Below are 140,000 nucleotides of genomic sequence, written 5' to 3'. Positions count from 1 at the left end.
ACATGTATGCTGCTTAATACCATACCAAGTGCTTAACTTGTTCTAAATAATAAAAAGGCACCTTTCTGTCATCATAACCCCTTTATCCTCTGCATGTTACTTCCACAGTAAGTCCCGAGGATATGACTCCGCTTGTCAAACAACAAGATGCTGCAGATTGGCTGAACCAGGAAGTACTGACCGTCACATGGAATACTGAGCTATTACAAGGCTATGTGGACGATGTTCGGGTCTCTGTCTATGCCTACGAAGAGAATTTACTCACAGGAGAACTGAAGTTCCCATTTGTGTACGCCCTGTACGGTGTCGCCGAGGAGCAATCTGTGCCTTACAGCGCCGGGCAGTTCAGCTTCATTCGTCCACGTGCACCTAATGGAGCCCAGTATACAGTCGGGGCCATCCGCGTGTCCCAGTATGTAGGACAAGATGAAGTGGCGAAGTAAGTTTGGTAGATGCGTTGCTTGCCCGACCACTGAGTGGCGAGAGTACGCAGTATAAGTCACAAGGACAACCTTCCTAACCTTATGAGTTTCTTTTGGAAGAATACAGAGCTTGGGACTGTTGGTCAATTCGAACCATTTTTTGTGGCTAACTTCACTGTTAGCCTTCGTTTTAGTTCCTTTAGTTCCAATCTGATAATGTTATAATTTCATGAGTCATCTTTTTGGCATTGTGAACTGTGGATGTAATGTTTTGGCCGGCAAACACAGAAAAAGTTTCAAATTGAGTTGAACTCAAATTCAGATGTTTGATAGTGGAATAATATTGACAAAAATGACTGCCACTGCTGCCTCTGATTTTTTCAAGGAACCTGCCGGGGATGTGGAGCGACATCCATAACCTCCACTGGCTCTACCCAGTTCCTGACCCTTCAGCATGGTGTGGGAATTGGTTGGAGGAGGCCCAGCTGGACCTGGAGTTCCTTGCAGTAACCGAGCCTTGCCCGTGCACGCTGACCCAGGCTCTGGTAGACACAGGCCGGTTCAGCGATCACCCTCTCTGCAATTCCCCAGAGAGTTGCGAGGTGTCGAAGCCCGGTGCCGTTCACTGTGTCAGGGTCGACACCGCAAGGTTAGTGCAGTGATTCTCCACGTCAACCTCTGGGATTTTCACATCCATCAAGGAACGTAGGCGGCAATAAGATAATGGGTTTCTTATGTTGTCCGAAATGTATTCGACTATGGTACGTGTGCGATGGAAGTCCAAGGATAATCTCAACATCCGTTTCCCTATGCGGTATGTCATGTGGGACAACTGGCATTAGCCAAGACTGTTTACAGGCTCCTAATAATCAGTAAAGCAGAAAGTAAATAGTGGCAAATTAATTGGTAATTTTTGAAAATTTTGGATGTAATTTCCTCAGCATGTTTGTAAAGTTTTAAATAAAACAAATCTAAACTTCCATTTTACACAAACGGAGATCATCCACGCTTTCGTTGCTTCTTTTTTACAGTGAGCTGGGAAGTGGGCAAGAGTGTTGCTATGGCAACGACAACAATATTCTGGACGTGTTAAAGAGTACAGGCGGTGGTTTTGCTCAGCGAAGACATCACGGGGGCGTTGCACCATATAAAGTAATAATCATGAAATGAGAGTTGACTAGCGACTTACAAAATTACTTTGTTGCTTCACTATATTTCTTTTTCAAATACTGCTTAAAGTTGATTCTTTCCGGTCAGTTCGATAAAATAATCTTCCTGTCCAGGTAGCTGGCCGTGTTCCTTACCTCTCTCATTGGTTAGCGGATATTCTTCCATTGGAGCACTGCTGTATGTTCTCGGAGTTGTTTTGTCGGATGTACAAATTGATGCGGCCTTCTCAGACCTGCGAAAACTACGAGCCACCCCGACCTGGTAAGCAACCTTTAGTATTTAGATTGTGCAGCAAGGAAACAGATGATACCTTATACGTGTACATGCCTGCTTGCAGTTTAGATAACATTATAGCGGTTGGGAAGTAAACAGAGCTGTAGCCTTTGACCTACTCAACCCTCCCTTTAGGATTTCACGGTCCCCGTCTTTGCTCAAACTTTTACAGCAATTGGAACTGGGGATCCCCATCTGTTTACCTTGGACGGAATAGAATACACCTTTAACGGCGTGGGTGAATACACCTTGCTGGAGACCTGTGATAGTATGCTGGAGCTCCAAGCGAGAATGGCCGTGCTGCAGCCAGGTAAATCCATTCGATGAAGAGAAATTTAGTAACCAGCCTGCATCCGAAAAGACTGCTGTGGTCGTACTAGAATATATGCCGATATGTCTTTTTTTGCATACACGTGTATCCAAATGCCGGCCGCAGCCAGACATTCGGACAGCAGCCTTAATGATTCCTAATAGTGCCACCGAAGTCTATTATTGAAAAAGGAACGGGGTAATGGGGAACATAGTCATATTGTGCTTTGTAGAGGTCCTGCGGCCTGCAGGGACTGGCAGTTCGTACCTCGGCGAGATCGTTCTTACAGTACAGATCATCAGCCGCGATAACAACGGATGACTGCTGATGGGATTCGGCTCTCCCGTCGAACAATTAACTGGGAATATAATAGCTATGGCTCGGCATTACACGTAGGTGACATTCTCATGGATACCTTTTACATTTCATACTGTTTCAGGTCAGAACGCAACAGTCATCACAGCTCTGGCGGCAGTTCACAGAAACGAATCCGACCAAGTCCACATTGAAGTCAGTGAGCGACGCGGCATTGATGTGTGGTTCCGCTCACGAGGGAACGAGAGCGGGTGGTCGATAGTCGATTTTGAGGAGACGCAAATCAGACGGGCCGAGTTGGAGGGTGAGTGCTTCAGGATCAGCATTATGGGTGCTGTCCACGAATTTAAATGAGAATTCTTGTCAGCTTGTTAGCATAAACAGTGCCCCACCCTTTCTTTTGAAAAAGGTGAAATTGGCCCCCAAAATTGTGAGATTGTGTAAATCATTTTCTGAATCAACTCCCTGGTTGTTCGGGCTTCCATTAGAGAGGGGAATAGCTAACAAATACAGTTGAAAATGGGTGCAACTTCAAAACAACTGGACGGGTAGGAAGAGTCCAAATATAACTGTCTCAATTAAACAAAGTTTTATTTACATGTCAACTTTGGGGGTTCAAATATCTAGGTTTGATCACAGTTAATTATAATTCAAATCTTTTATTCCTAAAATTCCTATAATTCCCCCCAAATCCCTAAAATTCATCAATTTCTAAAAATCTTCAAATTCCCTGAATCCTCCAATTCCCCGAATGCCAGGCAGGTGTGCGACCGTGGACTTGGCCTTCGAGACAGCACTCTGTGGTGCCCGCACTGGAAAAGGATTATAATTATTACTCGCACGCCCGCCGTACTTCCTTCGCGGGAATTTGTTATACATTTCCAATGGGCTGGGCCGGTCGAGCGCCAGGAGTATACTCGGGTTGACGCTAGTATCTCGCTCGAACGCACCTTTTGTGTGTGTGTGATACGTGTGCTTGGAACGTAGGTGCACTGATTACAGCTGCGTCCGATACTTGTGTTTAGAGTTGGGTCTAGACCTTCAGCAGAACCTTGAAAATAGCCTATACGTAAATATGTGCTAACAACATAGGCCAAGCTGTAGCTATGGTGGCCCGTTTCAGACACTACCTTAGGTGGTAAGCTACCCAGAATGCTTTGCGAGAGATTAGCGCGTCCCCCATCGTACATAGGGTGGTAAGCTGGAGTAAGATAATAACTCACCAAAATTGTTTTGAGGGAAGTCATCAAAGTGCTCAGTCAGTGAGTGAATCTTTAAAAGTTAGAGGACCTGATGCTGACGACTCAGCGAAATACGAATTCTGACACAGATGCATTTTGAGTCGTTCGGACGTCCCAACATGCAGACGTTCCAACGTCTTTGCCCCGAAGGTTGTGACTATGTGAATGTTACTTTACTGTGACAATTTTCAAGGGGTTGATAGCTGAAATGTTATGCAACTGCACTAATGAGTATGAGTAAGTCCTCGATTGCAGTCGACTCGTCAGTACATGAAAGTTGCAGGCAATTACTTGGATGGATTGTTTTGTATTACAGGCGTGACGGTTCTCTACCGGGAGGTAAACAACTCAGGCGTCATGGCCAAGAACATTCACGTAAATTTTAAATGTGGAGTGTCCTTAGTCGTGTCCACCGCGTCTGGGTTGCTCAACGTGTTCACCGCGCTGCAGGAAAAACTGAAGGGACGAACCAGAGGACTGTACGGCAACTGGAATGGAGACAAGAATGATGACTTTGAGAGACCCAACGGCACGGTGCTTCCGATCAGTGCAACGGCAGAGGAGATACACTATAAATTCTGTCAAAAGTGTGAGTCACCACATGTCGCGGCTTAGTGTATGACTGTTGAATCTTGATATTGCAATGGGGACCCCCTTATGGGGCCAACGCCCACCAATCTGGAAAGAGCACAAATTCAAGGAAACAAATCAAACCTGGCAGAATCATATTTTGGTCTCCATAACACATCAAAAAAGGAAACTAATAAATTTAATTCTCCTGGATATATAGCCAAAAAAACAAACAAAAACAAAAAACAGAAGAAGATATGGAATTGGCTGGACTAGGTCTCCGTGACATGACCTCTTATTTAAGAATTGAGCATAAGAAAAAATAAACTAACGTAAATTTCGTTGAAAATGCAGATTGACGGCGGCAACTTTTTACAAATAAAAACTGGCTTCAGCAAGCTTCTTCTGGCGAGACTTAATTATACAAAAATGACGAAAAACCGCCAGCAGAGCTACAGAATTGTCCCCAGCCAGAGAGTTCTTCGAAATGCTTCGACCATGCACTACCCAACGTGGGCCTTTATAAACTCAATGTGCAGTGATTATTTATAACAATGATCATGACCCAGCACCCATGAGAGAATGTGCTATTACAAAGAGCATGCCAACAACTGGAACAACTACTTTACGACTTAAAACAATTATCTTGACTCAGCACCCTGGGGAAAAGAATGTTGAATACGCAAGCATGTGACTTTAGTGGATAGAAATTAATACGAAGATCTTTTTTCATTGGAGTTGAATCATATGTAAAAACACATGTAGATATAATGAACTTTGCTCCTGAGCATTTGAACCAAGATATAGGACCGAGAGACCCACCTTTTGGCCTTTTTTAACCGGAATCTTAGGAATTCGTTACAGATATGGGGGGCGATATGTTAGGTAACAATAATCTATGAGTGTCTATAGCGTTTGGACTAATGATGTGCATTGGATTTGGTTGACTAGGTCAAATCCAACCGAAACAATACAAACGTAAACCGAATGTGAACCGAAACTTACAAGAAATCAGGGAAAAATCGACCGACCGAAGTCGATTTGGGGCCGGGTCGATTTCGGTTTCGGTTTCGCACAGCATTAGTTTGGCAATTGGAAACATTAGATCGTCTCATATCTTGCCGGGTACACTCGTGATATGCCCTTGCTACGTAAAGAGTACACCGTTTGGTTTTTCTACACGGAGTTCATCCATTGAAAGGAGATGGTATTTTTTGTATATTTTTCAGCATGGTTTGAATCTCAGAAACACATTTAGGCACCAATGTTTAATTTAGAATAAGCAAAGAGAATTCATAGGGGAACAATTAAACATTACTGGCAGGGAATGTTCTTATTCAATCACCTTTAACAGGGCAAATAGAGCAAGAGGATTCGTTGTTCAGATACCCGGCAGGGAAGGGTCCATCGGATTACAGAGATGAGTCCTTCATACCGGTCTTTTGGTCAGAGAGTGATCCCATTGACGAGAACGTTTTAGAGATATGCGGAAACGACACCCGCTGTGCCTTCGACTACGCTGTGACAGGCGATGAAAACATCGCCAGGGCTACAAGGGGAGCAGTTGCCAGCTACAAAACTGCCATTGAAAGTGCAGAACTAGGTATTGAAATCATGCCTGATAATGTTCATCACTGCACCAATGTGACACTATTGAATTGTTATTTATATCATTCACATGGCGCCCTCAATTGGGAGAAGTGTAGTCTATTGCCAGACTGCTAAGCACTGTTTTATGTCGAACTAAACTACAGCTAGTTTCTTTCTTCCTCCTGCTATCTGTTTACAGTGATATGTGGTACCCTTGGCGTGCCTCCTAATGGCAGGAAAGAGGTGTCTCGCAGCAGTGTTGGCGGTGTAGCTGTCTTCTCTTGTGACAAGGAATACACCTTACAAGGAGAAAGTGAACTGGTGTGTCAAGAGGATGGACAATGGAGCGGGAAAGTACCAACATGCAGGTCTACTGCTAAATCGCCTTCAGGTAGGACAATACTATAACAGGAACACCTTCACTTGATCAAATGAACCCTTTCACTTCTACATACTTGTCATCACTGTTCATGTCAGTTTGTTGAGAGGGACAGAATGAGGATGGTGGAGTGTAGGTGAGGGGAATAGGATTTCTCATCGTTTTAAACCTTGGTATCCATGTTAATTTTGGTGAAAGTCTAATCCGGTGATTTTGTTATAAAGCCGTGCAGCTACACTTTGGAAAAGAAGGTAAGCACTTGAGGTAAATAAATCATTAAAGATGGTTTTAGACTTGTGTTCCCAATTCCGCAATTTAGTACCAGGGTACTAAATACCATAAAAAATAAAATACGAGATGCTTTTGATGGTTTAGGTCTCCGAAGTTCAAAACTGTAAACAATAAACGCAACTGATCTTCCATGATTGGAATATGCAACTACCATGTCAGTGACTTGAAAGCCTACCAAAGTTGCCAAGTTTGAAATATCTCAAATCTGAAGTAAAAAGCCACGTTTTCTGAGCACTTTCTAAAGTGTAGATGGTTGAAAATTCTAATCTGTCTAGAATAACGCCTTATGCAATTTTCCGATGCCAAACTAAGCTCACGTTGTACAGCACCGGATAGGTTTGCCAAAATTGACTGATACAATCACATTGTTCATTCATAGAGCTAGTAACACATAGTTTATTTAATTCTGCCCAGATCCTGGCCTGGAAAAGTGGCAGCTGGCTCTCATCATCGTCGTTTCATCCTTGGTGCTGATTCTTGGGGTGACTGGAATGTTTGTGGCCGTTAAGAAAAGACGGTAGGCTCGAGGGCGGATCTATAGAACCATTTTCGGGGGCCAAATTCGTTTTTTGGACTTTCTGAGGGGAGAGGCTACATTGGGGGGGGGTTACATGCTTCCGAAAGGCAGGCAAATAAATTGTTCAAAATACTCTTTTCTCATTGTCCCTCCTTCCAATTTGTGTGTAGTGGCTGCTTCTATTTGATCATCCCTAGGGCTGTGGACTTTGATGTTTAGTATGCACAATAATTCATCATCCACAGACGACATGGTCAGTACCATTGCTGAGTAGGTGGTCCCTTCTTGCATTGTAAAAAATTAAAAAGAAATAGTACATGCACTGTATATAACTATATTTCAGCTTCATTCCTGGGTTCAATACTTTTTTACAAGAAATATAATTTTGGTCATGTGTTTGCGTTAGTTTTCGCTAAACTTAAAGCTAAAATAAATGAAACTTAGTTATGACATAACTTGGCTGAATGGAAATTCTAATTTGATTTGTTCCTTTGAACATCCCCAAAGTTGATGTCGTTCAAGAGATTCATCTGAACTCCTAAGGGTAAGATATCCCAAGCGCCTGACCCACATTGCTATTTGAAACCATTGTTTTACCAGACTAATTACGCACCTCATCATTTTACTCTACGGTTTTGTAAAATTTTTATCAAATTGCTGTTACATAAGAGAATTTAGGACCTGAGACGCATGCTATCTGGCCCTTTTGCGAAAAGACTGTAAATCTTTAAATGAAACTATGTTGTGCTACTTATGAATAATAAATATTTACAGCAGACATGATCATAGTCCACCGTCAAAGTCCTGGCAAAGAATTTGAGTATGCTGCTCTTAAATGCTACCAGGAGATTGGTGGGCGCTTGTCAACGACAAATTTGTGTCAAGGAAGTTTGAATTTGGCAAAAAGTCAATTATTCATTTGCACTTATCCTAACGAGATTTTAAAAACACAGAAATTGAAATACTGGTGAATAAAGCTTCGAAGAAAAAGAGGAAAATATACGACAATTTAGGATATTTTGGTCAGCTCCTTGTGAATGCGCATTCATTCTTGCTAGGTCAGTGGCGGTATACCACAGTGGCGTAGGAAGTCATGTTTTAGACGGTATTATGTTCGTTTACGTGCGTACACATTCTAATCATAGACGTTGATCATCGAGGGGCACTAGGGCCTAGAGTGGATTAAACCTCTTCAACTGACGAAATAGATCATGGAAATAACATGAAAGGTTTTTCTTTAGAGATAAAAAGAGGAATAACGGAACGTCCCTGATTAAAGGCTTTCACAAAGATCACTGCGTGTGTGCGTCAAGTTTTGATATTAGGAAATGGGGTGTGGTCTCTTAAATATCTTTCTCTGTATGAAAACTCTCCATTATTTACCTAGAAGATAGGATGATATAAAAAAAGGCCTAGTCCTCATTCATCCTTGGTACAGCAAAGCTATAGCTGCCTGTAGGGAGGGGTTTCTGTGTCAACGTATATAGATAATGTAGTACCTAATAATGCTCGCTAAATGAATTATGCTCATTACAGTTGCAAAATTGAAAATTTGAAAATGCAAATTGCAAATTGACTTTTGGTTTCTGTTCTGTTATTTTTTTTCTCCCAAATGTGATGTCATTCAATCGAAAAGTTCAACATAACTCTAGTACTGTTTTTCTCTCAAAATAGTCATTTTTAGTAGAGTGCTCTTATCATAAACTGCATTTAGCACTTATTTTCTGCTGCGTGGAGAACTTTCAAAACTGTTAATAAAATATTTCAAAATGTTCCTCTTTGACAGTTTGAGGATTAATCCTGAAACGCTGACTGGTACTCAACGATGGTTAGAATATACATTAGATAGATGCTAAATTATATACGTTTGTTCTCTGTAAGTAAAGGTTTTCAGTCACACCTAAATTACGTTCATTTATTAATAATATACTTTACTTCATTTTTAAAAATATAATTAAAAAAAGCTTCGGCCGTATTTATAGATTATAGTTCAGGCTTTACTCAATTTTTTTTTTCACTTTTTGCAACGGCCGCTGTAGACATAGAAGACAAGCCAAGCGTATAGGCTTCACATATTTTGAGTGCCAAGCTTGCTGTGATGTTTGAATAAATGTTATATGTGTGGAACTGCTGTCGATTTCTGTAAGTTTTTTATGCTTGAACTAAAACTTCATCGTTAATTGCTATTCAGAATTTTAAGAGTCAACCTGAAATTTAGCTACTCAAAACTCATTTGAGCAAGTTACCCACAAGCTCAGTCGCGCAGTCGAGGTGTTGTTGGTCCGTTGGAATGTAAAACTATCGTCCTTTAAAAGGAGTTATAACGAATAACTCCTTTCAAAATATTTGGTAAACCTTTGAATCATCCAGTATCCTGATGTATTTGCCGCCTTGCCTGTGCTTTCGTTACCAAGTGTGGAACGCAATTTGGCCATTTTATACTCACCTTTGCAACGCTAGTCATTGGAAAGCAGGTGGTATAAAACTGTAAGCATTCAACGCTGGAACTTTTAGTTGATAACCAGCAAGTACAACACAAAACAGTTTCTACTTTTGAATATTTTCAATAATTTTCAGTGTTGGGTTAAGTTCCTACATCTCATGATCACGGCCAGGCCTTCGTGCGGATGTACAGGCGTACATACAGGTGGGTGTACTTCTGAACAAACATCCGAAAAAGGCCTGCTCCTCAGCATGTCCAACCCTCACACAACCCCTTAATTCCCTGATCTTGCAGTCTCTTCAGTAAAATTCCCTCGTATTTACTCTAGATTACGCCAAATGTGGAACCAGACTCCGTGTGCGAAACTGGAAAAATCAGCACACCGGATAAATGGGCACGTTGCGGCAACGTGCTCAATTATGCGGTGCCTTCGTCCGGAAATCTTAGCACCCCGGAAAATTGAGACTGTGACACTGGGTAAGGGGAGTTTTGAGGCAGTTCCCGGAGAATGTTAAACCCGGGGAAGCGCAGTGTGAACACCCCCAATTACCCTGGTAATCCCAGGGTTGCATTTTGTAATAACCCCTAGATAACCCAGGTAACCGCCGAGTGCGAAACCCGCCAAATATATTCTGTCCACCTGATACACGGCTTGTCGAAATCCCATCTCAAGTTCCTAAAGCAGACAGCAATTGTCGTCTTATAAATGAACAAGCGATTTATTTGGCCCATGAAGGATGCGGGAGTTTCGGGATTTCAATCCTGGTACAACCTTCGGTTTTGCTTTTTTTATTTGACTTGTCCCGTACTTGATCTCGTGCACTTCTATAAATAATCGAAATGACAGTGAGAATATATCAACAGTACTTCAACTTGACAAACAAGCTCTGCTGTTGGGATGTTCTGCAAAGTCCAGGAGAGCATTTCAGTTCAGCTTCGAGACCCATGGCCGACTCGGATGCCTATTTAGGGGCCGTCTCGTTTCCCCCTTGCATTGACTTTGAAGATTTTTGATTGCATGAATAGGCAAGGATGGAAGTGTGAAAGGCCAAACCCCCCAAAAGCTAGAGGAGTCCTATATGGAAGCCGGTAACTGTGATACCTGCAAGTGTTTCTTATACGGTTGTGATACTTTGAAACAACTGAAACGAATCGTCATCACAGTCGCCGGCGTGAATACTGGCCAAGGCAGTTTAGAAACTTAATACAAACGACATGTATCAGAACTTCCACGAATATAGGGACTGCACTCTTTATTTACAGGTTTGAGAACAAAATTGTTTCACCCGATAAATGAACTGTAATTTTATGAATAACAACAGCAGCACCAACAACAAAACACAAGCAAACAGAAAAGCTGCACTGAATAAGTAACGTTGTAAGTTTGAGCCATTGATGTTCTTACGTGATGAACATTGCGCTCATTTCCACACGACTCTAAACTTCCATTACGCTAAAACTTCACAACTCCAACAACCTGTCGTTCGAAACAGCAATACCAAACAAATTTTATTGGGTCTTATGACACGGCATTCAATGTGCAAATGATGATTTCAGGACTATAATCATCGTTTTTGATTCAATGATTTATGCTTGGCATTTGTTATATGTGATTGGCATTAGCTGAACAAAGGCTCAGTCACGCTACATGTACCAATTCTTCAGGTAACAATCAGTGAAGATGGGTTTGGTGAATTGGAAAGGGTGTAAAAGTAAAGGGAGAGTGATTACGTTTTTTTCCCCCAGCTGTTAGGTAGTGGAATGGTTATTGAAGTTTGCAAAATAAACTTCTTTTTGAATGTTACGATCATAAAAACAAAAAATACATAAAGCAATCAGCATTAACATCAAACAACAAACGAATCGTAATGTACATAAAACAATGACAAAACAACACAGCACAACGGGGATACCCAGCACCTGTACATACTGCAAGATTGGGTTTAGCATCATCCTCATCCGTAGAATGTGGTCGTAACGGATTTCGACAACACATAAGATTTATGCCACCATTTGATAAAAACGTGTCAACAAAATGGCGCCTGATAATCATGTTTTCGATTGAAATGCTGTTTTATAGGAGGTATGTATTTCTTGAAGCTAAACTGGTGCTTCGTTGCGTTGCACTTGTTGTCAGCTAAATTAATTAACAGTTTTGGTTTCATATCTGATTCAGGAGAAAATAAGTATCTAAGCAAGGACGTCGTGCGCCAGTCATGTCACCATGCGTGCTTGAATCGGCGTAGACAGTCGGCAAAAGTTGAACACGATCCTACTTTCCTGGCGTCCGTGCTTTCGCCAATATCAAATAATGCCCATTATGACCGTTTATTGTTGGGGACCGTTTTGCGAAGCTCTCAATACGATAATCTCTCCCTCATGTACACTGAGTGTACCGAATGAGGTAATCTCAAAATAATGGGCCAACGATATGAACTTGATGAATTAAACAGTGTGGTTTCAATTGAAAGGTTTATCACCTTTTCATAGATATCTGCTTTTCTTCCCACAGTAATGAAAGACTTCACAAAGAAACAAACTCAATTTACTCTATGATGTGCTTGATAAAATGATACATTTCTGAGAAGCCTTCTTCCTGTTATAGTTCTTATTTATTGCAGTTTAAAACTAAGTTACAAACCTGTTGTTTTCATGCCTTATCGAAATAAAAATCTCTTCAAAATGCACTGTCACTTTTCATGATTTTTAAAAGGGCATCCAGATGTTAAAGTGATTTCACGTATGTATTTTTTAAAGTATATTTTCTGTAATATTAAGAGGTTAAATCTGCTGGGGTTAGGCTAAAAGAGGGTTGGGGCTCCTCAAAGCGAAGGTCTGCCCCTGCCCGGAAATCACCCAAAACCTTTTCAACTCTAAAAAAAACCGAGGAGATCTGCTCAAGTATGCTGTGTCCAAAAACACCAATTCAAAATAATTACATCAATAATCATATGCACACCTACTCTGATAACTCAGTCCAATTTATGACAGCTCCAGTATAGGACCAATGGTAATGTTCGTGTCTAAGACAACAAGTATGCAATGGCGGCAGCAAAAATCACACATCATTCACATGAATACCATCCAAGGCTAATTTTGTCACACTTTTTTGACAAACTAAAGAGAAACAAAAACTTTCCAACTTTTCAAAATTTAAAGGTATGGTTCCCCACGAATCTAAACATCAAAAGGTCAACTTCACGTCAAACAGAGTCATACCAAACCTTCAAAATCGGTAATTGAAGTCAAAATCGGGAATCGTTGAGACTTATCAACGAACATTCGACCTACAACTAATGCATGCGATGTAGACGCGCATCTGCATTTATTGCCTATGGCTAACAACTTCCCTCTTAGACTTTCAAAAACACAAGTTGAAAGTTGCACTTTAAGGAAAATATGGAGTCCTTCCGAGTGCCAATTTGTCATTTAATTTAGCCAAAGTACATCACACGAGCAATAATTAGTGACCCGGTCCTGATAGCAGCTGACCTTCACTATGTGGACTGGACGGAACAACTTTTGTCTTGCTCCATTTCTTGGCCACGACGACAACGACAGCAACAATTCCAACAAGGATGAGAGTGACCACTGAAGCAGTTGCGACAGCGATGATAGTGGCTTTACTCAGACCAGTGTCGATAGGACCGAGACTTCTCCTACGTGTCACGGTGGAAGATGCACTATGGGTAAAGGATCTACCGGTAGCTGGAACAAATCAAAAGTGTTAATAAAATATACCACAACAGAGTTTGACATTATATCATTTTATCAAGAGACCTGTTCACAAAGTCTGTCATCGTTGTGATGAAATCATCGCAAGAAACTAGCATAACACAGTCACATGTACACTCTATGCAGCGGCCTATCCTGGTTTGAAGTCAGAGGGGAAAGATGGCCAAAGAGGAGTTTCTGAAAATATTTTTATTCAGTTTTTTCCGTAAGCAAATCTTTAATCCCTAAAGAAAGTTGGTAGTACTGTCCTGAAATATTAGTGCTTTCAATTTAAACAAAGCGGTAACATGCCGCGCGCAGGGCCCTGTGGCATTGTTGAAAATCAGTAGCTTACCTGTGCTGGTTTCAATCATTGACAGCGGAAGAACTGCTGTGACAGAGATGGGTAAAAATACTATTATAAAAACTATATAAATGTAGACATTGTGGATTATTGGATTCTCAGAACAATTTACTGTGAACTGCAGCTCCATTTTTGCCGGCTATGTTAATGGGAGTTACTAAATACGTCGATTAAAATGTTCTGATCAAGATGTTCCAGATTCACTAATTCAATGGCTGCAAAATTCATGCTTTACCTATGTCACAGTTGCTCCCCGTGTAGCTGGCTGTACATCTGGAATGATTAAACATGCATGGAAATTGTATTGTTTAAAACAAGGGACGCAGTCTGCAACGTAGACATGAAAATCATATTTCCGTCTCAATGATATCATGAGAGATAGGACGCACTATTGTTTGTACTATTATATCTCGCCGAGGGTGAAAATCACCCTGACATTCAGCGACAAGATCAGCCCAAGTCCTGTATCGGTTGGGGGCCATCCATCCTCTCTCCATCATGTCCACAAGTGTAAATAAACCTGCGCTGCGATTGGGGAGGGTTGTCAAGTATGCTTTTCAAAATAATGTTAGAGCAGTGATGGTGACGCCAAACACAGACAGCCTCATTTTTTTCTTTGCAGTTTGTACGCTCTAGGAAGGATCCAGAAAGGGAAGGGGGCGACAGTTTGTACACATTTTGTGAAAGGAATGAAAACAAGTGGATGGCTCTTCTGTTATGGGAAGGTGGTAGGTACACGAGTGTAAAGCGAGGTCTTGCTCGTCTATTCCGCTTGCTGGTACAAGAAAAGCAACTGTAAGACGGTCCCCGTTCTGGGGTTCGTCAACATCGGACAAGTGCCTATCAAATGGTTAGATGTAGCCAAAATTAAAGGATTAACCACAGTGATATAATGGATGTTTATAATTTGGTGTTCAAAGTGGAAAGAGAGAAAGTATGCTATGAAAGGGCATCCAAAATCGCACCCACACTTCAAATGCAATCTTTTTCAAACCTTGGCAACGTACAGAGAATTAAGTGTGGTTGTCTTCCTCAATTATGATATCGTTATGGGGAGGTGTGAACCCTGGGAAGGCGTAAAGGGGTATGAACATGTACCCCAACGTTTTGACCAAAAGGTGTGGGGATATTAGATTACACTCCAATTTTTCGAACTTTCCGACAACTAGAATGTCTTGATATGTAAAAGAGAAAATAGGAGCACAAGTACATATGCTTTAAAGGGTCCGTTTGGTTGTAAATTTAAAGGGAGCAATTATGTGTGATGCCCAGCAAGCCCACTATTGGAATTTCTATGGCTGCAGTTAGGGGAAATTTTAAGTCATTCCCTCAGTCCTCGGCAGATACCCTCACCAATTATATCGTTTACTTGGAGAGTTTTGTTGGTTATGTACACAACTGCTTATGAGCCCTTAGCTGGACTAATAGAGGGCGCAATTTCCCAGCAACGCAGGCTCCTTCGGTAGGAACTGCACTTTGCTGGTTAACGAACGAATATGAAGAACACAAATGATGCTTCTGCATAGCATAACAAAATGATTAAACAAGTCCGACCAACAAGGCTCTTTAACTGATGAGGGTGTGCTTCTGCTCGAGGTGGAATGGTTACACATTTGTAATCTCCACGTTCGTTTCTTCTTGCATGCAAACTAAAACCCGTAGGCCCAACAGTGTGGAAAATGAGGGTCGCATTTTCAAATGTTAAAATACATGTTTCTTCGTATACCTTAAAAAGAAGGGGTTCGGCTTACATGCATTGCACCTCATCTTTAATAACGGAACAGGTAGCGCCATTTAAGCAAGAGTTGAGCTCACAGATGGGAGAATTTATTTCTGAAATAAAAACAAGACAAACAAAAGACACGGCTTTGTGAGGTATCACTGTGTTGATCAATATGTTCAAATGTGATGCTAATTTCCCAGCAGGCATAATTACATGTACATTTGTAATGACCTCTTTCCAAATAGTACTCAATCAGGGTGAGCAATTTTTCACATGAAAAAGTCACCGAGCTATGATTACCAATTACAATTGTTTCCATGTCAAATTCTAGGTAGACGGTGTTGTTTCCCGATGCGTATTTGATGATGGCTTCTTGCACCCCAGCCTCAGTTACAGTCGCAGATTCAAGGAAAAACAACAGATATTCTATGTTGATGCTCCCGTTGGTGAAACTGAGCAGTCTGCAGGACGTTGCATTGGTTATGCTGGTCATGACCTGGAGAAAAACATCAAATTGAAAACACAACGTACTGGTATTGGAAGTAGTGTTGAATGGCTGGCTCTCGCAACTAGGAGAAAGGCCCACGCGAGAGGGATAAAGTAGGGATCGGAAAAGGACAAGAAATTGAACTTGCTTAATTAAAATATTTCCTTCTCAGGTACGCATTCAAGACGGTGCATGGACACGTGTGGAGTCATTTGGCTTCATAACAAACGAATAATAAACTGTCAAAACAACGTTTAGAGCTTAAACACTTGTTTGTACCCACTTCTTAACACGTTTAACCAACGGCCGATTCATTGAAATGTTTTTAGGAATGGTTTTGAATATGCTAAATGCTTTTCCATGGCACAGGCTCAACTTTTTGAAATCCGCTTAGCATTTAAGCACATTCCTCAACACAACAATAATAAACATCTGGATGATTAAATGTGTTAAAAATTGGGTGAAAAACTGTTTAGAAACGGGTTTAACAACTCCAGCACGCCACATCCCATACCGCGCTGGCAGCCCATGCAACAAGAAAAGCCCTTTGGGGGCACTTTACAGATTTTATTTTATGAAATTTACATACATCCTGGACGTCACTTGCTAAAGCTTGAAATTCCTCTGACGACTGGTTCCGGAGACCATCTGTGAATTCTGCCACCATCCCGTTGATGTGGATAATTTTTACATTGCCTTTGAATGACGAAGGCCTAGTTTTGATCAAATTAAAGGAGTTGAAAAGTATGTGTTTATAAATGCCCGTGACTGTTCTTGACATGTAAAGAGCATTGACCACTGGTGTTTAAACTTCCTAGATCAGGAACATAAAATCACATTTTCATAAAATGCTTAAAAGGGAAGAACAAAGAGCCAATATATAGATCAACCTTATCCACAAGAATGAAAACTCACAAGAAGTGGGATAATTGCAGTCACGTAAATTTGTGCTAAAATGAGGGGGATGGGGATTTGTGGGAGGATGACTTGCCCGGCCATGGAAATATGAAAAGAGCGGGAGCTGGGGTGGGGGTGGGAAGTAGGGGGTTGGGTAACACCGTGCGACATTATGTATGGGGTAACTGCCATGATACAGAGGTAAATCTGTAATATGTATTACATTCATGCAGAATGTTACCTCAGAATTGCCCGTTAATGTTTTTCAATCTTTGATCTTTTTGAGTGATATTTAGTCGTTGGGAAGTCCTAAAGAGTCTTCACAATCCCATTTGTTGTTTGTTTTGTGTTTCTGTTTTGTTTTTGGGTTTTGCTCACCACAAAAGGGGGGGGGGTTGACTAAGTAGCCCATCCCCATGTCCAAAATTTGGGGGATATATACCCTCACCTCCTGGGATTCTTTACGACCATGATTAATTGCTTGTAGGGGTTCTTTAATCAGAAAAGACAAAAGCCCAAATCGCAAATCCACATTCTGTGTACGCATCTGTTCATGTTAAAAGTACTGGAAATCGGTGAATTGTAACAACTACAATTATTCGTCACCATGCCGGGTACAGTGATATTTGAAAAAAAAGGTGTAATCATAATAATGCTCGTTTGACCTTGGTGTATCAAAAATATTTTGAGAGAAATGGTAATTAATTGACTGATAGAACAACTGACGAAGAAAGTCTTGCTCACCAAATATGCAAATGTTATTTGATCGTAATGTAGGTCAATGTGCCAAGTACAGATTGTTTTTATTTTGTGCAACATATCAAAGCGGCTATTGATGAGTTTATTATTTGTTACTCATCTAACAACCACAGAAATCCAATATTAATTTAGAAAAGGTAGTCATGCATTAAAACTTGTTGCCTCATTTCTTTTAGCCTGATAAACGTTCAGTGTCTAGTCCTTTCTCGACTGACCGAACGTTCTCCATTGCCACAACAGCAATTGTTTTCCAATGTCCAGCCCTCCTGGCATTTCTCACACTTTGACTAACCAGGTCTGTCAAGAACGCAGTTAATAAAATTGAAGGATGGGCAAGCTTCCATCACACTTTACTTAGGCATAACAGTTCTTCTTAGGAGGGTGTTAAAGTTAAACAAAGTATAACTGATATAATTAAAAAGGGGAAAACATCACTATTGGGCTTTTCCGTCTCAAGTAGATCTAATCCTCTGACCAAATTAGTGTTAATTAAAGCGCGATTGTGTAGTTTCGTAAGCTTATTTTCTAATGAACTTGTTTCAAATTGCAGTTGATATAATTATGCTAAATTTCAGATTTGGTCTTTCGGAGACCACTTAAAAAAGCTATCGGGTTTACTGGATTGGGATTAAACGTATCGGGTTGCAATCGAAACAAAACTTGATACTCACCCATTTTCAATATTAGAAACAAGGACTAGTACAGAAAAATTAAAAAAAAGACTTGAATTCAGTTTTGACCTTGCAGACCCAAACTTAAAGGCCTCACTTTGGCTGAAATGATGCGAAAGGCTTTAGGAAGTAAAAGGGGTGTGACTGATTTAATAGAAATTTAGGTTGAGGACTGATGAAAGTGGCGATGGTCTTTACCTGGTGTGGTATGTGGTTCCAGCGTGGTCACTTTAGTCATCTTGGTCATTGTGTCCAGATGTCCTGTTTTGCCCGTGTAAGGGGTTGTAGTGACTAAGCGCAGTTGGGAAGTAGCAGAACTAGTTGTAGACTGTTCAATCTTCGGGGCCCCGTTTGTTGTGGCAACTGTTGAGTCGGCCAACCTTACACGGGTAGTTGTGAATTCTGTGATGGAATGGTCACCTTTCGTTGCGTCCGTTAATGAAATCGCACTCTCAGATGTAGTGAGCATGGATTCCGTGTGGGATGATCCCCCGGCTGCACCCTCCTGCGTGGTAATTTTTAACCTCGTGGCTGTGGTAACTCCGGCTTGGCTCGTAGTGGTAGTTTCGACTGCCACAACCCATGTCGGGTGACTCGAAGATTCTATTATGGAGGAAAGGTCCTTCCTCCATGATTCTATGGAGGAACTCCTGGACAGGGACGTTGTGGATGTAACAAGGGGAGCCCTGACTAGTTGTGGATTCAACAGGAGAACTTCTGATTTGGGTAGTTGCCGATGTTGCTGAGAAGTCTATAGCCCCGAAGTTGAAAAGTCAAGCAAGGAACTTCGAGAGGGCGTGGTTGTAGACGTATCAAAGGAACGTCCAGATATCGTAGTTGTTGACTCGACTGCATGGACGTCTTTGGCTCCAGCAGGACCAGTTGTGAATGTCGTGGTAATTAGAAATTCGTGGAGGGAAGCGCTGGCATGAGTAGGTGTAAATTCATCGAAGGAATTTTCCGTTTGCGCAGTTGTGAGCTGGACCGAGGAACCACGCACCTTTTCCAATGCCATATCTGTCGTGCCCATTTCAATCGTGGATTGAACCAAAGATGTTTCCGTTGTTGCGGCCTGAACAATTGTGGTCACAGCTATTTCGATAGAAAGCAACATAGGTTAACTGGACAGTGAAATTGTAACAAGCTCCACCGTAGGCCTAAGAAACAATACAAACAGAAGCCGACCCAATCCAAGCATTTCATCACAACCCGACCAACCCCGACCAGCTCTGCCCCTACCCGACCCAACGCGACCCATGCCGACCTAAACCATAAACCCCATGGAAATTTCTCCCGTTTCATTTAATTCGAAATATCTATTTGTGAAAAATCTTTGAAGGAAACCAACAAGTAGAAGTAGCCCATGAGTACACCGAATAGTTCCTTATGGAGCCTCCTCGTTCTGGTCCGCTTAATGATCCAAGAGATTTGAGGTTCCCTGTTACGCATGATGTTTTTCTAATCGAATGAAAAGGTTCTCTACCTTTTTGTTCACACCGGGCTCCTGCATCTTCACTATGCTGACAGTCGTTAACCCCTAGGCCATCGTGTTGACAATCAAATATCGTTTCTTCGTCACCTGTGCACGCCACTTCGTCCAGTAATATCTCGATCCCGGAAGACCCCTCGCCAAAGGCAGCCCTGGTCACTGCTTCTATCGCCCCGAGAAAGCCAAGCTGACGACAGACGACACTGGCACTTGTAATGCTCCAGTTGTCGTCGCAGATAGTTCCCCAGGCTCCGAGGGCGAACACCTCCACGTGGCCCTCTAATGAATCTGATCCATCCACCAAACGAACTTAATAAACAAATGAAATCAATAATAATAATTGAAGATATTTATACAGCACACACATCTATCACAACTGATGTTTAAGGGGCTGTATCATCATTATCTCTGCACGCTGGTGTCACAACAACTGAAATTTCCTGAAATCATATCAGCTGCCAGGGGAGTAATTTACGAGCTGATGTAGCCCTATCAGGTGCACACTGCTAACAGCCAAATTTGCCCTCATTTGTATCCATTTACTCTCGGATGGAGAGAGGCACATGGGGGTAAAGCGACTTGCCCTGGATCACAAAATGCTACCATCAGCTGGATTCGAGCCCCTGACCGCTATGATCAGAAGCTACAAACCCTAACCACAAGGCCACAAGCGCCCTAAGGTATTCTGCAATAAATTGGATTCCTCGAGAAACTGCATTCCAATTAATACAAAACTGGTCCATTTGATGATCAACCACATTCTATTACTCTGGAGTTCCATTTTCCAATCGTGTTATAATAATCTCGATTTTGTAGATGGTTTTCGCGGTCGAAGCAGGCGGGACACTGAAAGGTTTTGAGTTTACAACTTTTATTAATGCGCTCAGCGGACATATGTTTTGGCCTATTTACGTGGGTGCACCCTGAAAGCCGTTTCAGATTACGGGCCATTCAGTAAACTACCATAGCCAGAGTGATAAATACCCGAACTTCAAACAATCAGAAAAATACGAATTTCTCAGGCGTTCGAGACGCACATCAAATTAAAGCCCATTTTTGATTTTTCATTTTCTTTTCGAATTTCCATTCATTAACCGATGACTTTTGAAAATATTTATTTCCACACAAGAGCACCCCTAATATGCAGTTGTGAAGCCCCAGGCCATTTGGAAATATCCATGCCTACACTTGTCGAAAAATAGACGGGTTTCAGGCAACGATTTCTTCCAAATCTCACCTTTTTTTTACAGTTTTCATGTATTACCGTTACATTGGACTTAAAAAAATGACCAATAGGAAAAAGCAAGAATTAACACGAAGAAGCAGACTGATGTTTTCACATCAACATTTCACACAACCGAAAATACAAGTGAAGGTATACAATATTGAAAATGAATAATAATATGACAGGAAAAGTGCTTGTTCAACCACATCTTTATAGAGCAAGAGGTTCTATTTACAGGACAGTATGTCTGACACACACGTCAAATCGAGCACACAATCCGTTATTTTGCAGAACTATTGGGTTCCTGATTTTATTGTGTGTCATTTTATGCTATTAAAGGAAACGAGAGAAATCGCCCCATCCCCCCAAAAGGGGGCAAAATGGCGTCATTCACTTTATACCATGAAATAGTTGGGCCATGTAGACAGTTGTATCTGGTTCAAGTGTGACGTCACTTCAGTTTAAACCAGGCCCACTACACATGCACTGTACATGGAATTAACTGCATTGATCACCGTTTACATGGGACCATAGAACCAGAAGTTAAAGAGCGACCCCAATGGTGGCGAAAAAAATGGGGAAAACAGTTTAACATACTCACGTGGTATCTAAGTAATAAGTTTTATATGTAAAGTGGCACGACGCGTCGTGTGTGTACAAACGTAATGGTAAAAAGGCGACGGTGGACACGACGGGTTTGGGGACGGCACGAAGCAAGGGAGCTGTCGTGCCGTGTACTTGCGTCGCCTGGAGACTGTACCGGCTCAGTGCGTGCACATGCACAGCCGGAGAACCGTTTCCACTGTGCTACTCGGACAAAAGCCCGGAAAAGCCGTATTCATGACATGTAAATGAAGCGATAGCGACATGCTCCTTTCGCGAAAGCTAGCCATGGTGCTCGGCAAAAACGGGTCTCAAAAGTGATTTTGTTTTTTTACCAAAATATTGCTGAATCCAGGTTTAGGCATATGTGGCGTAGATTTCTATAATGGGAAACGTACTACGGCCAGATTTCCCATTTTTTTCAAGCGTTGGCGTTGCATTTAAAAAAAATAAACGCCTAACGTCAGCGATCGTCCAATGGGAGCCTGCAATTCGTGGCGCGTCCGCGTGTATGACAAAGTTACTTACGAACCAGCCAGACGTGTCCAAGGGACTTGCCCATATTGATTAAAAAAAAGCTGAAAGAAGATGTCAGGGAGAGCATTTAATGTTGATGACCATTGTTGGTGTGAATGTGTATTTTTGCTACGTAATGCACTACCTGTGCAATAAGGTTTGTCATTTCATGAACAGTGGAAAGCAACATCTCTAAGATGGCCGAGTGGTTAAGCTCGCGGTTATCAGATCGTTAGACGGTGGGTTCGAATCCCATTGGTGGCTTTTTATTTTCCCAAAGCTTGCTGTCAGTCAGTAGCTATAAGAGACTCTAATTAACCCCTGCCAAATACCAACAGTACCTTAGCCCACGGGGTAAGCTCTTCTGCTGGGACTGTCTGCGAAGTCCAGGTGAGCGCCTTAGTACAGGTTCGAGACTTATGGCCGACTCGGCGGCCAGGGCTTAGGGGCTTGTCTCGTTTCCTCCCTTGCATGGTCGCTCGAACTCTTTTTAGGGTTAAATGGATGGGCAGGGAGGAAGTGTGGTGGGCCGGGAACCCCGAGATCCCAGAAGAGTCCTATATGGAAGCCGGTAACTGCGATTCCTAGCGAATTTCAGGAGTCCGTGCGCCTGAATGCTTGGTCAACACCGCATAACTTTTCCATTTTTCTCTCACCACATTTTTTTATGTCCCTGAGCAAAGAACCCACAGGGTAATTTTCTAGGTTCGAAAACAGTGAGCTAAAGAATTGCTGAAGATTTTTTTTTTCATTTATGACATTAATTTCCTAAATTTTCGACAGTGAAACTAATCCAAACTGTGTTGGGTGCATTTCTTCTCAGTGATTTCAGTTAAAAAGCTGTGAGGTGCATGATATTTATTATTGGTGATTCAACAGTGATCCATGGGTGGCACACTCGGGTGGCACTCGCCTCCTTTTTTTATTGATGGAAATACAATTTGTTCGCTTTCAACAGCCAAAAAAAATATTTTCACAGAGAAATCTCACAAAAGATACGTCCCATATCTTCTTGGGTTACCTCAAAGTTGCAACAAATGCGTTGCAACTGCCGCTCTTTCTTGTGAACGGTTGATCCATCACTGGTCAGATAGGTTTGCCCAAAATATACAAGCAGGAAAATACTTTAAAAACTCAAAAGAAATGAACAATCCTTAGTTGCTGGAATTTCAACTACAGAAAATGACATCGAGATTGCAATATATGTCAAGTCAGGAAGCTTTTGGTTTTACCCCAGTGTCGCTGCAAAAGGCGCATAGGACATTCAGGTTTCCCCACGGTAACCCACGTTAGATTTCATTTTGATCTGACTGAAACTGAATACTGTCATTTTAGTCACGGTTATATTTGGTCGCGCCATCCTCTCCCATAAGGCCATTCGAGTCAGAATATTAGGCTACAAATAATTATATACTCAAACATTATGTTCAATTTATGGTCGTAAACCTCATCAGTCCTGCACTACAGGCTCTTGATGATAATTCCCACTACGTGTACCTGAAAAGGTGTTGAATCAGCGCATCAAACCCTATGGGCTTGATCAATAGTGTTGAGTGTGGATAATGAAGTAATTCTGGTGGTGTAAATAGGATTGATTTTTTTAAGGGTTTCGAAGACCCATTTTGTGTTTCCTCCGATGTCTTGCGCACTTTTGGAAACAATTGTTACGTTAACCAGGCTGAAGCACTATTAATGACTCAACTAATGGGATAAAGGAAACTTGGGCAGCCTCCCGACGATGGATACAGCATACTGTTGGAAACATTGAGTACTTACTCACAGAAGAGATAGTTAACATGGTGCTAGCGCAACCTAATATTTAACTTACTAACCTAATTAACTAACCTAATTTGTTATCACATCGGACTCCAGCATTCTGGCGATGTACACAGTCGTTTATTCCAAGCCCATTGTGCTGACAATCGAATATCGTTTCTTGCACATCCCTTCATCGAGTAATATCTCCATCTTCCGGGTACCTTCGGCAAAGGTAGCGTTGGGCACTGCGTCGACAGCCCCAGGAAAACCAAGCTGATGACAGACGACATTGGCATCTGTGATGTCCCAGTTGTCATCGCAGATAGTACCCCAGGTACCAAGAGCAAAGATTTCCACTCGGCCTTCTGCTGAATCTGATCCATCCACTAAACGATCTTAATGGGGGAAAAATTTCACCCTGTCTTTAAAAGGGGATATTAAGATGTTTATCAAAACACCTGTGTATATTTTGAACTGGAACACGTACATACAATGCACGTAGATTGTGACGGTTAGTATTGAGTAATTACCGTTGCATTTGCTCGCTAACCGCCCCCAAAGTTGACAGTCTTGTGGCTTTATACAGTTCGACCATGACATCAAACTATTATGTCAAACTCTGCTCAAATGAGATCGCCGTACCCTTGCGTGGTTGAGAAAATCAAACAACATAGTCATGACAACAACGTGAGTCAATGAATTATTTCCAAAAAGGTAAATTAGAAATTCGGAACCCAAGAGAAGGTTGTACCTTTAATAAATAAACACTGAACACATATTTTTCTGCTGTCCTTGATAAAGTTGTGTCTGTTTATCTTACGTTATATTTGTAGTGTAATTCCCGGTGACGGGAGAAAGTGAGGCGGTGAGGCCAAATTTTGGGGTTCCTGTGTCACTCTTTTGGTTTATTGGAGATCTCCTTGGCTCATGAAAAGACCTGCCAGTCGATGTAGCCAATCTGCCCCTAGCCTAGGGTCCCCAACCCTGCTGCTACAATTCAGGAAATCCAAAGGACCATTCCAGGCCCTGACCCTGACGACTACAAAGTTTCTAGAAGTTTTGGAAGAGATCCAAGGTTGTGGCGCGAACGACCAATTTACACGTATATTCATGGGCACCGGAGCTTAACTGATTGCAACTTAATCCCTCTATTAATCGATCTGGACTATTAAATATCTAACCATTTGCATTTACCTGTAACTCACATAGCCAAGCCATTAACATTTAACAAATGAATGCATTACTAAACCTGGCACTATCTCCCGTGTCCGCATAGCATGTCCAAAACACCAAGATTACTACACGGCAACGTACCGAGCGATTCATGGACAACATGAATAGCGCCCTCATGTGACTGCAACACTTAACAATTAGCAAACACCACAACCTTCCCTACTTAAATGATCTACTCCTGGAGATCATTCAAAAAATTACTCGTCTACAAACATAAATTTGCATTTCTACCATACAAGTCAAGGACATCATTAAATTATGCTTTAACTTACTGTAGGAAAACAAAAGAACACTATTAATAAGTATCTTAGATTTCTTCAACAACTTATTTATCCTTTTGCAGTAAATGCACCATCACTACATATGCATCTCTTATGTATACATAATACAGTGTCCAATGCATCACCAACATCGGGCCTCAAAGAATTTAATGAGCTGCCTGAGGGTTCTTTCATCTCTTGTGTATACATAATACAGTGTCCAATGCATCACCAACATCGGGCCTCAAAGAATTTAATGAGCTGCCTGAGGGTTCTTTCATCTCTTATGTATACATAATACAGTGTCCAATGCATCACCAACATCGGGCCTCAAAGAATTTAATGAGCTGCCTGAGGGTTCTTTCATACTGAATCATGCCTTCCTTGTTAAGATGCACTCCATCAGAGTTATACCTGGGGTGTCGAAGACCCCGATGTTTTCATACAAACCACCTATCTTCTAGGAAAGTCATGTCCTCAAGCAACTTGTTGAAAATTTTGGCTTTCTGATTAGACTGGTTTAACAAAACCTGGTTCCTTCGCATATTGCCCGTTCTTGGCAAGATTGGCAAAAAAACAACAAAGTCCGGGAAAATGTTCCAAATGCACAACTTATTTACAAAGCCTCGCAACGAAGCACATAATTCGGCTGGCTCAATGCTTCTTGAGCTCAGATCATTGGTTCCAATATCCAAAATCAGAACTGATGGTTGAGCTTTCTGGATCTGCCTCAAATAGGTTTCGGGCCTTTCCCCAATTCTACTTAACGTAAGGCCACCTTCGCCTATACAAGTGACAGGAACCCGAGCTCGTTCTAACTCTACTGTCATAACAAAAGTGTGCTGATTCCTCAACCGCCGCACAAAACGGTGGCCAAATAAAACAAAAGTCATCATCAAAGTGCAGAAAGGGGGAAACCCTAAGCATTGGAAAGGCAAATACCCAACAAGCTTTTAATCGATACACACATTCTATTCTCGTTTATGAAATATCCCATTACTCATATGAAATCTGTAAACCTTCACCCCCCCCTCTTTTTCAAGAAACATATACTCAATCCACCAACTGTGATGCCGTTCCACTGCCCCTGAGGCATCTGATGAAACTGGCCAGTTAAGCATGCCATGAGGAAACTGGATACCCCAAGACTTTCCATCAAGGCAATACATAACCTTTAGCATTCACCAGCCATTTCAGGTCTTCAGCTAGGTGCGTCAGATCAAGGCTGAACGAGGAAGGTGGAATGGGTTTCGATGTATACCTCTAGTACTTCTGTTAGACCTCCTGAGAGGTGCTGACCCATCAACATCTATCCCTCCGGGAGGCTTCCCTACTTTTTCACTGCTTAATTCCCGGTTTGACACCTTGGAACTACTTCCATCTGTCATGAACAAGCAACCATCTTCCGATTCATCGCCAGAATTGTCAGTACTCTCCAGATCTGACGTAACCAGGGGATCCAACATTAGGTACTTTCGATTTACTGTCTTTTCCTGACCCCCATTTACCGGGCGGATCCGGTAAACATCCTTATGCTGATTAACCCACACTACTCTGTATGGTGCCCTCTCATATTTATCTTGAATCTTATGACGGCCTTTAAACGCACACTTCCTCAAAAGGACCTGTGCACCTACTGGTATTGGGCCTGCCTTGGCCTTGGATGCAGCCTCATTCTGTTGAGACCTTTTCTTTACATTCTCCGTCACCAAGTCCTTTGCGCGATTAAGTAACTGCTGCTGCTCTTTTGTAAAATCTTGTTCCCAATCACTATCACAGCGCCCAAGGATTTGGTCTAATGGGATTGTGGGCTCATGCCCAAACATCAACGTGTATGGGGCTACACCTGTACTGCAATGGGGGGTAGAATTGTAAACAAACGTCAGATGCGGAAGCAGATCTGGCCATTTGTACCTGTCCTGTTCATTCACTGATCTGATTAACCCAAATAATGTTCGATTGTACCTTTCGGCTTGGGCGTTCCCCTCAGGATGGTAGGGCGTTGTTCGTGACTTCTTAATGCCATATAATGCACATAGCTCACGAACAACATCCCCCTCAAAATTGCGCCCTTGATCACTATGAAGCCGATATGGAGTACCAAACCTTGAGAACCAGTGGTCTCTCAGTGCTTTGGCAACTGTTCCGGCAGACTGGTCCTTGCATGGTACCGCCTGGACAAATTTGGTGTAAATGTCAGTCATGACTAACACGTCCTCATACCCACCCCGCCCCCTGTCAATCTTTACAAAATCTATGGCTAGAATTTCCAGAGGTCGGAACGCTAGCAAATGGCGCATGGGAACTCTAGGAACAGGCTGTGACGCCTTTGCAAGGATACATTGCTGGCACTTCCCAATGTGCTTACGAACCGCAGCAGCCATTTTTGGCCAGTAAACACGCCTTCTAAGAAGCGAGCAGGTTCGGACAACACCCTGATGCCCCCACCCCTCATGACAACCTTCAATAGCCCTTTGCTGGAGGACTGCGGGCAAAAGAACCTGAAACAATTCCCCAAGCAACGGGTCTTCCACTCGTCGACAAAGAACCCCGTCCCGCTCAACAAACCGCGACCACTGCCAAACCCACAACTTTAACGCAAGAGAGTCATCCTGATGTCTGGATCGACCTTGAGGTCCTTAAGCAAGTGCAATACATTGCAGCCTAATAAAACCGGGCACCTGGGCCTGCAACCATCACCACAACCAGGGTCCTTAACCACCAAGAAATGAGCCGTCACTGTTTGATTGTGAACCACCAAGGGAGCCTCAACATACCCCTCTACAGGTAATTCCATCTGCCCTACCCCATATACTCGTAGGTAAGTACCAAGTGGCTTAACACCACTCATAACCCCCTTCAGGTGTTCACGGTAAAACACAGCACTTATGAGGGATGCCTCAGCACCCGTGTCTAAAACACACTCAACTGGTATCCCAGCTAGTGTGACCTCAGCCCTTGGACTACTTTTTACTAGCTTGGTAAGCAAATCATCTACAGACAAATCAGGCGCCACCACTTCCCTTACAACTGACTTCCCAGTGGACAAGGCCCTTCCTGAAACATCCCCCACCACCCGGCCTGAAGAGGTGGGGGAAACTAGTTTGACCCCTCCCCACTTGGCTTTTGCTGGGGCATTGGTGCACTTGGCTGCACAGGTTCCCGAGGGGAATTCCCTTCATCATTACTGCGACTGACAGGCAGTTTAACATGGCAATGGGCTTTGATGTGCCCAAGTTTCTTGCACCTAAAACACCTGACTGGCCCATGTTGCACACTACTGGGCAGCTGTCCAGTAGTCATATTCCCACCCCGTTCAGGTAGGCACAACTGTGACATCTTATCGACCAACGAATTAATTTGCTCTTGTTGCTTAGCAATCTGTCCCTGCATATCCTGAATGGATCTAAGTATCTTGTCCTGGGTCTGCTGCCCATGTTCAGGCTGTGTGCTAATTCGATCAACAGAAACTTCGTCAATTCCCTCCGTTGATTCAAAGTCCCCCATATAGCCTTGTATTTGATCCGACCTAACATGGCGAACCTGGGCGGATCTGGCCTTAGGGGTACGCTCAACATCCCTGAATGTTTCGAGAGCCGAATCCCGAATCTCTATAAAAGTCTTGCCAGGATTCTCCAACTCAAGGCGTCTCAACTCCAAGCGAGTGCTCTGGCCGCGGGCTCCTGCAACAAACTGGCTTACTAATGCTTTGTCCTTTAAACTCTTTAAGGAATCTTTCTGAGCAACAGGAGCAATTTCTAGTATTCTATCATAGAGACGGATGAGTTCCCTAGAAAAATCCATCAGCGTTTCATGTTCACCCTGATACCGATCATATATGGCCTTATGCAACGACTGAAAGGTTTCTCCACCCCCAAAATGTTTATGGAGTAACCGGCCTAACTCATCAAAACTGAGCCCTGACTCCCCATGGCATTTAATTTCATCTCGTGCAGTTCCTTTCAAGTGATTAATAACCACTTGAGCCTTCTCAGATTCTGGAACCCGACACTGGCAACAATAAATGTCAACCTCTTCCAACCATTCCTTAACTGTTGGATCCCCTGGCTTGACTGGGCGACCAGAAAACCATGAGAGTTTAATGGGCCGCTGGAACGAGGGTTTACTCTGTTTCAATGCCTCAGTCAAGCCCTTAACCAATTGCTCAACGAGCCCAGCCTCTGAGGTTGCCATATCAAACCCTAAGTGTGTGAACAAGGAGGGAAACCACACAGTGCAACCAACAATTTAACAATCAACAAATGCAGTTTGGTCAACCAACCAATTGAACAAAAAAAACTTGTTTGGTATTCGCCTAGTGAACAACCACATCGACTGGTCTTTCAGTTAGTATATTCAACAATTGCCTACACGTACATGTACATATATCTCAGTCCCAAATGTACATAACATAAATTACTATAAAACCCAATTATAGTATCAAACCTGGAAAACTGGAAATTCCCTCTACAAACAATTAAATGGCTACTTTTCTGGTACACATGTAGCTCAAGCTACGCCGGCCACTTAACCCCTACCGCCCTTGAAGCAGCTCTTGAGCCCAGTCTCAGTCCCAACGATCCACGGCCAAATGTAGTATCCTGTAACGGCTCACAGCACTTGTACGCAGCACTGCACTCTGCCCACAGTTCATGTAGCTCATGCACCTGGAGCACAGCTCACTAGTTGGGACAACACGCCACAGCGGATCGACAAGCAGGCCTAGTGGTAGCAGCCACAACTTATGGTAGCCTTCACACCAACACCAGTAGCAAATAATTCAGCATAGACACACCCCATCCGTGTTACCATTTGTAGTGTAATTCCCGGTGACGGGAGAAAGTGAGGCGGTGAGGCCAAATTTTGGGGTTCCTGTGTCACTCTTTTGGTTTATTGGAGATCTCCTTGGCTCATGAAAAGACCTGCCAGTCGATGTAGCCAATCTGCCCCTAGCCTAGGGTCCCCAACCCTGCTGCTACAATTCAGGAAATCCAAAGGACCATTCCAGGCCCTGACCCTGACGACTACAAAGTTTCTAGAAGTTTTGGAAGAGATCCAAGGTTGTGGCGCGAACGACCAATTTACACGTATATTCATGGGCACCGGAGCTTAACTGATTGCAACTTAATCCCTCTATTAATCGATCTGGACTATTAAATATCTAACCATTTGCATTTATCTGTAACTCACATAGCCAAGCCATTAACATTTAACAAATGAATGCATTACTAAACCTGACACTATCTCTCGTGTCCGCATAGCATGTCCAAAACACCAAGATTACTACACGGCAACGTACCGAGCGATTCATGGACAACATGAATAGCGCCCTCATGTGACTGCAACACTTAACAATTAGCAAACACCACATATTTACAAACTTATAATTTAAGACTTAAAGGTTTTCATGGTGAAAGAAACTAGATCTATAGTAAAGATTGCGGTAACACTATATCTCTTCTTTGAGTATGTGTGGTTCTGAGTTATTCCCCGGTTCTTCTCAGAACCACACATACTCAAAGAAGAGATAAATACATGGTGTTACCGCAATCTTTACTATAGATCTAAACTTATAATTGTGATTCAGATAAAACCCTTCGTATTAAACGTATATATCTAACAATTTCAGTAATTTAGTAACTTCATGAGTGGATTATTTTCCCCTGTAAATCGTACGATCTTTTCATTTATCGCTTCAAAAACTATGAGCAGTTTTCTTTTATTCAAACAGGACACACTAAACTTAAGTTGCCAAGAAATGAAACGGACGTATGGGTGATGCAACGGAAACCCACCCTTCTAAGGTTTGTTGAAAAAAGTGACAGGTGTGGGGGATGGCAAAGTTCGGCGTAGGACAAGCCCCCCATTTACCTGTTGCAATATCGTCAGTAGTGGAGTTGTCTGAAAGAGAAGAACATAAGAACTTAGAGTCAGATGAAATTGAATATGATGATTGAAGTATTTTGTCGTGATCAATCTTATTATTAATCATGAAAATATATTGATGGTGCTCGGCAAAGACCATCGCATTACAATAAAAATCGGACTAGGGGAAGCGAATTTGAAGAAATCATATAAAACACAAAGCGTGCCTTTTTAGAAACCTTTTGAAGATAGTACAGGGCATGACTTCCCTGATTTTAACTGGGGATCGATTCACTTTTAGGGGGAGACAAAGAAAGAAAAGACAACATCCTTTTTTATGGCAGACGTTGAGACGCCGGCAGCAACAAAAACTTTTCCAGGGTATTGCGCGTGCTCAGAATTATGCACGCATGCTCAGAACAACGTATTCATGCTCTGCACTTGTCAAAAGGACCGCGTTGTTTACCGCCAGCAAGCGTCTCACAGTCTCCCATCGTAGCGAGGAGAAGTCTCTCGCATGACTTCAGAGGAAGAGTGGAGCCTCCTGTGTTGTACAGAAATAAGGATGTCACAATCTAGCTCGGTAAACACGAATCTTTCTTAGAAATGGAGCTGGTCTACGAAATCGAGTAGTAACTGATCTGATGGCATTTCCTCTATTGAGTGAGACCACAGGGAAAGCCCTGCACACGCCTGTACCCACTTCTCTGACAAGGCTCAACACCGCACAACAATATATATTCAGGTATAAATTCAGGAATATTCATCCTGAATAAGAAACGTGCAAATCAGACATGACTTGAAGCTGGTGATGGGTTTTTACACTTCTACTGATTGTACTGATGTGACTGGTCAGGTGTTTACCCATACATTATAACAGTGGGGGGTAACTGCAACATTCTGAGATTGAGATAACGTCTTGAGTATATTTGGCGAAGCGAAATTTAATAAAGAGTTCAGTTTTATCTCGGTGAAGGACAATCCAGCTGAATCCTGTTTCGTACATCCACGTATTGACCTCAGGCATAAAAATAAAAAAGTAAGCTCTGAACTGGAATTTGTTTTTGTTAAAAATCTTTATAAATCTAATTGTCATTTGCTCAAACATGAAAGTTAATTATTGTCCTCTGATGCCACCATCAATGTAACGGTGAAGAACCATGACCAACCTCGGACACCTTAGGTATTGAGAATTCAAGAATATGTGCGCAAACGAAAAATCGTATTAATTTGATATTTGTACATTTGAAATTTGTAAATAAAACGGTTGCTTGTCTGTTGTGTTGATCAGTATTTAACAAACCCCATTTCCCCTCCTAAATTTCGTGTTATTACGTACTTCTGACCAATGAGCGAATTCATACAAAAAATGTACATGATGTCATTCCGTAACGAGGTTGCCAGGTAACCAGTGATTCTTCATTAAGCTGGATCTGGTACCACTCTCAGCAGATGCTCGACAAATCATCACATTTCACAAAGTCGAGTTGTTGGCTTTTATAGTTATACTTGGTGTACTGGTCTTCTAAAAGCGTGCCAGATACAAACTTACCACAATGGACTCCAACGTCTTCAGCGCGCGAGCAGTCGCCACTCCCCAAAGTTCGAGGGCACTCCACAGCTGAATCTTCATCTCCCCGACACATAACCTCGTCCATCAGGATGTGCATCTCTTTAGCGCCCGCCCCGAACGAAGTGAACAGCACCGCCTGTGTAAAGCCAAGTTGACGGCAAACAACGTTGGCGTTGAGGAGGTTCCAACTGTCATCGCAGATGACAGTTGGAAGAGCTCAACGTAGGAAGAGCTCAACGCGCCCTTCAGTAGCGTTAATCCATTCGCTAAACGAACTTAGTCGCCAAAAGGACAAAATTTTGTTAGGTAATGTGGAGCTAAATAAAAAGTTAATCATGTTCATGTATGAACATGTAGGAATATTCCGCCGGCGCATAGGCAACTGTATGAGTCAAATTACTGAGCGCACTGTAGTGACAGCGTTTGAGATGATAATTTATACACACATTATACAGCAAGTTCTATGATATACAATGTCATGTACCTTGTCTGAATACTAAGATTGTTAAATGGAACCTTTGGGAAATAACGACACACCAACTTTTAATTTGAAATTAATTTCCCCAAAGAAGCCCCTTTTCACGCTTTTTGTCAATTTTCAAGCTCAACAGCACATTACAATAATAGTTACAGTAATGATGTAAACAGATATGGAAACACATAAATTTTCAATTGGTGCTTCTGGAAAGACAATAGATTAAAAAAAAGAGAGAAAAGGAAATCTCCGAGAAAAATACGCGTTTAAGAATAAATACTGCCCTATTGATGTCGATTCAGAGTCAAATTATAATATTTATGAAACTTCCAGAATGTTACTTAAACCGCAGTTTAGGCATTTTCCCCCTGTGACTCGTGCAGTTTTGAAGATGAACTGCAAACACATACTGCTTTGCATACTGTTAAAATGCCATATGAAAAACAACATTGAAAGGATCGCAATAATCAGCTGACGGATTTAAAGTTATACTAGGTTAAAGGTACGGAGCTAGCTCTAGTCAGCAGAGATCGGAGTCATGATCCTACCACCGACTTCACAGCGCACTCCAGCATCATCACTGTCGGAACAGCCGCCACTGACCCTCCTGTCAAGCCCGCACTCGAATATCGAATTCTCACCACCGGTGCAAGCCACTTCGTTGAGCAGAACTGGCACGTTGCTATCACCTGGACCGAAGACTGCCGCACTAGCCACTTTCTCTGTCGCCCCTAAAAAGCCCAACTGACGACAGGTCACGATGGAGTTGTTCAGACTCCAGCCATCACCGCAAACAGTTGCCCAGTTCTTGTCTGCAAACACCTCAACACGTCCTTCCGCTGTGCTTGAACCATTCACCAAACGAACTTGGTGGTGAAAGGCGAAAAATATACTTTACTATGGTGTACTTCAAAATCACAGCTTTATCGTGATGCATTTTTTCCACGCACGGTTAATGGCTTTCTACAGTGCACGTGGTATTACCACCAACTGATATTTCAAGGGTGACCATAAATTTCAGTGCTTTTAATTTACAAATTTTGGCGAGGAAATGAAACGAAACAGTTATAGACATTCCTTTATCTCTATTTTGCGTAGTCATGGCCATCCTCCCCTTCCGTGGTTCCCTGACACAATAAAATAGGAAAGGAAATGTCTGGCGCCTACATGCAACTGCACGTTGACTTTTCAGCGGCCCTTTAAAACAGAAATAAACATTTTAGCAGGTACTCACGGGAAGACAACGAGGTCTGCTTATCAACGTTGCGATTTGCGATCAATTGCGACAAACTTTTTCCACTGACTTCTTTGATCGTAGCAAACGACACCTGCATCCTCGTTGTGGTTGCAGTTGCTCTCCATCAGGGTTGCGCCGAGACATTCGGCGAGGTGCTTCTCGCTCCCGGTACACTGTAGACCACTCAACAGGATCTGGCCGCTTCCTTGACCAAAGGCAGCTGACCCCTTTGCCATCAAGGTGCCGTTGTAGCCGAGCTGACGACAGATAACTACGGCATCAAAGGCATCCCAGTCGTCATCGCACACCGTGCTCCAGTTGCCCTTGACGAAAACCTCCACCCTGCCATCGTGGGGTCCTTCCCCATTGACGAGTCGGACATTCTCATGGACTCTTTAAAGAAAGCATTACTGAAAGAAACCCATTACTGAATGCTACTCCAGTAGTATATGGCGAAAAATCATGCACATGCATCGAAAGAACTTCAAAGAAATTTTGAAATTTTGTTTAAGACTGCCATAAAAAAAAGACAAGAAAAAGGTTTGAAACAGGAAACTCTTAAAAGGAAATTCCTAGCAAAGTATATTACAATTTTTACCCAACGCATTGTTATATTTTATACGTTATTTTTTTCCTGGGTAAATACCACTAATGATGGTTCGCAGCGATGAACGCTGCCCCCCTTTATGGAGCCAAATGGGTTATCTGACCCCATCAGTTATCCTATTAAGTGAAGTCACAATGGCATACCTGACATGAAGGCTTTGCATCTCACCCCAGCATCGAGGTCATGTGAGCATACACTGCTTGGAACCGTTACGCCGTGGCTCGGACATTCGAATAACGACTCCTCCATGCCTGGGCAATCCAGGAAGTCCAAATAAAGGTCCTGCCCTTCATCACCCACGCCGAAGGTAGCCGAGGAAGCCTCCAAGGCACTGTCGTAGCCGAGACTGCGACAGAGGACCCTGGCATCATGCAGGTCCCAATTTAAAGGGTGGCCACAAACAGTTTCCCAGGCACCTTCCACTAACACCTCGACACGTCCTTCGCTGATGCTGGATCCGTTTACCAAGCGAACTTTAGGTTAAAACAAACTACTTTAACAAAAAAGCGCTACATGAACGATGATTTAGGAATCCCGTAACTATATCATGAAACACATTAAACTGTCAGATAAGTAGGCAGCAGAAATCACTCAACCTAGCCTTTAAAAAAGATGCAGGGTGAGTGCAAGTCGAGTCCATTCTAAGCTTACCGTTAGGGACAACGCATCGTACCCCGACGTCTTCATCGTGCGTGCAGTTGTTCATCCCCAGGCCTTCGTGTTGGCAGTCAAATAAAGTGTGCTCGTCTCCATTGCAGTCAAGACGGTCAAGATGGATATCTCTCCAGTCGTCTCCAGGACCAAAGGTAATCGTCGACAGTGCTGCCTTAGCTCGGTTGAAGCCTAGTAGGCCACACACCACGTGGGCTTCCTTGAGACTCCAGTTGCTGCTGCAGACGGTTCCCCACGTGCCTCTCGCAAAGACCTCAACGCGTCCTTCGGTAAAATCCGAACCGCCAACCAAGCGAACTATTTTTAATTAAACAATAAACGTAGGTGATCAACTCCATCATGTTTTACCCCTCTTTTGTGATATATACACGTGAACTGTTAAAAGTACTTGATTAGGTTGGGTAGAATCAAAATAGTCTCTTCATTCTGTACTGAACCAGCTCAGTTTTACGAAAAAGAGTTTATGTATAATTCTTATGTATAAACATCTTAGTGTCAAAAATACTGTGAAGGGCTACAAGACTATAATTGCTTTCAGTTTCAACTCTGAAATATGCCATCGAGTTGTAGCCAAAGCTACATCAAATCTTTTGTATTGAGGACCCTTGTCTATTTACCTTGTGTTTGAATAGATGCAATCGTATCTCCGGCTTCGATGCTATCAACCCGGAACACAAAGCGACCAGTGGTGTTGACATTTGAGTCTTGGTCAATGTCCACGATGGCGTCTTGTCCTGAATTGAACGGCAAGGAACGTGAAGCCGTCACCAGCATTGACACCTACTTGCAAGGATTACAGGGAAAGCACCAAGCTTCAATCAAGTGTGTGGAGTGGAGCCTATAAGGGAGGAGGATGACAGCTGGTAAACAAGGTTAAATTCACGTGAGGCTCAGAACCGATTCCACATATGAAAATACATCGCATGAGCAGTATTAATTATTCCCCTTGGGAGTTTTCGCCTATTATGCGAGGGTCTCATTTTCTGCACTCTGTTTTTAGTGATTGATCGACGAAGGGCACATTATGAGCTACACAATGTTATATACGATCCCACTTTCTATCCCTGGTCAAACTGAAGTATTTCTACTTCAATCCAAGGTCTACGTCTATAGTGGCAATGCTTGCCTCGTGCAGCAGATTCTGCATATTATCTGAGAAAAGTCATAGCCGGAATCTAGACAGGATCCATTTCAGAAATTCGAAGTTCAGGTTCAGGAAAGATACATCGTACATACTCACCTTTGCTGGAACACAATTTAGCCCAAAGCTGTTCCCTACGCTTTTTCTACCCGTTGTCCAGTAAATTCTTTCATAGTTGAAGATGGTGAACGAGTAAACACCGTCGGTAACAAGCACAACTTGAAACGTGTTATTCTAGCAATTAATATATAAAAGAAAAAAATCGTCAACGTGAAGCTGGATAGAAACACGATCTTTATTCTCTGAAATTATACAAATCCGACTTGGCTACAACAAATAACATACTGCTCTTTGACCTTTTACGAAAGGTAGCCTTACAATGCTGCAAATAGCCAACTTACAACAGAAAGGAACTTGGTCCCATGTTGCAATGAACAGCCACGTACGTGGCCAAGAAGCCCGCAAATGCCTGGTTGACGAATGCTTGTCTCACTATGTTCTCCGCCTTGATGAACAGTGATTCCCTGTCGGCAGTGCGAGACGCGATTTCATGGTAAAACACGCTGCCGTTGTACCGAATGCTCACATCGGCCCAAAAACAGCCACCATATCTGCAATGCCGGCTAGGGGAAATGACTTCGGGGTATACGTTGAGACTTTATCAAGGAAGGAGATCACGCCGTTGGTATTCACCTGTCACAGTCACACAAACGAGACCTTGCTTTCACTCATTTGAATTGCAGACAGATCTTGTACAGATTTACAGAACATAATCAAAAACTCAATTGTGCAGACACATGTCTTGACCCGCTGGCGTGTACGAAGTAGGGTCAGGGAATGACGCACGCACCGCTCACCGTAAGGGTAGAAAAGCCTCTGCTACTTATTCTTGTTTGGTAAATAGGAACTCCTAATTTTCCCATAAGTAGCTTCTCCGGTGTTTCACAATGATTTAAACTTCTTGGCTTGATGATAAAAGGTCAATAATTTTGATCTTAAATTTTGCATTCCATATTTTTTTTGCCAACGGGGCAACCATTTGCAACCAGTGAACTTCATGACCTAAAACGTGCTGATCCAGGTTACCGTCTTCTAATCATAACCACATCTTCTGCTGATAGACAGCAGTCATGTTTATTACTTGCAGATGTGAGAAACAGGTATTTTCATGTTTCCTGTTATGTTCAGATCTCACGCAAATAAAATTTAATTTCAATCAAAGATCTTTGGTTTCAACGTTTGCTGATAAGAACGTTTACACCAGAAAAAGTACTGAAAACCAATCTTTTGGATTATGCTATTGCTATGACAGCACAATGTTTTCGTACTTTCTTCTCCTTCTAACAAACAAACAAACAAGTGCTCTGCTCTGCGTGATTTTATCCACCTGTTCCACACCTGGTACTGGATCGAAATAGCCGTCAGTGAATTATTGCCTAGCAGTGTCAAAACATGTTACCAGTGGTTCTGAAAGCAAACTTACATAAAGAGACTCGTGGTTGTTACCAAAAAAGGGAAAGGTCAGTGATATTGACAGTCTCCCAGAACTTGCATCGTCATTCGGTGGGAGCGATGCATCACCTTCATTGCTTCCATACAGGAATAGAAGTCTGTCAGTTTCTTAAACAAAAAAGAGAAATCTGGGTGAGTTTTTAAAGGGGATTTTCCATTTCTTGCTTATTTGTTCAGATTTTCAACAAACTGGGAATGTTTACTATGATAAAAAAGTTGGGCACTTATACATGCTTTGTGTCTTTATTGAGGTTGCAATCAAGAGAAACTGACCCATTTTTGATGGAACGTTTTCAGGAGTTCACACTTCTTATTAACAGTTTTAATTTTGCGATCCGTTTTCTCATAACATGCATATGTATCTCATGAGAACGTCGGCCACAGATTTTCTTCCCATCAACTGACCACATTTCTTTTCAATGTAACAGACTGCCACAACGGCTAAATTTCATGCAGTTTTATATTTCAGTTCACTATTATCTGCCCATGATACTCCTACATTTACTTAATGCAACAGCAAAGATAAGATAGCATAGGTAAAAGTTTCGCCATAACTTCTAATTACATGTATATATAATTTGTCTTATCAAAACATGCATCTGTGAAGCGCACAATTTTATTATTGTAAAAAGAAGAAAAAAACAAAAACACTCCTTTAAAAGATTCATTTCAATCCTTAATCTCTAATTAGGCCAATTTTAGCTGAAACGCTAACTGACGTAGAAATCCTCACGCGAGATTACAATTTTTCCAGACACCTGGAGCAACAATATAACTTCCTTACATTATTTTGGTTCTTGGGAGAACGAAGTATAACAGTGTCTTTAACTCTGAGCCATATAAACGGATTGGTCGTAATTTTGTTTTTTGTACCTTGTTCTCCAGTTCTTCAAACCACTAACTAAGCAAAGCTAAGTTGTCTGACTAGGTTTTTTTGTTAAATAGAAATGAATCTTTCAAAATATATTTTACAGCCGAGAATATCTGGCCTTGTATCATGGATGATTTTAAGATTAGCATCTTTTGTGTAAAGAAATAAAAGCAAGAGAGCATTTAATATTGAAAACCTCTCAAGATATCCTTTTTTCTTTCAGACACGGCGCTTCCTTTCCCTTAAATCTCCAGTTTATTTTTAATTAATGGCTAATGTTCTTACCCGAAGCGTTAATGAAGACAAAGCTGCCAAGGCACTATCAAAAAGATAGCTTCCCAGGGATGAAACCGCTTCCAAACCGCCATAGCGTGTATCCATTGACGTTAAGTGCGAACTGACATCGTGGTCTTCCCTCCAATAAAACCAAAATTTTATGACACGACTCATAATAAGCTGTAATCTTTTATCAAGAGTCTCTTCGTTTCCCACAGTTGCTTTTCTGCCAACAACCACCGGACCATGAAATTGGATTGCAGCCAACACGAAGCTCGTAGCGTCATTCCGTTGGCCCGGTCGGCTTAATTGGCTGACAGAACAAAACGCAACCTCGTCAACAAAGGAAATAAACCCAGGGCGAAAAAAGATTATGACACCACTAGCACCCAAAGACCGTTTTGACATGGGATGGGTTGGATAAACAGCGACGATGATGGATCGATGACTTGGATTGAAAGATCAGATAATTAGTCAGAGACCGTTTAACACTGGAACACTCCTTTGGGCCAAATAGAATCTAATTAAACGAGTAGGGTAACCACCTGTCATTTTGCAAATAAAAAGTAGTCGCTATTGGCAACATGATGGCCTCAAATTTCCGTTGGGTCACTGATATTGAGGGAAGAAGGTAATAATACCAGTAACCCAACTTGACAGGATGTTTTACAGCTTCTCAAGCCTCCAAATTGGGAAATTAAACTGTCATTTTTCTATTAAATTAGGAAGCGGACAAATGAGGTTATTATACTGACATGCAAAGGTAAAAATAAAAATTGTGATCATCAGGGAGTACAGACCGAAGTTGTTCCGATTTTCCCAAAAGGTTTTACTCACTGTTATCATTACAATTTCTGGTTTATGTGAAAATTGAACTTGTAGCCGAGGGCTAAATTGAGCCAATTTATACAAAAAAGGAATTTAAGATGATACTATAAAGACATTTAGATTGCACTATATAAACAATGATTAACATGTAAACAATACAACTAAAACAGAGTTGTTTAGAATTGTTCAAATTTTTCGGCGAACCATGAACCATTCAAAGATACTAATTATTTTGTTTTTATTTATTTGATATCTCTCCGTGAACCAAAAGTTGCCCTTCCCCCAACGCATACCAATTTGGGCATTGGTAGAACACCAAACTCAAACTTTTTAAAAGAAGTTCATTTGATTTGGGCAGGAGGGGGAAGACTAGGCCAGCGCCCCCCCCCCCGAATCAGCTATCGACCGTCCTGCATAAGACAAAAGCCGTTTTGGACAACTCAACCTTTTCGATTCCGGGGGGCAGTTTTCCTTTTAGCGCCTTCTGCGACCATGCTGCGCCGTTTCTAATATCAAAACCATTGCTCCTTTTCAACTGTTCTTCAGATTGAGAGAAAAAAAAAAGAGGCTTCGACAAGAACCTAAATATAAATTATGGTATACGATCCTTACTCCTATAGAGGGGCAATTGGTTTTTTCGAGGGTTGCCCCAAAATACCCTCAGCAGTTCGTTAACATCATTCCTGAATGGAACGTTTCATTGTGACCATCGTGTATAGGCCTACAGCTCTGCGTTTAAGGTAGCGCGCGTTCAGCATTACCTTATTGAAGGAAAAGGTAGCGCGCACTCAGCATTGTGCCAGAAAGGATATGATGGTAAAATGCGTCTGGCGTTAGGTTTCATAGCAGCAACCACGGTTTCGTGGGTTCCATCTTAGAAACAAGTACCGATACTGATTCCAATAAAGTAATCCAAAAAGCAAACAAAAACCACAAAGAAACACCCCACCAAACATACAAATCCGGAATGGAATTTTAATTCTACGTGTTTGTTAAGCTTCCTATCATTTTATTTTCGCCGCCTGTATTCAATGGATGGGCGAAGTCCAGCTTTCTCGCTTTGTTGACACCAACTCCAGCACTGCTTTTCAGCATTTTGCTTTGACTGAGTCATTGTATACTTACAACAGTCAAATATAGTCAGAGATACAGACCCTGATGTTTTCCCATTCTTAGCTAACGCTATTTATTCCCCCCAATTTCTGTGACTAACAATGGAGCATTTGTCTCTATACGTCTTAATTATATTTACCATTGGTAAGTTACATTAAATAGCAAACGTAAACGCTGGTTACAATTCTGATTCTGATTCAATCATATTCAGTTGGGCGACGGGAAGCAAAGGCTTCGCTTGCAATTTTTACATTGCTTTATGAAATATTTAATCTATTATTCTGATGAAATTGTATAATTTCTTTCAAATCGTTAAAATGAAAAGACACTTAGAAACACCTTGGCAAACCACATCCAGTTGAAAATTACAACGAAACGAACTATTTCCTCCAGTTACAAAGGAACATCTTGGGTAGTTAATTCAAATAAATTTAAAACAAATGTCTTGTGATAAAAATGTGTTACTGATATTCATAAATTAGTAAATTCCGTATTATCTTGAAAAAGAGGAAGGGTCCAACTTTTGTTGATTATTTTACTTTACAACCAAGCTGGTTGTCGTCAACATGGGTCAGCATGTGTCTCAGCTCTACGCATGCTACATTTGCATTTTGATGCACATGGTGCCTATACGCTACTCTTAACATAGACACCCACACCTATAAAATAGACATTTTCCTTTTTTTTCCTGTCACTTTATATTGAGACAATTTAAACGAAAATTTTGTTTGCAGATACCAAAAACTCGTTTTATGGCTTACCTCTACTGCATTGCAATTTGTTTTCAAAAGATATTACAGAGCGTAATATGGCTTCTTCTTCGATGCAAGTCAAGTAATTAAGACATTTTTCGGATGGGCGCTTGATACCAATTTAAAGATGTTTCCATCTTGACCCTTCTGGTTCCCAGCGTAACGTCCCAACGGGTATATAAGTGCTTAACAAAACACTGGAATGGTCCTACGGCACGGTCAACGTTCCGAGGGGCACATAGACCTTTTCAGAGGAGCTTCGCCGGAACAGTCCGATGGATTGGTCCAAAGGAACGCCCAGATCCGAAATTTGAGATGATCCCCAGTAAATACAATGCAAAGAACGACTTTTTGTATGCAAAGATTACACTGAAAGTAAATAATAATGACATTGCTCTTAAAGAAGTAACTGCTGCTGTTATCGCTTTGGGAAAAATATATTTCTACTACAAAGTTGTTCAGCGTGAGCAGCTAAAATCAGAGTAAAATTGTGATCCAAAGAAATTCCAAATCCATCATCAGCTCTGCATTCAGTCACATGAAAACACATTTCTGTTGATGCTTGTAAGAACAGTGGACACTCATTTCCTGTTCAAAGGAAAATGGAGAGAAAAAAGTAATTTCGGTCTTGGCCTGTAAGTGATTTATGGAGACTCATTTACGGGGCGGCATAAGGTATTACCCTCCCGTCGCACGTGTTCTTGTTTACACACGTGCGTCTTATTAAGTCATAAAACCCCTACTAGTGGAAAAGGCTTTTCACGTCAGCATGCGACCTGAGTGCGAGAGGTATGGGCTTTCAGGTTTCTGGGAACGTGTAGTCCTCGTACCTTACAAACAATCGAAGATGTGATATCTTACTTTTAATAATTGTATTGAAAGCATTCCTCAGCATAGACAAAGAAAACACGCAACAATTTTCCTTTTGTTTATTTCAAAAAGATGCAATTTTGAATAATTTTTCCTCAATTGCTACATGCTTACTCGAAGATTAAACTTTATTTGCCTTGAGTTTATCATTTACCTTGCTCTTTGCAACAAGATGACTTTGACAACCACAACAACTGTTACCAGCAAAACGCAACATCCCAGAACAATGAGGACGATTTGCCAAGCCTGCAAACCTACTGAGAAAAGAAAACCAGACGGAGATGTTTCAAACTACACAAATTACATGTACATGTGATAGTAAAAGTTGGCTGTCCTAATAAGGGTCAGGTTAAAAATGTATGACTTGATATGCAATTGTCTATTTTTAAAACAACTCTCTCTGTGTTGAGGAATTTAGTTCTTTGACGTTCACTGATTAATTCAGACATCTAGCATGGAATCTTTGCACTGCTATTGCACTTGTAGTTCTGAATAGCAGTTGTCTGTACGAAGGTCATTGATTCATTCAGACATCTAGCCTGATATCTTTGCGCTGCTATCAAACTTGTAGCATTGGATAGCAAGGGTTTTGTAAGAATCATAGAACACAGCGACAAGCAAAAGATCGACTTATAAGTATCCTGAAGGAGGATATCCCAGGTAAAAAGACTACTTGCAGACTCTAAGGAATCCTGAAAGTGAATTTGTGCTTTAACGTTTACCATGTTTGTTTCAAATATCAGTGTATGTGAAAAAAATTCTAACTGATGGTATATCCACTCTGCAAACAGCCTCCAAGGCTCTGTGTTCTCCATTGGATTTAATACAAATTACAAGGAAGTTCCATTTGATTGTCTTCAGACTGAAGAGGGAAACAGACCTTGAGACTCACAACAAATTTCACGGACCTTTTCTGTCACGGACTAGACCTAACACAGAAAATTCGTCTCGAACCTGATGCTTCACAAGTTGGGACTTCCCCACTCCACGTGCCGGTCTCCTGGCACGTAAGCTCACTCTCTCCTCGCAAGGTGTACCCATCATCACAGGTGAAACTGGCCACTCCGCCGAGAGTGCTGCGAGACACTTCCTTTGCGCCGTTCGGAGGTACATCAAGACTGCTACAGATCACTGTAAGTGGCATTAAAATTAACATACCATCAAAACAAATGAAATTTATAGTGAGGTACATAGACCATGTTTAGTGATGCTTTAAAAAGTTCTAAAGCATAACTGATGACATATCCAGGTCCTGGGTCGGGGATTGGCATATCAAGTAGCTCTTTTCCTTGACGACAGGTGGCAAAAGCTTGGAATGTCTTTCTAAAAACAGGAATTACACATGTATTCAAGCATTAACTCTCATTTCGTCAGTTCATTGCTCAAGTCTTTAACGTAATCTAAGCGGGAAGAATTTTCAAATTTCATTTTCAAATGGGTTAACAATTATCCTTCGCTGCACAAACCTGGTACACAGACGGGCACATCCGCGCTCCACGTGCCGTTCTTCTGGCACACGAGTTCACTTTCTCCTTGCAAGGTGTATCCATCATCACAAGTAAAGTTGGCCACTCCGCCAACATTGCTACGGGACACTTCCTTCCTGCCGTTCGCTGGTTCGCTCACGGAGCCACAGGTTACTATTGCCGAAATGTGGAACCGATAAGGAATGAGATCATTTGCATTGAATACAGAAGTCGTGCTGGCGATCTTTAACAGTTCAAATATTTTTCTGCATTCGCAACCGAAAACACAGTTGAGCAAGATTGGGATTCCATTAGTGCGTGCCCAGGATGAACCACACCATTGCATTCGGACGCTCGGGCGAGACCTGCCATTGGCGCAGCCCTATATACAAGATCTTACGCGCGTGATTTGTTCCCGATTAACCTTGGTGTTTTGAAATAAAGCGAACCGGCTCATTGTACGTTTGTATTCGGTTTCAGTCATGGCTTCAGCTGACATACCTAGGGATGCACTCTCCACTGCAGCTTTATAGCGGGAAACTGTACTCCCACTTGCTCGGGCGATGTCGCTGTCACCGGTCACTGCCAAATCGAAAATGCACTGTGATATGTTGCCACAGATTTCGCGTGCTTCTTCGGTGATGGCAGTTTCAGGTGGAAGGAAGACAGGCGTGAAGGTCTCATCGCTGTAATCCGTAGGACCTTTACCTCTGGGATATCTGAAGAGGGAATCCTCAGGCTTGATTTGCCCTGTGGAAATTAAATACTGGGGTTAGCATGAGTTTGCAAATAAGGAAAAGGTCAATATAAGAAAGGACAGATAATATTGAAAAGTATTATTTTGACAAAGGGTTGACAAAAGGAAAGCTGGCTGACAGGGTTGTATGAAACAGAGCTTGAACAAGTGGAACAGTACAAGTGAAGTATAACACATACTACAACCCTTGCAGGAACGTATATATCAGTAAATATATTAAATATAGTTCCTAATATACGATTCTTTGCTATGCCTATTCATCCCAGGTATACCGCCTCATTCTTCACTTTGATTTTCCGGCGCCATATCAAGAGGCGAAAGTATCGAAAAACTTACACGCTTGACCGAATCCGTAGTGTATATCTTGCATTGTCGCACTGATCGGAAGCACCGTGCCGTTGGGTCTCTCAAAGTCATCATTCTTGTCTCCATTCCAGTTGCCGTACAGTCCTCTGGTTCGCCCCTTCAGTTCCTCCTGCAGCGTGGTGAACACGTTGAGCAACCCGGACGTGGTAGACACTACTAAGGACACTCCACATCGGAAGTTTATGAGAATGTTCTCAGCCATGACGCCCGAGTTGTTGACCTCATGACTGAACACCGTCGCGCCTACCAAGTAAAACAAGAAATATCTAGTCCGTTAAAGACATTGCGATAATCTTTAACACTCTTGGTACCTGTGACACTTTCATTTCTGTAATGTAGCAATCTTTGGGAACGAAATCTTGAAAACCCTGGCAGGAGCAGAAGATATGTTGATACATCTCGGGGCACTGCGTTTTTACCCTGCAACAGACTACTGAGCCTTCAAGCGAATTTTGCGCATGTATTTTGACACTGTGGCTTATTGACTTTATGTTTATATGGCCATATTTGTATGAATGGAATTCGGGATGGGAATTAAATGGAAGATTTTTGGATGCTTGGAGGTGAAAAACACACCCGTCCATTCACCTGATCTGAGCATGCGCGCGTTATTCTGAGCATGCGAGCATAATTCTGAGCAAGCAGATAACTGTAGAAAAGGGACCGGTATTTCTGCCGCCACTATTTCTGCCCTCGCTATCCAGCAAGATCTGTGTCACTAGCGTCTCCCAGCCCACATCGATTCACTATCAACCGACTGTGTTTATCGTTTTATTTTTCCTTTGGAAACCTCACCCTCAAGTTCCACCCGCCTGACCTGCGTCTCCTCGAAATCCAGCATGGACCACTCACTACCGTTGCCCTCGGGGCGGTACCACACATCCATACCGCGTCGATCGCTAACCTCAACCTGGATTTGATCGGACGTACCAGCGTCATGGGCTGCGAGAGCAGTGAGGACAGTTGCCGGTACACCTACAGGGCAGTGGGGAGACATCGAAGAAAACTAGAGAGAAATACATTGTTTGCTATTAAGTTTATACATAGTTGTTTACATGATAATCTTCATAAAACTCAAGATCGAGAACGTAAAGCGTGACTCTGACATAACCCTTGATGGTCACAATACCAAAGACCATGGCATTATTAACATGAGTTCGTAAGACAAAACCTGTGTCAATTACCTTGCAGGACTGCCATTCTTGCCTGCATAACAAACGAACCATTGCAGGTTTCCAACATGGTGTATTCGCCCACACCATTGAATGTGTACTCAACACCATCGAGAGTAACCAGGTGAGGATCGCCGGCTGTAATTGCTGTGAAAAAAATGGGCAAAATAACACTGGTGTCGATTGACACTTAACATACGCCTGAAAGTGCTTCAGAACAGGCTAGTTGGTTGGTGCACATCTTTTCCTTACATTTTGCAGCTACCAGTGCACAAATGCACAAATGACGTTACGAGCTTTAAGTGGATCCACCAAGAGACAAATGATGTACAGAAGTATAAACTGACTTGTCATAACGATGAATCTTGATGACGACAAAATGACCGAACAAAGCCACGGTTATAACAAGTACTTTATCCGGTCCCTGCAACTTTGTTATAACGAGAGCTGACGTACTGTACTATGCAAAAAAAGAAACCCTAACCGAGGCAGCTAAGCATTTTGATTACAATGCTTAGCATGAATGAGAAGAAGATAAAAGGCAGACACTCTTTTACCGGGGCGAAGTGGTGTGTAGCCCTGGCAGGTCTGAGAAGGTCGCACAGATTTATACAACTGACAGGATTCTTCAGAATACACGCAGCAGTGTTCCATCGGTAGAATATCAGAAACCCAGTGAGACAGATAGGGAACACGACCAGCAACCTTGAATATAAATGAAAAAATAATAAATCAGAAATACGATCCTTCGTTTACAGAATCTCATACATTGACATAACTCTAAGGAAGGTGTATTATTAACACTAAAACTAACAGGGGCATACTAATGGGGGTATATCGAGGACAGCCTATTGTTCCTCTGGCGATTCTTTTTTGGGACCGTTACTTTATTAGATTTGAATTCTAATGGCTATCAGGCGTCCTCGGTTGATACCCTCTCCCTATTTACCCTGAAAAATTTGTGTACGAACACACCTGCTGCCAAATTATAGGGACTACACATGAATTGAAACACAGACGGTGTGGAGACAACGCTCTCGACTTTCCTTGAGAAAGGAACGGCCCTCTTAACGCGGGGAAGGCCCGCCAACATGCGCACACAAAATGAATTGATCTTTACCTTATACGGTGCACTGCCATCATGATGTCTACGCTGAGCGAACCCACCACCTGGCGTTCTTAAGACGTTCAGAACATTGCCATTATTGCCATAGCAACACTCCTGGCCACCTCCCATTTCACTGAGGAAATAAAGCAGCCAGCGTTATAAGCTACCGGATGCCATCCTCCAGATTTGGCAACCAGAAGCTGATGTGATTCAACTTCGACGTCAGGAAATGAGGCTTTCTAGCTTATGACGCAATTTAGGATAACTTTTTGCTTATACTGTATACTTACCGTGCACTTTATTACTCAATAAATATTTAATTAGTTGAATTCTGAGCTTCGAACAGGCCTTCTCCTATAGCTGTTATCCCAGATATGAAACATTTAATTGAAAGACGAGTTGCAGGGAGATGGCTGATGATGCGCGCTAGTTACTATAGTGCAAAGAATGGCTAGATTTGGAGATGACTTGCATTTACCTGGGGGTGTTCGCTCTGATGCAGTGCACAGCCCCAGGTTTGAACAGTTCACAGCTGAACGGGGTATCTAAGTTGCACAGGGGATGTGGGCTGAACCTGCCCGCGTCAACCAGAGCTTGGGTCAGCGTGCACGGGCAATGCTGGGTCACTTCAAGGAACTCCAGGTCCGACTGGGCCTCCTCTAGCCAATCCTCGCACCATGCTGAAGGTTCAGTAACGGGGTAGAGCCAGTGGAGGTTGTGGACGTCGCTCCACATTCCGGGAAGGGCTCTTATTGGGGTACAAATACGATAATTACTTTCAGTTTTATGGGTACAGTGTTAATTTTGTCATAGTGCATTGTGTCTATCTGCTCAACTCTTAAAACGGAGTGGCTTCTTAATTCCTTTTCCCTTAATTTCAATGGTACCGGTTGAAAGGGAGTCGGTTTAGAGAAAGAACAAGTTTCTTGATACCTGGTGCACAGGATCTATTTCGACTAAGGAATGAAGAGAGTTCTCGGAACTTACAGCTCATTTTGGCCTTGTGCCCCGTACTGAGAAACACGGACAACACCGACAGTGTACTTGAATCCATCTGGGGAAGGAGGGCGGCTGAACCTGAACACACCAACGTTGTAAGGTACCACTTGGCTGCTGCTGTATACCAACTGAAGATCCACTGTCCCTGAGGTTATGTTCTCTTTGTACCCATAGAAAGAGATCCGAACATCGTCTACGTACTCTTGCAGTAGCTCGGTATCCCACGTGATGGTCAGTGCTCTTAACTCGTTCCATTCTGCGGCGTTCAATCTCTTGACAAATGGCGTGGTGTCCTCTGGACTCACTAATCGAGATGCAGATCAGAAAACAAACAAATGGCAAACAAAATGGGCTTGTGCACTTCTTATTGAAATAAAAATGCCACTAAACTACTGGCTCAGTTAGGTCAGTGGCAAACAATCGCCAACACCGGGTACTTGTCAAAATCCCGCAGATTCTAAGTCGGATACTTCCTTAAAACATTTGGGAAGTACGTGTTTGTATTCCGACATGGCAATTTTATTTCAGGACAGAGAAACCTTTCAGCGATGATTTCTTTTCTTTTACCATTCCGCAGACAAATATTTCTATTTTTAATTAAGGGTGGGCAGATTACAAGCACCTACGGTAAGTGAATACTCCGGTGAAATTGAAGAATTCTCCGCCATTGATCGACATCTTCAGTGGCACACGACCGACTTCAAATACTTGTGGACTGACACATCTGACCGTTGTGTTAGATACTACCTCTCCAGGTACTTCGACGCTGGCAAAGCGGCACACGATAGATGAGGATGCATCTAGACAAGGCCCTGATAAGTGGATAACATCTCCGCCGAGCATCGAGCCAGAAAAGGGGAAAACAGCTAGCGTTCCTGAGAAAAGGGAAAATGGTGAGATTCGTAGTGAAACCATGCGCATGCCAATTACATCAAATAAGAAAACAAAATGCCAGGAACAGTTACCCTATTAATAAACCATACCTCCTGAGTTGCAACCAGAGTTAACGATTTCGCTGCTGTCAATGCGGAAGAGAAAGCGCCCTCTAAAACCGATATTCGAATCTTCGTCAATGTCAACGATGGCGTTCGTTCTGGATTCGGGAACAACGTAGAAAGTGAAGCCATCGCCAGCATTGAAACCAACCTAGGGGGAGAAAGTAAAAGCAACTGATTCCATTCACTCTTTTGAAATCACTACAGCTGAAAGATGTTGCTAAACATGGAAAAATTAAATTATCAGAAGATTTGATTTCCTATTCTTTACGGTTTAAAGAATTATACTTTAGAAGCGGAGTTACTTGGACTAGACGACAGAAAACATATTTCATTCTTACTCCCAGCGATTGATACACTCAGAAGTTGCCATTCCAGTGGCATTCAACTGGGGGGGGGTCGGTTAGTTACTCGTGTACACTGCAAAAACTGTGGCGTAAAAAGTTGTGTTAATTTAACACCTTCGGTGTTATGAGAGGATTACACACAGCCTGGTGTTCCCCTCATAACATCACGTAGACTGGATTAACAACGTAGTTTTTGCAGAGTAGACCTCTTGCCATCTCCAACTGATAGCACAAGCTCTTTCAACACAACGGTGCTACCACTTTTCTTTCAAGGGGTGAAAATTCCTGTACCAATGAAAGAAACTGCATAATCATTTTCATATAAAAAGAACCCTTCCCAGATTCAAAACCTGGATAAACCTGTGTTTCATTCTTTTGGTAACTTCTCAGATAAGCAGGTTCGGTTAATTGTTCCTCTGAACGTTCTTGCTATTATTCTCAATGGCTGTGAACGACTGCTTTAAAAATACCCAGCTTTGCATAAAACAATGAACGTGTACTTGAGCAGGTGTTCCTTGTAGCCCAATGTTGTTGCCACCGCTCGCTGTTCCAGTTGTCCAGTTGATTTCCTCGTAATTGAATATGGCATAGGAATGCCTGCCGTTGGTCACGAGAACGGTTTGAAACGTATTCGTCTGCAAAGAAATATTGACAGGCTGTAAATTTTCACCATTAATAAAGGTTGTGGATATTTTTAGCTTGATCACCGAGTTAATTCCGTTATTAGGAGTGTTTGTCACGAGTTTCTTTCCAACATGCATATTATGCCCTTATATGACATATGACGCTTTGGCCAGTGTGAATTGATAGCTAAGACTCACTAGGCAATTAGATTAAAGGGAGAGAAGTTTCTTCAATGTGCATGCCAACGAATACAATTTCGACAGCTTGGAAAGCACCATCAACACAAATCGGCATAGTATAGGCAAATTAGTCTCTGTTCAAGAACTGTTGTTATTTCTTACGAATATTGGCCGACCACACATTCTAAGCATACAAATGTGGGAGCTAGTATACCGCTCAATCAGTGATTATAATCGTTGTATTAGTATCAAAAAATGACCATTTTTCACCGATGTTAAGATCAATGGTACACTAATAGGAAGGTATAACTATATTAAATTAGGATCTTCGGTCTTATTATCTGGATAAAATTGACTGTGGAGTTGAGTAAATACTGGCTAAAACGGTATACGCACGATATTCAAGGCGTCATGATTAACAGCTCCAAAAAAGGGCACTTTGTTCCAAGTTGCGATAAATATCCACGTTGCTGAGAACCTGGACTGATCAATGAACGTTTTTCTGACAATACTGTCCACTTCTGCGAAGAGCTGGTCGTTTTCTGGAACACGGATAAGTTCGCGATAGGTTACATTGCCTCCGTGTGTTATATCTACGTCACCCCAGAATGGCGCCACAACTCGCCTATCTCCGTCAAGAGGAAACGGTGTCGGTGTGAAGGATGACACTTCGATGAGGAAGGAAAGTGCGCCATTCGTATTCACCTGCAATTGAATCAGGAAAACAAGTTTATTTGAAATTATTTTGTTGTTAATGGCATGCCTAAAATGGAAGCTTCTTGTAATATAAACTTAACTGTGTGAATGGGCATGACCTCAGCGATACACCTGAAGGACATTTCATTTTACTGCTAATTTGCGCCCCAAAACTCGGCTATGTACGACTCCTTGGTATATTGATGAAGTTATAACTCCATCTGTAAGTCTATAACGCATTATGATTTTGTACGGTCACTATGAGTTCAGGGCAATCCGCGCGCGAGCCTGCGCAAATTGAACACACTAGTGGAAAGTATACATTTTTGGTGCGTGCGAGAACGGTAGACTCGATTTTCATGTTTGGAAAATAATATCAAAATTTGGGCTCGTGAAGAAATGCACTGCAGTGATATAAGAAAAGGTTTTTTTTGGGGGGGGTGTCAGCGATGAATCTGCCCAACTTTTTTAGGAGCAACTATTGCTCTTGTCATGATTCCACTTAGCGCAGTTTGCTCTCTAAGCGGAGCTGTTTAGAAATGTAATATACTTTGTGCCAAATCTATGTGTCCAATGCAAAACTTACACGTAGTTCCAAGAGTGTACAGAGACAATGTCCCTTGCCACTTCGAAACAGGAGTTCAAATACTTTGAACCATGTTTGGTACACAAACTCACACCGCATTCGCAAAAAAAAGACTGTCAAGACGAAATACGTTTTCAAACCATATTATGAAAAGAATGAGCTGTGAGGATTTCTTTTTGTTTTAACGATGACGATTAAAATACTTATCAACATTGAAACAGAATGTATCTCATTTGATTGACACTGTGACTGAATTCAGTGTTGCAGAAGTACCACAGTTCATGGACCTTTTGCTCCAAATTAAATAGTTTCCCATTCATTACTCTCGGGGTCCATACTGGTGCTGGGGATAACGTTCACTGCTTTCAAGGTGAACGAAATGGGGTTAAAAACGCATCGGTGGTTTGCCAACAATCCTATCCAACCACCATACCAAACTGCGCCCTGAACTAGGAATGAGAATCGTTAATGGTTCTGTTAAAAGCCCCGAACATGACCAAGAGAGGGCGGAATTTTCCAAGCAACGCGGGCTTCTTTGGTAGTAACTGCACCTCCGATCGCTGGTTCACAAACGACTACAAGATTCACTTATTAGAAATGAGCACTCCCGACCAACAGGGGTCTTTTCAGTCGTTGAAGGGGCTGTTTCTGCTCGCGGCAATTAAATGGTGTGCATGGTGGTTGTGCCTTAGCAGGTTTTGTGGAGCTGGATCCACGGACGTGTATAATAAAATCTGGACTCGCAATGCCCTTAATCAGCTTATAGAGTCATTGAATCCACTCGCAGCCATTTTACCGAGCCGAATACAAAGCTTTCCTGGTAATGCCCGCCTTTGTTCTTCCTGACGTCAATAGTAGGAAGCCAACCACGGACGTGTATAATAAAATCTGGACTCGCAATGCCCTTAATCAGCTTATAGAGTCATTGAATCCACTCGCAGCCATTTTACCGAGCCGAATACAAAGCTTTCCTGGTAATGCCCGCCTTTGTTCTTCCTGACGTCAATAGTAGGAAGCCAACCACGGACGTGTATAATAAAATCTGGACTCGCAATGCCCTTAATCAGCTTATAGAGTCATTGAATCCACTCGCAGCCATTTTACCAAGCCGAATACAAAGCTTTCCTGGTAATGCCCGCCTTTGTTCTTCCTGACGTCAATAGTAGGGAGCCAACCCACGCCTTTGTATTCGGCTCGGTAAAATAGCCGCTGGTTGGCTTCTTTTTCATACAAAGGCGTTGCAAGTCCAGGTTTTTTTTATATACGTCCGTGGAGCCAACCCACGCCTTTGTATTCGGCTCGGTAAAATGGCCGCTGGTTGGCTTCTTTTTCATACAAAGGCGTTGCAAGTCCAGGTTTTTTTTATATACGTCCGTGAGCTGGATCAGGATGCAAGAAAATTATACAGTTCAAAGGTCACTTCATATACCTTTTGTGTTTATGGCCCTACACATGTTTGTTTTATAAGCTCTCCTTTCAGTACCAATTACTAGTGCACGTTAATTTGAAGAGACGTACTTACAAAGAGGGAGTCGTGGTTGTGATCGAAGAACGGGAAGAGAATAGATATCGGAACCCTGCCGGAACTCCCATCGTCGTTTGGTGGAAGAAATGTGTCTCCCTCAGTAACTCCATGGGGGAACATGAGCCCTGTTAAGTAGAAGAAGAGTGAAGAAGAAACGTCCAGTTTAAGCCCGTTTCACCACAAGCCGTAGACTATCAATACAAACTAATCGGCAGTACCGGGCTTAAAAATTTCAGAACATTTGAGTCTCAGTACCAATAATCAATTTGTCTTATTTAATTGAAAGTGTCAAGTTAAAAATACAATGACCACTGACGGGGCTATGCCAATGGGAGTTTTGAAGACCATTGTTCATATTGACAATAGAATCACTGTAGTCTACAAGGGGAGTTGTACTTCTCAAAACGAATACAACACGGCAATTCTGATGCAGTTCCCATTGCATGCCTTGAATACTTGTAAGGGCATAAGAAATGGGGTTTTTGGACGTGCATTGACCGTTACAATCAGGCTCATACAAAAAACATAACTGAAAGTCTACCCTACCTACATCCACCAGACCAAAATTTAGTTTCTGAGCGTGAACGTGTTTTGGGCAGTTCATTAAGGGACTGAGCCATCGGACTGGAAAAAAATGTACAGCCTCCTGGACATGACTCCAGCAAGGAAATTAAGGACAAGGGATTACAAATTTTCTACACATTCCCTGCTATATTCATTGTACCCTTTGAAGTACAGAGGGAGTGAAATAGCTAAGGGGTGAAATGATTTCGATATCACAACCACAAAATTGTAAAACAAATCAACTCACACTTTCAAAAAAGTTGGATTTTAATGAACTTTTAACGAACCAAGATGGTAGTTAGCAGGACAAGGGTGGCGAGGGACACGGGGGTGTCTCGCCCGGCAATCGGTTCGGACGTAGCAGTGACGGGCCGCTACGACTCCCACTGGCACCCTAGGCTAGTTCATACCGCTGTCGCATGAGTCCAAGCTAAGCTAATTTAACTGGGCATTCATATGATTACATTTCTTCGCCAAAAGAATGGTTAACTTTCGCACTTATCTCACAAGGGTCCTACCGCCGCACTAGGTTGGGTTTTGTTCCAGCACAAGGGTTAGGTTCGCTGCACCTGACCGACGAGCTAGGGAAAATCTGCTCTATTTATAGGATTCTTTCTAGAGACTTAGGAATTAATAAAATATGAGCGTGGTTGAACGTTACAGCTCAACCAATGGGAATATTCCATCTCAAAGGGTCACATGACTTCCCGCTAGAGTCGTGTGCAAGAATCTAAGTGTCTTGTGTAAAAAGGTGAAATACAGAATAAGAAGTCACGTGTACAAAGTGTACAGCCGGGCGTGTGACAATGCTTACTGGGTCATCTTTGGTGAATGACTGACAGTTACAAAGTCTGAGGTTTCTGAATATTAGCATTCCAGGGGACCTTACCACGCCCAACCACGCAGCCACGTGGAGGGGAATTTCTGACAGGTCAAACTGAGCAGAGAAAACATAAGACAAGGGGTGAAGGAACACCACGCAAGAGTACAGCATGAATAACTTAATACAAAATGAGTGCCTCTGCTCCATTTCCATAATGCGTAGCTGGGCTGAAATAAGAAACCCTCGGAATGCAAGGTACGACAACGAGGGGTGCCATAATTCTAACAACGAGATTTGCGGACGAGCAACAATAGGCCTATTTATAGCCCCCCTCATTTTTTGCCTTGTCAGGGTTAAAGAATACATTTCGGTTTGAGGGAGGTCCCAAAAATTCGTCCAAATTCACCCTAGTTGTTTTTTTTTCTCACCAAGTGTTTGCAAGTGTGACATACATAAGTGTGGACCTCTGCACAATAGAAATCCATATGATGAAGGGTTTGATGGCGTCCGCATAACGTCTTCCCCTCTCTGAAAAACAGCTTTAGAGGCATTTCGGGGTCAGGGGAACAGTCCAGGGAATTATCATGAACAATTCAGCTCGAAGGAGTTATCGTAGTTGGAAAAACGGAGCATTTTCCTCAAGTTTCCTTAACCACAGGAGGACAAAGGAATGTGCAGACTTCGTATGTGAAATAAGGTGTGTGTGTGGGGTGGTGCAGTTGCCTACCCTACTCAAAAAGGCGGGATCGATAATATACCCCAAATCCTTGCAGAATTTACGTACCGGCTGTCCGGCTGAACTGTCCAAGTATAATCTTAAGCGATTCATCAGTACTGGATATTAAAAAGAGAGCACAAATCCTTTCCTCAAGATATAGCAACTGCACCATAAATATCTACAAATGTTTGCAAGCAAAGTAAATTCCCAAAACACAATCTTACCTTCCAGAGCATATGTTGTGGGAAGTATTATTACTAAAATTCCGCTTAAGAATGCAGCCATTAAAGCAGTCGACATGGTTTGGGCATAGATTAAATGCTTGGATGCACTTCCAGCATCGGTCCGCAACCAGTTCGCCTTCATAAGAGTTTCCAGCAACTACCGCATTTTATAGTGTGGCTGTACTGACCTTGATTCGATGGAAGGTTGTCGTTGTCAAGATCATGGAGGCGTGGGGTCATCCTGTTTCACAGGGTTACTGTTGTGCACGTTCCGTCAAACACCGTACCGCAAGTATCCGTGCTCTGGGTTGATGACAGGAAACTTTAGTTAGGTCACGTACAAACACACGTATCCGGATTTAAAGCTTTTCCTCGTATAACAAGTATACGCCGTTGGAGTTGTTTGTCACAGTGAGGGTTCGTTGTACGATGGTTTGGTTTTTAGATTTGAGGGGGTGGGGTAAACAATCGAATCGGTGTCCTGTTTTTGGTTTTGTCCTTTTTCAGTTTTTACATGCAGATACAGACCTTAATAGGCTTAACTGAAAAGTTGTCGAAGAAAGTGCTGAACTCTCCTGAGCTTCAGCAGATTGAAGGAGACGTAAATGACAACTTCCTGTGTACAAAACTTGACTTTTGTGTCCCACAGCGTTTCTTTGTTCGCTTTCTGTGTGCGTGTTCCCGACAACTTATATTACATGACTGTCGTATCTTCCTTCCCAGTGGGCACACGACGCGTGAAAGACGTCTTTTTGTGGTCGTTATGTGGTCGTGTGTCGTAAAGTGGTCGTGACAAAAAAACGACGTCTTAAAGACGTCTTTTATCCTCGGTTAGAAACATTGCTTCAGCAACCATGACCACAAAAAAACATGACGTCTTTAAGACGTCGTTTTGAAGTCGTTATCGAATCATCGGTACCACACATACAGTGAAAGGAGAAAACGACGTCTTAACGACGTCTTTTTTTCTCTCTGTTTTCTTCAACAAGCAATACATGAAACACACGACGTCTTTACGACGTCATTTTACAGTCGTTATCAAATCGTCAACATACAACAGAAAAAGATTTAGATAACTTTATGAAGATTTTGCACGGTGACTTTTGGTTTGTCTCGGATTTTGCCGGTTCTCACTCGGTTTCACCGCGGAAGGTCCGACAGAGCAATGGCATACAGTGTATTGCGAAATCCCGCCTGCGGCCGCAGGTGACTGTTCCGTTTGACTGTTCTCATCTATTCGTCAAGAGGGATGTGTGGGATAGCAATAGTGCGAATGTCCAGTTTACAGGGAAATTTTAACACTAGAGGAATTGCGAGTGTGGTTTAGTACACCTGCTTGTGATTTATTATTATTTGCAGTGGAACTGACCCTCAACCCCCTCGTCTGATTTAAAATAACATGACATTAAAATACCCCTACATTTAGAATGGATGAGGCTATTTTCTTTCATTAATTGCCTGCTTGCTCGCAAGCAACGACTGGCTTCGAGCGTGTGCACCGCCCTACTATAGTGGCTCTGGCTTAGTCTTAGCTGGTTCCAGCCTTCCGAGGAGACTCTGAGCATGCCGACTGGAACCAGCGATGGCAAAGACTGAGGTCATGTCCAAAAGTCAAAACGGGCTTCCAGAACTACGGTTAGGTCTATTGACTTTGGCGTCTACACGTATTTCAAATGGAATAAAGATCTTCAGGTCAGGGAACCAGACTACTTCATAATTTTGTCCGTGCTTTGAATTAAGAGAGCTCGAGTACATGTACATGTACAAGTATCGCTGCAAGCAGCTTGTCCGTTTAAAGAAGAGAAAGACAGGTTAGGCCCTTCCTTAAAAGGTAAGTGCTTATAAACTGTAATTCTGTTACGTATGGGCATTGTTGGTGAAGCAGAGGTCAGGCTTAAACGCAATAATTTTAATCCTCAACAGTCAACCGGGTTGGCCACGGTTGTTTCCTACCTCCATGGGTGGACCACAGACAGTGTTTATTCGTAGTCGTACGTAGACTCGCAGTCGTAGTGCAGTAAGGAGCATCTGGGCTTGCCACAGTGCCCATACTTCAGCGTCATCAAATATGGCAAATACTAACAGTGTCAATAAGTCTAATTTACCCTTTTAAGATTAAATGTTATACCATTGTATTGGTGAGACTAAACTGTGAAAATGTAATGGCAGTGCATGTATATGATGCAATGTACAATATTGCCAATATTGGCCACTCGATGTAGACATGTTCGAGACAGTTGGTGGCAGAAAAATTCTTTTTCATTCTCAATCACAATGAACATGCGCACTTCAGCTCAAACGTGGTGTAAACAATGGTAGAGGACCGGTTTATTTACTGCCACCAAAGTCCTTATAGTTTTTACAAAAATAAATTGTCTTATTTGTCTAACATTTGCAGGAAGTGTTGCATCACGCGGCACAACAGTGTCTGCAGTAAGACAACGAATAGCGAAGTACTTAAAGCTTAGTATTCCTACCAGAGACAAACCAAGAGTCCTGAGTAATTCAGCAGGCATGCCCACCGGATAACTGTGCGACCAGTCTAGTGCATCAGATGACATGTTTCCTGGCTGTTTCATATATTTCGGTGATATTTAACTAATGAGCATAAAGCCTATTTTTGTATTGGGTCTTATTTGAAACTTTAAACCTTTTGTTGTTCAAGTAAAATATGTACATTGTTTCTTCAGGTTTATTTCCTCAGGTTGAAGCAACGAAGGCTGTTTAAAGTACGGTTATAACAAAATTACACGTCTGATCGTTTTTTTTGGGGGGGGCATGGGTAAAATTGTTTGCAGGATTAAAACATGTACAGTAATTTAAATTGTAACTGACTAGATCATCCTGTTCCAGGATAGTCTGTTTTCTAAAAATTTGACAAACCACTGCATGAGACAAAATTTTGTCCAAAAAGTGTTCAATATTTCCATTTTTTTAAATTCTAAGCCAACTCGATTTGAATTGTCTTATTAGTACAAGCATACATCTTTTCATCAACTGATGTCTGTTTTTCTACCTCTCATAAATGCCATTACATGTACATCTAAAACGTATTTTAGTACTAAGTCTTGCCTGGTTGGAAATGTTTTGTTCTGCCAAATATTCAGTTACATGGCTTATACTACATGTACATGTACTGTGTGCTTAATGTTTCCCATTCTTGCCTTGTCCGTAAAAGTAAAACCTTTTAACTGCTTTTATCCAGGAAGTGTAAACACAAGTGTACCTTGTTTCATCGTCACTTTGATCGTGCTGGGTGCAATTGTAATGGTACGTCCAAAGCCATTGAATTTACCAGAAATATTATTGGTACTTAATATTTGTGTAGACCATCATTTTCAGCAAAGTGTGCTAACAGGTTATTATAATATGAAGAATCAGAGTTAAATAAAAAAAATTGTTTAGTTGTAAACAGTCGCTTCAGTCAAAATTTATTTTATAGCCAGGCAGCGTGTTAAGGCATGTGAACTTCTTTTTATCATAAAAAAGTAAAAAAAAAATGACTCGTTCAATGCAGATGTCTTTTTTCCTTGATATTTGATGGATGAAAGACGTCTTAATGCTGACGTCTTTTACTGCTCAATATGCTGACGTCTTTTATTAGTCGCAATGTTGACGTCTTTTATTAGTCGCAATGTTGACGTCTTTTATCAGTCTCAGTGTTGACGTCTTTTATTGGTCTCAATGTTGACGTCTTTTTTTAGTCTCGATGTTGACGTCTTTTGTTAGTCGCGATGTTGACGTCTTTTACTCGTCATAACGCTGACGTCTTTTTCTAGTCGGACCACTGACGTCGTTTACTCGTCAGGATGCTGACGTCTTTTGGCTTTGCATATACGACTCAAAAAAGACATTAATAAGACGTCAATATTAGACGTCTTTAAGACGTCATAACGACGTCTCGTGCCCACTGGGTTAGCTTAGTCAAAAATATCAAGTATTCACGACTGAAGCTAGAATTATTCCGTATACGTGAATGATAAAAGTGCGCAGGACGCTGATTCCTGAACCGTAGTCGAAGCCTTTGAAGTAAGTTTGAAGTTGTAAATCGATTTGGCATGCTACAAGAAGTATCCCCATAAATTACCAAGCTTAAACTTCAACTGTTAACGGTAAAAGACTGATTTGCAACTCAGTTGGCTCTAAACCACAAAACACGTACTATCACAATAACGGTTATTTCGACAACGCTCCAATAGGTAGCTCAAGGTCGGACGGCGAGGCGTGGGCTTTGGCTACGGGAGCTATATCAGCCAACCCAAATTGGATCTAAATTTGATTTGGGTAAAAATGTGAGAGTGTTTTTAAAGCCAAGCATGTCGCTTAACTCATCAAAAAGGTTACAAGGAAAATTTCAATCCCCCATAAACAACGTTTGGCCACGAAAATGTGGTTCTGGATCTTTCCTGATGTAGCTGTTGATAGCTGTTTGTCCAAGAACATTCTTTGTTGAAGAACTCTAGACTGAACGAGTACATGTATTTGGAATTCCATTGCTGTTTAAACCGCAGTATACAAAAAGTGTCCTTCCCACCGAATTCCGGAGTTGGACCTCTTCCTCGTAATACCCTGTGTATTAGTGAGCTGTTAATTCTGTGGTTCTCACTGACGGCCGGCCGCCGCAACCTTCATGTTTGGGCTCGGACTGAGGCAGAAAAAAACAACTTCGCTTAATTCCCCTTCGCATGTCTGAAAGTTCTTATACCAAGAAAAAAATGGAAATCTTAACAATTTCCAGGGATATCAAGTAGTGTTTACTTAGCTTTCCCCAACTAACCTATTCTATATTATTTAAAAAAAAAAACCAAGAACCACAGAACCAAAGGCCGTTTCATACAAAATTTGTGACGTCATATCAAATATAATAATAGGTGTTGCAAATTTGCAAAAGTCGAACACACTGTAACTCGAGCGAGCGATTGTTACAAACATTCGTTGTCAAATTTGCTCCTTTTTGACATTCGCCTATACTTTGAACCGGTCTTAACCACTGACGCCCCTTTGCAGCTGTTACTGTTAAGGACGGTTCATACTTCAGACTGATGGGACTGCGAAAAGAATTTGACGTCAGGAAAACTTTGCTGCTGAATGTTGCCTGAGTTGAAATTAAAAAAAATGAAACTTTCACAAACACGCAATGCAAATATTCGATAATGACGTCACTAATTCGCGTTCATATTCGCGCAGTACAAACGTGGCTTTTACTCAAGAACATAGAAGTGTTATAAAGCTCCCACGCACCTATATTTTCAGCCCCTTTTCATATGGTTATCTTTCATTCACTTATTTTCACCTTCTCAGTGCCCAACAAAATCATCGTATGAAAGTCAGTAGAATATTGATATACCCATATAAAGCATAATCAAGTCAGCACAATTGAAATACTCATATAAAGCCAAATCAAGTCAGCACAAATGATATACTCTTATAAAGCCAAATCAAGTCAGCACAAATGATAAACTTTTATAAAGCAATATCCACTCAGTACAAATGATTTACTTTTATAAAGCCAAATCAAGTCAGCACAAATGATATACTCATATAAAGGAAACTCAAGTCAGCACCAATGGCATACTCAAGCATAATCAAGTCAATATGGTATACTCATATGAAACGAAATCACAAATAATACGCTTGTATCAACCAAAATCAAGTCAGTACTAAATAGTAAAGCCATACCAGGTCAGTACAAATGGTCTAATCACACAGGCCGAAAGCGAAATCTTAAATGATTGTATCAACTAAAATCAAGTCAGCACAAATGATATACGCATATCAAACAAAATAACATCATTGCAAAGCACAACGTTTACTAGAATATAATTTGATCCTTCGGAAATAAAACAATCTCCTGTCGACAGCAGCGAATATTATTGACTGTGTATAATTCTTCCGGAATGTGTTGAGTTATATCGCCCACCAAACTGCACAACATAAAAGGCACGGGTCACCTTATTCACAGCAGAATCAAGCGAAGTCATTGTCATTTCTATCCGAAAAAAAGGCTTCGTATTACATTTTATCGTTTGAGGAAATCTTGCTTGTCGTCTAGAACTTTTTTTATAATAATTCTATGATAATGCGCCGAATAGAAAACCCTCAAATTTCGGGGATGAAGAGGATAATTCTTAAACAGAATTATTGGCATGGTTGATACATTCCACAGTCATCTTCCTGAAACGTTTTTACGAAAAGACAAATTTTTTTTGACTGAAAATGCAATTTAGGTGAATTTTGACCCACAGATATCATCTTTTTTTGACTGATTTCCGTATAATTGGTAAAAATAAAAGATTACACCATGTTGCAGGCATCGCATAGGCTGGACAAAAAAACATGACGAAACCCTTTACGCAAAAACACCGTGAATTACGGACAAGCATAAAGGTGAAAGCACTATAGATACAACGGCACAGCCAAGCAAAATTATGTTAAAACATGTAAATGGTCACAAAGAGGTCTTTTTGTTGGGAATATTTGATCGGTCTATCTGCTATTGTGGATAAACAATACAAAAATATTGACAGCAAACTTCAACGAAACGTTCGCTTGCATACTGACTTGACGACATAATTTTTTTTATTTGGACAAAACGACGGAAATAATTAGTTAATCATCAGTCTGAAAACGTTCCCTAATTCTATTTGGAAATACGCTCCCATCACAAAAACTATATTTTACCATTCCTGACCCTAAAATCGTCAGAGTACATGTAACTTCCAACGGTAAACGTTGCTAGAGCAAATTGGGTTTCTAGCAGATAGAGAACTGTCCGTGCTTGGTTGTTCCCTTGAAGAAGTTAAAAAATGTGATTTTCCCATTGATTGAGAGAGATGCAGATTTCACGCACATGGAGTGGCAAATAACAAACTGCATTTATAAATTATTGCCAAAACCTTTGACTGAAAGCTTGTTTATATACGACCAATTAGATTGGAATACAACAAGCTGCTAACGAATCTTGCAACATAAGACACTGATGTGAAAAATGTCTCTAAACCGCGACATTCGCTGTAGGAACCTATGGGAACAGTCTCTCCAAACCGACACATTTGCTGTTGAAACCTATGAGAATGCACAGTGTCCAATATCCAGCTAACTTTACTGTCATAGACGTGGATTGTTTAGCCAACACCGACTCTTCAAAGTGAGTCATCAAAATCCAGATTTGACGAATTTTGACATACAAATCAGTTATTATACTAAAACGTTTTTAAGAATAGTGTTAATCGATTTTATTGGGATGTGCAAGTCTTGCTGTGTGGATGAACTGTAGGTGATTACACCCTTTACCCTTCGACTTCCCCTTCTCTGGCTCGAAACACAGGCGACAGTCTATCCATGTAACAATAGTGGAGTCTGCTTCACGACCTCAATATGTGGGTTTTTTTAAGGAAATGTGCAGGTCCGGAGGGGTAGTCGCATACACCTTGGGTTCCAAGTATCCTCAAAGTTTGTAATCACACGGACTGATGTCTGGAAAACTTGGTGGCCATTCATGCAGATAACCCAACGCTATTCTATGACACAGTCACTGAACACTCTGTGAAGACGGCTGCGGACAACCAGTGGGCGATGAACGGAGTGCAGTCTTGAGCCCACCACCGTAAACACACCTCGCTACTGAACCTAGAAATTTCCTTTGAGGATATAGGGATGGTATCATCATTTAACATATAAAGGTAACGCTGGCCGTTGAGGTTGCCATGAAGCCTCTGGTCCGACAATGAGGCCACTGAATATGCAGAGATCAGACACTCAGTTTTGCAGGTTGGAAGTTGCACTCGTAATTGAAGGGAGCTGGATATTGGTGACGTACTTTCGAAAATTGTGTGACTTGTGCTTGGTAGTTAGCTGTAGATTTTGGGGGTGACCACTATCCGTCCTCAAACTAAAAAGTTAAGGTCGGGAATATGTTAATTGTTTATAACTGTAGTTATCTGCCGAACACAGGTTTGTAAACCAGACACACAGGCAATTAGACTATACCATACGGTCACTTTGACCTGTGTTGGATAATTACTTAGAACCCTGTCAAAAATAGTAGAGGTTGACGTTTGATGTATCATATAACAGTGGAGGGTATATCTTTCAACAATCATATTTTTGCTTTGTTGGCTAAACAGTCTACGTCTGGCACGTAGTTACATAAGAGTTAAGAAAAACAATATATGTGTTAACAAGGACCAAGGTGACTCGAGGTCAACTTTATCCATTTGCTACAAATAAAATAAATTGGAATCCACTTAAATGGGATCGTGTGCTCTTCTACAGACGACAATATGATAGGCATCGTATTGTGACGTAGCGTATTTCCTCATGGTTAATAATGATACTGAAGTAAGGCACGACGTGCCGTCGCCCACGACAGGCGGCACGAGACGACGCCACGAAGTGGCGCACATTGTCGTCTATAGTGTGCACCATAGTATCGAAATGATCAGCTTTACTACTACTTAACTACAGTACTGCTCAGCTCCGTGCGGCCGCTCGGCGGTCGAGTGAGACACAGCATATCTCATTCCCTGTCAAAACAAAATCATAAAGACGACACAATAGACCACTCACATAGTGCCCACAATTTTGGGCGGGTAATACAAATCAATTTGTCTCATTAATTTGAAAGAGGACTGAATATTCATTTACATGTAAATGTAATATTAAGTGATGCGTGTATATTGTGTTTTGATAGTGGCTTAGATTTCTGGAACACTTTGAGAAATATTCTTCTACTTTTGTACTTACGACCAGCCACCAGCCCCTTTGAGGCATGGTCGACAAAAGAGAAGGGCACTAATTTGGGAAAAATCTTTAGTGCTTTCTCCAAATCCACACACTTCAAAAAGCGCCCCCCATTGTTTATGCCATACTTTAATTCAAGAAGGCTAATGGTTCATTGGTTTATTTATGGATTTGCCCAGAAATAAAAATGTCTAAAGCCACAACGGTTTTTTTTGAGCGAAAGAGTCCTTTCCTTTTCTTTTTGTCTCTGTTCATATCTTCATAAACTATCAAATGGATTTTGACGGATAAACGTAGTTTGCAATAGATATACCTCGTTACTTGTTTTGCTTCTTTTCCTGACAAGATTTTCCATCTTGGAGGTAACTTATTTTAAAGACTAGACAATTATACGGGTATATTACACGACATTTGGAAAAATAACTATTGGTGTACAAAACAGAAGTTGAGTCTTATTTATAGTTATTGGTACATGTTTGCACTCCACAATGCAACTTCACTTTCAGCCTCTATCAGCAACGCACGCGAGAACTTCATTTTGTGTTATCTAATTCTCCACAGGAGGCAACACTCTGGTCGATTTAAACCCGCCTGTGTAAGCAACGCAAATTGCTTCTGGTGGTCGCCAGATACACTAAACCAAACCAAAAACCAAACTAAACACACTCACAAACAGAAACCTACTTCAAGGAAACGTGGAAATGTACGCCCGACCAATGCAAACCACCGCTCAAGGGCAAGCAATGAAGGAGACATATCAGAATCTTAAACACATCTTTCAAGTAATTGTGTACTAAATTCTCACTCGTGTGCTATTGCTACTGATAGAAAGCGTGAAACGGTGCATTTCTTCCGTTGCCGTTCACGATTCTCATCATGATACAGTCCCTAATTGCGATGTCGCTCCGGCATTAAACCAATTACCACATCATATCGAGGGACCCCTAACCTCAGGTGAAAAGTTAGGAAACGTGGATGGAGGAGAGTCGGCGGGGGTGAAGCTCTGATGTTCCCTTCAACCCTGCTTTCCCCTCTGCCTTTGTGTTCTTTCTGCGTTCATCTAATCAGTTGCGTAACCTCTTTGGTAATGCTGTGTGGCTCGTCCAGCAAGTATTGAGTCCAGTCATCCATGAAATTTAAGTTTCACTTATTTTTTCCTTGTGTAAAAATTAGTGCTTCGAACCTTGATGTATCAGGTAAAACGACAATTTGAGGTTACACACAGCGAAGAAGAAGCAGCAGCAAGGGTGCCACATGCAGCTTTTGTTTCTTCCTCGTTATTTTTTACATTAAGGACCATTGGAAATGGTGCAGATACAGATACGTGCTCTGAAATCTTAGTAGTTATATTGTTATTTTTGTGCGTTCATCTCAAAATCCTACTTTTATACATGTGTATAATAGACTTCAGCGGCTTAGCCGAGGGGTTTGGGCTTAGGATTATGGTCACCAATCACTTTTCAAAAGTGTAGGGGATACCATCCGGCATCCCGATCAGAAATAACGCAAACACAAATCCTCAGTATAGCTGCGGGGCTCGGGGTCCGCTTAAGACCCAAGGGAAATTTCGAATTCTCGATGTTTGTCGTGCGTCTGAGGCAATTTCTGACCACTTCAACTTTCTAGCAGACACTTCTCCAAGCTTTATATTTCATTTTTCAAATCTGAACTTTTTTATCTGAATTATTAATCCAATGCAGGCATACTTCCCCTACATCTCTTATTTTACAGTCTGCAAAAGGGAAGGGAGACAAAATGATGTGATACCCAGTTTGTTAAGGTTGGGGGATGGGACATCCCGTCCCCCATCGAATGACGCCCTCTTTGCTTGGGATGCAACCCCACGTATATAAAATTGTCGCTACCAGTCACCTGACTGGAAATTTGTAAACCAAACAAAATGACTTGACTTGCGGCCCTCAACCAATCCATTTAACTCCACGTCCTTCACTGCGGTTAGAACCTCGGGCTATGCTGCAGGTATGCACGAACACACTGATATGAAACGCAAAGTCCTCCTACACTGTGTTAGATAACATAACCATGGTGTTTATGAGCTGCATACGTATCCCGTACTCGTTCCATTTCTAATGATGTCTCTGCGTTACTGAAAACTTTCCTCGTTGGAGTCTACAGGTCTTACCTTCTTCGTCGCATCACCAAGCAGACAACAATTGCAACTGCAACCAGGAACAGAAAACACACAACGACTGAGACAGCAATGTGCCACGGCTGTGTACCTATAAAAACACACACAAACAAGCATTCGAAGAAAACACACGACAGTGACAGCCATGTACCACATGGACAAGCAAATATTTAAACTACGCCAGAAAGAAAGTGATAAGCCAGCCAAGTCACCGGTCTTTCGGTTGTTTTGTCGGTCAGAAAAATTACATTCAAGTAGTCTCCACATTTTGTAAGACTGCAGTAACTTAAGGATCCTTTTTTATTTCTAAGAGATGCACTCCCTGTTGATCCTATTTAGTCTATCCTTATCCTGTTATCCTGTTCTGCATAATTTACGCATGTCCATTAGTTTAGAGCACACGTTTCTTACAAGCCTGGATCTGATAACACTTTCCTAACCTGGTGCTTCACAGGTTGGAATGTGTCCATTCCACTGACCATTCTCCAGACACACATGCTTGCCTTGCCCTTCAAGCATGTATCCATCATCACAGGTAAAGGTGGCCACTCCACCGACTCTGCTGCGGGAAACTTCTCTCTTGCCATTGGTTGGTTTATCAACAGGGCCACAGATAGCTGTGTTGGAAGTTCCAAATGTACAAATCAAATAAATTCATATTTCCATGCTACTGCTAATTGTTTCCCATCAAAAAATTGAGATCTAAAGACATTTTTGTCCTAACCACTTGTCTAAAGCGCCAGTTCCCAAAGCAAAGTTTTGAAAAGTGAAAAATCTTTTGCATGGTGGGAGATAGCAAAGCAGGCAGGCCTAGGTGAAGATATTTATACGAATAGGTACGATTGAATGTGTGGGGCATAAGTACAGGTGTAAGTTCTGATCTTTGCAGTATGTATTTCTACCCTAATGGTAATGTAAGTTTGGAAACTGCATTCTAAACTACTCACCCTTACCATCAAATACACAAAACAATGCACTTACAATTACAGGTATATATAGACAACATCAAGTTAAACGCAAATACTGCATGCAATGGCCTTACACTTGTGTGCGTAGGCTTTAACCGACCCGCGCTTGCATACAGGTAAGCCACCGCTTAAAATAATGAACTGACACTGATGAAAGCCGGACAGACGGGCAACCCAACCTAAACGTACAGTCACGTACGTCACACGGATATTTTGAAATGGAAATTGGTAAGCAGGAGTCAAAAGTTGCACTTTGAATCTGCGATCAGTAAGTGAAAGAAACTACATTTCACCAGCGATAAAAGTTACTCAAAAGTTACTAGACGAGAGCCTTGTTCATATGTTCATGCAGTCCTTTAGACCCACACGTTTTGAGTTAGTCCTTTGCAGATCTGATAGAAGACCACATTCTGGACAAACGCGATTCCTTTTCTCAAAACAAGAGGATGCAAATATAAACATAGTTCTAGAACATAAATCGCCTCAAATCTAACTAAGGGTTTTCGAGGACAACGATACATTTGCAGATGTTCAAACAGACATTTGACAACTGTCGAATGGATCTTTAAAAGACACCGGATACAATTTTAAAAATATTATCAGAATGCGATACGAGAAACAGCATTAGGGTGAAAGAAATATGCTGCCAATACTTTCCAGTAAGTCACCTATCGTAAATTAGTTAATTAACTGTAGCCAAATGTGACCAACCTTATTTTCTACAACGTAAATGTAACCTGTATAATATTTTTTTTTTCGCTCACAGACTACTGGATCTGCATAAAAGAAACGATGGACACGAATACATCCCTGTAGATGAAGCTTGCTTCAGTCTGGCCAAGAGAAGACTGCTTTGACCGACCATACAGCAGTCTTCCCTCGACCAACAAGATGAGAACTATAAAAGTAAGGAAGAACACCCTAACTGTAATGTGGACTTTGCTATCTCCCTTCCACAGTTAATACGTCAGTGTGCGACTGATATCCATAACAACTTCAGAGTCCTGCAGTGAGTGGCCTTTGACTAATTTATTACTTAAGGATGATTACCACGCGCATCTCAAACAATTGGTCGAACCTTTAACATTATTTGCGGAATATACAGAACCAAGTTTGACACAATCTCTCCAATTTTGAATTGTTGAAGTGCCCTCTCAAGTGCGTACTGGCATAATTCGTCACCAACACCACGAAGTAACACAAATCTATAGATGTGTGCGCGCTTCAACGCGTATTTTATAGAAATGTGGTATTTTCGTTTTCACGAAGAGGCACAAATGTCTTGCGTCACGTGCTGCGTGGTTTGCCGTATTCAGAAATTGAAGTTCTCCTTAATTTACACAGTTACGAGTTTTAAGAGCATTTTGTTTTCAGTTTAGTCACCCATTTACGGGTAAAATAAAATCATTTTAGACATTTAAAGCTTTTTCTATGCTAAATTGACAAAACACACATTTGTGCTTCTTCGTGAAAACGAGATTGTTCGACAATCACCAGTGTACAATATGCGCGCGCTCACATTTGTGTCACTTCGTGAAACCAAAACTGCTCTAATTACGCTTTTCACGAACTGACACAAAAGTGAAGATGTGCGTCAGTTCGTGGTGTTAGTGACGAATTCTGTCACTTGTCCACGTCTATGCCATTTCTGTAGTGTGACTGACCAGAAGAGAACCCGAAATCCCTCGGCTTTAGACTCTCTTTCTGATCACTAAGATGCACTGAAGGAACTTCGAGAGTCCGTACGTACATCATGTTATACATTACCAATTGTTGCACTTGTAATAGCATCTCGGTAACGGATAACAATGTCTCTAGTAGCTTCGGCGACTTCTCTGTTTCTGGTCACAATCCAATCATAGGCACATTGTGAAACGTTGCCGCAAATCTCTCGTGCTGCTTTGGTCAGATAATCTTCAAGTGATAAAAAAGTCGGCATGAAGGTCTCATCGCTGTAATCCGAAGGACCCTTTCCTCTTGGATATCTGAAGAGCGAATCCTTAGGCTTGATTTGCCCTGCAAATGTAAATACGCCTTCGGGTCACGGAATTTGTGTTGGGCACGAGGCAAAATATAGGTCTACATGTGATCACGTCAAGGACACGCATGTTCAAACACTGGAGAGGAAAGTATAACCCGACAGGTTATATGAATCGACACAAGAGGATGATTTGAGACAAAGTTGTACTGTAGTTGATGTGGTTTATTCGGCTGGCTCGATGTGCGGCTCTCTGCCCAATTGCCAGAGCTCATAGGGATTTTATACATTTGCTGGACATTCCATTTTTCATCCATCATACAAGTTTCCTTGCCTTATTAGGTATTAGCTACTATTCTTTGAACGTTAATACAGCGTGCATGAATATGTTTGGTTCATTTGGATTTGAGGGTAGGGTTAGTCAAATTAATGAACACTGACTTTTCCTTATAAGGCCAGTGGGCTGCCTCATGACCCATCCGGTCCAGCCCTGCCTTCCTCCCCAAGGGCCTTGTGGTTCAACTAGTCATTCCTTAAGTGAGTCTCATTACTTGGAAAGTGGTTCTACTGTTGAAGGTCAATACGTGCATTGAACTTAAGTAGCAATACAACATGTGCTATTGTAACATGGTGATAAAAGTATTGGAAGCCAAAGTTGACCAGGGTAAATGAATTTCCGAGTATTGCGAATATATAACCAGTGGTGCATACAGCGGTGGGGGGGGGGTGCATGAAGAATTTTGCCCCCGATGGATTTGTTTTGGGTTTTGTTTTTCTAATAATATTTCATTGATGGGTCGGGAAGGAAGTAATCCGTATATTTATCAAATATTAGCACCAAACCCTTAGAAATTAACACCACGAAATAAAAGCAAGAATGTCGGGAACGTAAGGCTTTTAATTTTTCTCCCCAACATCCTCAACATCATGCTGACTAGGCATAACGCCGCATTCGCTTTTAAATATGCCCCCTGACACCAAAAGCTGGATATGATGCTGCATATGCCTATTTTAAGGTGATACCTTGAGGAATGGCAGGCACACGATGAAGATAAATACAAGATAATTTTACAATTCTTCTTCCAATGAGTAACTCTCTGCTGTCAACTCCAAATGGAATGACGGTTTCAAAGGAAAGTAAAACTTTTGACAACTCTCACATTTTTGACCGAATTCGTAGTGAATCTCCTGCATCGTTGCATTGATCGGAAGTACTGTGCCATTAGGTCTCTCAAATTCATCATTCTTGTCTCTATTCCAGTTGCCGTACAGTCCTCTGGTCCGCCCCTTCAATTTTTTCTGCAGCGTGGTGAACACGTTGAGCACTCCTGCCGTGGTAGACACATCTAAGGACACTCCACATTGGAAATGTACGAGAACGTTCTTGGCTACTACGCCCGACTTGTTGACCTCCCGGTAGAACACCATCACACCTGAGAAAAAATATGAGATCAATTTCAGTGGCTCATAGTGAGCTATTAGAGCAAATAAACTCAAACTCTCTACAAGTCAGAGATAAAAGAGCTAACATTTTTTGAAGATACCCCATGGAATTCCTTTGTCAAAATATCAGAAAAAGAGAGTTTGAGACACCAGATCGCTCTTAAGCCAAACATACTGATTTAATCTTTTTCAATAGGCTAGTTTCAATCTCCCTTGCGTGCACAAGGCCACCCCCAAAACTATTTTTTCAGACAAAAAGCACATTTTAACATCGCACTTTAAAATTAACGGTTAGTTTAGTTGATTTACCCTTAAGATCAACTTGAGTGATCTGTGTCTCTTCAAATTCCAGCATAGTCCATTCACTGTCGTTGCTTTCCTGACGATACCACACGTCTATACCACGCCGATTACTAAGCTCAATTTGGATCTGATCTGACATACCCGCTTCGAGGGCCACCAAAGCAGTAACAACAGTTGATGGTAATCCTATTGGCAGTGGAAAACAAGATGTAAAAGTTGCACCTAACTCTTGTAACGTGTTCGATTTACATCCACTTGTACTGTTTTGATTTAAAAACGTGAAATAGCACATGGAGAACATACGCGCAGTTAGCCCTAGACTCGGGGCCAGTCTACTGGACTCCCTCTGTATAGCCCAACAGCAGTCCAATCAAAAGGTGGAGATTCAGCGGAAATGCCTTCTATGAAACCCAAGTATAAACCAGCCTTTACAGAGCACTAAAAAACAAAGCCAGAAAACCAGAGAGAAACTAATAAAAATCGCACCCCTGTACATTTTGAATTTATAAGTGAAAAGGTCTATTGCACAGCTAGTATCATAGCCTTTGTCCGAGTCTACAGTTCTGGTTACAGCCACTTCTCCGAGGATTGTCTGTAATTTCAAGCCACACCAGAGTGCTTTGTATACGGCCATATTATGGAATTTCATATAAGCTGTCGCCCGTCGTCCGTCGTGTGTCACCCGTCGTGTGTCGCCCGTGTTTTTTTTTCGTCACGATTGCGCAGTGGTAATTTTAACTTTGACCCTTGATTGTTTCACATGTACATGTACTTGTTCGATCGATCCACCATGCTTGACTCTCATTTTAGCAGTAGAATTAGAAGATGTATTCGTTTTTGCAGTTGCGCCGAACTCCACTTGAAAGAAGAAATAATACCACTTTTTTGTTACATAAATAAATCAACAAAATAGACTTTTGTTAGGCTGGATTGTTTTTCTCGATATCGGTTGGCAGATTTCTTTCTAGAATTTGATAAAAACACATTTTTACAGTATGCAAATTAGAATTAGACTGTAGATAAGTTGGCCTGAACATTTTTGCTGAAAATGTTTCCCCCTAAAACACTTGGCTGAATTCTAAGAAAGGTGAATTTTTTTGTGTGTCGAGGGGCATGGGTAGTCTAGCATTATTGGCATTAATTATGGGAGTAGAATATGCTTTGCAGGTGGGATTTGTACTGTCGTTATTGGGAAAAGATCCTTAGAAGTGAATGGAATCATCACAATAAACCCTGGCTTCTGCAGGTCCTATGCAACACATTTGACGGGCGACGAACGACTCACGACGGACGACGCACGACGGGCGACGCACGACGGATGACGCAAAACGGATGACGCACGACGGGCGACGGAAAATGGCATGTTGGGAACTGGTAAATGGCAGTATTGGGACACAACAAAAAGCAAAAGGCGACGGACAACGGGCGACGGTAGATAAAGAATTCCATACCATATACACTTATGCTATGCGGTTTCTCACTGCATGTTATCAGCTCATACCTATATCGAAGGCAGCGTTCCTTGCCTGCGCAACAAAGGAACCATTGCAAGTTTCTAACAGAGTGTACTCGCCAACACCATTGAACGTGTACTCTTTGCCATCCAAGCTAACCAGGTGAGGATCACCGGCTGCAATTGCTGTAACGAATTAGATTCAAAAACAAATGAATTACATATACTAGCCATAAAAATGTCCCCCCCCCAAAAAAAAAACCCAGCAAGTAAAAGACAGTGCTTAATAGTGACGTCTCATAGGCCTATGGTGCAGCCACTACGACGGTCTTTAGTCATGACTGGGGTGTGTTTATTTATAGTTTGTTTCAATGGTACAGCGGGTCATTCAAAGCCAGGGACGTGAGAAAGGCATTCAACGTCCGATCTAGAATGTAGAAAAGGGAAAACTGAAGGAGGATGTGCTCCAGGCAGACATCAAGCTATGCCCTCCTTGCTGCTACACGGCGTTTCCACGACATTAGTACAGGGTACTGTGAAAATGAGACGCTTAGCCTAGTCAAACATGGGCACTTAAGGTAGGGGAAGAAAATCATTAAAAGGGGTCAAATAGGACGTGGCCCTGGTGGTCAAAATTGAAAGGACACACTTAAAGCGAAAATGAAAAAGAAAACCTATTCCACACTACAATATGCTCTTATAATTTGTTTTCACGACGAACGACGTTTTGAAGATGACAACTTCGTTCGAACAATGGTACTTTTGCGGATACAAACAGGCAGAATGCTACCGTTTATCAACCCAACACAGCCATAGCAGCTATCGGAGGCAGGATATTTCTGGGAGAGGGCATGTGCCCACCCCTCCTTTCAGGCGACGCCCATGATGGCAAAACAAAGATGAAAACCAGTACTTGAGACTTTCAGCGGACAAAACCACAAGGAAAAAAGTGTGAGCCGCGAGCTGGACCAAGAGTGGGCAAACTTTTCAAAGCAACGAAGACTCCTTCAGTGGGAAATGCACTTTGCCAGTTCACAAACGACTATGAAACACGCGTTATTCAGTTGCCTCGTTACCAACCAAACGAAAATTCCTGCCCAAGCTCTTTCCAATCGTATGCTTTAGCTCAAGGTGTATACGTTTTAAGTATAAACAAAATATAACAAAATACGAAAACCATACGAGCTCCATAAAAACCAAATTTACCGTGTCTTAATGAGAACCTGGCTAAGTTGAAACCAGTACAAAATGCACGTGGTCCTACCGGGTGTGGGCGCTATGTAGCCCTCGCATGTCTGAGAAGGCCTCACATATTTATACTGCTCACACTTATCCGCAGAAAACACACAGCAGTGTTCCATCGGTAGAATATCAGATAGCCAGTGGGAGAGGTAGGGGACACGACCAGCAACCTTGAAATAAAGGTAACGTCTAAAAGTTGAAAATGTTTGCTTTAATTTTGTACAGAAACACAAATCTTAACGATACTTGATTTCGATGTGATCCTTTACCTTGTATGGCAACACCCCATAATAGTGCCTACGCTGAGCAAAACCACCACCTTGCGACCTTAAGACATTCAAAATGTTGTCATCCTTGCCATAGCAACACTCTTGTCCACCTTCCATTTCACTGTGGAAATAAATCGACAAGTACTTTAACTGCCGCACAACATCTTCATGTGCCATCATTCAGGTGTTTATGTGTGAAACAGCATGAGTTTGTGCCACTTCCAGTACAGAGAGGTTACTTCAGCATGGTCCAGTGTCTAACACTTTAAGTATCCCCCAGTCTCGGTTCAAAGACCTTCCAGTAGTATTCTGTGACACGAACCATCACACTGTTACAGGGTGCTTATCGCCAATGCCAAAAGACCCTCAATATAGGACTTCAATAAATTTACTGCTGTCTGTAGTTTGAAGTAACCCATTGCGACTTGAAGGAGGAATGCAAAGGTCTTGGAACCAAGACTAGCATCTCCCAAGAAATCAAAACTAAAGATGAAATTTGCGTTTTGCAATTTCTTGAGTTTCTAGCAATCAGACTTACAAGTGGCGCAAACTCAAGTATTTTGTTTGCTGGGGCATATTTCTATATTAACAAAACAAATCAACTGAGATGAAATAAACGCATCATCAACCTGAAGCTGTCCTCCTTGAAACCACGTATGAAAGTATTACATGCTGACACTTTTATGTTAAAATTTGAGAGTTTTTCGGTGATCCCATTTTGGAGTACACACTGTAGTTGACTTTAGCATCAGGAGGGTGTTTAATTAATCCAAACTGACACGTATTCATTTCTGAAGCGTGCCCCGTGTTTATCTTTGAAAATCCATTTTCAAGTACGTTATATTCTTTCAGACATTTATTGCGTTAATTAATGATTCTGCATTACACAGAAATTCCAGTGGTCATGCTGGTTGTTGGTTAAACGGATCGAAACGTTTCAAAATAAAAAAATGAGATGGAATGAGGCGGCTTATTAAATGCGTTTTGTTTACTTTTTTGAAGTGTGTTTTATATACGTTTTGTTTCACTCTACTTGTTTAGTATTGCAAGTTTTATGTTTGTTTGCCATGTGTGTTGGGTTGTTTTTGCTTGTTTTCTGTTTCGTTTTAGGGGGCTGGGATTGGATTGAAGGTGGAGGTGAGGTTTGAGGTGATTCACCCGTACCTTGGTGTGTTGGCTCTGACGCAGTGCACAGCCCCCGGTTTGAACTTTTCACAGTTACGTGGAGTATCTATGTTGCACAGGGGATGTGGGCTGAACCGGCCATTGTCGACCAGAGCCTGGGTCAGAGTGCACGGGCAGGGCTCAGTTACTGCGAGGAACTCCAGGTCCAACTTGGCCCTTTCCAGCCAATTCCCACACCATGTTGAAGGATCAGGAACAGGGTAGAGCCAGTGGAGGTTATGGATGTCGCTCCACATCCCAGGTAAGGCCCTCAAAATACAAAAACGTAGCAAGTCTTCAGCTACAACTCGAAGCAAGGATAAAACGATTCTAATCGCGAAATAATAGTGGTATTGAAGTCACGAAGTGACTTATCAACCAATCCAACGATAGAAAGCAAATCTACACTGGAAAGTAAATTGCCTAACAAAACCTTACAAGTGCCCATTGATGTTATATGTTCATTCTTGGTGCGGTAGCTGTACGTCACAAATCGCCTCATGGTTTGCTGCCGTTGCATGCACAGGTTTTGAACCTTACAATGGCTTGCAAATCAAGATGTGTTTAAAGGTACCGAATGGAACAGCCTCTTTATTGAAGTCAACTCAAACTCTCTTCAAAATTTGTGACGGGGAGATTCAACTTAAACGTCAATTCCATCATGTGGCTGGTGCATGTATCGGTTAGAACAGGCAACTGAAATATTCTGTGTAAATGCACGGTATGACCACGCTGGAATAAAAATGGAAATTCCATTGTACAGGTGACAAAACATTCTTAACTAACAGCTTTTGCAAGTATTTTACGGTATTATTTTTGTGTTATATAAATCAAATAACGCATATAGTTAGCATCTCATTAATTTAGACGTACCATTGCACTCATAGACATTATTTGTCTAATGTCATCAACTTACAACTCATTTTGACCTTGTGGTCCGTCCTGAGAAACCCGGACAACACCAACGGTATACGTCACTCCCTCTAGCGGCTGAGGGCGGCTGAACTTGAACATGCCATCTCTGTAAGGAATCATTTGATTGCTGCGGTATACCAAAACAAGTTCAACCGTCCCGGTTGGCAGGTCCTCCTTGTAGCTATAGACATAGATCCGAACATCGTCCATATAGTCTTGGAGTAGCTCGGTATCCCACATGATGGTCACTGATTCTTGCTGGTTCCATTCAGCTGCGTCCAATATCTTGACAAGTGGCGAGATGAACTCTGGACTCACTGTTTATGATCAAACAAGTATGAAAAAACTGTTGACTCGACGTGTCTCATGCAAAAATTTCACGGGTGTTTTATGCAGCCATTAAGTCTTTATTTAGATGCCCATAGGTGTGACATGTGCTCGACAACCCGGGTATGTGTTTTATGCGCGGGTACTTACGGTATGTGAAAATGCCAGTGAAATCGAAGGATTCCCCGCCATTTCTTGACATCTTCAGTGGCAATCGACCGACTTCAAATACCAGTGGGGTCACGCAGCTGGCTGTAGTGTTAGATACTACTTGCCCGTATACCTCGGCATCAGCAAAGCGGCACACGATGGTGGAAGATGCATCGAGACACGGTCTCGATATGTGGACAACATCTCCACCGAGCATTGAGCCAGACACGGGGAAAACAGTCACGCTTCCTGAATATGGAGGAGACTAACTGATATGAAAGTCGTAATGTTAGAAAAGAAAGTCCGTGTCATCAAAGTTGTCAAATATCCATCTTCATTTCTCCTTCAAATACCTTATTATTAGTTGCACATTTAGAATCCAAATAGTTGGAGCCTGTAAATGAAATAATGCAATCCAGTACGTGCAGTTGTGTGTTGCCTTACAAGCCTAGTGTTTGACATTATTTTTGATATAAACAGGGGACCGCACCTTCAGTAATGCACCCAGTATCAATGATATTGCTACTGTCGATGCGAAATAGAAAGCGTCCTGTAGTGCCGATATTCGAATCTTGGTCAATGTCAACGATCGTTCCAGTTCTTGATTCGGGAACAGCGTAGAAATTGAAGCCATCGCCAGCATTGAAACCAACCTGGGTGGAGGACGAAAAGTTCACCTTTGCATCGACCGTTTCAACAGTTTGTTGCGTAGACTACGCTGAAAGAGAACTAAGATAGAACACCTGTGATATCGGTAACATGAACTCTCATTATGTCCTCAATTAAAAAAAAATAATTTGTTGAAAGTCTTTTCAGACTGGCTGCAAAAAATACAAAGTCTTGAATCACAAACATGCATAATTCAGTTACTTTGAAAGCTGTGTATTCACTGGCGTAACTAGGGCTAAACGGCCGAGGGGCACCCTTACATTCTTAAGGGGGCAACACAAGAAAATGAGCTGCAGCTGAATAGATATATAAAAATTCGACGGAGAATATTCACAGATTTCAAAAGGGGGGGGGGGACGTGGCCCAGTGGCGTTCCCCTCCCATAGTTAAGCCACGGTGTGTATTTAATTTTTCTCTTTTTTTCTCTTGAGCTGGAAGGTACGGGATCCCGTCTTTCTATAGTCTCCCATGCACTTGCAGGCGCGGTTCTAGAGCCAAGTTTTGAGGGAGGAGGCCGGGAGCTTTACCCATCGCACTTGACATAACCTTTTAACTTTTGCTCCTCAGGCTGATTTTTCATTCTGGGAGTCGAAAAAGATCATAGACTATTCATTTAATGTTACCACATTGAATGCAGAATAGCAAATCCCATATTTTCACGCTATTTTTTCTTCATGGGAGGGTAGACAAAAGTCGATCAGCCCCCTAGACCCCCTGCCCGTAAAACCCCGCCTCTAGCCAGGAATTTCTCTATACGAACATCTGATTTGTGTATGCAAAGCTCGTAACGGGGGCAAACTTTGTCACCAAAGAGACGGCTGCGAGATTGCTCAGTAGCAGTTGGCTACCACTGTTGATATGAACGGGCCAGACTCTTGTGGGGAATCTAAAAGGGGACTGTCGTTCAACTTTTCCCTGTCGATGGAAAAAAAGTGTTCTGTACCAGATACTTGTCTTCTTCCCCAATGATGGTTGTAGGTCAGGCAGTAGGTCTAAATAGCCCTCGCTGACCAAATCGTTGGCAAATATCTTTTGCCCCAAAAGGAATAGGCCGGCTGAAGCATTCTAATTACGAAAATAGTGGTTAACCGCTGGAGCCCTTTTAGTGTTGATAATTTCAGCAGGAAATCTTTTTCCCAAAATTATTAGACTACCCCAAAAAACTGATCTACAATACAAGAGGTCGGGATAAATGGGCATTTAATGTGCATTTTAAACACCTTGGTGAGTAACAATTTCTTGATTTTTTAAAGAGACTTTATCAGTGTCGTCTATATGTGGCAGTTCGACAGTTGGCCTGCAATCTATTTGGTAAGGATGCGCATGCCAACAAGGGGTGATGTTAATCAGGTGCCTTGTAATGAACGTCTAAAAGTCCACTTTCAGCTTTTGATTAATGATAACTACTTGTCTACGTCGAAATTTCTATGTGGAATAGTCAGACTGTGTTTGGGAAATGTTAAATACAAATCATACTTGAGCGGGAATCCCTCCAAGTCCAGAGTTATCGCCACCACTCACTATGCCGGTAGTCCAGTTGATGTCCTCATAATTGAATATGGCGAAGGAATGTCTGCCGTCAGTTACCAGTGAGGCTTGAAATGTATTTGTCTGCGAAGAGACCAACATTTAACAGAAAAAAGATAATTATTATCCGCCCTTAGTCGAAGTGCACCCTCAAGCAGCAAATAAAAGACTGATAGATGTAAGTTTTCCAAGCGGGTTCTTGCATGCGTTCCTACGTATAGGTAGGAAAAGTCCCTTTGGCTAACTTGCAAACTATAAAAACTTATTTTTTGCCTAATTTTTGCCCGTCTTTGTCACGTATCTCAAAAGTAACAGAGTCATAAGTTGGAATTGCAGGCAACAATTTAGAAGGGACTTTTTCAGTTTTGCCGAGATTTCCCTGACGTTTCTGTACTTGTGAATGGTGAGGAATATCATGAATGCTCTAATGAGAAAGTATTATACAAGAAGGAAACCGTATGAATGAGAACGGAAAGTTTTTGGTTGTGCCTTTTAGTCGGGCAATTTGACATGATTGTACGCATTAGTGCATGGAGGTAGGCCAACTCGTACCCAAACGCACTCGTATCCAGGGGTGTGTACGAGTTTGTTTCTGCATTCAATTGAGGACCCTGAACAATAGAGGACAATAAGGTCCCCGATTGACAGAGGGTCCCCGATTGACAACTGTGTACAAAACATATGGGTGGTCTTGTAAAAAAGTTAAGGTACAAACAAAAGAGGAACAATAGGGGGTCCCCAGTTGCAGGCAAATACACACTGATGTGTGTGCACCATGTCCCAAATCTGGACCGTGATCTCATTTTTGACTGCTGCCAAACTCATTGCGGAAATTTTAACCCGCATAAAAAACGAACCGCATTTCAGACAAATGGCTCTCGATCTTCCAGACAGTATCAACGATAATCTGAGGGGAATTCGACACAAGTGTGAAAAATTGTGCACTAAGTGAGGTAAAAAAAACACAGAAAATGACGAAAATGGGTCCCAAAGAAAAACGGAGTGAATTTCAAAAACCGTTTTTTTTCCTAGAAGTAACAACTTTTTTTGTACATACTAGTTTTTCATGTGGCATCAAAGTTATTGAAGGTAAACTCGGCAAAATTGTTAAAATTAGACACAAAGCTAGGTAAAAAACGATAATTTGTCATTATTATACTTTGTCGAAAAATTGATATTTTCCACTTTCTTTGCTTATTTTCCGGCGATCTCTTTTACCAAAAGCTATTAAAAATTAACCATTAATAACCATTTGATAGACTCTCTGCAATTTATTTACACACGAGGCCTTCAAGGGAAATGGCGGGGCAAATCCCTGACATTGGTCACCACCGATATGCGTCGTCTGCTAGAATAATTTTTCAGGCCGATGACCATTATGTCACTTTTGCGCATGCGCGAATACACAAACTAAATGCACGCACAGTCTACGGGGACCGAACATACGTAGATAACGTGCTGTGGTGACGCTATGGAAGACGACTATATTTGAGACAGGTTTATGAATAAGGAAACGACCCTCTACAACCATTTACAGGGAGAGCTACCAGGGCGGGCGCGTACACTTCCAGTAGACCGTAGGATGATCGCTCAAAATGTTACAAACCGTGATCCCCTCTTTAGGACCACACAATATTTGTCAGATAATATGCAAAACATTACGAAAAATCCGATTTGGAATGTTGCCTTTCACAAAACCTGCACACTTTGTCAAGACTAATTAAATTTGGCAAAGGTTTTACGATCCGGAAAGCGAGTAGATAAGGATTACACCATCTAGTATCAACCAATGAAATTCCTCACTGATCCTCATCTTTCACGTCTTCGTAAAATAATACGCTAACCAAGATGGCGGCGACCGTAGAAGACGAGGTTACTTCGGAAACGCAGCCGAATTTTTGTTGTGTGAATGTTTACACGGATGAATGTGGGAAGCTTGTACCTTTTAAAAGTTCAAGTTGGAGTAAGTTTATCAGCTGCGGTTACCAGTGGACGCAGATTCCTGACTCGGTTGAGGCCAAAATTGTTGTAAAGTTTGCCCAAACACACCATGTGAATTTGAGCGACGTGGCAAACGATTCGGCACTCTGGCCCGGGCAAATTGAAGCCGGTTATCAACATCGTTGCCACCAGGGGTTTTGCAACGTAAATAAAATGGCAGAAAAACTACAGAAGATGCCAATAATGGTAAATTTTGTCTTTCAGTTTGTATCGTTAGTTGAGTATGCTGTTGCTGTTATAAACATGCATGACTAGAAGCGTACTGGTACTTTCTCCCCTCTGCCACACGCACACAACAGTGCATGACGATTACATGCGCTTCTACAGTTTTATTAACTGTGTTAAAGACAGTTTTAAAGGTAGTGTTTTTTTCAGGTTTAACAATTAGGCCTGTATTATTTTGTACATGGTGTATCACAGTGGTTTTACTTGAGGTACATTTGTCATTCGATACACATATGTACAGTTAGGTTGACAAGATGGCTGAAGCATTGGGGCAACTCGTACCCAAACTTTCACACCCGGGACAACTCAGACCTGAGGCATCTCGTACCCGGGAAACTCCGTACAAACTCAACAATTTCAACAAGGCTAACACACACAAAACAGGCTCTACACACAAAACAGACAGCTACGTTATCAGCAATTTAAGAAAAACGGATTGAATAGGCTATTCTATAATTTGATGTGATGTCGCCACAAGCTATGATAAAATGTAATTTTCTCTTGGCTTACGAGTTGTCCTGGGTATGAATTATCTTTGGTACGACATGTCCCTGGTATGAGTTGTTTAGGGTACGAGTTGTCCAACATTTGATGGCTGACATCCAACATGTGCACTGCACAAGAGTGACAAATTCTCCACAATAGAGTGGTCTGCAATTTTTTTAACTTAAAAAAAGCTTTCAAATAATTAGTTAATATTTTACCTTCCATGGAAGTTAATATTTTTCAGGAAGAAGTACATGTACTAGGCATGCCTCATTGAAATCAGTGGAGATTTTTAAAATTTTCTTTTGTTATAGATATGCTTAAAATTCTAAGTTTATTAAATTAACAGCCACACTGGGAACTCCAACTGTTTCATTTGGTTGTTCAACCTGCCATGTCATGTGGGTTTTATTTCAGCTGGAGATGCTGACTCTGAATCTGCATATGACGAGGATACTCCAGGCCCGTCCCCAAAGAAGAAAATGCCTCTGAGGTCCAGCTTATCACCAACAAAGTCTCACCAGGAGAGGAGTCATGTGCTGCCAAGTGAATGTATAATCTGTCGGCGGAAGCAGTAAACACGGGACAGGAGAACTGGATCGTGACGGAAGGTTCCTCTTTTGAAATGTGAACAAATGCACGCACAAACCTTCCTTGCAGCAGCAGAGAAGCAACCTCATCAGCGCATTCTCACTCAGGTGAAGGGGAGGGACACGGTCACCATTGAGGCGCAGTGTCACAAGAACTGCTACAAAGAATTTACACTGTGTGTAACGGTAACCAGTTCAACAACAGATGATAGTGACTTCAATTATGCACCGTCATACAAAACATTTTGTGAGACAGTCATCGAGCCAAGAATAATAAGGAATCAAGAAATTTTGAGGCTTACAACATTAAACAGGCTGTTTATTAAGGCAGTGAATGATATTCAGAATCTGGATGGTCTTTATACAAGACTCACAGCCGAAAAAAAAACCTGAAGAGAACATTCCCTCAGCTGAATTCAGCCCCAAAACAAGAATGAGAGTGACATTGTGTGCACAAATGAGCTACAGGTGATGTGACGAACATCGCTGAATATGCTGTGCTCATGGCAGCAGTAGCAGTATAGATGACGATACCAGTGATGGCAAAGATTCTTCCACAGTTGCTACTCCTACAGTCCCTTCCCTTGGTGCTTCCAGTGGATCAAGCATGACAGCACCGAGTGAGGAGCAACCATTTGACCAGTCTCGCCTTCGTCTCTTATTCCATGCCTGACTGGTAAGTTTGAATATTGAAACATTGACAGCGTGGTGGCATACATTGCTTTGTTTTGTTTCCGTTTTCTCACCTAGGTATTAATTTTCTGCAGCCCAGTTCTTGCACATTTTAAATGTACATGTAATTCATATTATATGTGAAACACAGTTTGTTAAACCTTGTGAAAGAGCCCTCGTGGTGTTGCATTTCCACCTGCCATGGACACATTATTTGCAGATAACGTACATGTATTTCCTACAGTAGCCTTGTCTTTGAAATGGGATCAATAATTGTGTACTTCTTCAGGCTGATTAAATTGGGATCCTGGAAAATTGTTCCAAAAACCTATTCCCCCTTTATACACGTATGTGTATTTAGCTCCTGAAGTAAGATATTGATTTGCACCTGTACAGAAATATACCGTACCCAGCATCATGAAATGGGACATGCAATGACATTGAGTATTTCCTGTATCAAAACAGATCGTGTGCTGTCTGAGCAAACACAATTTCATTATGATATTACTGCCAAACATACCCTGTCCACTATGACAGGAATAGTAAGGGAAAAAAACTGAATATGAGAACTTGATATGCACGCACACTTGTATGAAATTATTAATATTTTCTTCTATGAAAATTATGTTAAAATCTTGTTCCTTTCTTTTTGGCAGATTCTCAAGAGTGGGATAGAGGAGACCCAGTCGACTGTCAGATGGCCACCAACAGCTGATGACCTCACCACAGAGACTGCAAAGAAGGCCATTCCACACTTGCTCTTCAACTTCCTGGTGTGGTGTGTTGATGCCTCGAGTGAAGCTGATGTATCTTCATATGTGGAAGTCAGCAAAGATGTCGGCAGAAAGCTGCTCTCCATTGCAAAAGATCTGGTGTACATGAGTTCAAAGGGTCGTGTAATGCTGCCAAAACACGCCTCTTTAGCCATAACAGTTCGTCACTTGACAGGGTCAGCAAGGCTCATCGGCATCTTAAATGGGTATGGACACTGTGTGTCTCATTCAATGGTTCTCGAACACGATTCAGATTTGACAGAACAAGAGCTGACAAAAGGAGATGAGGCTCTGCCGGTTGGTGTACAACAATTGTATGACTGCTTAGGAGACTTTGTCTGGTAAAGGCACGACTCAAGTAACTAACGGCATCATCGTACAACAAAGGCAAGAAACTGGTTAGTCAGGTGTATCTCAGCCTGCAGATCCTTCTTCACGTACTCCCATAGAAGATCCCTAACATCTCAACTTGTATATTTAATACCGTACTATGGCGGCACCAAGAAAGGACCAGATCATTAAGGGAAGAATGCGGACACACACGAATCCACCTATCTCCTTGCCCAGCATAGTGCCAAAAACTCAGATTTGGCCTTTGTTCTGTCAAGAACCCCAAGTCAACAAGGATGTCTGCTACCAAGCCGGAGAGGCGACAATACCCTTTGAAGTTCAGCATTCCTCCTCTCATTTCCCATGTGTTCTACCTCCCTGTAATGGATGCCTCACCGACTGAGGACACAATCCACACATTAATAATGAAGAGTGTGCAGATTGCAAACACGTTGCATCAAACATCTGTGGAATTCAAAAACGTGGGTAATCAAAATACGTAGGTAGGTAATATTGACACATTACACAGCTTTTACGTAATAAACTGTACATTTTGCATAGCTAGCGGGACCGTTTGTGTGTTGTTACCTACTCATGTTAAAATAATAAACTACTTTTGAAAACAAAATTACAGAATAGTTGTGTATTTCATTTTGGCCAATTAAGCCTACACCATTGGTAAAATCCTGAAAATCGGACTACCGTATAATCCTGAAATATCTTACTTGAAAAAAAAGTACACAACAGTCTCAATCAGTCTGTAAAATATTTCCACCCAGAATGCTGTAGTTTTCCAGAAAAAAATGGTGTTCTCTTTTATTACGATGGTCGACCGACCGTCGCAATAGAGTTATTTTCGCTTCGCACATCACATCCTTAAACAGGTGCCAAAAGTAGAAAATAAAATAAATCCGTGTGAAGTTCAATTTTATATAAGGAAAGGTTTTTTTAACGGAAAACTTTGCGAATTCAAATCATCCCTAGATAATATGGTGTAATCCAATATGGCGGCAGTTTCCGAACAAGGTGATTTTCGTCAACAAAATTACGATTTCCACACGTCAATCCTCCCTCGTCATAAGTCGTCATAATTCTTTTTTTTTTAACTTATAATTATTAATGGCTCAACTATGAATGGTGTTTTAGACTTTCATCGACGTGTGAACTGACATGAAAGTGCAGTTATAAGCACGATCATATAGGCCTACTCGTGATATATAGGCCTACTCGTTTCGATGTCACGGACACGAGTCGACTGCTGTGTTCCTGGATGAAGTTTTTCCATGAATCTGCAATGCTACATTGTCGAGGAGGCGCATTACCAATTCACTGATTACTCCTAGCCGTTGAAAACCGCTCCTTTCTTAATTAAGGGAATGAGAACCTGCCATGCTTGTTTCCCACCCTGAAACCGCGGACGATATTCGCTTGTACTACGAACGCCCTGTAGTGCATACATTTTACGCGAGATAAACTACAAGACCTTCAATTTAAGCGTTGAAAATGCCGCGCTGTTTTTCTCGATTTTTCACAAAGCAGTGGACTCAATCATGAAACAAGTTAGTGTAATGTAAGTTGCAGTGAATTTTAAACACCGTAATCAGCCAATCTTGTGAAATTACGACAAAACACCAATGGTGGAAAATGTCCAAACTGTCTCCGATTTTCCTCTGGTTTCTTTTGCGTATTTAGAAATAATTACAGCACTGGAATGAAAGCTACAGCATAAAACGTGGTAAAAGCAGGAAAGCTGAATCTGAGGATGAAGCTAGGTAAATTTGCTGTCTTTTTCCATTTCTCATGAATCTTACTCCCCATTAAAACTCACTATTTTCAAGGCGTCACCTCTGGCTCCATAAAACGGAACTTTGTTCCAGGTTGCGATAAACATCCACTTTGCCGAGAACCTGGACTGATGAATGAATGATCGTCTGACGATGTCATCTGCCTGACGGAAGAGCCTGACATTTTCTGAATTATCAAGAAGTTCGCGATAGGTGACATTGCCACCGGCGGTTGTGTCCACGTCGCACCAAAACACCGCCACCACTAGCTTATCGTCGCCAAGAGGAAACGGTAATGGGTCATAGCCAGAGACCTCCAAACCGAAGGAAAGCAGGCCATTTGTGTTCACCTGTAAATAATAAATAAGATCATAAAGAAATGAGTATAAGGACTAAGATCAATTTAATGGAACACAGCGCCCAAAGTGTCAATTGACCGGAACTCTTACAGTATATTACAGTATATAACTGTCAGGGACGAAATAAAAACACTCGTGCGGACCTCCTAATGCATGCAACGCATGCGTGATGGTGCACTCTACTAACTGGGATCACGTGTTTCGAGAGTAGTGATTGGCCAAAAGTTGCATCTGCGTTAACCTTACTTACCGAGTTCGGACTAGGTATGCAGGGAGGGAAGACTCTCTATGGACAACTATGTCCACAGGACGGAGGTAAGAACTTAATAAGAAAAGATGTGTGAATGGTAGCCTTCTTCAATATTTCTTTCTTTTTTTTGTTTGCGTTTATGAGATTGTAGGCCTCCTTGAAACCTCTAGACAAACTTACAAAGAGGGAGTCATAATTGTGATCGAAGAAAGGGAAAAGATTGGATATCGGAACCCTGCCGGAACTCCCATCGTCGTTTGGTGGAAGAAATGTGTCTCCTTTGGCAACTCCGTGGGGGAACATGAGCTCTGCAGAAACAACCCAAACATGCAAACGCTGTAAATTTATCGAAGATTTTTAATTTATTGTTCTCCGTTAATGTTTATAGTATCTGTGCTGATTTCCACGTTTAGAGAACTACTTTCATATTTTAGTCCATATCCTTAATTTCACATTACAAATGCCGACGACGGGGTTTTCTGACTTTATTGTTACTGAACACTGAGAATAAAGGTGGTGCAAAGTAGTAGCAGATTATACGGAGAAATGCCTGTCCCTCGCTTGAAGCACCTTTTATTACCCTTGAGTATTTTTTTCCAGTCGGCTCGTGTAACCCTTCCAGCATAACTGAGCAATGCCTTCTCAATCTCAGGAATTCCGTACATCCAGGGTGATGTGTTTATTGACAAAAGGCTGGGGTGTATACGGGTACAGTCCACTAATTCTAGCCCCATTGAAAACAGTGTAAAATCAGCACTGTTCAGGGCCCAATAACATGCATACCAACATCCCCGAGATTTCAGAAACACAAATGAAATTATTGTCTAGTCCCTAATCTTTCAATTTCTTTTCAATATTTTGTGGGTTAACCAATTACATTTTGAATTATTCCAACAAAACAAAATCACCCCCAGAAAAGTGATTTTTCCGATGTCCGATTGCAGCCATTTTTCAAGTGGCAACCCTCATCTTTCTATTTTTCAACCGTAGTTTTTAGCCATTCTGCTCTCGTATGAAAGCTCAAAGACCCAGGGAGTTGATCCTGGCAAGGATTTACACAATCTCACCACTTTGGGGGCCAAACAATCTCCTTTTTCAAAAGATACTGTGGAAGGGGGCACTTTTAATGCTAATGAGCTGGCCAGAAATTCTCACTTGAATTAGTGGTCTGCACCCTTAAGGATTGGACTTGTTGTGGGGACCCCTCTGTCCTATTTCGTGTCTGGTATATAATAGTTGGTTACTGGCCGGCTGCTGTGTTTTGAGTAGATGTAAATCACACCTGTTTGAAAAGGAATGCATATTAAATTGTAATTGTTACACGTTTGTCCAACTGATAAGTGTATATTTTTGAAATTGCAATGCCCTTTTCCCCCATATTCCTCAGAAAATAATGTGAATTTATCTGTCCCGTATTAACTATATTTATAGGTAACTTTTAAAGAGAGCCTTTAAGATGAAGTGATTAATCCGCATTATCTCTTTAAACAAACAGTTTGGGTCATTATTATGCCACCTAAATACAGAGAAGGAACTATTGAAGAGATTCCCCACCCCCCAAAAAAACAAGTGTTTATCAGTGTATTCATGTATATGCAAGTTATGGAAATGAGCTTAAGGGTCTTGTATGAGTGAGTTCGGAAAGTATCGGTGGCGCTCTTGGTCAAAGGTCAATAGGGCTTAAAAATCCATGCGCTGAATTCGTGCACACCGTATATACTGTGGCGGGCATCCCCGGGCCTACCCTGAGTTGATGGGATCAAACCAAGCACTATTAGTGGCAGAGTCGATCTTCCCAACCCAAGGCTTTTCCCCAGACGAGAGACCACAGAGAGCGACCTCTAGGCAAAGGGTGCGGGACCGTTTTGGAGGAAATATACCGCCGATTGTGACCGAGTGTTAATTAGTCTCTGTTGAATTACACAATCAACCTGTAAAGAAAGTAATCCTTGACAGAAGAACTGTCGGTACAGGACGTTCAATTTATTCAACAATAATCAACACAAATCAACAAATGAAATGTACAGTGAAGTGATTGGGAGATTGGTTTGGTTGCCTGTGCATTTACTTACTTGGATTGAGCACTAATTTAGCGTAGGGCCCCAGCAGCAATACGCCAAAGCATCAACTATGCACCATGCGCATCAGCCATTCACTGCGCATGAACCACACACAGCGCATCAACAAAGTCACACTGCGTCAGCAATGCACCACTGCATAAGCAACGCACCTCTGTGTAAACAATGCACACCGCTGTGTAAACCATGCACACTACATGCACTGCATCAACAATGCACACCGCGTCAGCAACGTACAACTTGTACAACTTCGTACGAGCTTCACCTAACGTGCATGCGAGCCAGCGTCAGCAACGTACAGCTCTCACAGCTTTGTACTTGCAACGCGTCAGCTACACTCACTAGTCAGCCACGTACAGTCTATACAATCACGTACTTGCAACGCATCAGCACCACGCAACGCTTCGCACAGCGCTGACAATGCCTTAGCTCCGTGCCAACTCACCAACTTCACTCTGCGAAGTCCAACAAGCAAACCTATAATGCGATCGCAGCGCTCACTGCAGTAGCACGACCATGTGCACACAGCGCGCTACGCTATGCCTAGCCAGCACACGTTACCAAGTCACTAGCCAATCAGGTATGTGCACTGCAACTTATTAATAAAATTAGACTAGCTCTAGTCCTATACACTTTCCGTCACAATACGTTGCGCCGTCGTGCTGTGTGTTTTCTGAGCAATCATGAGCGACGGTGGTAAAATTTCTATTGATGAAATTAAGATCTGGCATGTAGAGACACAAAAGTCTTTTCTACGGACAAGAGGAGTTTACTTCTCTGGAAGGAAAGAGGAGCTTGTGGCTTTGGTTTTTGCATGCCACGGTCCGGCGTCCCGACCTTGCCCCATTGCCCAAGGCAGTGAGGTGTAATGACGATTTTGTAGAGTTGCTATTGAGCTTACCTAATGGAGATCATCTACCAGACCCAAAACAGCTCACTAATTGGGAAAGTGAGGAAGTATCTATCAGAAAGTGTCCTCCCACAGTGGCTATGGAAATTGGAAATGGTAATTACTTGGGAAGATACACAAATGACGAATTCACAAACCGGCTCACGAAAGACTACAAAGACCAAAAGAGTATCATCCTATCAGCCAAACAAGCAAACACTGTTTCATCAGATTGGTCTGTAAAATTCAAATGTTTTATAAGATAATACGTTAATTTTCCCACTGCTGCAACTGACTTCTTGTGATATGTTATATGTTTGGGTGCTGTTTAGTAGGGAAAAATTCATGCACCTGTTATTAAGGAAATCTTTCCTTCCTGTTATACTGTCCATGCCAAACATTCTATGTGAAGTATCCGGTTATTTCCCCCCAGAATAATGACAAAGGAAAAGATTAGGAATACAAGTAAACTGTAAAGTTGCCATTCATCCAGAACAAACCCAACAGTTATGTTTATATATTTATGTATTCATTGAACCAATTGTCCTTGCTGGCAGTCTGGCAGAAATTATTTTCTATTATGTGTGGAAGACCTACAAAACAGACGTTTTTACTGACAGTAGTTACATGTGCATGAAAGACCATCTGCAATAGCTTAAACAGTTTCCACTGGTGGTTCCCCCAGAGAAAACAAATGCTTATTCAAAAGCTTATAAATGCCCATTTACATTTGTTTCATCTATAACACCAACAATACTGCCCTCTAGTGTCTAACATAATGAAACCGGTACCGGGCGATGATTTTATCAGGTGAAAACTGGTTCTTCAAGTATTCAAATCACGAGAAAAAGTACAAATGTGATAAAAGCGACTTACATATAAAAACAGTAGTTTTGTTTCTTGTGACGTATAGTATTTGCAAATTTTGGCATAAAGTTCAGCTTTTCACTTTTTTGGTGTAAGTCTATGAGCATTTTGGTTTTGTCTTCCAAGTGGTTTGTGGTGGCTTTCTTTTGAAGCAAATTAAATGTACATGTATGACAAATCCGCTACACCAGATTCCTTCCAAATTCTGCTTAACTAAAACACGAGAGGTTTCTGCAAGTTTACGAATGCTGCAACAACAGTTATAATTTCCTGGTCTAATGGGGCCAGTGTTATAAGTAAAGTTTGAATTGCCTTCCCAGTTTCCCAGGAATAGTCTCCAAAACTTTAACTTTTTCTGGCCAATGAATCAGTGGCCCAAGCTTATTGTTATGTAAAAAATAATGGTATGGAATTTTGGGGAAAATGCGACGAGCATCTTGTAACAGTTACATGTAGGTCTACACGCACGTTGACAATGCTCATGTCGATGTCAAATTGTCAACAGGTACACGGCTAGCTAGCTAGCGTGGCAGTGGCACAGGTAACGAGGCCAATTCCATCCGTGTACATTGTGGACAAGGACAAAATCATGTAAGCTTTGTTCGTAGGGCATGTCCTTGAAATCCTTCCCTAAAAACTCGACTTACCAAAAGGACAAAATGATTCTACGACAGAATACGATGAGCAGCTGAGCGTCCGGTCCGTACCGTGCGTACATTAATTAACGAACGACGCTTGCAGACTTTGGGTTGCACCACACCAAATACGTACGCGCCCATTGAAAACAGTGCAAAATCGGACCGAAATAGCGCCTCCTGTTGACTCTCGTGAAGAGGTTGGCCTCTGTTTTTCCACTGGAAATTCAAGATTATGGCCAGAAGATCACTTATCGTTTCAATTTCATGGGGGTTAGCCACAAAAAAAAGTTTAATCGCCTTTGAACAAAGATACCCCCAAAATAGCAGTAAAACTAACCGCTCAATTGTGAATGGAGTAGCCGCCCGTCGAGTGCACGTCGTTCCTTGTTTTAGAACTTTGTTATGATTTTGTAGCTAGAATGACGTTCACCACTGAATATTATCGTGAGTGAACCCCATCAAATTGAGGACCAATTCGTAGCAATGCTGAATCATGATCGTTTTTCATGTTTAATAATTAAATATCTCATTAAATATTCAGAAGAAAAGGGGGGTGATTTTCCCCAAATCTGTTCGCTCAACCCCGCCAAATTTTCTTGAATCCAACGGCAAAAAGTACAAAGTGATGCATTCGGCCAAATACCACAGAAAAGAAAAAATCTCTTACAATCAAGATGGATCTCTCCCTATAATCTCTTGTAAGAGCCTTAGGGATTTACGCTCAGTTGGAAACGAATTTTAGCGACGCCTATGGTATGGTGTTGTTTTGAAAATACGCCTTACCTTCTAGGCCAGAATTTATTGGAGCGAAGACGATTACAAGGATGGCTATAACGGTACTGCAGTCCATTTTTGGTCGTGGTTCCTGTACATTGGGAAATGTACATGTATATTCTTTAAGCACGTAACGTCTGCGACCGTCTGGTAGCCATTTCCAGGGCCATAACTTCACAATCTCTTGTCAAGTCTGAGTTTACAGTAATAAGTGCAAAACGAGCGGCGACTACGCCTAGTATACGTTGGTGAACTTTATCTGACCTCGTATTTATGCCTATGCCATATATACATGTACGTTTCTGTATTATGATGCGATAGAAGTCACTTGTATGACCTCTATTGTGGTCGTAGACTGGTTCCCGTTCCGTACGTACTGGTAGCCTCCTGACATCTTACGTTTTCTGAAAATAGGGACCCTTGTACAAACGCACAAATCAAGCAGGAGCTGATAAATATATATATTTTTTTGCTTTTTTTTCTTCGTTACCGAAATAACTTTACCATAAATGGTTCACTTATCTAACATTTAACAAAATAACCACTGATTTGAAATAAATATCCGTAAAATGATTCATCGATGATAATCATTCAAGTTGAAAAATAAATTACTACACTATGATCAAAAGAGACCTTGCAAGGATAGGTACTTGTGTTTTATTAGCCTGCTCTTGGCCTGTCAAAATTTAAATATTTAGCATCCCAAATGCAGGGCTAATTGCACACGTTAAACCGCAGCTAGCTACTGGCCCGTATAATAGGGATGGGGGTTAGTCCATGGTAACACGTCAAGTTTCAATTTTGTTTAGCGAATTTTTTTTAACTTCTTTATGTAGAGACGGTACCGGAACACATAAATAAAGCGCATTGTTATTTTAGACGCAAATTAGGCTGAGGGTGCAGGAGTCCTTTATATCTACTTTGAATTTCATTTTCTAATTATATTTTCTTCATCGTCCTTTCTTATTACTCATTCGTGTGTCACAAGATAAAATACCAAAATAAACATTGTACAATGTTTACACTTTCCCAGAAACGTGTTGCACAATATACAGTACATTTATCACAAGAAGAATTGTTGTTTAATGAACTCAGAAGCATTAATCCTTAAAGTGTCGCTGCAATGAATTTTTCTTCAACACAATTTATTTGTTTAAATGCATTGAAATGTGCACAATTCGAAATTTGATTGTTTCACATTGAAATGTGAATTCAAAATTATCAATGTTTTTGCAGACGACTGAGGGCGCTGTTTCTGTGAAGGCATTTAGGGAAGACATGGTTCAGTGCATAGGTATTTCTGTTCAAATTGTGAGGCCAGAATGTACTAACTGAGAGCATTTCTGAGAGGGATTGGTGTTATCTTATTGCTATGTACGTAAACAACAATGAATCAGCAAAGAAGAGAAAACTTAGTTCAGGACAATCTCCTAAGACACAGGACTTTTTTGTGTACAAACCAATGTAACATGGAGGCTTCTTCCTGAGATGACATCGCAGTTTGGCTCCTGAATATGGAAATACTCATTAGCATAAAAACCAAAAAAGCATAGAAATACCCTTTAAAATGGTGAATACCAATAAAATGGTGCATGCTTACATATGTATGCTTGTGGGGTATTTCCTTCGTTCTCGTGTACAAAACTCTCACACAACACGGACAATTTTCAAATCACTGCTATTTCAACCAAATTCAGTTTCCTGGGTTGAAATTTCGACCATCACATGTCCATTATATAAAACACTTTATTTTGCGACAGATGAATGACACTTGAAAATTCCTCCTTTTTGAGTAAATTTGAAATATCTATTTTGTGAAATTCTTGCGGGGTACCACTTTAGTACCCCACAAAGATCAAATTGGCCTTGTGGGGTACCTTCCATTGTTCCGGTTCCCCACAATTAAGGCACCAAGTACTAGCGTATGATGGGCATGGCATGAAACTCACGCGTACGGACCAATGACCGTGCGCCACCGCCTCACCGTGACGTTGTTTGCATTATTAGGGATCGTCGCAAGTTTTGTTTATCACTTAACGTTGCCATGTAAACACTGGTGTAAGGGACAAAAGCCTAACACTTCGGGCTTAATCTTTATTTAACTTATCATTTCATATATCTTTACCATATATATCCTTCTTTTTTCATATTTCTTTTGCTTTTATTAACAACTTTTCTTCTCATTTTCTGTTTTATATCTACATCTCAATTATTTAAACTTTCTGTTTTTCTTATTTTTAAATTTTGTACAGCAAATTACAACTAAGGCAAAAGGAAAAAATCTGTTTCAAGATTTTCTAAATAAATAAAAAGATGGCTGCATTTTCGCCAGTTACATGTTGCCTCGAATCTCCAAACACGTCGGTTTCCCACGTCGCTGCATGCTCGTGCAGTCTTTTTATGTTGAGGTGGCGGCTCTATTTCAAACCTGAAAAAATACACACAACCACAATAATGTTGGTGATTGTAGAACAAGTTATTGAGCCAAGAGCTCAATTTAAGCTAAAAGTGAGTCACGCTGAAAATATTCACCAAAAGTACGGGGGGATAATCCCTGACCATAAGTAAAAAGAAAAAAAAAACTAGGTTGAACATGACATGACCAGGGACCAAATTGTTGTAACTATAGAAACTCAATATGAAACTAGAGAGAAGTGTTTGTAAACAAGTACAAACACAGAGCTGGTTCGGGACTGTTTTACCAACAAGATAAGTATTGTTGATCAAAGCTCTCAAACTAACCCAAATGTTGGCTTGAAAACGTGTACAAAGTCAAGGGGCTGAAATATTGAAAAAAAACAAGAGTAAATCATATAACGACGTCATCATGACGTCATTTATTTACAATAAATTCTGTATCAAGGCTGTCACTTTGAAAACGATCAAACATCCGAAAGGGTTCAAAATTGTGCCTTGGAAACGTGTACAAAGTTAATGGGCAAAAAACCCTATTTGGAGAAACACTGCTCTTTAAGTTCGTGTCACGTGATTTGCGCTTAAACTGAACAATTTTATGAAATATTACTTCATATTCGGACTCTTAAGCATATTACAAATAAAACAACACAGCGTAAAGTACCCGATTTCTCCTTCGTTCTGATAGTAATCTTGCGCCAAAGTTAAAGACTACTTGTTCACTTTTGTTAAGTAGAAAAACGTGAACAAAACGTATGGGCAAATATAAAATATTGAAAAATGAATATAAAATAAGGTGATGATGTCATTATGACGTCATCCCTTTGCAATATCTTGCATCGGGGTCTTCGTTGGCTATCACTTTGGGAACGATCAAAGACTGCAAAGTTACCAAAATTGTCGCTCAAAAACGTGTACAAAGTCAATGGGCTAGAAACACGTGTGCAGGAAAACTGCTCCTTTAATTTCATGTCACGTGATTTTTGTCTAAACTGGGAAAAACTTATGAAATATTATTTAATATTTGGACACTTGGGTATATTTGCGATCGAACGGAAGGGAAAATTTAGTCTGATTTCTTCTTCGTTCTGGTAGTAATTCTCCGTCGAAGTTGAGGACTGCTCACGCATTATGCAGGACAATGTGTGTACAAACCCTATGTTGTGCAACAACGCCATACATGTTTCAATATGGGACAGTTTGTTGAAAATTGAAAGCCCAGGCATGTGTGACCGCCCTCATAGCCTGATATAGGACAGTCCGAAAACTGTGTGCAATCTGTGTACAAAGTCTATGGGGGAAAATTAATTCTTAAAAAATCAATAATAAATAAACTACTTAAGTAATCACTGTGAATTTCTTCTAGGACCGTCCTTGGATGATCACACAACTATCCTCCAAGTTTGAAATTGTTCTGATTTTCCTAGGTGCCGAAGTGTAGGGGTAGAAAAACTTGGCTGAAGAAGAAGAAAAAAAAAGGAAAGAAAAAAAACAGAACGATTACAATACCTGGTTCGGCTGAACTGCCGAACCAGCTAACAAACAAACCAGTTTGTCATAAAGCAGTTACTGCTCACAAGAGTAACGTTTTGACAGGCCCTCTCGATGACTGTGCTGACCCCCTGGCCCGAAAACTGCGAGAAATGTAGGTTCAGAGACGGTCAGCTGACGCCCACTGGTGACGGAGACGAGGCACGCAAAAGGTATAATATTACAAGGTATAATTACAATTTCAATTTAAATTTCAAAAACGTATCCAAAAAGGAGATAAAGTGTTCATAAAACACATTACTGCTTATCAAAATATGCAGTTCAATAACATTACCTTCTTACTCTTGAATTAAATGTGTGTATAGCACATGGTGAAAAACTTGTTCTAAACCTGTCTGTTTTTATTCGAAGCTGGCGTACTCTCCCAGACTCAAGCGTCTCAAAAAAAGGCATTCAATGGGTTTGGATGGATTGTTTCTTATTTTCTGAAAATGGATCAACTGCCTGTCTTCCACCAGAACTGAACATTCTCGATGTCATAACCAATTATTTTGCTCGCCGTTTTTCCAATCTTCTCGATTTTTCCCTTGCTTTTTTCACAGTGAGAGAGTTGAACCAAATGATTGAGCAGAACATCACAACTGACTGTATTACAGAAACGTAAGATAAATTGAGAATATCTCTATCTACTTCAAAGGACTTTAGCTTCCGAAGAAAATACAATCGTTCATTAGCCTTTGCAAATGTTCTGTTAAAATGCTGCTTCCATGAAAGGCTGTTGTCGATGAGAACACCCAGGTACTTATAACTTGATACATTTGCAACACATTGACCGGTCAACACAACTGGACGCATGTCATTTTTTAGTTAACGGAAGTCGAAAATCATTTCTTTAGTCTTATTGACGTTTAAGATCAGCCCATTTTCTTCACAACACTGGTAAAATTTCATTATTGCATGCCGATGTTCAGTCTTGTCATTTTAAAACCCGTAAGTACTGTGTCACCGGCATACTTTAGAATGGAACATGAATCACTGTCTGATCTACAATCGTGTATAATGCAAACAAGACCAGGGAGGCCTTGCAGAACACCGGTATTTATACAAACATCGTCCGACCATACACCATTCAGCCTAACTCTTTGTGTTCTATCGGTCAGGAAGCTGTAAATCCAGGAACAAAGACCAGGCTGTTCATTCGATGTTGTCAAATTTTGAAAAATAACATCAGGTTTTACAGTGTTAAAAGCCGACAAAAAGTCAACGTGCAATGTACGCACATAGGTTTTTGGTCTGTCAAGATGGTCATATATTCTGTGAAGGAATGCAATGATGGCATCCTCTACTCCTTTACCTGCCTGGTAGGCAAACTGACATGGATCAATATAGATTGGGGGCAGAAGAATCTTCTTAACTAACTTCTCAAAACATTTCATTATAACCGGTGTGAGTGCTATTGGCCGATATTCATTTTGAGAGATAGGCTTTGGTATTTTTGAAATCGGTACTACTGTTGGAGTTTTCCAAAGCTTTGGAACAATCTGACTATTCACAGACCATTGAAATAAGCAGTAGAAATAGTTGCCAGTTCAGAGTGATAAAATTTCAGCACCTTTGGTGATAGACCGTCTGGCCCATCTTCATAACTAGAAGTTATGAAGATCTACATCTTCATAACTTAGCTGAGGCTGTGCATCATCTACAACTTCTGTAGCTTGAGACTGAACATAATCATCAATATTAATACTACTGACAGAGTTGCTTAGTGTTTCAAATCATGCAAAAAATTATTCATGTCATCTGCAAAAACCAGTTCATTTCCATGGTAACTGTGAGACTTGGACTTTCCGATTCCTGTTATGTTCTTTAAACTAATCCAAGCATTTTTTGAGTTCCCTGACCGAAACAGATTCCCCAATTTGTTCCCATACTGCCGCTTACTGGACTTTCCCAAGCGTTTAACCCCCCCCCTGAATTTCACGTTGTTTTAAACCCTCTCCATTAACCAAAGCCTTGCGTTTATCAGCAATTTGTTCTCTAAACTCTTTTTTAATCCAGGGTTTATTGTTTGGATACACTTCAATTTCCCGTTGTGGCACGATAAGTTCCTCACAAAACTGAATATATCCACTGACGGCATAAGGCAGCTACAATTAATTTGTTTTCATGTAAACCCTCAAAATGCACCTTTCTGTCTCAGTTGAACTTGCTTTCAACTTTTGTTTCACTGTCAAAGGGTGCTTAAATACATGCTTGTTTTTTTTTCACGGTAACGAGCATTCCAATATTCAAAGACAACAGCCACGCTTTCCCAGTTAGGAATAGGAAGGGTTGAGGCTAGGGTTAGGGATAATAGAGTTAGGGATAGGGTTGGAGTTGGGGTTAAGGTTAAAGATAGGGTTAGGGGTGATGGTTAGGGATAGGGTTGGGGTTAGGTATAGGGTTAGGATTAAAGATAGGGTTAGGGATGATGGTTAGGGATAGGGTTGGGGTTCGAGATAGGGTTAGAGATAGGGTTAGGGATAGGGGCAGAAGGGCGAGGGATATTGTCGGCGTTGGGGTTAGGATAGTGCGCATCTTGGGGATAGGGTTAGAGAAAGGGATATTTACATCAACATTTGACCCAACTGAATATACGACAACAAAAGTCAACATATTAAAAATATGTTATAAAAATGACAGAAACAGTACTCACTTTTCAAGTACATAAGGAAGTTGCTGTAAAGAGCCTCGCTTCACAGGGCAAGGTATCTGAAGAAATAAACCACGTATCAGATCCACCACAAAACATAACATGTTATTTAGCAGAACTGTTCGATTCACTTTCCCCGGAAAAAAATGGCCTGCATGATACCACTGAGGGTGCATTCAGCGAAATAATTGTATTTCTGCGCGCGAGCTCATGAATATTTTGTGATCCCACGGGTCCTTACAATAAGACATGCCGTAATCAAGAGGGATCACAGAAACATTTCCATAAATCCCGAACTTGGGACTGGCAGTTTCCAGTTCGGATTATTTCTTTCGCAAAAGCCCTAAATTGAGGGCATATTTGGATAGAGGTGGGCGTCTTCAACCAGAGCTGGGCAAATAGGTTTACTACTTTTTTTTACTACAAGTTATTGAGCCAAGAACTCAATTTAAGCTAAAAGTGTCACACTGAAAATATTCACCAAAAGTATACTTGTGGGGATAACCCCTGACATAAGATAAAAAGAAAAAAAAACTAGGTTGAACATGACATGAGCAGGGACCAAACTGTTGTAACTATATTAACTCCAGGATGACTTTGGGGGAGATAAAGTGAAACAAACAAACCAGTTTGTCATAAAACAGTTACTGCTCACAAGAGTAATGGTTTGACAGGCCTTCTCGATGACTGTGCTGACCCCCTGGCCCGAAAAAATGCGAGAAATGTAGGTTCATAGACGGTCAGCTGACTGACTCGGACGGAGCCGAGGCACGCACAAGGTAGTATATGCAATGTAGACGTATTTAGCTTGATTACTGAAGTACATATGGCCAATTTCGAGAAACCCAGCTTATCTTGCGACTCACTTTAATACTTCAGGTGAGTTGATGGAAAATTAAGCTTGTTTTGCCAATTAAACTGTGTAAAAAAGATATTTTCATTAAACTTCCCACATGTGGAACAATTTGCCAGATAAAATAGTGATAGCCAACCTCATCAAAGTGGAATTCAACAGTTCTGTCAGAAAGCACATCTGCCTTCGAGAGCACATCCCCAGGCTGTATTGGAAGTACACGTAAATGCATTTCAGTTTGTGCCCTTTTATCTAGCAGTTTTCTTCCTTGACACTGTTACATGTATGTAACTCTAGGACAGCACTCTACTGTAACGGTGTAAAATGAACGCATGAATTCAGAGTTCAGCAGTGTCGCTATGGTTACAAGTTGTTGGGCAGGTTCAAAGTTTATTAGTGGAAATGATCCTAGGACCGTGAGTCGCGAGTTCGAACAAGTTACATTGTATCCTTCGTAATACGCTTTTCAGCTGTTCTCGGAGTCGCCAGCAGCAGGCGACAATGTTGACACGTCACTTTTACTAGGTATCTGGCAACACTGCGTCTGTATCATTTCATATGTTATAAAGAAAGTGCCCTTAAAGTTTTCATTCCTAGCCCAAACAAACAAATTTTGCATACATTAACTCACTTATCTCGCTTCGTTGGCACACATTACATCATTTTAACGCTAGTAATAAAAAAAAATGCCTGAACCAATAACTTGAGCAGAAACTTGCGAAAACACTCCCCTGAGTTAACTTTGTATGTAGTCAGAGCAGAAACTATTTACTGTTGCCTATAGATTGGGTGCACGGGCGTAAGTGCCTGGGAGATGGAGTATATATAACATATCCTCCCTCTTAAATCTTCGGGGGATTGAACAATATGGCCCCACTTTTTCGTGATGAGCAAAAGTTCAGTCTGGTTAAGAAGTAATTTTTAGGCTCTCCAACACCAAAAATGCGTATACAGCATTCAAAAGGGGAGTACAATTGAGGAATGCCGGAAACGCCACAATCCCATCGTGGAGGGCTGCTGAGGTTGAAGGTGTTGACATAAAAAAAAACACAGACATCTGGGCTCGAGTCACTCAAGTTATATCTGAAAGGAGCAAGCGGTGTGTAGGCTAGCGGTAAGAGAGACCACGTGGGGGGAATCAATTACACAATTACAAAAATCACAGAAAGGGAAAGAAAATAAATACCATAAATGAGATCCCTTGTGTATGAATGGAGTTGTAAACAGCAGTTCTTCAATGAGGCGCATTGTCGAGGTGTGATGAGAGCACATCCTGAAGTTCACAGTAAATCTCTTTAGGGCATATAATTTCATTATAATAATCTAAAACTTCCAATTACACGTACACTGTTACGACAAAGAATTACGTGTAATTTATTCAAACTGCAATTACACTGTGACAAATTATTTTTTTTACAGCGAAAGTAATGATTGTGCATCATTTACCTACTGTAGCAAGGGATTACTCCCCAAAGGCAACGATTGCTCAAGAGATTAAATCCAATTTATTTGAAACTCTGATCTTTGTGTTCCCATGTGCATGTATTCTGTGAGTTAATTAATCAACCAAAATACACCATGCACAATGACCTACAGAATCAATCTCTATAACCAAGAGGGGCCTTATACACACTTGTTCTATAATCTATACACACACAAATATCAATAAAACCACCGTTGGTAGTCCTCCTTGACAGAAATTGTGATTAAAGTAGGTGACCGGCCAAATGCACTTTCCTTAATGTGAACGTGCGCACGAGGGCATCCATTATGCATCGTGACTTATACTGTTTCACTGCAATACTCTATTTCCGACTTCATTTTACAGTGCCAGAGCCCCCAATGGCTTATTCACAGTTTATCAATGACTATTTGCTAAAAAGGGGAAGGTTTGCCTGAAAGGAGCAAGCGGTGTGAGGGCCATCGGCAAGAGAATAGAATAGAATAGATAGAAGAGGTGTTTTTATTGTCATTTCCTTATCGCGTATAAAAGAGGGTGAAATTTGCCTTCCTGGTGTTGTAAAATGATGTTCGCAAAACTACAATACAAAGTCAACAATATACAATCTTAAAACACACATTTCACAACATCAACAATTTACGTTACATTTAAAAACGCTGAAATATACATACAATGTCAATTTAAATTTCAAAAACCTATCCAAAAAGGAGATAAAGTGTTCATAAAACACATTACTGCTTATCAAAATATGCAGTTCAATAACATTTCCTACTTACTTTTGAATTAAATGTGTGTATAGCACATGATGAAAAACTTGTTCTAAACCTGTCTGCTTTTATTCGAAGCTGGCGTACTCTCCCGGACTCAAGCGTCTCAAAAAAGGCATTCAATGGGTTTGGATGGATTGTTTCTTATTTTCTGAAAATGGATCAACTGCCTGTCATCCACCAGAACTGAACATTCTCGTTGTCATAACCAATTATTTTGCTCGCCGTTTTTCAAATCTTCTCGATTTTTCCCTTGTTTTTTTCACAGTGAGAGAGTTGAACCAAATGATTGAGCAGAACATCACAACTGACTGTATTACAGAAACGTAAGATCTCTATCTACTTCAAAGGACTTTAGCTTCCGAAGAAAATACAATTGTTGATTAGCCTTTGCAAATGTTCTGTTAAAATGCTGCTTCCATGAAAGGCTGTTGTCGATGAGAACACCCAGGTACTTATAACTTGATAAATTTTCAACGCATTGTCCGGTCAACATAACTGGACGCATGTCAATTTTAGTTTTGCGGAAGTCGAAAATCATTTCTTTAGTCTTATCGACGTGTAAGATCGGCCCATTTTCTTCACACCACTGGAAAAATTTCACTATTGCATGCCGATATTCAGTCTTGTCATTCTAAAACCCGTAAGTACTGTGTCATCGGCATATTTTAGAATGGAACATGAATCACTGTCTGATCTACAATCGTTTATAATGCAAACAAGACCAGGGAGGCCTTGCAGAACACCGGTATTTATACAAACATTGTCCAACCATACACCATTCAGCCTAACTCTTTGTGTTCTTTCGGTCAGGAAGCTGTAAATCCAGGAACAAAAACCAGGCCATACACTCGATGTTGTCAATTTTTGAAAAAAAACATCAAGTTTTACAGTGTTAAAAGCCGACAAAAAGTCAACGTCCAATGTACGCACATAGGTTTTTGGTTTGTCAAGATACTCATATATTCTGCGAAGGAATTCAATGATGGCATCCTTTACCCCTTTACCTGCCTGATAGGCAAACTGACATGGATCAATATAGATTTGGGGCAGAAGAATCTTCTTAACTAACTTCTCAAAACATTTCATTATAACCGGTGTGAGTGCTATTGGCCGATATTCGTTTTGAGAGATAGGCTTTGGTATTTTTGGAATTGGTACTACTTTTGGAGTTTTCCAAAGCTTTGGAACAATCTGACTATTCACAGACCATTGAAATAAGCAGTAGAAATAGTTGCTTGTTCAGAGTGACAAAATTTCAGCACCCTTGGTGATAGACCATCTGGCCCATCTTCATAACTAGAAGTTATAACTAGAAGTTATGAAGATCTACATCTTCATAACTTAGCTGAGGCTGTACATCATCTACAACTTCTGTAGCTTGAGACTGAACATAATCATCAATATTAATACTACTGACAGAGTTGCTTAGTGTTTCAAATCGTGCAAAAACTTATTCATGTCATGTGCAAAAACCAGTTACCATGGTAACTGTGAGACTTGGACTTTCCGATTCCTGTTATGTTCTTTAAACCAATCCAAGCATTTTTTGAGTTCCCTGACCGAAACAGATTCCCCAATTTGTTCCCATACTGCCGCTGGACTTTCTCAAGTGTTTAATTCCCGCCTGAATTTCACGTTGTTTTGAACCCTCTCCATTAACCAAAGCCTTGTGTTTATTAGCATTTTTTTCTGTAAACTCCTTTAATCCAGGGTTTACTGTTTGGATACATTTTAATTCCCCGTTGTGGCATGATAAGTTCCTCGGCGTTAGGGTTAGGATAGTGCGCATCTTGGGGATAGGGTTAGAGAAAATGATATTTTGAGCTATATATTTACATCAACATTTGACCCAACTGAATATACGACAACTAAAGTCAACATTTTAAAAATATGTTATAAAAATGACAGGAACAGTGCTCGCTTTTCAAGTACATAAGGAAGTTGCTGTAAAGAAGCTCGCTTCATGGACAAAGGTGTCTGAAGAAATAAACCACGTATCAGATCCACCACAAAACATAACATGTTATTTAGCAGAACTGCTCGATTCCCGATTCACTTTCCCCGGAAAAAAATGGCCTGCATGATACCATTGAGGGTGCATTCTGCGTAATGATTGCATTTATGCGCCCGAGCTCATGAATATATTTTATGATCCCACGGGTTCTTACAGTGAGATATGCCATAATCAGGAGGGATCACAGAAACATTTCTATAAATCCCGACTTTGGGACTGGTAGTTTCCAGTTCGGGTTATTTCTTTCGCAAAAGCCCTAAATTGAGGGCCTAGTTGGATAGAGGCGGACGACGACAATCAGAGCTGGGCGAATAGTTTTACTATTTTGGAGGTATCTTAGGATAAAGGCGAATAAAAACAAATCGTGGCTAAAACCCATAACATTGAAAGGAAAAGTGATCTTCTGGCCATAATCTTTAATTTCCGGTGAAAAAAAAGGAGACAAACCTCCTCCGAGAGTGTACTGGCGGCGCTTTTTCGCTCTGATTTTTTACCGCTTTCTATGAGAGCGTATTATGGTGTAGTGCAACCTGCGAGAGTTCAGGGGTACACCACTACGAATAAATTCCCATAGACAGCAATGATAAACACCCACACTTCACAATTATATAAAAAAAATACAACTCTCACATGTGTACAGGCTGCACAGAAAAAGGATAATCGACATGTCCCCTTTCATTTTTCTTTTTAATTTTCGGGGGGGGGGGTTGACCAATGAATTTTTGAGAAATTTTAAAAAGAAGCAGACTACCCCTTAAATGAACAAAATGTCCCTGCCCAGAAAAGTCAGTAGCTTTGAGAGACTCTGATTCACCCCCGCCAAATACCAACTGTGCCTTAGCCCACCGGGTAATTATAAGCTCTTCTGCTGGGACTGTCCAGATGAGTGCCTTAGTACAGGTTCGAGACGTATGGCCGACTCGGCGGCCAGGGCTTAGGGGCTTGTCTCGTTTCCTCTCTTGCATGGTCGCTCGAACCCTCTTTGGGGTTAAATTGATGGGCTGGGAGGAAGTGTGGTGGGCCGGGAACCCCGAGATCCCAGAAGAGTCCTATATGGAAGCCGGTAACTGCGATTCCTTGCGAATTTCAGGAGTCCGTGCGCCTGAATGCTTGGTGAACAACGCATAACTTTTAATTTTTTCCCTCACCTATTTCTTTTTTTTTTTTTTTTTTATTTCCTGCTCGCAAAACTCCCAAGGCAATTTTCTAGGTTGAATACATGGATTTTTCTTATCTTTAACCTAAATTTGCAACTTTTTATTTCAATGACATCAACAGCTGCAATTAATTTGTTTTCATGTAAACCCTCAAATACACCTTTCTGTCTCAATTGACCTTGCTTTCAACTTTTGTTTCACTATTTTCAAAGGGTGCTTTAATAAATGATTGTTTTGTTTTCACGGTAACGAGCATTCCCATATTCAAAGGCAACAGCCACGCTTTCCCAGATAGGGATAACAAGGGTTGGGGCTAGGGTTAGGGATAATAGGGTTAGGGATAGGGTTAGGGCCAGGAGTAGGGATAGGGTTAGAAATAAGGTTAAGGATTACGGTTAGGGATAGGGTTGGGGGTAGGGTTAGGGTTAGGGATAGGGTTAGGGTTAGAGATAGGTTTAGACATAGGGTTAGGGATAATAGGGTTAGGGACAGGGTTAGGAGTAGGGTTAGGGATAGGGTCAGAGATAGGGTTAAGGATAATGGCTAGGGATAAGGTGGGGTTTAGGGTTAGGGGTAGGGTTAGAGATAGGGTTAGGGATAGGGTTAGGGATAATAGGGTTAGGGATATGGTTGGGGTTAGGGGTAGGGTTAGAAATAGGGTTAGGGAAAGGGTTAGGGTTAGGGATAATAGGGTTAGGGATATGGTTGGGGTTAGGGGTAGGGTTAGAAATAGGGTTAGGGATAGGGTTAGGGATAATAGGGTTAGGGATAGGGTTGGGGTTAGGGGTAGGGTTAGGGTTAGGGATTACATGGTTAGAGATAGGGTTGGGTTAGGGTTAGGGTTGGGGTTAGGGTTTAGGGGTAGGGAAAGGAATAGGGTTAGGGATAGGGTTGGGGTTAGGGGTAGGGTTAGGGGTAGGATTAAGGATAGGGTTGGGGTTAGATATAGGGTTAGGGATAATAGGGTTAAAGATAGGGTTGGGGTTAATGATAGGGTTGGGGTTAGAGATAGGGTTAGGGTTAGAGATAGGGTGAGGGATAACAGGGTTAGGGATAGGGTTGGGGTTAGAGGTAGGGTTAGGGATAGGGTTGGGGTTAGGGTTAGGGGTAGGGATAGGGTTAGAGAAGGGTTTAGACATAGGGTTAGGGATAATAGGGTTAGGGACAGGGTTGGGGTTAGGGGTAGGGATAGGGATAGGGTCAGAGATAGGGTTAGGATTAGACATGGGGTTAGGGATAATGGTTAGGGATAGGGTTGGGGTTAGGGTTAGGGGTAGGGTTAGGGGTATGGTTAGGGATAGTGTTAGGGTTAGAGGTTAGGGTTAGAGATGGGTTTAGACATAGGGTTAGGATAATAGGGTTAGGGACAATGTTGGGGTTAGGGGTAGGGTTAAGGATAGGGTCAGAGATAGGGTAAGGGTTAGACATAGGGTTAGGGATAATGGTTAGGGATAGGGTTGGGGTTAGGGGGAGGGCTAGGGATAGGGTTATAGATAGGGTTAGGGATAATGGTTAGGGAAAAGGTTGGGTTTAGGGCTAGGGGTAGGGTTAGAGATAGGGTCAGGGTTAGAAATAGGGTTACGGATAATAGGGTTAAGGATAGGGTTGGGGTTAGTGGTAGGGTTAGGGATAGAGATAGGGTTAGGGGTAGGGTTGGGGTTAGGGGTAGGCTTAGGGATAGAGTTGGGGTTAGGGGTAGGGTTAGGGTTAGGGTTAGAAATGGGTTTAGACATAGGGTTAGGGATAATAGGGTTGGGACAGGATTGGGGTTAGGGGTAGGGTTAGGGATAGGGTCAGAGATAGGGTTAGGTTTAGAGATAGGGTTAGGGACAATGGTTAGAGATAAGGTTGGGGTTAAGGTTAGGGGTAGGGTTAGGGATAGGGTTAGGGATAACAGGGTTAGGGATAGGGTTGGGGTTAGGGGTAGGGTTAAAGATAGGGTTAGGGTTGGAGATAGGGTTAGGGATAACAGGGTTAGGGATAGGGTTGGGGTTAGGGGTAGGGTTATGGATAGGGGCAGAGATAGGGTTAAGGATAATGGTTATGGATAGGGTTGGGGTTAGGGTTAGGGATAGGGATAGGGTTACACATAGGCTTAGGGATAATAGGGTTAGGGTTGGGGTCAGGGGTAGGGTTAGGGTCGGCGTTATGGTTAGGGGTAGGGTCAGAGATGGGATTAGACATAGGGTTAAGGATAATAGGGTTAGGGTTGGGGTCAGAGGTAGGGTTAGGGTTGGCGTTAGGGTTAGGGGTAGCGATAGGGCTAGGGTTAGAGATAGGGTTAGGGATAGGGCTGGGGTTAGGGGTAGGGTTAGGGATAGGGTTAGAGATAAGGTTAGGGATAATAGTTAGGATAAGGTTGGGTTTAGGGTTAGGGATCGAGATAGGTTTAAGGTTAGAGATAGGGTTAGGGATAATAGGGTTAGGGATAGGGTTGGGGTTAGGGGTAGGGTTAGAGTTAGGGATAGATATAAGGTTAGAGATAGGGTTAGGGATAGGGATAGGGTTAGGGATAAGGACAGTAGGGTGGGGGATATTGTTGGCGTTAGGGTTATTATAGTGGTGAGTGTTGGGAATAGGGTAAGAGATATTTTGAGCTATACATTTACATCAACATTTAACACAACTGAATATAAGACAACTAAAGTCAATATATTAAAAATATATTATAAAAATGACAGTAATAGTGCTTGCTTTTCAAGTACACAAGGAAGTTGCTGTAAAGAAGCTCGGTTCACGGACAAAGGTATTTGAAGAAATAAACCACGTATCAAATCCACCACAAAACATAACATGTTATTTAGCAGAACTGTTCGATTCCCGATTCACTTTCCCCGGGGCTTGTCTCGTTTCATGGTCGCTAGAACCCCTTTTGGGGGTTAAATGGATGGGCAGGGAGGACGTGTGGTGGGCCGGGAACCCCAAGATCCCAGAAGAGTCCTATATGGAAGCTGGTAACGGCGATTCCTTGCGAATTTCAGGAGTCCGTGCGCCTGAATGCTTGGCCAACACCACATAACTTTTGCATTTTTCCTTCACCTAGTTCTTTTTCTTTTAAATTTCCTGAGCGCAAAACTTCCAAAGAAATTTTCTAGGTTAAATTACATGGATTTGTTTTTATCTATAATCTTAATTTCTAAAAGGTTGGACAATAAAACCGACCTTAACCGTGTTCTGGTCCTTTTCTGCCCAGTGATCTCAATGGAAAAACAGTGGCCTATCCGTATAGTGAATGTTATTATTGAAGGTTTTTAAGACTTGCCAATAACTTATTCGAATAACAACTATACCTGTGTCATATTTAGCTATTCTGTTGGGCATTGATCCTGTTAATTTCCAGTTTGGGGGTGTGTGGGCGAGATTTGCAGTGCTAAAGTAAGCGGAGACAACATACATAGTGACCGTCCTGACCTTACAAAGCGCGACACGGCGCGGCAAAAACTGAAAATGGTTCAAATTATTCGGTTTTCTGCGCTCATCATACGTTCCTGGCTGTTGCCCCAGAGTATAGAGGGATATTTCTTGAGTTAAAATCTGGGCATCTGAAAAAGAAATGTTCAATTTGATGTTGGCTGATGTTTCAATTTAAAAAGTACAGTTTGCAAACCTGAAGCATGTTGAAAGACATTTGCATAACTTCCGCCGATCAACAGTCACGTGATGTGAGTAATGCATATTCTACTATATTATGATAGTACGTTACTGTTTATTTTAGTCCCAACGAGCCAGCCTGGGTTTCGCCAATCTGGGCAAACTTTTGAAGTTGCAGGGAAAGTCACACAACCCAAACCTCAACTATCTGCCTTGGCCCTTGAGTTTGACGAGCAATCTAAGGTCCGGGGACCGCTCGCATGGTGGCGTTTCCTCCTTTCCATTTACTTTTATGCTGTGTTTAAGACATTATGTCGTGCCCTCGCGTCCTACCGTCGACCCGTTTTGTAGTGCAGTCCATCCCTTGCGTTGTGCGGTCGCGTCGTGCCGTCCAATCGTGCTCTCGCCGTCGCCTCATTAATGGTGGAAAAAGTAGGCGCCCTTAGAGACGGAGCTAAATTCCATGCCAATAGCTACCTTTACATCATCATATCTTGTAGGCCCTATGCACGCACATTATTTTTTCCCAAGACTTGTGATATACGCCCTCTATTGGCTGTGATAATCACAATTAGCCATTTTTAGAAACAATAAGGCATAATGGCACGAAACGACGGACAACGACAGGACGCGACAGCATGATATCAAGACGCGACCGCACAAGGGCAGGATGGGACGGCCTTAACCTTCACTGTATGAAAGAAGACCATACAATGACAGGCGATGCGACGGCTCAAAGGCACGACGCGACACTACGACGGCAAGACACAACGGCAAAACGGCACGATACAACGGCAAGGCGCACCGGCACGACGCGACGGCATCCAGAAAATAACACGACGCGATGGCACAATGCGACGTCACAACAAGAGAACACAACGCATTAAACACGGCATAAAAGTAATGAGAAAGGGGGCGACGGCACGAAGCCGTCGTAGCGTTGCGTTGAGGTGATGGCACGACGCGAAGCAATTATAGAACATTATGGTTTTCTCTCCAGACAAGGCCTCGGGACTGACCCTGCCGCGTGCGGCAGGGCACATTCTAGACACAACATAAACTTGCAGCAATCCCGCGCTGCCTTTCACATGCACAATTTCACGGAGAGCTGTGCATCCATTAATGCTAATGCTATTCGGATACCAGTACACTGGTCTCGCTTATTCTCTACGCATAAAATTATACATAAAGGTGATGTCATCTTTTAAATTCGTTACATTATCATGACGCACGTTGCATAAAGATTATTTGGATACCCCACCGTTCATTACAAAAGTAGCTCAAGATGAATTGGAGTGTTGCTTTGACACTTACCATTCAGGGAGCTATTCTGGATCGCATTTCACATTAGCTAATTCTATTGCCTCTACAAAATCTAACAGAAATATCTACATCTGAAAGAGTATAAGCTTCAGTTCTAGCGTGTCTGACTTTTAAGGAGCAGCTCTTTAATTGAATCAAGGGCGGGTTCAGAGCCATATTTTGTAGGGTCAAATATTGGGACACGTTTTAATGTAAACCTTTGTAGCCTGTCTAAAGCGTGGGGCTACATTTTGGGGCGTTTATACACACTTGGAAAAGAGAGAAATAAAATGACCTCAAAATGACCTTTCTCTGACTATTATTTATCTCGAATTCTTTTGGCTCCTCTTTTAAGGGGGCTAAGGCGCCTGTTGGTCCCCTATAGATCCGCCCTTGACCTGATGGTCCATAGCTAATCCCAGCAGTGGCCGTATATTTTACACTAGTTAATATAGGCCTACATCAAATCAATGCACCCGTAGGACGTAATTTCCTATACAAACTCGAATTTTTTTCAGAAGTTGCGCCACTATCAGAAGAATTGATGCGGACCTATTTCCTAATGAGGCAAAATATCTGAGCCATTATCACCAATAAGTCTCATCCTCTAATTGATGTCCAGTACCCTGGGTAATCTAATCTCTGGCCTCATCTTAATTGTATAGATGTAACGAACGGTATTAATATTCCAACTGATTTATAATGTAAGTTCGCGAACACGTTTTAAATGGACCCAAATAAGGTGACGGAACAGAACCCCCCCCAAAAAAAACTTTCAACAAAACCCAAAGCAACTAACAACTGAAGAGCCACACGACCCTACAGCGGGACACAGTCGGTGCTGGCCTCGGGTATCGGTTTGTACCAGAATCTTGGCTAAATCTTGGTTCTGTCCTGAACGCGATTTAGTTTTAACAGTGAGACGAAACCAGTGTTTTTTTGGGCGTGAAGAAAGTAGTTCAGAGCTTTCACATTCCACTTAAGTTCGTACGCCTCTGGCTTGATTCGTGTGAGTTCCTTAGGATCTTGCCTTGTTGAGACCTTAAAGGTGGCCTGACTCTCTGCATCGATATCTGTGTTACAAACGGTACATGATTGCCACGCCGCCCTCCTTTTGCGGTTCTCAGACACAATGGCAGCCATCCGGTAACTCTGCACCAGTATGACCAGGATATTCTTGCAGGAGAAGTACAGTATCGTCTTGTTTTCTATCACTAATGGTACCGCAGATACCATGAGGCACACACGAACCACTAAAAAGGGCAAATCTTGCATGAGGACGGTAGTCACAAATATCGACCACAGCTCCGTGGCGAAGAAGAGTTCAGGCCAGTCATAAAAGTCCTTCCCATCCTCAGCAGAACGTCTCCGGTCTTCTCGACCCGTGGAAGCCCTGGGGTCCTTTCGACTCTTTGAAGCCCTGGACTTTTTTGTCTTCGTCAGGTTCAAGCTGAGAGTAAACTGAGGCAGGCTCCAACTCCAGAAGCTAAGAACCAGAATGACGCCCTTTCGATCCATCAGTTGAGTGGCCAGTGAATCGGTGAGAAATTCCAGACTGTCCGCCGCCAAGCCAATGTGGATGAGTAAAAGTTGCAACAGCCGGTCACGTGACAGTTTGCCTTGAGGGAGAAGCCACCGGCCGATGATGAGGATAAGTATCATTGTTTGGAGTAAAAAATCGTACTGCAGGAATGAGAATTCAGACGGTTGGCTTTCCTGCAAAATAAAAGCGATGTTGGAATAATATCTGTTTATGTAATCATTGTTACATATGCCAGTTTGCCGGAATGCATCAGCTGCGAAACATATCATGGATGCTCCCTTGAGCCGGGTTGATGTAACCAAACGAGGTTTGGTTCATAAAATTCGGGCGCCGTGGAACATTCGATAGGTTTGGGGCAAATGCTCTCAGAAGACAGGTCAACGGATAAACACCCCGTACGCCATCTACGAAATTCCGATGTACATCACTTTCATTCGGGTGTCGTTCATCATTTTTAGGCTTTAAACTATATATTTATAGTGAGCCCTGGTTCAAACTTGCATTTAAAAATTGTGTCCTTGCTGCAACTTTTGCTGATCTGATTTTGGCATCACAGGTCGCTGTACGCTAACAATGTGGTATACAATTGAGCTCGAAAATACATTACACTGTAATGTTTTCCTCATTCAAAACCACAGAGCTCATTTTAATTTAAGAATGCATTGAATATTATTGAGTGCATTTTCTTCAGTACTTTAAAAGTAAAGTAGGTATCAATTTTTCCTTATTTTCAAAAGTTTCTTTTAATTAAATATTTACCAAAATGTTCCATACCAAGCCAGTGTCGTTCCAGTTCACAGGGGTATCTTCAAACTTCAGGCATTGCCATTCGCGACAACCGAGCGTAGGAAAACAATGAAAATAAAACTTGTTACAGTAACCATCCACGACACATTGTTATCTAAACACCGGGTTTGTATTTACATAAACTTTGATTTAGAGTTCATGAATTTGGTTGAAAAAAATTATTTTCAAGCCATTGTTTTATTTAAAAGAACAAACAGGAAAAAATGATGTAAAGTATTCGAGAAGAACGCCTTCTGATTGCCATTCCCTCAGTACCACAACTAACCACTCTCATTTTTCATGTCACAAACAATAAAATCTCCTCCTTTTTTCTGTGGCTCGAGTGTAGAACTATTTTTTTTCAAGTTTTTTTTACCTTTTGATTGCAGGATGAATTATTCATTCCTGACCCAGTGCACACTTTTCTCAGATCGTATTTGGTCAATTCCATCAGCCACACGCAGGGGACGATGAATGTGATATACAGTGCAATCGTTGGTGAAAACCTGGTGATTAAAAGTACAGAATTGTGTCTCTTTTTTTGTAAAAAAAAAATCCCTGGCGCTTCAAAACTGTTGGTTGGATTTTTCTATCAAAGAAAAGAAAACTAATTTTTGTTTGTGTATTGTAATACTCAGTTACGGAGGGAGGTTCAGACTGGAAGTGTGACCCAGCATATCAAAATCAGGAATAAGTCGCAAATTGACTTTTTGAGGTATGTACATAGAAAGAGAATTTCATACGCTTTCAAATGTACATTATTACGAGTGTGTTGACTGTAACCTTTCATTCATACGCCTCCATAATATACAGAAATTTTGTCAACATTTACCCCCATCCCCACTTTAATCGGCCATTACGTAAAACAGCCTCCAGTCGGCGACTTATTCCTGATTACGATGTAGCGGGTCACAAATGAGAGAATGTTCATGTTAACTGGGACATTTTTACCGCAAACGTAAATAGCATTCTATCCTACCATTTTGAAGGCCTTTTATCTACGGAGGGGATGGCAAGGGCGTAAATCCCGTGGTATGGTGGTATACTCCCCACACACACGCTTTTTGAGGTGGGGGATTGGTTATTGAATCATTACACACATCCCACACACACCCATTTATTCCTGTTTTACATACAAAGTGTGGACATTCCTTTGGTCTCCTGTGGTTAAGGAAACTAGAGGAAAATGTTCTTTTTTTCCAACTAGGATAACTCCTTCGGGCTGGAATTTTAATGATGATTTCCTGGACTGTTCCTCTTCATTTTGCTACAGATAACCTAAACCCCAAACTGCCTCTGAAACTGTTTTTTAGAAAGGGAGGAAACATTGTGTGGACGTGGGCGAGTCCACAAGGCCATCGTGCCCTATATTATGTGGACTTCTTTTCTGCAGAGGTCCACACTATGTATGCCACGCCTGCACACACTTTTTAGTGGTCAGGGGGAAAAAAAGCAGATTGTGAATTTTTTTCAGATATTACTCAAAAATGAAAAACAATTTTTAAAAACCATAAATATGCCATTCTAACTATATTTTACAGATGTACATCAATATCATGAACCGTGGCCTCTCTATATATAATATGGTGTCACACCCCCTCCCCTCTGATTTTCAAATTTTCATGCCAAGTCATCCCCCAACCTATCCCCCATCCTCCCCGATTCAAGCACAAATTTACGCCACCGGGGGGGGGAGGAAATAAAATGAAACTCACACTTTGCAGAATTTTCCCACTTTGGATTTTTGGAAGCTGTAGAATGAATCCATTAACATAAGGGCAATGAAGACACCGTACAAGACGAACAGCCAGTCACCGCGTCGCCCATAATCGAGGGCATCCCCTTGGACCAGAAACAAACACAGCGAAGAGTGCAGACAAAACATGATACGGACCACCATTCCCTTCAGGAAGACGCTTTTGAACAGACAGGAAACGCCATGCTGCATCCTTGAACTGCCCGCCATTTTTCTCAACTGAACAATTTTGTTTGCTTCCTGGCTGACTCTCTCGTGGTTTTCTTCTCTGGTTACATGGCTTCCACCTTTAAATACATTTATTTTTGAAGCAGCTCCCTGTTATCTTTGGCTTTATCTTCAGATGCGAGTGATAGTACTGAATATGTCAGCTATTAAGTCCAGTGGGTTTGTATCGTGGATATCTTTATCCTTTATTTTGAGAGAAGCTGGTACCAAATTGTTTATATACATCCTACCCCAAAAGGGGGAGTTTGTACGTTTTTCTTGCTTTCTTGCCCGAAAGGCTGCCCACCCCCATAGTTTGTTTCAGTGATACCTTGTTGGTGACCATGATTCTAGTGACATATCTCTATGATATATACGTGTTTTGTCGGATTACATGTATATTTGAACACACAACGCCCAAGATAGGACATTTTGCATTGGGTTGAATCTGATTTATACTTATTTTCCCACCGGCACTTATAAAGAATAATTGCTTTGTAGAGAAGGCTTCGAGTGACAAGAAGCATGAAACCTTAATGTGTCTTCGCCCTACCTGCAAATATGCATGTAGCCAGATTACCCATTAGGCACGCGTTGAGCCTGGGAGTTATTAGCAAAGCACCAAACAACACAAGGATCGAAACTAAACGATTCAAACAAAACCAATAAACAGGACCTACGAAAATAGCACAAGTAGGCCCATACACCATAAAACCCAAACGCTGTTTTAGCCCATCATGTGAAAAATCTAGTTTGAGATGTTTACATGTATGTGCATCTCACGCCCTGAATCTCGGCTTAAAACGGTTGGTCCATAAAACCCTTCTCCAGCTTAGCAAAAACACAAAATACGATCCTCCAGCACTTCACGATTTCAACTAGGGCCTACTACAAATTTCATGATTATACCGAGGAGGGACTGAGCATTATAAGGTACAGCGCCTTTGGCAAAGAAAAAGGTGGCTAAAAGCCGGCGGAACACTACATCCGACTCTGCATAATTATAAAGCCACTCACAGAGAGGACACACGGAGGTCTATTTTTCCATGCAGCTGTGCACATTGCATTATTTCAAACTTTAACATAGCCCATGCTCCCTTTTGCCGAATGAATGCATTCGCCACAGCAGGCAGGTTTCGTAATGGACTATAACCCCAAATTTACAAACGACCATAACGGGCAGAATGTAGGGAAGAAATAAATTCCTCCCATTTATCACAAAGCCAGAAATTAGAAGTATGTGTATCCACTTTGAGCAGGAGCACCTTATTGGTTGACTAGAGCCATGCGAAGCAAACTCAACGTATGCGTTTCGTAACCAAGTGTTTTTCCAACCAGGGTGCACTGAACTAATTCATGCCCCATTGAAAACAGTGTGAAATCAAAAAAGTTCACAGCCCCGGTACGGGCAACCCAAATCTCTTAGGTCTCTCAAACAAAAACAAAATGTTGTTTGGTCCTTTGGGTTTCATTTGGTTTTCAATTTCTAGTAGGTTAACTGTTGAGGATTTTCATAATCCGCCAAAAACAAACTCAGCTCCTAAAACGTGAACGTTCCCAAGTCTGCCAAGAACCATTTTCAAGTGACACCCGTCCCCTTTTTCGGGCTCTTTGGACATATTTTCAATAGCATTTTTCACCGCTTTGCCGTCGGTGGGGGAGCTCCTTAGTCTCGAAAGTTGACTGTGGGTCATATTTACACAATCCTGCATTTTTTTCGGGCCACACAAACTCGTCTTTTTAAAAAACTGCAGGGGTACTTTTTGAGCGCCTCGGCCTGCCTGAGAACTTGCCTTGAATTGGGATAGGGCACTCACCAAAGGAACCTCTATGGTCGGGGAAATTGCGCCCTCTCTTAGTCCCATCCGGGTCCATTGGTCTGGGTGTCGAGGGGGGTTAGATACATCTGACAACAATCTTTGGACGCGTTCAAGGCTTATAAAAACCAGTTGGTGTCATTCATGACGGGTAGTATATAGCTCAGTACCAGGCGAGCGGTCATGGTGCTTTTGACAGTAACCCCTTTCAAAATTTACGACTGCGCAACATACTCTTGACTGCTGTAACGAAAGCTGTAAGGTTTCACCTATTGCACTGATAATATAATGACAATATGTCTTGCCATTGTTTACCATTGCGATGATATCAGCGAGGGGAAGTTAGAGCTCCAAACAGAACATTTCAAAGAGCACTGTGAAAAATCGTTTAATTTCTTGGCCTGCTCAAAAAGTATGCACTTTGTATGATACTATGGTTTACAGTAATAGCCAGGCTTTTTGAACGATTTTTTTTGTTCACTATATCTACGAAGCATTAATAAACTACATGCACACAGTCATAGAGCGTGTTATTGGAGAAACAGTAACATTTGGAATGTCACCCAAGTTTATAAACCGAACCAATGGGGGTATGTGTATTGGTTTTGTTTGGTTTGCTTTATTTATTTTCCATACTATACACAATTTAAATAATAAAAAGTAATTTAAATAGTATGGGGGGAGTTCAGACAGAAAGCCGAAGTTTGTACGGGGTCTGCCCCCTGCAAAGATAATACAAGTAAATTTACAATTCTCGAGAGAAACAAATATCAAAATCAATAATACAGAATAATGTGTGAAGATCTTCATTAGTTCAAGTTAGTAAATAGCTGAATACAACAACGACACAAAATCCTAATTACAGGTTTAAAAATGTATAAATACAACTTTGGCATTGGTTAGAAGAAATCATACTCTCAATTGTCCGCCGCATTTGCTAAAAGTTTCCCTTAATGCCTTTTACGAGTTGCAATTTTCGTCATTGGACAAAGAGATCTGATTTGGTTCCAGAGAAGGAGTCCTTGGTATCTAACATTTGAAAGGCGAATAGATCCCCGTGTGTTTTGTTACATGCATAATGTAAATGCAATTATGCAGACGGACAAGTTTTAAACAATTCATCAGTATTTCTTGGTAACATTATCTGCTGAAATAAATGGAAAGAGGTCATCGTTACATGATGCACTGATAGCAGGTTTCAAGTACATCAGTTAAGCAGCAGTTCTGAACGAGCATACATTTCAACCAAAGAATCTCTAATACTCTTTCTATTCTACTTTGACGACAGAGAAGTTGAAAGTTACTCAAAAGTATTCCATTAATTTTTTACGTCTTTAAAAAAATCCTGCCTGAAAACACAACGAAATGAGGTGAAAAAAAATACCATTACAAAAGCAGAAGTGTCAGTTTAAATGCAGGTTTTCTTTCTTCAGATAATCTTGTTTTGTATTTCACATTCACGCTTTAAATTTATGCCCGAAAAAGGTTTTGGTATTTGAAACGAAATTCAACACGCGCACACTGCAAGCGTTACGTTTATTAACGCCCTCTTTGTCTCTAAAGCTCAGTATCAAAGGTGGTTAAATTTATTTACCCTGCCAAGTGGGAGCGTGTGCCCAGATTGACACAGAAATCACGTGATTTAATTGTTCTACTAACTCCACACATTCAACTCCCGTGACTTTTCCTAACTTTTCCCCACCTAACTATAGAGAGGGGTGTCAATCTTGGTATCACCCTGGTAGTGACTGAAAGGGGGGTCCATATCCATTCCGATATGTTTGTGCAAAAAACACTGCTATATTATGATAATGCACGCAATACCTACTTCCCTCTAAAATACTCCTTCCCCCTTTACAAAATGCATCAGGACAATGTCTGGGATGCTTGCCAATGTGTCTGGAAGCTTGTGGTTGGCGCCAGCACTGTAACCAGACAGTGTGTTGACCTGTAGTCCCACGGTAAGCCCTTGTGATAGATAGGGCCAAGCCTCGGTCTGGAGAGGCTGGCCACGTGGCATTATTTACACTGTCTAGGCCCAGCTGTTGTGCTATAAAGGCCCTGGATGAGTGAGTCATGGTGATTCAAGCATGTATATGTATAGCGGGAATTTCCCGATGTATTTCCGTATTGTTGAATTCAGCGCCCCCACTGTAGACCATGCCCCCCAAAAGGGCACTTCCGCCACAAAACATACTGAGAAGTCTTCCTAGGAAGGTTTCCATCTGATTTATACTGAAGAAGACTAAAAAAGACATTGAATAGGGATCGCTTTATCCGCAAATAAATCTGAGACAATTTGGGCACATGGTGCAGCGTGGGCCGTTGTAATGGACACGGTCGCCGGGGGCTGATACGTTATTGTGCCTTTTCAACGTTCTTAATTTAACAGATTTGGGAGCCTTCGAAATATTTGAGGGCCTCTCTGCGAAATGATTTTCTGCAGACAGTGGCAGAAAGCCCGTTATTTTGAACACAACAATTGGCCTAGGTGACTGTATGCAAAACTGAATATAAATTTTCATCTTTCTGAAAAATGCGGTGCACGTGGGTTTTAGGGCTTCTAGTTAGGTATGGCCTGCTTTGTACATAACTTGGCATCAACAGTAGGTTCCATGGAACCCTGGTGGGGGTCGTGACCCTGCTGTGGAAGTGGCTGAACAAGCTGGCATGATCTAAACTTGCAGTGCTCAATTATTTCGGTGAGCTTGCTTGAAACCTCTTTCTCTTCGACTATGGCGACAGGCCACGACTGGTTTTGGCTTCTTCCAGAGTCTGATGGCAAAAGGTCGAGCGGTTCGCTGCTGGGGCCTAACCGATGGCCTGTCTGCGTGCTGGACACGAGTCTTGATCAGTTAGGCGGATTATACATTCCTGCTTGCTGAGTGTGCCAAACCATACCAGTTGTAGTTTCCTCGCAGGTGATTGGGCCTGCTTCAATTAGCTCCTCAGTATTCCTCCTGGGCATCTTCGGATGCCTCTCCTCACGCGCGTTCCTCAATTGAGCCAGCTGCCACGTGTTCTTCTCCTCTCGGTTCTCGCTTAGGATCACCCCCACGCGGTACAGTTGGAGCAGGATGATAACAACATTCTTGCACGAGAAGACCGCTTGTGTCGTTACAGTTGATTTCATTATCCCTGAGAATATTATGTACAGGCGAAGCATCAGGAAGGGCACATCCTGCATGAAGAGGGTCAGGAAGATAGACCACATCTCCGTGGCGCAGCACAGTTCACGATATCGGTAGTAATTTCTCTCCTCCCGGGAGCTCACTTGCGCCTCCAGACGAGGCGAACACCGGGGCTTCCTTGTTCTCGTCACGGTCAGACTAAGCGTAAACTGCGGCAGACTCCAACTCCACACGCTCAGTACCCATAGGACGCCCTGTGTGTTCACAAAGTCAGCCGAGAGTCCCTCGCTGAGCAATTCTAGAATGTCGGCGGCCATTCCAAACTGCACCAACAACAGTTGTGAAAGCTGGTCACGTGACAACTTACCCTTGGGCAGGAGCCACCGCCCGATGATGAGGATGAACATCATCAGTAGAAGAAGGATATCGGACCATTCTGGCAGCGTCAGCTCCAGTGGTAGGAGAATCTATACCAATGTAGGAAAAAAATTATTTCAGTGAAAACAATTACCTTTCTCACACAGAGTTGGGCCTACAGTGGTACGAAATGATTAGCTTTGGGGTATGTATGTACTCTGTATCAATGTTTGCCGTGGTATTATTGTGTTCGTATCTTATCGTGAAAATCCGCTGTTCCCTGTTGAATCCTCACCGATTAACAAGGTGATTTGAAACCCTGATAAAATGCCCGGGAAAAGAAATGCCAATATTTACCTGAATGACTTCGATTGGAGAGAGTGGTATTTTTGGAAAAACTGGATCTGATGTTTCATTGTAATCGGTGGTGTTTTCGTAGTCTTGTTTCATCTGATATTCTGTCAGTTCCATCCACCAGAGGCAAACAGCTGTGCAGATGATGTAGAGTGCGATGGTAGGCGAGAAACTGCCAATTGAACGTAAAGCCATGAAGTCATAAGCCGACAATAGCAATTCAGGACGAGTAAAAGCTCTGATATATAGCCTCACATTAGAATGGGGCTTAAGTTGACTTTAGTATTATAAGGAGGGTTGGGTATTATGTGTTAGCATGTACCTATTACCCTCCCCCGGGCACTTCAGAATCGAAAAGGGATTCACTGGGAGCGTACCGTACCGGTATCCCCCAGCACATGTCCCAGGTTATACGCAACTGGACGTTTATACAGGCTTCAGGAAAAGGTAGCAGGGCTCACAAATCTGGAAGATTTGGCAGATTGCGTTTTGAAAGTATAACATAGATCATTTAAGATCAGTGTTATGATTATAGTTTTGATTAAGAACAAGCATTCACAATAATGGTGATAATTATGACACCTTTTTTGAAATACTTTTCTTTACTTATATAGGGAAACTAAGAAACTGTGGGCAGATATCAGCAATCTACAAGCCGTCACCTGAATTAATGTACTTTTCAAAAAGTTGCGGTAAGCAAGAGGTACTTGTGACGATCAATGTTATTACAATTTCCAGGATTTCTTGAAGATCCAGTGGCAACAGATCGCGTCCAACATCATGAGGCCCACGACAGCGGCATACATGTAGACGGGCCACATGCGGCGAAGGCCGTCACCCAGGTCCACGATGCGAACCACGCAAGCTCCGGCGTGCAAAGCAAAGAGGAAACGGACCAGGGCGGCCTTCAAAAAGCCGAAGAGATCAAGTTCACACCAAGAAACACTGCCTGCCATTTCAGAAACTTTTCTAACCTTATAAAGACCCGAATGCTCGTCGTCTACCTGCAGTTGGTTGAAGTTGTTTGCTTCTAAATTCAAGTTCTGGCAGGCAAGTTATCAAAAGAAGTTAGATTGCTTTTACAAAGTAAGCAGCAGTTATTGAAGATGCGGGTACATACTGAAAATTTGTCTTTATTTAATCGATAAGCTCAAACAAAGTGCAAACGCCTTCACTTGATTTGGACAACAGCCAGCATTTTTTAGAAGTTTCCATGGCATTATTTCTGTCAGTAATAAGCGGTTGTCGAAGAATCGTGTGTCACTATACAGTCGTCATAGCCCGGTACACATTAGGCCTATATTTGCCATTTTCTTGGTCTATCATCTTTCTTGTATTCTTTTGCGACGCGAGTCTTGATAAAGTACTGTTTTTCCTGCTACTTTAGTTTCGGTTTACCTATTTCTTGGCAAATTACCAAGTAATCTGCAAAATTTGGTCATCACATTTGAACAACGTGTCTAACGAATTTGTCACTAAAAGTGAAATTGGCACCAAGCTGCTTGTGAATTACAGCATTTAGAGTCCTAAGTCTTGTCTTAATTAGTTTTGTTTCAAGACAAATTTGGGGTCGTAGGGGAACCAATAAATGTAAGGCCCAAACAAAATGTTCTTCCAGCTTCAAAAGAAATGAAAAGAGCGAAAAAAAGAAGACAACATCATGTCAAACAAAACAAACAAACAAACACCCCAACACCCCCAACAAACAAACAAACAAACAATTTTCTCCCTTACGTTTTGTTTGTACCTATGATTCTAGTACGTTTATGGAGTCAACAAAGTTGATGAAACACGCAATTCATTAATTTGTTGTCGATGAATTACAAGGACATTGATCTAGTTGAAAGTTTCCCTAAATATATCTGCGATCCTGATGCCTTAAAGTTTGGCAGGTCGAAATGAAGTTTGACAAAACTGAAATAAAGTTGTCATTTTGTGTACGGCAAACGACGGATCTGCTTACTGCACGGCACTGTATTGACGAGACAAAAGCGAGTGTCCCTCGCCCCAAAATGCCAGGATATCAGTTCGATGCTTGACAACACATATGCAGCCAGAAATGATACGGCGAATCCATACGGTATTCCCTGTAGCACCGCTACGCTGCTACAGAACTGAGCATGCGCATTAACGAGCAGAAGTTCACAGGTACGCTGTGAAAGCATCACATATCCGCATACGCGTAGAACATGTCTGACTCACGTGCAGCACTGTGTAGCACCAGGTTTGTGCACAAGTCTAACAAATAGACCACCGGTAACCCCCCCCCTACGGATCTGGGACAAAATTGTCGGGGGTGCATCTTTTTCGAAGATTCCCACAAAATTGAGGATTTATTTACAGTAGTTACCTGTATGGGCTTTCTTGAGTGTTGGAACGAATTTTGGCCCTTTTTATGCACGCTGTGTAAAGGGTAGACAAACAAACACAGGCAAGTATACCGCCTGTGCACAACGTTACGGCTCAATAAAGTCATCGCTGACGGTTCAAGTTTGTTTTTGCGCAATGTTAACGCAAAGAAACATGACTATACAGTATCCCCAGCTTTATCTTGATTGAATGCTATGGACGTTCAAACACTTGGACATCTGTTGCTTGGTGTACTTTTTAAGACACACATTTCTGCCTTTCTCTAGCCTCTTTCCACGCAGGGCGCAGCAACTACCCGACTCACTGGTATTTTGGCTATTTCTCATTTTTTTGTAATAAAGAAACACCAACAGAAGATCAACAGCTGTACACAACGGGCACTAATGCTATGCATTGGTGCACGTAAAATTATACTGAAATCGGAGGATTTAGGACTAGATGTCAGGGTTAATCCCTGGTCGTGGCTGCCAAATTCCCTAAAACTACAAGCTGAGGATACATCATGACTCTTTTATGATTCCCTGGCTCTGCCCCCGCCACAGCCTAGCCACAATTGTACTAGCTGGGTTACTGACCCATCTTCCACCCCCCCATACACGCCACACCCACACCCTATTAAAATAAAAGAAATCTAACTCCATGTAATGCTTGTAAAGTATATTTGATGTGCTCTGTGTTCATTATTATGGGGTTTGACAGTGAGTCTGCGTGGCCACATGCATTTTGTCAGGTGCTCACACACAGGATAAATTTATCAGACTAACTAGTTCTGCAGCAATGCTGGGTTGATTGGAATGTGCAGTCTGCAAATGGAACAAAGGCTGGTGTCAGAACGGCCACAAATTGTCCCTGCCAAACTTTACAGTCCATTTCAGATGAACTCACCAACAGTCTTCATAAGACAAGCACAGGAGTAAATATGAAGTTGTTGCTAGAGATGAGTCTTCAAGGACCAGTCCAATGCAGTGCTGACAATTATTAAAGGATGTCTCGCTGCTCCGTCCCGATGTTGCCGAGACGACTTCTCTTAAATAACAAACTCGAGTGCCAGAGTCCAACTGACAGTCGGGCGGGTACGAGCAGCATGCCCTCTAATATAGAATATTTTGAGTGTATAACTTTTTGGATGAGCTCGGCGGACATATTTCTGGCCTAAATACAAGGTGCACCCTGCAAATAACATGCCCTGAACTGCAGGCGTTGATTTTTTTTCTCGTGTTTTTTTCATCTCTGCATCAATTCGAATTAGATTCTCTCATATCTTATTGACAAAAATAATGAAAAAAAAACAAAACAAAACAAAATTTGAAAATTCCAGAAAATCCCAGATTCGGAATTGATAGAAATGTTTCTATGATCCCTCCTGATTATGGCATGTCTTACTGTAAACGCCCCGTGGTGTCGCGTCCGTGGCGTCGGGCCGACGGGACGACGCTACGCACATTTGGCGGCTGTGCCGTCGCGTCGTGTGTATTTGGGTCGCCTTGGAAGATAGAGGCTAGAGAGAGGCAGAAATTAATGTGTGTCGTAAATAGAACACCTTAGGTTATAGCCCTGCAGATAAAATGCACATGAATACAATCTGTTCAAGTGTTTTTACAAAGAGAAGTTATTCTTAATATGTAGGATGACATTAATTACTGCATTTTGCCTATGCACATAAAATTTAATGCACCTTTTTCTCAGGGCGCCCTCTGTTGAAATTGCACTCTCAAGGTCATAGGTAAAATGAGGACACATGATCATTCATCATCCGTACGTGCGTGGTACGGTGGGTAAGCTTGGGGACTTATTCACGATGAAAGCCACATGATGTAGGCCCAAACTCTGTGACTAGCAAATGTCCTAGAAAATACTTGGAATTTTTCTGATACCCTGGGTACAGAGCTCATAATAGACAACGATTTTCTTAAAAAGACACTGTTCAAGAAATGAAAGACCTGACCTGGTTGAATTTCGATCTGTCGATACACCGTGTCAGCAGCAGTTTACCAACCATGCCAACTGCAGACTGTTGAGCTACATGTATAATATGCAATCATACGTATGAAGCCAAACCACGGTTCACAACCATGCACAATACATGACAACTAGATGCTCAACCAACCATAAAGACTTCAAACGTGTGAAATTAGGCTCTATATAGCATTCGGGCTTTATTTTCCTTAAAAAAACCCTCCCCACCCACAATTTAGACCCAGGATTCAAACCCGCACCCCATGCATCACAAACCATTATGCTCTAACCGCTTGACTACCGCAATTCACGCAAGTTGGGGGTGTTTTTTACTGTTGATATACCGACGAACGGCTGCAACGCGAGTCTAATACACATGGACATGTGCAATACATATACAAACATAACCACCATGGTTTGGCTTCATACGTACGATTGCATGTATGTCTCAACTGTTACAGTAGGGCCTACCATGTACATGTACTTAAGTTCCAGTGGGGTCCGACATCCCTCCCCCCTCCCGTCAGACCCCCAGTTCAGGGGGTAACAGATAACCATGTACAAACTCCCACAAACACATTTTTGCAGTTTTAATTGTGCCAACTAAGACTTCCATCATGTCTGCTGTACAACCAAATTTCAAACTCCTTCATGGTGAAGTTAATTGTCCGAGCATTTTGCCCACCCACACTGCAGAAAATCAGCAGCTTGTCCTCTCAATAACCATAATACATGTAATTGTCAGCTGTGTGACAGCTTGACCAATTGCAACACAGCTCCTGTCTTTTCGTTTTGTTTTACTGACCCCATCTTAATGAAAGCTGAGCTATGATTAGTCATTGGAATGGAAGCAAACTGGACCAATTACAGTGCAGCGTTCATCTGTGGATGATAGAAAAACAGAAAGATAGGAGCTGTGTCGCGATTGGTCAAGCTATCACACAGCTGACAGTTATTGAGAGTACAAACTGCTGATTTTCTGTAGTGTGGATGGGCAAAATTGCTCATGAATTTCACCATTTTAACCCTCCTATGCTGAAGCTACTCTTTGGGTCAGTTGGTAAGCTTGACAAAGATGCACAGCTGTGTTGTTGTGCACTGCACCAACTATCAGACAAAGGAATATCTGATTGCACTTTTGTGTTGTCCAACAATTGCACGTCATTATTTCATGTGCACAATTGTGTAGTAAACCAACTGCAGTGAGGAGGAATGCACAAAAGAGCCTGGGTCATCTTGTGCAGGCAACCAACTGTATGCACATTGAAGCTGTGCATATTTGTGTTCCATAAAGGAAACATAAGCACAAGAGTGACTCTGGGCATTCATGCATATGTGTGTTGTTAAACCATATAAGAGGGTTAACCCTCTGTTGGTTTTACAGCACAAATATGCACAAGTGCCCAAGGTCACTCTCTTGCATGTTGGTGCAGTGCACAACAGGACACAGCTGTGCTTCTTTGAGTTGTTTACCAAGTGGTGCAGTGCACAACAGGACACAGCTGTGCTTCTTTGAGTTGTTTACCAAGTGACCCAAAGAGTGACTTCAGCATAGGAGGGTTAATGAGGATATAAGGTGAATAATTCTCCCAGTCTGTCAGCTAACTCCACCAAGAAGGCATGTATGAAATTTGATGCACAAATACATGAAGCTGTGGTGGAAAGGTAAGTTGCCACAATCAAAACAGCCAAAATGTGTTTATAGAGGTTTGTACACTATCTGCAAGGTTTGTATAAACCTTACAGTTCTGGAAGTACCGTAACCTACCATGCATACTGCTCAGGTGCACGCTCAGTTGGGTCAGACATGTACAATGTATCAACTCTAGCTATCCAGGGTCAGCCAATGGAAAGTACTGACTGCAGGCACATGTAGGCATACTGTACATATAGTCCAGGCAACTGGCCCTAATCTGGACCTTCAAGCTTAACTGTGGGCTTAAATGTGTTTGTTTTCTTATAAACATTTTCTTATATCACTGACTTTATTATGTTTGTAGTGTATATTCATCACCTCGCCATCATTTTTGTAGTTACAGTGAACTTAGCTCTACCGAGCTGAGCATTAGTTTTCCTCTTTTTCAAATTTTGGATGGGATCGGTCTACTGATTCCGTCCAAAATTCAAAAAGAGGTCCAAAATTGGAAAAAGATTAATACTAGCGATACCGTCCAAAATTTGAAAGAGGAATACTAACGTTTCACTCAGTAGAGCTTGAGTGAACCCCTATCACCCTTGCCCCACTCCTCATCAACATCAAGCACAGGCCCAAGAAGTAAACAGTAAATGAGTTTGGGTACATTTAGAAGGGACCAAAGAAATAGCTTACAGAACATGTGCAGCAAAGATTGTAACAAGGCAGAATTTAATACTGCACTGTTTAAAAGGACTGAATGGATGGGAACCAGTTTCACCAAATGGAACTTGGAAATTGTTCACAGGTAGCGCAGACTCATGCAGACATTGCCTTAATTTCTTGAGCACACATAGAGTGTTTGTGTGCGTATACGTTTCTGCTTACCCATGGAGAATGAACTACCAAAGTACATGTTGAAACATGTATGCAAAAGAAAAAGTAATTTTGATGCTCCAAGTGAATGTACGAGACCGACATGTATTGATTGTCTGATTGTCTAATTTGCCTTCAATTGGACAGAATATATTAGAGCTTGACACATCTGGACCAACGCGTAGTCTCCATATTTTGTGCTGTGTGTGTGCTATTCCAGCATGTACCAGCAACAATTACTGTAAATGCATTATTTCACTAATGACATGCCCCTGTGCATGTGTTGTGTACTCAAACAAGGGAAGAACTAGAGAGTGGATTTTGTGCACTGACAAAGTTTAATGACCTGCTGCAGCGGCACAATTGACCATGGACTCAACATTTCACAATTAATCTACACGGACTCTCTTTCCAGGTAAAAATGGACAGCACTTCTGACCGTCACCGTGCGATCAGGCTCCAGTGGAAAAGATTCTTTGTCTTCAGCGTCTGCTACTTCTTGTGCTTCACCGCATTCCGGGGTCTGCGGGATCTGCAAAGTACTCTCAACAGTGCCGAGGGCGCGGGACTGGCTAGCCTGGCCATACTCAATGTCTGCTGCGCTGTAGCCGGCCTGCTGGTGCCGGCTGTCATCCGCTCTAAGTTGGGAACAAAGTGGAGCATGGTGCTGGGGATGAGTCTGTTCACGTTGTACACGGCAGGTAATTACTTCACCAATGCCTACTTGCTCATCTTCACTGGGACAGTCCTCGGCATTGGTGCTGCCTTTGTGTGGGTTTCCAGGGGAACCTATATTACAGCTGTTGCTATGGAGTTAGCCGCAGTGAATCAGAGAGATCCAGCAGCCGACGTAGCACTTTTGCATGGCATTTTCTTTAGTGTATCTCGTTCCAGCACGGTATGTGGCAACGTGATATCGTCTCTGGTTTTTCAGAAAGGATGGCAGTTGATGGACCACGACGAACCTTTTGACCTGGGATTTTGTGGAATACATGCTTGTGGTATGTACATGCAGCAAGAATCATGTCATAGGCCAGTGAATGGTAATTTTCTCATCATTCGTGCTCTCAAGGACTCAAATAGAATTTTTCAGGGGAAAAATACCCTTTATCTGATACATGACAGGAAGATTCATTTGGACAGCAACCATAATTCCAGCTTACTGTGGATCAACATGTACATGTGCTTTTGGATTGGTCAAAAAAGTGCAGTATGGTTTGCACTGAAGCTACAATGTACCAGAGGCATCTGAGTGGGAAGTTGCCGTAGCGGTACCTTGTATGTTAAGGAGCATTACTTGAAACATGCGATTTCTGTATGCCAAAGCAGCCAAACTCAAAAAAAGGCATATTGAGAAACATCAAGTTTAAACATCGATCGAGTGCCTTTTTGAAAATACGGATTATAAGGGATAAGTTATTTAAGCTCTCTGACAGGTTATTGACTTGCACAAAAGATTTGGAGGGTGTGGCAGATCAAACACTAACCAAAACAGAAGGTTGACGAAACTCAACAAAATACATGTATCTTTATTGTGTATTGATCAAACCAGGATATGCTGAAGTTTCAGGTTTACAGCCATTGCCCATATCACTTTTTTATTTGGGGTTTCCCCAGTTTTGTTCAAAAGATGGTTTGCAGCCATTTCATTGAGATGCTTTACTTCTACTCCAGCTCCACTGCCTCCCAGATTGTTACATTCTTTGAATTTTTTGTGCCTTCGAAGAGTGGTCATAAAAGTATCAACACTGTCTAGATGTATCTTCATATCTGCTCACTCAAGTTTGATCATCATCACGGAAAAATGCGCCGCTAATACCTATTTCTAACAGGTCACTTCTGTGAAACAAGTCAAACCAACAAAAGTAATGCCAATGTTGTATTTGCTGGGATAGAATCCAACCCTACATTTCTTTTACCCCATCACGTTTTTTTTTCCTCTCAGCAACTGCTAATTTTTCATTCACTTTTTTTATTATAAAAGGAAGTAGTGACATTGCCAACAGCACCGGGGCTCTTGTTCCCCCTGACCAAGGAAGTCGCAATCTGCTGCTCTCAATTTATGTTGGCTTTGGGATACTTGCGGTAGTCATTGCCGTAGTCTGTCTGGAGAGAGTACCACCAAAAGCGTCTCCGGACACCGACGCAGGAGAGGTGGTTTCTACAAGCAAGGAGCTATTCCATGGCATGCTGTCCACGTTGTGCTTGATGAGACAGCCCCGGATGGCCCTGCTGATTCCGTTGCTGGCTTTTGGTGGTGTTGACGTGGCTTTTACCGCTGGCCACTTCACAAAGGTACGTACCATTGTGTAATTTATGACAACAAAAGAACAAAACAGTAAGATCCAAGTTACGTGTATGTCTACATGCAGGGCATCAAAAACTTTCAATCAAATTTTGCATAATTTGAAGCAAATGGAAGAAACTGCATTTATTGAAAAGTAGTTTACTTCTGTCGATCTTCAAACTTTGCTCATAAAAGTTAAGAATTGTGATAGACATGGTGGAGGACAAAGGACAACATTTTGAAAATAATCCATTTTTTTTTTTGTCGGCTTGCACTCTTATCTTTTTAAAATTTTAGTTTTTTATTGGCTGCACGCAAGGCATTCAGGCTGTTGGCTTCGTGGGGGTATCCATGTACGTCACAGCAGTGGTCATCTCGCCTGTGATGGGCCGATTGATGAAGTACACGGGCCGTGTGCCAGTCTTCTTTGCTGGGGCAGCCGTTTATCTCCTCCTGCTGGTAGTCATGGCACTGTGGGATCCAGAAAGCGGCCAACTGTGGCATCTTTTCGCCATGGCCTCCGGACTTGGGTTCCCAAGGGCAACCATTCCTACCATCGGATCAAGTGAGTAGCATCAGACATTGTCATCATTTCACAGGGTATCTTTAATAAAAAGGAAACTGAGATAAATTTGTTTCTTGAGTGTGACTTAATTGTTTTGGTAAATGGTAACCATCATCTGTTCTATCATGATGTCCTATTTCGTGTGACACCAAAATAATCCAAATTTCGAATACAGGTGACTGAACATGAAATGGCTTTGTACTCAATAGTGTGGGTGTTGAATACATACTCTCAAGAGATGGCTGTTTTGTCAGAATTAAGCAATGTATCTTTAAATCTCCAAATTCATGATACCAATTTAAAAGAGATGAGAACAAAGGCAGAAGTTTGCATCGAATGAAATGGGGGGCGTGTTGGAGTACATGGGGTGAAGCTGCAGCAAGAATAAGTCCCTATCTGAGGTTGCCTTTGAGTCAACGGTTTTGGTATTAGTTTCACGCTGTGCAAACCTGTGATACATCCGGTTTACAGACATTTCAGACACAGTTCATTAAACCACAAGCTCAGTCATGTGTGACAGAAATTTAAATTTCTGGGTGTCATACAAAAGAGGATGTCAAACTGACACAGACTATGGTTACCATTTACAAAACTGATTAGTCACATTCAAGAAACAGATGAATTAATCTTGGTTTCTTTTTTTGAAGACACCCTGTACACGAAGAAAGGTGAAGTTTAAGCTCGTGTGTTGGTTGTGGGGATCATGGAGGGGGATTCAAAAACATTTTGGAATGCAGGGGCACCATACACTTGCGCTGAATCTGTTGATGTGTTATTTATTGGGTTTTTTTTTCAATTCTTTTTCCAAATTTGTATCAATTAGTTCTTCTTGGACTTCTGTTCCCCGACCAGAAGGAAGCGGCATTTGGCAATCTCTGCTTCTGGCAGTCCCTGGGTTTTGCCTTCATCTCCATCCTGGGGGTCACTGAGGCTGTCTGTGCCAGTCATGTGATCGCCGTTACAGTAGGGGCGCTGTTGACAGTTCTTGTTCTCTACAGCATACTAGAATTTAGAGTCCATCGAGACAAGCGCTGGCCCAGTGAGAGGGTTCAGTATGTCCCCGCTGGCACTGGTACGGACTCTGGAGGCCACAAAGAGGGAAGGCTGGACACAGGTCTTGGAGAAACCGTAAATGAAATGGATCAGTGATAGCTTACGGCCAACCACCAGGAGGAAGCAGGATTAGAGAGGCGAGTGCGGCTGATCTCTCTCCTTTGATAATGTGAATTGTCATGAAGAGGAGAAATCCTGAAGAGTTAATTCTTTCATACAATTTTTTTTTCCCAGAGCTTACAAGATTTATTTTGCAAACTTTTATTTTGGGTGTATCTTACTACATTTTAATGCGTCTTTTCTATTAACTTTTGTAAAGGTAACAATGGAAATAAGCCAAGGCTGTATCTTTTGGTGGTAACAAGATTTTATTTTCTAACAACGTGCATGACATATATTTTGGATATATTTTCTTTATGGCTTTTATTGCATCCATTTTGTATCGATATTTATTTTTTATATTTTTGGGTGTAGAAGAGTAGAAATATGATGCTTACAGGAAACTTTCTTGTTCAAGGTTGTACTCAAATAGGGTCACCACAGACAAATCGATGAACGAGAAGGCTGGCCGAGGTAGCTACGAAGTTAGCCTGATCAAGTGCAACGAGGATTTGCGTACCCTCGCATTTTCCGCCATTATCTCTGGTGGCTCATGAACTCAAAGTGTACGGTGTTCAATAAACACAGAGGTTGGAAGATATGAGTTGTTATCCAGCTTGTCTATCTGAGAAATAGACAGGGAGTTGGGTTCGCAGAGTGCTTTTCTCCCTCGCCTTTCACCTCTGCGGCCTGGGTACTATTCCCCGTTCGGTTAGCTTGGGCTTTTCAGTCCCCTCTTGATTCCATGGGTTTCACGCAGAATATTCTGGGGGTTTCTTCCTACCAATAAAACTTGAACTGCTTCTTATTTCCACCTTTCTTTAGGCTTACAAACTGCAGCACAGTGTACTTAGAGTGCTCATTAGGAATGTTTGGTTTCATGACCGGAAATAAGTAACAACGAACAAAAACAACTAACAGCGAACAGTTGACAGCAAACTAAATGCCAACAACCAGCGACAACCAATAATAAAAAGAACAAGCAACAGCAGCAATCTCGGCAAGCAACAACTAAACAACCAACAGCAATAGCAACCGTACATGTACAACAAATTGGGCTCTCACAGTGGCTTGGTTCTGCAGTTGCCGTGGCCTATGGGACATTTTCAAGACCATGTTTGGATGAACCTCCTCCAAGTTGGTCATTTTGTGGCAAATTAAAACGGCTGAGTGGACATTGTCGCACACCAATCCCATGGTAGTAGATTCAGAGGTGGAAGCCATTTCAGTGACACATAATTTCAGTACGGGGAGGTGGAAGTAAAGCAGGCCACTCAATATACCTAGCAAGATTTGGGACGGAAGGGTACCCCCCACACTCCAATCCCAGCTACACACCTTAGAGCAGTGTTGGAGTACTCGTACTCGGTACAACTTATTTGGACTTGGCCCGTACTCTATTCTATGTAAGCGAATTTTGCATGTACTCGGACGTCAAGTATACTCGAGGGTATAATTTGAGTACAGCGGTTAATCGATACCTCGCGAATGCATCTCAGGGTTTCCTTATGTACTAAATTAAGTCTTTGGTAAAGGTTTCTGCACAGGTACTCATCAGCCACATTGTTTGGTTAGAACGGTAAAAATAACCATTGCCAGTTTATGCATCGACATTTTGACATGAATAAAAGGTGTGAATATCCACATGGTCATGCAGATTTATGTTGCATGAAGACCATGTGCCTGTGTAATCCAGTTTTAATTATTTACTTATTTGTTTATTGCTCTGCTTTGCAATTGGACTCGGCCCAGTACTCGGCCTTTGATGTACTCAGACTCGGAGATTGGGACTCGGACTCGGCCCAGGACTCTGCCCCTAAAGTACTCGGAGTACTTTGTACTCGGATTTGAGGACTCGACTCCAACACTGCCTTAGAGTATTGTTGCCTAACACATCCCGCCTAGATGTCTGTAAAGAATGCCTGATATTCCGATTAAACAATGACCAACACAAAGGTTTGGGGGGATGCTCTCCGTGATCTTGCTTCACATGTCACTCAGAGTTTCGCTAGAAATTATCCTCAGAAGATACCAGTTTCACACAGTGCTCTTATTACCCGGGTAAATTATTACCCGGATAGTTGCCCACATCCGGGTAAAAAATAACCCAGAGAATTGGTTTCACACTATACGCTTAAGCCGGCTATTCATCTTACCCGCTTTGGTGCGTACCCGGGTGTCTAATCGACAGCTTTCACACACGCGATCGCCAAAACCCGAAGAATAGCATCGCTTGACCTTTGCCCCCCCACAATCCATTGTCCTCAGTCAATTGGGGTTGCACTCCACCAAGTACGTGCCCACAGGGGTGCAGTGTCCCAATTCAAAGAAAATTCTGTGCCAGGCGTAGGCGCCCAAAAGCACCCTCGGAGATTGTTTCGAAAAGACGGGTCTGTTTAGGCTAAGAAATGGTGGGATTATGTCAGTATGGCCCAGGATCATCTCTGTAGATTCATGGGCACCCATCTGGGGGCAAAGCAGACAAAAATGGGATTGAAAATAAGTCAGAAGAGCCCTAAGAAAGTGAGGGATGTCATTTGAAAAATGGCCGCTGGGAAGGCTTGGCAACATTCACTTTTTGGGGGGTGAGTTTGTTTTGGGCGGTGAGTTTGTTTTGGGCGGAAAATTAAAAAAATCATTGGCTAACCTACTAAAAATTGAAAATCACATTAAATCTGAAGGACCAAACAACACGTTTTTTGTTTGAGAGGCCTCAAGGACTTCAGTTGCCTGCCATGGGGCTCCAAACTTGGTTGATTTTACACTATTTTCAATGGAGCTTGAATTGGGTCAGTGCACCCATAGAAAACAGTGCAAAATCGGACCAAAATAGCGCCGCCTGCTGACTCTCGTGAAGAGGTTGGCCTCCGTTTTTCTTTGGAAATTCAAGATTATGGCCAGAAGATCACTTTTCGTTTCAATTTCTTGGAGGTTAGCCGAAAATTTTTTTATTCGCCTTTGAACGAAGATACCCCCAAAATAGCAGTAAAACTAAGCGCTCATTTCTGAATTTAGCCTCCTCCCTCTATCAAAAATATAGGTCCGCAATTTGGGGCTTTTTGTGAAAGAAATGCCCCGAACTGGCAACTATTAGTCCCAACTTCGGGATTTATAGAAATATTTTTATGATGCCTTCTGATTATGGCTCGTCTTATTGTAAAAATTCAATGTTAATGAGCCTGCGCTCAGAAATACAACGATTTAATCAGTGATGTAGTCGAGTACTTTTTGAGAACCAAGTTCTCTACCAAATATTTAACTAGTTAGGAAGGAACAAAGCTGAAGTACGTCGGCATTTGATGGTACATGCATAAAGGTAAGATTACAAAGCAACATAATGACTTCAGGCCATCGCTGTAGATTAAAATTAACTTTTTAGGGAAAAAAGTACTCGGAAAGTACTCGGCCGAGTACTTTCCGAGTACTTTTCTCCTTAAAACTTAAATTTTACACAACTGGGAGTGTCTGAAGTCTAACATTTATTTTGTAATCTTACCTTTGCACATTTACCATCAAATGACTGTGTACTCTGGCTTTATTCCCTCTTACCCAGTTCAGTATTTTGCGGAGAACGTTGGTACTCGGAAAGTACTCGACTACAACACTGGATTTAATAGAATGCACCCTAATTGGCAATCTAAAGGGTGCACTGCCCGGTTCAAGGGAAATTCTTCGGCAGGCGGAGGCGCTCAAACAGTACCCCTACAGTTTATTTGGAAAAGGGGAGATTGTGTGGCCCAAGAATTTGTGGGATTGTAAAAGAATGGCCCAGAATGAACTCCCTAGATTCAAGGGCTCCCATCCCAGGGCGAAGCATAGAAAAATATCCCTGAAAAATTGTCCAAAGAGCCTGAAAAGGTGGAGGGATGTCATTTGAAAAATGGCCGCTGACAGACTTGGGAACGTTCCTTTTTTGGAAGGTGAGTTTGTTTTGGGTGGATAATTAAAAATTTTATTGGTTAACCTACTAAAAATTGAAAATCAATTGAGAGCTGAATGGCCCTAGAACACTTTTTTGTTTGAGAGGCCTGAAGGACTTCGGCTGCCCGCACCGGGGCTGCAAACGTGGTCGATTTTACATTGTCTTCAATGGGGCTTCAATTAGTTCAGTGCACCCATATACACATTATCGTTGCGGTCAAGACTGGTGCCTTGTAATTTATTGTGGGGCAAACACATAAACAACACAAGTTACCAGACGGACGTGAACCCGCTACAACAAGGTACCAGCTACGGAAGATAGTTACGTCATCGCAGCCCAATCAGGGTGCACTGAACTAATTCAAGCTCCATTGAAAATAGTGTAAAATCAACCAAGTTTGGAGCCCCATGGCAGGCAACTGAAGTCCCTGAGGCCTCTCAAACAAAAATCAATGTGTTGTTTGGTCCTTCAGATTTCATTTGATTTTCAATTTTTAGTTAGGTTAACCAATGAATTTTTTAATTATCCGCCCAAAACAAACTCACCCCCCAAAAAGTGAATGTTGCCAAGCCCTCCCAGCGGCCATTTTTCAAATGACATCCCTCACCTTCCTGGGGCTCTTCTGACTAATTTTCAATCCCATTTTTGTCTGCTTTGCCCCCAGATGGGTGCCCCTGAATCTACAGAGATGATTCTGGGCCATACTGACACAATTCCACCATTTCCTGGCCCAAACAGACCCCTCTTTTCGAAACAATCTCTGGGGGTACTTTTTCTGCGCCTCGGCCTGGCGGAGAATTTTCCTTGAATTGGGACACTGCACCCATCAGCGCATGGGGATGGGGGTATATTGTAACGGTAATCCCTTATGGGGAACACACCCGCCAGTTAAGAACACGAACTCAAGAAAATCATTCCACCGAACACAAGTCAATTTTTTGGGTCTCCGGAAAAAGATTTTTTAAATCACAATTTTATTTCTTGATTCTCCGGAAAGGGTGAGATTGACCAGGCTAGGCCCCCATAGCACTCGACAAAATAGGGATTAAACAAAGGAAACAAAATGCAAACTTACATGATGAAACAGAAGAAAAACACCGACGGACGGCGGTAACTTATACAACATAAAACAGGCAAAATCAAACTTTACAATAGCAAATTCAACTAAATGCGTACAGAAAAAAAGACCGCCGCCCGCCGAGCTACAGAGATGTGTCTACAGCCAGAGTGTTCTGTAGAAATGCCTCGTCCAGTGTTTTTGTTGTTGTTGTTGTTGTTTTTTTGGATTAGTTTTTTTGTTTGTTTGTTTTCTTTGTTTTGTTTTTTTAATGGCGCTTTCAGCAACTCGGGCTATTTGTGCCAATAACTATCCGTTTATTCACACACTAATTAATCAGCATCACGTTACGGAGTTAGGAAGAAGGTTCAGTTTTAGAGGCAGGAGGAAACCGAAGTGCCCGGAAAAAAACCTGTGAGACCGAAACTGAAAACCAAATGCACACTCAAGCCTGGGCCAAGCCGGGACTCGAACACGGGCCTCGTGGGTCGAGTTCGGGCGGCTTGTTCTCGTATGTTCTCGAACAGCTTGATTTGTCGGTCTTCCCGCTCGAACGCCGGGAACGTACAATCGGTCATCGCTGGTAGTTAGTAAAAAGCAACATGGCGGCGTCCATGTTGTAGTAAACTATTCGACAGTTAATGCTTGGACAACTGGGCTGAATTCTGTTCTTTTTAAACAGGAACATTCACTTCTGTGTCGTGAAAAATAATTAATGTTAATTTTGCAAACATCCTATTGTTTCCAACTTTGTAAACCATCTCTCTATTTTTTGCAGCTGTTCAAAAATCAGAATCTCACGAGTTTTTCCGTGTGTTCCTGCAAAACCCTGACGAGGAGGTGGTGTGTGATCCTGTTCCGAGAACAGTGTTCTTGAGTCGTGTTCCCGCCGTTCGAGCGCGAGAACAAGAAACCCGTGTCAAGAACACGGCGCCCGAACTCGACCAGTACATGTACATGTACGAGGAAAGAACTGCAACGCTAACCAACGCCATCGCCCAGTGGTAGTCGCATGGGCCTCGCCGGTATGGCGAGGGTATCTCTTTGCAGACCATCAGTGGAATGTTAAAAGCAGTACCCTTTGTACTTTACATCAATAGACATGGTCCAGTAAATGTACCCCAAAACTGAAGGAATGTGTGCCATCACAGTGAACATACTGGGCGCACTACAACTGTGTCTTGACCCAGCACCCGGAGACCATTTTGTTACAATACAGTGTGTCCCAGAAAAAACCAAACCCTGAGGAATATGCCCAAACCATGAGATATGATTATAATGTATAAGGATCTCCGAAAAGTAGAAGCAGTATTCTTTCTAATGATACCTTGATCGCATCCTTTTGTAATGCATGACTGAACACCGTTGTCTTGAATAATCTCCCCATTTTTTTGCTGGGATAAAAAAAAATGAAATTGGACTTCGAAAATTATTTCAGACTTCTTACAAATATGCATTCAGTACCACTCATCAAAAAGGGAAAAACAATTTAAAAAGCCATAAATATGCCATTATGAATACATATTTCCAGATGTGCATTATTATGGACATCGATCGACCTCTATATAGAGTCCCATATTTCCCGAGCACAAGTGCACGTCACTGATTAACACGATTTCAATCGTTAATTCCAACACTGCGCAAGATAGAAAAGGGTTCATTGGGTTTGCATTCTATGGTAAATGTATTAACGATCGTTTAGTCCTAATATCGATGAAGAGGCTTTAATTAAAAATTTAAAGCAGATTCGTAGTGTTGCACTTGGAAAGGCAGAGTATCTAGGGAAACTACTGTTTATATTGTACATGAAGATAAGTGTACATGTACATGTATGTATACTGAAATCGACCGTTGCTGTTAGCAGTGCAAAATGAAGATTTGTAAGCCTAGGCGTTTAGCACATCCTTTAAGCGCCGTGTTCCATGAAAAGAAAGTTTCAATTCCATGTAAGCATCTTGGAAAAGAAATAATTTCATTGATGTTGACCACTGTTTTCCCTAACTTGATTAACTCCACAATCCGTAAGTCACTTTTCCAATGTGCTTTTGTAGCCATGCACACATAGAGGGCACCAACTTGAGTGCGCACAGATTGAAGCCTACTAACCAGACATTCATGTCAGAAAGGGACGCCTTTGAAGTGTGTACACGGAGCATGCAGAATGTTTGGTTTGAAAAATTCTGAAATACCTCGAAGTCCGATAAAGAAATGCAAGGTACCAGAATATTTGACCGATATGCTCGTGTAGAAGATATACCACTTTAATATTTAAAAATTCTTTAAAGTACATTGAAACGAACTGGCTGAGATTTTGTTTTATCATACCATAAATTCATTGCACTATTTTGATATGCAGATTTTTAAATTCTGTACTGTATAAGCTGTACAATCATGCATGACAGAGCTGTTTTGAATTTGAGACGTGAATTCAAACATGCGGGCTAGACAAACATTAACGTCTATATTTCTTCGATGTGGTGCAGTACCGCACGCAGCGCTTCGCATTAACTCTGGATATAAAGGCCTGCTAAAAAATTGCACCCAAAATTGTCGGCGTGTCACACAATAGCCGACTTAATTAAATCATTGAATTAAATTGCAAGCGATTACACTGTCCGTGCGCCTCAATTGTCACTGGATTCAAAATTGAAAAAAAAACGTGCTTGTAAGGGTGCACCGTGCAGTCTCGATTGATTTCTTCCCTCGTTTAAGTCCTGAAGGAATAACCCTCGGGCATGCCTTCGCAGCGGATTCGATTAATTTTTCGGGGGGGACATTCCCTTCTTTCCCCAAGGATGTAACAGCCTAAAAAAAAACTGTCTCAGCCCTGAGACAGGCCATAACAATCACATTAAGAAATTCCCAATTCGGGGGCTCCCCTAAAAAAATCATCCCTTTCCCCCTTCAGAAAAAAGCATGTCATCCGCATCGTCTTTGAGCGTAAACGTCTGAACGGTACACAAGTCATGTATGGTGTACATGTACTTGCAGTAACATATCACCACCCGATCGGTGATAAAAGACGCAACTGACTCAGCTTAATTCAGACCGGCCGCCGGGTACCAGCTTACACGTGTAAGTCAAACTTACACGAGAGCGTTCGTTTAGCCATCACGTGATCTTCGTGCTTGCATGCTCTGGTGTGAGCCACCACGAGGGTGCAGACCACTAATTCAAGTGAGAATTTCTGACCAGCTCATTAGCATTAAAAGTGCCCCCTTCCACAGTATCTTTTGAAAAAGGAGATTGTTTGGCCCCCAAAATGGTGAGATTGTGTAAATCGTTGCCAGGATCAACTCCCTGGGTCTTTGAGCTTTCATATGAGGGCAGAAGGGCTGAAAACTACGGTTGAAAAATGGTCCTAAGTGCCCGAGAAAGTTGACTAGGGTTGCCACTTGAAAAATGGCCGCAATCAGACTTCGGAAAAATCACTTTTTTGGGGGGGGTGATTTTGTTTTGTGGGAATAATTAAAAATGTAATTGGTTAACCCACAAAAAATTGAAAAGAAATTGAAAGATAAGTGACCAGACAAGAATTTCATTTGTGTTTCAGAAATCTCAGGGATGTTGGCGTGCATGCTATTGGGCCCTGAGCGGTGCTGATTTTACACTGTTTTCAATGGGGCTTGAATTAGTGGACTGGACCCACGACCCCGGCTGGCGCGGGCGAGCGGGTCTCTGGAGGCTGCTCGCGTGTAATGACGTCACAGATTGACTGTTCTTGCATGAGCATGCATGATGCATGGATGGACGTGGCGGCCGCAGGGACTTGACCTTTTTCCCAGAATGCCTTGGGGAATTCACTGCAGCGATCGATTAGCGTCATTTCGAGGCTTCCCTTGGTATAAAACTGGTGTATTCAGGGAAGCTAATCGAACGTCAGTCAACCATGGGCACTTGCCCAAACCGGCTGCTTGAAAAGAATAATGACAACTTCGCTTAGTCCATGCTTAAGTCCGATGCAAAATCTTCACAACAGAATATGAGCTGTTTGATCAAACGGAATATCGCTACATTAATGACTGTGCCAAGAGTACTGCAGCAACGTCAATGTGCGACCATGCTTCCCAGCATTACAGTCAATCCACAGTCCAGTTTCGTAGACGACATTGTAGCCGTTGTAGCCAGCGGTTTGCCACCCAACAGCGCGGTCAGCGTTGGATCAATCCTGCGGGAACGAGATAAGGTTTTTCAATCACTTGGCCATTTTGTGGCTGATCAGAATGGCCGAGTTGACCTCAGCACTCAGCAATCTCATGGTGGCAGCTATACAGGTAGGAATGTAAATACTTATTGTATTTACTATAT

The 140,000-nt window shown here is 41.8% G+C and overlaps 10 protein-coding genes and 2 long non-coding RNA genes across 32 annotated transcripts in view; 4 read left to right on the top strand and 8 right to left on the bottom strand.

The window, feature by feature from the left end:
- Positions 1–9,205, top strand: part of LOC110978336 (sushi domain-containing protein 2-like) — an 18,325-nt gene extending 9,120 nt beyond the window's left edge. For both annotated transcript variants that reach the window (XM_087146028.1, XM_087146025.1), the window contains 10 exons: positions 109–439; positions 808–1,071; positions 1,454–1,574; positions 1,706–1,853; positions 2,038–2,175; positions 2,615–2,794; positions 4,048–4,320; positions 5,656–5,904; positions 6,091–6,282; positions 6,976–9,205. In XM_087146028.1, coding sequence (XP_087002154.1) covers positions 109–439; positions 808–1,071; positions 1,454–1,574; positions 1,706–1,853; positions 2,038–2,175; positions 2,615–2,794; positions 4,048–4,320; positions 5,656–5,904; positions 6,091–6,282; positions 6,976–7,082 — 2,003 coding nt within the window. In that variant the 3' untranslated portion in view covers positions 7,083–9,205. The remainder of the gene's footprint in view (positions 1–108; positions 440–807; positions 1,072–1,453; positions 1,575–1,705; positions 1,854–2,037; positions 2,176–2,614; positions 2,795–4,047; positions 4,321–5,655; positions 5,905–6,090; positions 6,283–6,975) is intronic.
- Positions 9,206–12,877: 3,672 nt separating this feature from the next.
- LOC110978411 (uncharacterized) lies at positions 12,878–15,375 on the bottom strand. 2 transcript variants are annotated; one of them, XM_087140223.1, is made up of 3 exons: positions 13,835–15,375; positions 13,591–13,626; positions 12,878–13,229 (listed from the first exon to the last, which is right to left on the bottom strand). In XM_087140223.1, the coding sequence occupies exons 1-3, from the start codon at positions 13,887–13,889 to the stop codon at positions 12,985–12,987; spliced, it is 336 nt and encodes a 111-aa protein (XP_086996349.1). In that variant the 5' UTR covers positions 13,890–15,375; the 3' UTR covers positions 12,878–12,984. The 2 variants fall into 2 exon arrangements, with proteins under 2 accessions (XP_086996349.1, XP_086996351.1); XM_087140225.1 differs by having other exon boundaries at positions 13,591–13,623.
- An 18,067-nt stretch (positions 15,376–33,442) lies between these two features.
- Positions 33,443–38,403, bottom strand: LOC110978406 (scavenger receptor cysteine-rich domain superfamily protein-like). 3 transcript variants are annotated; one of them, XM_087140905.1, is made up of 6 exons: positions 38,274–38,403; positions 37,192–37,483; positions 36,890–37,024; positions 36,267–36,429; positions 35,629–35,946; positions 33,443–35,450 (listed from the first exon to the last, which is right to left on the bottom strand). In XM_087140905.1, exons 4-6 carry the CDS (start codon positions 36,421–36,423, stop codon positions 35,107–35,109), a joined length of 819 nt encoding a protein of 272 aa, XP_086997031.1. In that variant the 5' UTR covers positions 36,424–36,429; positions 36,890–37,024; positions 37,192–37,483; positions 38,274–38,403; the 3' UTR covers positions 33,443–35,106. The 3 variants fall into 3 exon arrangements, with proteins under 3 accessions (XP_086997031.1, XP_086997036.1, XP_086997043.1); XM_087140910.1 differs by lacking the exon at positions 38,274–38,403 and having other exon boundaries at positions 37,192–37,662; XM_087140917.1 differs by lacking the exons at positions 36,890–37,024; positions 37,192–37,483; positions 38,274–38,403 and having other exon boundaries at positions 36,267–36,437.
- On the bottom strand, positions 33,650–35,085 carry LOC110978354 (neurotrypsin-like). Its single transcript, XM_087134699.1, has 3 exons — positions 35,081–35,085; positions 34,438–34,763; positions 33,650–33,999 (listed from the first exon to the last, which is right to left on the bottom strand). The coding sequence occupies exons 1-3, from the start codon at positions 35,083–35,085 to the stop codon at positions 33,650–33,652; spliced, it is 681 nt and encodes a 226-aa protein (XP_086990825.1).
- Positions 38,404–41,238: 2,835 nt separating the features above from the next.
- Positions 41,239–56,825, bottom strand: LOC110978440 (sushi domain-containing protein 2-like). Of its 3 annotated transcripts, none has more exons than XM_022233449.2 (18): positions 56,350–56,825; positions 53,830–53,957; positions 51,422–51,730; positions 50,723–50,857; positions 49,864–50,026; positions 49,507–49,755; positions 48,869–49,184; positions 48,360–48,629; positions 47,894–48,014; positions 47,331–47,478; positions 46,786–46,920; positions 46,397–46,576; positions 45,572–45,844; positions 44,980–45,228; positions 44,479–44,652; positions 43,967–44,143; positions 43,167–43,269; positions 41,239–42,730 (listed from the first exon to the last, which is right to left on the bottom strand). In XM_022233449.2, the coding sequence occupies exons 1-18, from the start codon at positions 56,399–56,401 to the stop codon at positions 42,724–42,726; spliced, it is 3,189 nt and encodes a 1,062-aa protein (XP_022089141.2). In that variant the 5' UTR covers positions 56,402–56,825; the 3' UTR covers positions 41,239–42,723. The 3 variants fall into 3 exon arrangements, with proteins under 3 accessions (XP_022089141.2, XP_022089139.2, XP_022089140.2); XM_022233447.2 differs by lacking the exon at positions 56,350–56,825 and adding an exon at positions 56,162–56,340; XM_022233448.2 differs by lacking the exon at positions 56,350–56,825 and adding an exon at positions 56,162–56,340 and having other exon boundaries at positions 43,167–43,266.
- Positions 56,826–56,878: 53 nt separating this feature from the next.
- Positions 56,879–59,573, top strand: LOC147800554 (uncharacterized). The gene is made up of 2 exons (XR_015425521.1): positions 56,879–57,992; positions 58,560–59,573. It is a non-coding gene; the product is annotated as an uncharacterized LOC147800554 (long non-coding RNA).
- Positions 59,574–61,599: 2,026 nt separating this feature from the next.
- LOC110978353 (sushi domain-containing protein 2-like) lies at positions 61,600–92,451 on the bottom strand. Of its 7 annotated transcripts, XM_087137521.1 has the most exons (19): positions 92,186–92,451; positions 91,412–91,618; positions 88,086–88,212; positions 87,111–87,238; positions 86,366–86,671; positions 79,410–79,544; positions 77,755–77,917; positions 77,265–77,513; positions 76,789–77,104; positions 75,873–76,142; positions 74,709–74,829; positions 74,462–74,609; positions 73,246–73,383; positions 71,751–71,930; positions 71,159–71,431; positions 69,788–70,036; positions 67,493–67,669; positions 67,047–67,143; positions 61,600–64,686 (listed from the first exon to the last, which is right to left on the bottom strand). In XM_087137521.1, exons 4-19 carry the CDS (start codon positions 87,231–87,233, stop codon positions 64,680–64,682), a joined length of 2,952 nt encoding a protein of 983 aa, XP_086993647.1. In that variant the 5' UTR covers positions 87,234–87,238; positions 88,086–88,212; positions 91,412–91,618; positions 92,186–92,451; the 3' UTR covers positions 61,600–64,679. The 7 variants fall into 7 exon arrangements, with proteins under 7 accessions (XP_086993647.1, XP_086993650.1, XP_086993645.1 ...); XM_087137524.1 differs by lacking the exon at positions 88,086–88,212; XM_087137519.1 differs by lacking the exon at positions 91,412–91,618.
- A 267-nt stretch (positions 92,452–92,718) lies between these two features.
- LOC147800553 (uncharacterized) lies at positions 92,719–99,323 on the bottom strand. The gene is made up of 3 exons (XR_015425642.1): positions 98,778–99,323; positions 95,930–96,048; positions 92,719–94,604 (listed from the first exon to the last, which is right to left on the bottom strand). It is a non-coding gene; the product is annotated as an uncharacterized LOC147800553 (long non-coding RNA).
- A 10,558-nt stretch (positions 99,324–109,881) lies between these two features.
- On the bottom strand, positions 109,882–114,218 carry LOC110978389 (transmembrane protein 26-like). Of its 2 annotated transcripts, none has more exons than XM_022233352.2 (4): positions 113,968–114,218; positions 112,629–112,758; positions 112,226–112,279; positions 109,882–111,639 (listed from the first exon to the last, which is right to left on the bottom strand). In XM_022233352.2, the coding sequence occupies exons 1-4, from the start codon at positions 114,216–114,218 to the stop codon at positions 110,800–110,802; spliced, it is 1,275 nt and encodes a 424-aa protein (XP_022089044.2). In that variant the 3' UTR covers positions 109,882–110,799. The 2 variants fall into 2 exon arrangements, with proteins under 2 accessions (XP_022089044.2, XP_086994184.1); XM_087138058.1 differs by having other exon boundaries at positions 112,241–112,279.
- A 37-nt stretch (positions 114,219–114,255) lies between these two features.
- Positions 114,256–132,404, top strand: LOC110978386 (N-acetylglucosamine transporter UNC93A-like). 8 transcript variants are annotated; one of them, XM_087138025.1, is made up of 6 exons: positions 114,256–117,993; positions 120,613–120,924; positions 127,125–127,710; positions 128,694–129,004; positions 129,294–129,561; positions 130,385–132,404. In XM_087138025.1, the coding sequence occupies exons 3-6, from the start codon at positions 127,131–127,133 to the stop codon at positions 130,708–130,710; spliced, it is 1,485 nt and encodes a 494-aa protein (XP_086994151.1). In that variant the 5' UTR covers positions 114,256–117,993; positions 120,613–120,924; positions 127,125–127,130; the 3' UTR covers positions 130,711–132,404. The 8 variants fall into 8 exon arrangements, with proteins under 8 accessions (XP_086994151.1, XP_086994164.1, XP_022089036.2 ...); XM_087138038.1 differs by lacking the exon at positions 114,256–117,993 and having other exon boundaries at positions 120,100–120,924; positions 127,125–127,410; XM_022233344.2 differs by lacking the exon at positions 114,256–117,993 and having other exon boundaries at positions 120,100–120,924.
- On the bottom strand, positions 118,884–120,069 carry LOC110978388 (transmembrane protein 26-like). Its single transcript, XM_022233350.2, has 2 exons — positions 119,878–120,069; positions 118,884–119,630 (listed from the first exon to the last, which is right to left on the bottom strand). Exons 1-2 carry the CDS (start codon positions 120,067–120,069, stop codon positions 118,884–118,886), a joined length of 939 nt encoding a protein of 312 aa, XP_022089042.2.
- Positions 132,405–139,461: 7,057 nt separating the features above from the next.
- LOC147800552 (acyl-coenzyme A amino acid N-acyltransferase 2-like) overlaps positions 139,462–140,000 on the top strand; it is a 9,626-nt gene continuing 9,087 nt past the window's right edge. The window contains exon 1 of the mRNA XM_087144824.1: positions 139,462–139,966. Coding sequence (XP_087000950.1) covers positions 139,639–139,966 — 328 coding nt within the window. The 5' untranslated portion in view covers positions 139,462–139,638. The remainder of the gene's footprint in view (positions 139,967–140,000) is intronic.

The sequence above is a fragment of the Acanthaster planci genome, linkage group LG01 (assembly GCF_054643075.1).
Source record: "Acanthaster planci isolate LZ-2023a linkage group LG01, COTS_SCS, whole genome shotgun sequence".
In the NCBI taxonomy this organism is placed as follows: domain Eukaryota; kingdom Metazoa; phylum Echinodermata; class Asteroidea; order Valvatida; family Acanthasteridae; genus Acanthaster; species Acanthaster planci.
The sequence above is the reverse complement of the archived record's forward strand: the minus strand, read 5'-3'. Positions and strand labels throughout refer to the sequence as shown.

Bases quoted from the DNA above. Each gene is read 5' to 3' on its own strand.
- LOC110978411 (XM_087140223.1), bottom strand. From the start codon at position 13,889: ATGTTTAATCATTCCAGATGTACAGCCAGCTACACGGGGAGCAACTGT. The intron at 13,627-13,834 runs GTAAAGCATGAA...TCTCTGTCACAG, and splicing joins GGGGAGCAACTGTGACATAG to CAGTTCTTCCGCTGTCAATG. The intron at 13,230-13,590 runs GTAAGCTACTGA...GATTTGTTCCAG, and splicing joins AATGATTGAAACCAGCACAG to CTACCGGTAGATCCTTTACC.
- LOC110978354 (XM_087134699.1), bottom strand. The intron at 34,000-34,437 runs GTCAGTGGAAAA...TTCACCACCAAG, and splicing joins CGTTTGCTACGATCAAAGAA to TTCGTTTGGTGAATGGTTCA.
- LOC110978406 (XM_087140905.1), bottom strand. From the start codon at position 36,423: ATGCTGGTGACGGCTTCACGTTCCTTGCCGTTCAATTCAGGACAAGAC. The intron at 35,947-36,266 runs GTAAATAGACAA...AATTAAAAATAG, and splicing joins TGCATCTATTCAAACACAAG to TTCGCTTGGTTGGCGGTTCG. The intron at 35,451-35,628 runs GTAAGCTTAGAA...TTTAACCTAAAG, and splicing joins ACGATGCGTTGTCCCTAACG to TTCGCTTGGTAAACGGATCC.
- LOC110978440 (XM_022233447.2), bottom strand. From the start codon at position 56,303: ATGAAGGCGAACTGGTTGCGGACCGATGCTGGAAGTGCATCCAAGCAT. The intron at 49,185-49,506 runs GTAGGTGCTTGT...CATCTCGATTAG, and splicing joins CACCGGAGTATTCACTTACC to TGAGTCCAGAGGACACCACG. The intron at 46,577-46,785 runs GTAATTGACACA...ACTGCCCTGTAG, and splicing joins AAGAATGGCAGTCCTGCAAG to GTGTACCGGCAACTGTCCTC.
- LOC110978353 (XM_087137516.1), bottom strand. From the start codon at position 92,252: ATGGACTGCAGTACCGTTATAGCCATCCTTGTAATCGTCTTCGCTCCA. The intron at 74,830-75,872 runs GTACGGGTGAAT...TTATTTCCACAG, and splicing joins GTCAGAGCCAACACACCAAG to TGAAATGGAAGGTGGACAAG. The intron at 71,931-73,245 runs GTATGAGCTGAT...CACTGCCAATAG, and splicing joins GAACGCTGCCTTCGATATAG to GATTACCATCAACTGTTGTT.
- LOC110978389 (XM_022233352.2), bottom strand. From the start codon at position 114,218: ATGGCGGGCAGTTCAAGGATGCAGCATGGCGTTTCCTGTCTGTTCAAA. The intron at 112,759-113,967 runs GTGAGTTTCATT...TTTAATCACCAG, and splicing joins GTGGGAAAATTCTGCAAAGT to GTTTTCACCAACGATTGCAC. The intron at 112,280-112,628 runs GTAAAAAAAACT...CAATGCCTGAAG, and splicing joins ATTCATCCTGCAATCAAAAG to TTTGAAGATACCCCTGTGAA.
- LOC110978388 (XM_022233350.2), bottom strand. From the start codon at position 120,069: ATGGCTTTACGTTCAATTGGCAGTTTCTCGCCTACCATCGCACTCTAC. The intron at 119,631-119,877 runs GTAAATATTGGC...ACATTGGTATAG, and splicing joins CTCCAATCGAAGTCATTCAG to ATTCTCCTACCACTGGAGCT.
- LOC110978386 (XM_087138025.1), top strand. From the start codon at position 127,131: ATGGACAGCACTTCTGACCGTCACCGTGCGATCAGGCTCCAGTGGAAA. The intron at 127,711-128,693 runs GTATGTACATGC...TTATTATAAAAG, and splicing joins TTGTGGAATACATGCTTGTG to GAAGTAGTGACATTGCCAAC. The intron at 129,005-129,293 runs GTACGTACCATT...TTAAAATTTTAG, and splicing joins CCGCTGGCCACTTCACAAAG to TTTTTTATTGGCTGCACGCA.